Source organism: Sminthopsis crassicaudata, chromosome 1 (genome assembly GCF_048593235.1).
Source record: "Sminthopsis crassicaudata isolate SCR6 chromosome 1, ASM4859323v1, whole genome shotgun sequence".
NCBI classification, from domain to species: domain Eukaryota; kingdom Metazoa; phylum Chordata; class Mammalia; order Dasyuromorphia; family Dasyuridae; genus Sminthopsis; species Sminthopsis crassicaudata.
Window position 1 is genome coordinate 744790284 of NC_133617.1, and position 143877 is coordinate 744934160.

At 44.7% G+C, this 143877-nt stretch overlaps 2 protein-coding genes across 3 annotated transcripts in view; both read left to right on the forward strand.

The window, feature by feature from the left end:
* The first annotated feature begins 9665 nt into the window (after positions 1-9665).
* IL17RD (interleukin 17 receptor D) lies at positions 9666-90415 on the forward strand. 2 transcript variants are annotated; one of them, XM_074284414.1, is made up of 13 exons: positions 9666-10001; positions 67292-67349; positions 70868-70993; positions 73552-73670; positions 74890-75010; positions 75484-75528; positions 75628-75779; positions 76475-76540; positions 78283-78337; positions 80536-80646; positions 82738-82922; positions 85385-86276; positions 88088-90415. In XM_074284414.1, exons 1-13 carry the CDS (start codon positions 9876-9878, stop codon positions 88198-88200), a joined length of 2169 nt encoding a protein of 722 aa, XP_074140515.1. In that variant the 5' UTR covers positions 9666-9875; the 3' UTR covers positions 88201-90415. The 2 variants fall into 2 exon arrangements, with proteins under 2 accessions (XP_074140515.1, XP_074140516.1); XM_074284415.1 differs by having other exon boundaries at positions 82759-82922.
* A 20127-nt stretch (positions 90416-110542) lies between these two features.
* The window catches only part of ARHGEF3 (Rho guanine nucleotide exchange factor 3), a 232921-nt gene continuing 199586 nt past the window's right edge, over positions 110543-143877 (forward strand). Inside the window, 2 exon segments of the mRNA XM_074284416.1 lie at positions 110543-110612; positions 135476-135565. Coding sequence (XP_074140517.1) covers positions 135504-135565 — 62 coding nt within the window. The 5' untranslated portion in view covers positions 110543-110612; positions 135476-135503.

A 143877-nucleotide genomic window follows, 5' to 3' on the forward strand; every position in this document is an offset into this window, starting at 1 on the left:
TTAATAAGATATTTAATAAGTATGTGATCCCAAGCAAGAAACTCTCAGTTTTTCCAGCTGCAAAATAGGGATAATAACAGCATCTATCTCATAGAATAGTTGTAAATATCAAATGAGATAATGGTTGTAAAAGTCCTTATGCTTATATCCTTCCCCATAATACTCTTAGTTTGTGACTACCTTTTCTACAGATGTTATGAGTGTTTAGGAGAGTGTGTATTCTAGGTTTTGGGATAGAATGATATATATTGTTCTTTTTGAGAAAATACTTCTGTTGGGGGCAGCTAGATGGCGCAGTGGATGTAGTGCCAGCCCTGCGGGAGGACCTGAGCTCAAATCTGACCTCACTATTTCCTAGCTATGTGACCCTGGGCAAGTCACTCACCCCCAAATGCCTCCGCAAACAGACAAATAAATTAATTAATTAAAAATAAAAATAAATACCTCTGTTAGGGATTAGTTGAATCAGGTTTCTGATTTGTTAACGTAAAGCATTCCAGTTGGGACTCAGGAGATACAGAGTTAGTAGTGTAGCTACCAAGTTACTCTTAGAGCTAAGAGAAGTAGCATTTGTTCCTCAATGCTAATATGGGTACAAATTGAAGGTGAGAGTAACCAGAGAGGTTGAGGTACTACATAAAAATAATAAACCCAAGAGTATTTTTAGCTAGTAAATACTAAAGCATACTTTTTTTTAAATTAATTTTTATAATGATAACATTTTCTTTGACAGCACATATGCATAGGTAATTTTTTTTTTTACAACATTATCCCTTGGACTCCTTTCTGTTCCAAATTTTTCCCCTCCTTCCCTCCACCCCCCTCCCCTAGATGGCAGGCATTCCCATACATATTAAATATCTTATATTATATCCTAGGTACAATATATATGTGCAGAACCAAATTTTGTTGTTGTTGTTGTTGTTGCAAAGGAAGGATTGCATTCGGAAGGTAAAAATAATCTGGGAAGAAAAACAAAACAAAACAAACAAACAACAACAACAACAAAAAACAATGCTCTCAGTTTACACTCATTTCCCAGCGTTCCTTTTCTGGGTGTAGCTGATTCTGTCCATCATTGATCCATTGGAATTAGATTAGCTCTTCTCTATGTTGAAGATATCCACTTCCATCAGCATACATCCTCGTACAGTATCATTGTTGAAGTGTATAGTGATCTCCTGGTTCTGCTCGTTTCACTCAGCATCAGTTGATGTAAGTCTCTCCAGGCCTCTCTGTATTCCTTCTGTTGGTCATTTCTTACCGAGCAATAATATTCCATAACCTTCATATACCATAATTTACCCAACCATTCTCCAATTGATGGACATCCATTCATCTTCTAGCTTCTAGCCACTATGAAAAGGGCTGCCACAAACATTTTGGCACATACAGGACCCTTTCCCTGTTTTAGAAATACTTGACCTTCAGGCAGTGTAGGCCAGAGGAATGACAGTTGCATGTGCCAAAGCCCAATTACCCCAGAAGAGACCGGAGATGGGGGAAGAAGAGTGAGTGCTCTCAATGGGACAAGATTATAGAGGAGGAGAATGAAAGGCTAGTCTTGGCAAGGAAAAGAACCTTCCTCAAAGACTGAATAAAAGGATTAGAGAACGGCTGAAGCTGTAGAAAGGTCTGCAGTGGGGACAAGATCTCACCATGGATGACTTCTATGTTCTCCATAAAGTGGAGTTGTCTGCTAAGAGATATTCCTCCCCACTTCCTCACAGAAGAGGCACCAGGATCCTGAGGAGGGAAGAGAAGGTTTAGGGAGAGAGCCAGTCAAGGAAGACTACAGTCTCATCATGTGAAAATGAAGACCCAATGGCAGGTTGGTACCATGAATTTGCAATGGTGCCGGTCCCCATGACAGTATGACTTCTGCCCGGGAGGTGGAGAAGATGGACAATGGGGTGAACCCATTTGAGGTTTCTATAGAAAGACAAGGGGGCCAGGGCCAAGAACAGTAGGAAGTTAAACTGTTGAACCACAAAGTCAAAACTGATTAGGGAAGAAAGTGAAAGTCAGGCAGAAGAATGAGAGAATGAGAGGCAGGAGACAAGAAATTTCATTGAGGACAAATAATCAGGAGAAATGAGGCAGAGGAGACCCTGAGAGGTTGCCTTTGCTCAGTGATTAGAATACACCAGACAGTTAGTCTTGAGTGTTACAGACTGGTGTGTTTTATGGAGAACTAGAGAATTAATGCACCTGATTTTTATGTAAATAGGATGGAGGCCTTTCTGCATCTTAAAAAAATGCTTGTTTGACCAAATCAAAAGGTGTTCTACATCAATCAATCGATAAATATAGCTATATAAAATATTAAGCACAAAGGATCTTACAATCCTTGCACTTTTAATAAAGCCTGAGTTTTGGTGAAAAATATTGTTCCCTCTTCCAGTTATTTTGAGAATTGATTTGTTAAGGACTTTAAGATCCTATTACCTCTACCCCTGATTAGGTACAGTGAGATTTACATCCAGTCAGCCAATAAACTTTTATTAAGTGTGTCAGGCATTGCGCCAAGTGCTGGTGCTACAAAGAAAGGGGAGACAGTCCCTGCCCTCAGGGAGTTTGCACTCTAATGGAAGAGATTACTGGCAAACAACTAGATACAAAGAAGTTTCCAGACAGGACCAATTGGAAATAATTAAGAGGGCTAGTCCTCAAATTAAAGTGGGGGGAAAACTTCCCATTAGAAGGTGAGATTTTTAGTTAGGACCTGAGGGAAACCAGGAGCTAGAGATGAGGAAGGAAAACACTCCAGGCACTAGGCGAAAGCCCTTGAAAATTAGAAACAACATATAAACCAAGGAGTCAGTTCAAATCCTAATTCAGACACTTATTAACTGCTGTTCCATCATGGTTAGCTCACAATCTATTCCACTTATAAAATTAGGTCAATAATACCCATATTTCATAGAATTGTTGTGAGGACCAAATGAGATAATATATACAAAGTGCTTTACAAATCTTTTCAAGTGCTATAGAAATGTGAGCTATTATGATTTTTTGGTTTCATTTAATTGTACTATTCTTTGTTTTTTGTTTGTTTGTTTGTTTGTTTGTTTTTCATTTCCATTTCTACTCTTTTATCCAGGATTTGCCTTCCAATTTTTTCTCCTCTCCTTTCCCTTCCCCTCCTCAAGATAAGGAATCTGATATACTTTAAATATGTGCAATTTTAAAAAACATATTTCCATATTGTGCAAAAAAAAAAAAATCAGACCAAAAGGAAAAGACATAAAAAAGAAAACAACAACAAATTTGCTTTGATCTATATTCAGTTTCCATAGTTCTCTCTCTGGATACGGATGGCATCCCAAATAGATTGGAATTGCCTTGAATCACTGCACTGTTGAGAACAGCCAGGTCTATCGCAGTGGATCATCACAAAATCTTGATTTTCTGTGTTCTCCCGGTTTTGCTCACTTCATTCAGCATCAGTTCCAAGTAAGACGTCCCTGAAGTAAGGCTTTTCTGAAATCAGATTGTTCATCATTTCTTATAGAACAATATTCCATTTCATTCATATGCCATAACTTATTCAGCCATTCCCCAATTAATGGGCATCCACTCCATTTCCAGTTCCTTGACACTACAAAAAGGGATGCTACACACAGTTTTGCACATGTGGGTCTGAAAAGAGCCTGTTATAAAAATCTTTACAGATCTCCTCTGGGTTTTATAGCTTTTTTGTTGACCCTGATCTGGTTTCTTACTAAAAATGCCCTCATTTTAATTAGTAAGTGCTCTTGCCAAGCTTTCTATAAACTTGCTTTCTGCTCCTCTACTTCTCATTGTAGTATCAAGAAATACTCCTGCTCATAATGCTTCCCCAATATTCTCCATGAAATTTTATAAATGAGTTTGTATTGTTACAAATAAATCAAGGGGTTTTGTTTTCATTTTTTGGCTGAGGAAATTTCTGGGCTCCTTGTTATAGCAACTGGATTACATAGGTCAAATTTCTTTAAGAAATATTGGTGGTCTGGATTGCCATTTGTTATTTTATCTCCTTCCCACAATTGGACATCAATAGCTTATTTAAATATGTCAGGTTTTAATTGTCTCAGCTGAATATCCTGGCTTCTCATTTTCATTTTTTCCCTATCACTTAGCATCATCAATGTGCAACAAAGAGCAACATTTTCTGGAATCAAAAATTCATGGATTTAAAAAACTATAATCTTGAGAACTTTTCCTTCAATTACTCAACGTGAATATGCCCATAAGTTCTCCAGAGCTATACCGATGCAGTGCAGTCTGTGGCAAATCCTATCAGGTAGGAAAGGCTTCATGGACAAGCCCAATGGTGGACTGTATGGTCTGGGTCATCTGAGAAACAGCTGAGCCAAGTTCAGAGGGTTCAACTATGGTGCATTTCTCAGCAACTGATTATGAAAACAAAAAACCAGAGTTACAGAAATGCTGACAAATTTCTTCCATTTTATATCTTTATGCTGTCTTCCTGCTAGTATCATCCATGAATGCTTTTGGAATTGTGTGTCTTTTGGTTCTTATGCAAAGATTTCTAGATTTTATCTCTCTTTTACTACTTTTTAAGTATTTTATGATCTTGCTCATCATAATCTTCATCATCCTTCCTGGGAGTGTTTTAGAAACTAACTTTGTTTTTAAACTAAGTGTTTTTCTTGACAATCATCTTTATTTGGATGATCATATGTATGTTGACGAAAATCCTCATTTTATATAAGTTTAACTCATATGGAAATGCTGGTAATCAAGAACATTATACCTGGCTTTTTTCATTTCTTTTTATCTTACTAATAGTATCAAAATAAAATATATTGTGGAGCCAGGCTGGTTCCTAACTATCCAGACTTCGCCATTCCTCAGAAATAATCTGTTTCTGATCCCTCCATTCCTCCAGTTCCCTCCTCCCTCTGGTAAGTTCTTTCTGGAATCACTATTTTGAGGAAATGCTCTGGTTAGTCATTCTCTCCGTTGCTCCTCTTCTGGTTTTGTCCTTGACTTTCTGGACTTCTCTAACGTTTGGGAACCTTCTCTTCCAGAGCCTCCAACTATTTTTAGCTCCCTTTTATGCATTGTCTTCCTCTATTAGAGTGTAAGATCCTTGAGGGAGGAGGACTTTTTTTTTTTTTTTTTTTTTGCTTGTATTTGTATTGCTATAATTAGCATTTACTAAGTGCTTGATTAAGCAGTTAATAAATGTTCTATTTGTGTTCTTATAGTCTCTGTCTGAATGTCACTTTATGTCACCTTCTCTCTCTAATTCTCTCATACTCTTTCTGTATCTCTCTGTCTCTTTTTCTCTCTGTCTCTCTGTCTTTATGTGAGTTTCTATGTGTCTATTTCTCTCTCTCTGGTCTGTCTACCTATTTCCTCTCCCCATATTTCTTCCTACCCATTTCATGGCTTCTCCATTATCAGGAATAATTAAAACATCTGTAGGAGGGAAGATAACAAAGCAAGAAAAAGAGGCTAGAACCAGACTCAACAATGAAAATATAGGTGTTGGTCATTCTAAGTCAGTTTGCTGCTGAAAGATCTTGCAAAATTAGTATAAGATCCTATCCTCAGACTTTTGCAAATAAAACAAACATTTTAAAGTAAAAGACTCAAATCCTTGGAGGTTTTTTTGCTGGCTATATATATATATATATATATATATATATATATATATATATATATATATAATAAAGGCAGGAATATGGTTCAAGATCAAGATGGATAATGACCTTACTATTTTTTTTCTCAACTTGTTCTTACTTGAATGTATTTGCTTGATAACTCAAAAGATCTTGGGATTCTGAGGTAAGCCATGGTGTATAAGTCCCATAAAGACCTTTGTATTTTGGGGAGAATTCTGCCTCCTGAAATTGTTGGAGAGGAGTGTATGTTAGAGATTAGGAATTAAAAAGACTTAAAAGGAATTTTCTAACCTCAAATCAGATAGAGTTTTAGGACAGATCCATTGATCCTGTTAGCAAGATGAAGTCATTTTTTAAAAGAAAACTATCTATTTAGAGTCTGGAGAATTTAATTAGTTGAGAATTTAATTGTTGTTTGTTTGTTTTTTTCATTTCCATTTCTACTCTTTTATCCAGGATTTGCCTTCCAATTTTTTCTCCTCTCCTTTCCCTTCCCCTCCTCAAGATAAGTAATCTGATATACTTTAAATATGTGCAATTTTAAAAAACATATTTCCATATTGTGCAAAAAAAAAAAATCAGACCAAAAGGAAAAGACATAAAAAAGAAAACAACAACAAATTTGCTTTGATCTATATTCAGTTTCCATAGTTCTCTCTCTGGATACGGATGGCATCCCAAATAGATTGGAATTGCCTTGAATCACTGCACTGTTGAGAACAGCCAGGTCTATCGCAGTGGATCATCACAAAATCTTGATTTTCTGTGTTCTCCCGGTTTTGCTCACTTCATTCAGCATCAGTTCCAAGTAAGACGTCCCTGAAGTAAGGCTTTTCAGAAATCAGATTGTTCATCATTTCTTATAGAACAATATTCCATTTCATTCATATGCCATAACTTATTCAGCCATTCCCCAATTAATGGGCATCCACTCCATTTCCAGTTCCTTGACACTACAAAAAGGGATGCTACAAACAGTTTTGCACATGTGGGTCTGAAAAGAGCCTGTTATAAAAATCTTTACAGATCTCCTCCGGGTTTTATAGCTTTTTTGTTGACCCTGATCTGGTTTCTTACTAAAAATGCCCTAATTTTAATTAGTAGGTGTTCTTGCCAAGCTTTTTATAAACGTGTTTTCTACTCCTCTACTTCTCATTGTAGTATCAAGAAATACTCCTGCTCATAATGCTTCCCCAATATTCTCCATGAAATTTTATATATGAGTTTGTATTGTTGCAAATAAATCAAGGGGTTTTGTTTTCAATTAGCTGACTGTTTCAAAAGATCTTTTCCCAAGAGGATAAAACTCTGGTTGCTGATACTTTTTGAAATAAATAGAAAGCAATGGAGGTTTTCTTTCCTAGTCAGATGGTGGCGTATATAGGGGCCAACTAAAGTGTTAAAATCTAGGCTTTAGGCTTTAAGCTAAAAGAGAGAAGTCAAAACCCACCTTTATCAGGAAGAAGTAACACCTCAGTTGAGGATTCCAGCTGAGGCCATTAGGTGGCAGCAGAAAGAAAGTGGGAGAACCACCTAGCAGAAACCAGAGAAACAGAATGATGGCTAACAGAAACAATCCCCTCAGCAGAGGGTGGAAGCAGTAGCATGATATCAGCAGAGGACATCAGCAGCCTTATAGCATCAGAAGTATGAGTTGCACTGGTTTTGCACGGATCCTGTCTACACATGATCCCTACTACAAGGTACTTTCCCCAACTTTAGCCACAAATGTTCCCTTGTGTCTCACTGTATGCTAGCCAAATGGGGTCACTATGGACAGCCACTTTTCTCAGTGAAAGTGTGTACATTTGTGCAAGAATGTGCCCAAGCTTTTAGGAGTTTTGTGTACTGCTGCTTTTCTTTTTATCCTATTTTATTAAATACTTGTAGTTTGAACTCTTTGGGGTAATTAGTAAAAGTAAACACATTGGAGGGAACTCATGAGTTATGATTTTGAGTATATATGGACCCCAGAATATTTTGATGCTGGCATAGTTTTCTGGGAACCTCATGAAGAAAAGGAAATTTTCCCAGATATGTAATGTACAGCATTCGTTTAAAAAAAAAAAAATATATATATATATATATATATATATACATACAGAGAGAGAGATGTACATATATATATACATATATATCTATATTGCGCTATAATGGCAAAGTAACACAAAGTAGGCTTCCTACCCAACATCTACCATTGTTCATGAACATAGTTCCTCCCATATTTGGTTTTCCTCAATGCCAAAATCCCTTCTGATATTCCCCTCTTCATAACTATAGCTGGTTCAAGTGCATGAAAGGGAGTAAGTAGTTATCAGAAAATGAGTGCAAAATTAATTGATAATTGGAGGAAGGTTATTGTCAAACTTTGCCTGTATATGTCAGCCATGACTCTATTAGGATTTCTTCATAGTACATCCGGATGGATAAACCTTTTGGTTTACTAACATTATGTCAGACTGATTCTTGCAGTTAGATTGATCCACAGTAGAACACCATTCTTGGAATGAAGATTTTTGTTGAAATAGGGAACTATTATAATTAGAAGGACTGAAAAATAAATTTGCATGTGTCTATATCAACAGATGACTGTTTCAAGGTCATGAGCTGGTAATTGACTAAAATACCATTTCCCCATTTTCTTTCCTCCATATTTTTGTACTTCCTTATTCTCCATTCCCTTTTACTGCATTGACTCTAGTAAAAAGGACACAATCCAGGAAGGAATCTTGGAGAATCATAGAATTTAGAGTGGGAAAGAACTCCAGACACCAGTAAATTTTACCTCTGCAGAGGAGGGCACTGAGGCTCAGAGAGGTGAAATGATTTGTTTCAAATCACTCAGGAAGATACTGATCCAGTTCTGGAACATAAGAGCCGGCTGACTCAAAGACATTAATTGAGAACTGAGAGCCACAAAAAGGTGACAGGGGAACAGCTGATCAATGAGGGAGAATGGAAACTCAGCGCTTTCTGCCTTTAAGGCTACCTTAGCCTTCTTGTGTTCCAATATCTTAAAAGAAGCCAGGTTTTTCCAGAAGTGAGAGTAAGGAAGATGCAGACCCAGAAGTGAGATGGACCATTATTCTAACAGAAAAGAGAAAGCAGCCAGTGTGGCTGGAAGGAGCGTGTGCTTAAAGGGAGTAAAGTGTGAGTAGTTTATATTTGTATTTATCCTAAGGGTAATGGGGAATCAGTGAAGGTAATGGGGAATCAGTGAAGCTTCTTGAGCAAAGGAGTGACAAGGTCAGAACTGTTATGATAGGCTTCCCCCCCCCAAAAAAAAAAAAAGTTAGTGTCGTTTAGGTTGTTTTAGGAAAAGGCACAATGAGAATCCATCATGAAGGAGTTTCTTTTCGATTCTAAGGGTCTCAAGGATCACAGTGAAGACCCGACTTCTTTCTACACATGGAAAGTTTGTCCAGCACTGTGAAGGGATCAGTGGCAGATCCCTCCGTAGGAAGGAATACTACCAATCGCCCCGGGCAGCCCCGGGCACACTTCTCCAGAAGGCTCCGGGGCGAACCTTAAAGCCTTGGGAAGAAGAGGCAGTTAGGAGGTGGAGGCCAAGGCGAGGCGGAGGCCTTGGAGCCGGCGGCATCCCAGGGTATTCGGGCAGCCTCAAGCCCTGCTCCCTAAGATCCAGCCGCCGAGCCATTTCCCGTGCGCCCCGCTGAGCCCCCGCTCACATTCCGAGCTTCTCAGGCAGAACAAACTTTGGGGAACAGGTGGGGGGGAGACAAGAGCGTCCCGGAGGGCTGGAAAAGTCCCTTACTTTTTCCTTCTTGGGGCAGCTCAGGGTCCAGGAGGGAGGAGGAGGCTGGCTGGAGGAGCCCCCTCATTGGCGAGACCGCCCCTCCTTGAAGCGCATGCTCTGAGCGCTCCTCCCGACCCCTCCCCCTTCTTCCCAACCCCTCCCTCTTTCCCCCCGACCCCTCCTCCTTTCCCCCCAGACCTCTCCTTCTTTTCCCTCCCGCTGCCTCCGCCCCCCGCCCAGGTCGCCAGAGAAGCTCGGCGGCGGCAGGAGCAGGAGTCGCTGGGGGAAGCAGCCACCACAGCAGCATCAGCACCGGCACCAGTTCCGGCACCGGCGGCTCGGGCTCCGGCTCCGGCAGCGAGCAGCAGAGCACAGCGGCCCCGCAGCTGCAGCGCGCGGCCTGGGGGCCCGGCCCGTCCCACCGGGCGGCGGAGGCTGCGCTCGCCCGAGCTCTCGTTCTGCCCGCTCGGCTCCGCGCCATGGCTCCCTGGCTGCAGCTCTGCTCCTTCCTCTTCACCGTCAACGCCTGCCTCAACGGCTCCCGGCTGGCCGTGGCCGCCGGGCCCGGCAGGAGAGGGCCACCGGGGGACACCTGCGGCTGGAGGGTGAGTCCGCCGCGGAGCGAGGGGGCGGGGACGCCGAAGGGAGCGAAGGACCGGGGACGCGAGCCAGAGAGGAAAGAGGCGAGGGAGAGAGGAAAGAGGCGAGGGAGAGAGGAAGGAAGGAAAGAAGGGAGCACAGGAGAGAGGAAGGGAAGGAGGTAAAACGACTGGGGAGGAAAGGAAGAAGGAAAGAAGGAGGAGTGGAGGGAAGGAAGGAAGGCAGGGGGGAAGGGGGAGTTAGAAAGGAAGGAAGGATGGGGGAAATGAAGAAGGAGGAAGCAGGGAGAAAGTTAGGAAAAGGAGAAAAAGATGGAGAAGACGAAAAAGTTAAGATGGAGGGAGGAGGGAAAGGGAGAAGTTAGGAAGGAGAGAAGAGGAAAAGTCAGGTAGGAAGGAGGCAGGGAGGGAGAAAGTTGGAAAGGAAGAAGGGAGAGTGGGAAGGGCAAAAAAGAAGGGAAGGAAAGTGAGTGTGAGGGAAAGAGGAAGGCGCTGGGGTTTCCTGGAGAGCTTTTGTAGCTGGCCTCCTGCCAGGAGACCTGACTAGAGAGAACTGAGGCCGGAGTGGGCGAAGGGGCCGGAGGTAGGATTGTGCTGAGATAGTGGGGGGAGGGGGGGAGAGAGAGACAGAGACAGAGAGAGAGGGAGAGAGAGAGACAGAGACAGAGAGACAGAGACAGAGACAGAGTGTGTGTGTGTGTGTGTGTGTGTGTGTGTGTGTGTGTGTGTGTCTGTGTGTGTGTCTGTGTCTGTGTCTGTGTCTCCCTCCATTCTCCCCATCCCCACCCTCCACCGAGGCATCGATCGGGCCTGGCTGAGCCGGGACAGGTGTGTGTGTGTGTGTGTGTGTGGTGTGTGTACACGCATGTGTGCTCCCGGCACACACTCTCCCCAGGTAGAGGGGAAGAGAAGAGAAGGAGGACGAAGGAATGGGGGTTTTCCCGAGTTTCCCGGCCCAAGTCTGGGGGAGCGGGAGGAGGAAGGGGGCCGTCGGCGTCCGGGCACCTGGGCCAGCCCAGCCTCGGGCTCCCCGGGGGATGAAAGGGGCCGCCGGAAGCCTTCGGCTTTGTGCTGCTAATGAGGCGAGGCGGGCCTGCGGGCGGGCGCCCGGGGTCGGGGCTGAGGCGGGCGCGGAGGGGAGGGAGAGGGGCGCCGTTTGCTCCCCGGCTCCGCACCTTTTGTTTTCTGCGAAGGGATCTCCCCGGAAATGCCGCCCAGGGCCGCGGGCTCCGCCGCCCTGTTGTTTGGGGGTCCGCGGCCTTTTCTCGGAATGTTTCGGGGGAGCCTCTGGCTCTCGACCACTTCCCTCCCTCCCGCCCCATTTGTTCCCCCTCTCCCCCTTTCTTCCCATCTCTGCTGCGGACTCGGTTCCGGTCTGTGGCTCTTTAAAGCTGCGAAGTCTTTGCTCCTGCCCACCTGCGGCTCAGCGGGGGGTGGAGGGGGTCGGAGGGGAGAAGCCTGGGGCGGAATAATGAAACCCGAGGCTGTCGGAGCGTTCTAGGCTCGGGAACCTTCCCCTTCCTCTCCGTCCTCCCTTTTGTTAATAACTTGCTCCCCAGCTGCGTTGCCTCGCAGTTTGACTCTCCCTGCCTGGACCAGTCATTTGGGGCTTCCCCGGGAGGCTGCCGGGCCTCCCGCTTCTCCCGGCGCCGCCTCAGGACGCCACAATCCTCCTGGTGCTCGGGACTCCTCCCTCCGGACCCCCTCCCCCACTTTGCTGTTTTTAATTTTTAGAATCCTAGATTGAAGCAGGAAGGCTCCTCCGAGGCCCTCAGTCCCAGCCTCTCATTATCTCAGGTGGAAACTGAGGCTTCAGAGGGCAGTGCATGCCCAAAGCCACGCGGAGAGAAAGGGACCCAGCGGGTGATTCCGGGGGCTTCTGGGTGTGCAAGCTCGTTTTTCTTTGACTGCCTTTTCTGTACATTTCTGTAAGTGCGTTTTCTCCAGATTCCCCCCAAGACAAAGCGAGTTCCTCAAAGATCCCAAGGTTGGGTCCCCCCACTTACGGAATAAGTAGGGAGCACCTTTTTCGTCCTGAGTGCTCACCAAGGGATGGAGTTTCTGAGTTGGTTGATTTTAAAAAGTGGCTGCCCAGGAGGAGACAGCTTTGCTGGAGCCCTGGGCCCTGGCAGCCTGCTTTGCTCTCAAGGACTCTGAGATGTGGTTCTTTCCTGGCCCCCCCCCCCTTACCTGGACCTTACTAGACTCTGGGAGAGGGGCACGCCAGTGGAGGTGATCATTTCCTTTCCTGCGGACTGGGGCTGCTGGGATGTGGGGTAGATGCTTTACAGAGGCCTGAAATAAGTGAGAGGCTGCAGTCAGGGAGAGCAGGCTGTGGGGAGCGAGGGGCCCTTTAAATTGAGCTCCAAAGGATGAGAAAAGAAGCAACAGCAGCAGCCCAGATACTTTTCCTTCCTCGTGCACAGGGATCCTGACTGGGGTGGGGGTGGGGGTGGAAGTGCTACTGCCCGGGCTCACCATCTCTTTCTGTACCTTCAGATTCTTCAGTCTCACATTTCACCTTTAACTAGCTGAAGTGTTCTCATAAATAATAATAACCTTTCCAAACCGATATGTCAGCGACATGAAATGTACCCTCTACCAAAACAAAAAGTCCAATTGCCCAAATTAAAAAACAAACCCAAAGGCTCGGCAGTAGGAGATGTTAGTGGGCCCACCTAAAGGCTTCTCAAATTTTTCAAGAATGGATAGCTAGGTGGTGCAGTGGATAGAGCACTAGCCCTGAAGTCAGGAGGACCTGAGTTCAAATTTAACACTTCCTGGTTGTATGACCCTGAGCAAGTCACTTAACCCCAATTGCCTAATGTTCCCATGACTCCTAGTTCTTTGGTATTTAAAGGTTTTTTAAAACACTTCTTCCGAAAATGACCCATTTAGTGATGGCAGCACAAATGCTTCCTACTGAATGGTTATAAATGGTTCTTAGTCACCAATCTGCAGACTGGGAAATAAGGTTTAGAAGTGAAATCCATCCAGGATTAGTTAAGGAGCTGCTGGGTGCTGTGTTGGGTGCAGAGGATACAAGTACAAAGAATGAAATGGCCCCCAAATCCAAAGAGTTTGTATTCTAATGGAAATGACTCAACCAGTAGCACTCAGCTAGTCCACATTAGAACTGACACTAGAAGCCAGGTCTTTGTAACTTTTAAGTAGAGTGTTATTATAATCACAATAGAGGCAGCTGGATGCATCTTTGTGAGTTCAAATTCAGCCTCAGACACTTCTTAACTTAGGACAAAATCACTTCACCCTGTTTGCCTCAGTTTCCTCATCTGTAAAACAAGCTGGAGAAGGAAATGGCATATCATACCAGTATTGCTAAGAAAATCTCAAACAGGGGCACAAAGGTTTGCTGAAAAGCCAGCACTTCAGGAGGCAGTGTGGTACAGTGATGGGGGTGGAACTTAGCATCAACTGGCCCTACCACTTAACTATGTGCTCTTAGGCAAGCCACTTAATGTTACTCTACTGTAACTTGAAGGAGCTGGCTCTCTAAAGTCCTCGAATATTGAGCCAATATTTCCATGTTTATTGTGTTTTCCCTGCCAGTTGTCACGGTCTCTGGTTTTATGGTTCTCTTGGTTCTTCCACGGTTCAGGATCCAGTGGTTGATGGGTTATGACGCCTCCCTGGGCCTCAGAAATCAGCAGAGTAGGGATTTGGAGGGAAGGAGAGACAAGAGAGAGGCCATCTTAGTAAAGGGGCTTGGGGGGGGGAGAACAAGGAGCACTCCAAGTCCATCAGCAGCCTGGCAGACCCACCAGCATTGAAGAGAGGAAGTTTTAGGGGGGAGCCTCTCACTCAAGGAAAGAACCCAGTGCTTAGCCCTAGGTTTGGCCCACAGGAAGCACTTAATCAATGCTTTTCTTTCACTGGTTTATTCTTGGACAGAGTAGCTCCAAGATAGGAGTTGGGCCAGCCCTGAAGGGGAGAGATTCCCAGCTTCTGGCTAAGATAGTCCTTATATTATAATCAATATAGATCACAGTCAGGGACCATTTATTAAGCATGTTTGCTGTGCCAGGGACTGTGCTAAGAACTTTGTACACGAAACAGGACAGCGCAGGAAATTTCAGAGTTGGGAATGTGGGAATGACACCATACCTGAACCTCCTATAAAATTGGGGAACTCCACTCCCACTCCTTGAGTATAAAACCATGGCACAAATCTCTTTGTGAGCCAACTAAATACACCTTTACTAGAAGTATAAAGCAAGTAAGCCCTCTAGAAGGTACCTTAACCTCTCCCTTTACAGGTTTAAGGAAGGCGCATCAGAGAGTGGAAATGTGACTTATCCAATGATTACATATTAGGCCCTTATGGGCAACAATTACACACAAACCCATAAAATCTGTACTATTGACATTTTATACAAATCAAAAAATACCTTTTAAGAAGATAGGAACATAATTAATAAATCAAATCTCATTTGCTCCATCCCTTTCTGATTTCTTCCTTCTGGGCTCTTGGAAGATTTTGTTGCTATTAATAATCATTTGAATTCCTGAGTTTAATAGGAGTACTGAATTTGAATCAGAAGACCTGGGTTTAAATGTAGTTCTGGAGGCTAGATAGGCACTATCTACTCTACCTCAGTTTCCTCATCTGTTAAATGAATCCCTAATTTCCTTCAGAGTTCAACTCAAGTATGAAGTTCTTCCTGACCCCTTCCAGCTGCTGGTATCAACTCCTTAGCATAACCCCAATTACCTCTGGCATTTATGTTGGAAATACTTGTAGAGAGGATCCCTAAAAGTCTCAGTTCAATTTTAAGCTAGCTTAAAATTATTCTAAAACTTTGTGGACACCTTATAAGTGCACATGTCGTTTTCTTTAATATAATCTCTTTGAGGGGGGAGAACTATTTTTATCCTTGTCTCCCCAGCACAGTGCTTGGTATACACTAGGCACTTATTAAATGCTCTTCAATTGCAAGAGAAAAGCTCAAAATAAGAGTTTTAGCACTTGCAGTGATCTCCATGGAGGAGGTGAGACTGTGTTCTCAAAAATCTCTACCATCAAAAAGAATTCTTTTAAACCAACTCTATCATCTCAAATTCTGCTGATCTTAATAAAAGTGGACATGAATATCGTCCTTCAGGTTAGGCCATTTCCTCATTTGAGTGTCACAACAAACTTATGAGGATGCTAGAATCGATCCCATTTTTGCATAGGAAGAAACTCAGATTAATAAGTGGTTATTCAGTATGTCCCAGGTGAGATTTGCAAGCAGGACTTTCTGATTCCAAATCCAACATGATCTGCTTCTCCAGGCTGTCTGCTGTCACATTAAAAAAAAAATCCTAATCAGAGGTGGTTTGGGTTGGCTTCCTTCCTTCTCTCTACGTAACTTCTCCTCATTGATTTTCTGGAAAAATAATCCTGTGGCTAACAGCCCTACTAGCTTTATTCGCTAATAAAAGGAAGGTTCCTGTGTTTCTTTCTTTCTTTTTTTTTAAATAAAGGTATAGTTGTAAAAAGCTTCACAAACAACTGAGCAGAGGATTTACCCTTGTTAAAAACAAGAGCCTTCCTGTGAAATGGGTTACAGTGGGTGACCCCAGAGGTCCTGTCCTGGTTGGAAATTCTGTGCTCTATATTGAACTGCATTCTGGCAGGGTCAGAAAACCTGACCTCTCTTCCCCTGATGGTAAAAGCTACTGCCTTGTTTCTCCAGCTGGAGCAGGGGAGAGCTCTGTGAGTGGTCCCCACCCGGTAACCTTGTTTTGTGATCCAGTTCATTCAGCTCCACAGGTATTTGTGGAGATGCTGTGTGTGTGTGTGTGTGTGTGTGTTGTGTGTTGAGAAGAGATGATACAGAAATTCACGTTTGGTTCCTGTCTGTCCTCAAGAAACTTAGCATTTGCACGAAGAGAGATTTATATATAGATAGAACATAACTGGGTGCAGAAATGGTTCAGATAGATAACATAAGGCTTATGGGAAGTCAGAAAGAGAGGAAACTAGTACTGGATGGCCCCAGAGAAGAGGAGACAGAATGGGCTAGCAGAAAGGAGTCAGAAGTTGGAAGCCAGGCTCTGCTAAATATTCCTTGGGTGATCTTGGGCAGAAGACTTCCCTTTTTCTGGACCTTGATTTCCTTACCTGTAAAATGAAGTAGTTGAGCTGCCCTCAGGAGGAAGTAACTTCCTGGTCGCTGGAGGTGCCCTGGCTATGGCTGAATGGTCGGCTTGTCCAGGATGTTGTATGATCAGCTGGAGGTTGGACTCACCAGTCCCGGAGATCCCTTCCATATGTGGAGCCTGCGGCTTTAAAGCAGAGATGGGATAGATCATATGCAGTCTTCACTGCTCATGGTTTGCTTTCTGGAAAAGGAAGAATCCCTCATTGCTCATGACTTGGTCTTCCAGGTTCTTTGTGCATATCATTAAGGGCAGCTAAGTGCGCCAAAGTGGATAGAGCACCGGGCTTAGAATCAGGAAGCCTCATCTTTCTGAGTTCAGGTGTGATCTCAGACACTTAACACTTCCTAGCTGTGTGACCCTGGGCAAGTCACTAACCCCAGCCTCAGGGAAAAAAAGTGTGGCGAGTTTATTAGCTTGCTTAGCATTTTGAAATTATGTCTATCCCTTAAGGAGTCCTTCTGAATGAAAAGCAAGGTTCTCAGTGTCATCACCATTAGACCTTTTCCATTGCCATAGAATTAACATTGACATAGAAGCAAATTAGACTTTAGAAGCACATTTATGTGAACAACACCATAATGAGAAATGCAAGTCATTGTGAAATCAAGCTGAACTTTGGTTAGTTGCCCTTCATTCCCAAAGAGGACCAAATGTCATTACTATGTTACAGCACAGCGTAACCCACTGTGGCTGATCAGACCAGGTGAACTCAAATGCTCTGCCCCAAGTTGGACCCAAATAGTCCATAGGAACATTAGGGATGGAATTCCTCACTTTGTATCTGGCTACTTCAATTCTGCTCTGTTCTTAGAGCACGGCACCTTCTCTGATGAGAGCACGCCATGCTGGGCAGTCCTGGGCCAGTGTCTCTCATGTCATATAATCGATTCTAAAATTCTTAAGAAATACCTTGAAAACACCCTTGTACTGCTTTTTCTGACTATCTTGTGAGCGCTTGCCCTATGTGAGTTCTCCATAAAATAATTTTTTGGCAAGCATACATTTGCCCTTGAAACAATATGGCTGGCCCAATGGAGTTGCACTCTCTGCAGTAAAGTTGGAATGCTTGGCAGTTGAGTTCAAGAAAGGCCAGCAATGTTTGGCATCTCATCTTGCCAGGTGATCTTCCGAATTGTATCATGTATCCCATCCTACCCACTTAAGGAATAAAAATGAATGAAACTATCATTGAAGCATTGCTTAAATTTGTGGCTGATTCTTGTTTTCAGCTTCTATAGAATGTGAACCCTTTCAGGGCAGAGACTGTTGAACTTTGTTTTTCTTTTATCTTTGTATTGACTTACCCAAAGTTGTAGAAGAAGCTAGGATTTGAACTTAAATCCCATAGTCTTTCCATTATACCATGTTGCAAATTCAGTAGGAGTGAACTGGAAAGCCTTGGATCCTCTGAAGTGAAATGCATTTGTTACAAAGGTGGGGGGAACCTGTATCAAAGGACATCTTCTACCTCATCTCTTCCTCCCATGGATTACTTCCTCTGTCATCCTCACCCTTTACTTATTTTCACTGTCTCCTCGTCTTCAACAGAGTCAGTCCCTGTTGTTTACAAGCAATGGCCCTGTCTCCCCAACACTGAAAACAACCCTCATTTGACTCTTTTTTTTCCTGCTAACTTTCAGTGCTACATCTCTTCTTCCCCTTTGAAGCTAACCTCATAGGAAAGGCATCTTCTTTACATACATACGTCTTTTCTTCTTAGGCCCTTCTGAGTCCTGAAAGTTTGGCTTCTGACCTTATTCCACCCAAACTGCTCTCTCTAATGACCTCTTCTCCATCCTCATTCTTCTCCACCTCTCTGCACTCTTTGACATTATTGATCACTCTCTCCTTGGTACTCTCTTCTCTCTAGGTTTTCAGAACATCCCTCTCTGTCCTGGTTCTCCTCTCACCTCAGTCTGCTCCTTCTCTGTCTCCTTTACTGGATCCTCCTCCAGATCGTATCTCTAACCCTGGATGTCTCTGAGAGTCCTGTCCTGGGCTCTTTTCTCTTTTCCCTCTGTCCCCTCCCTCCCACTACTTCTCATTAGCATTCATGAATTTGACCATCTCTATATTGATGATTCTCAAATCTACCTTTCCCGCCCCAGTCTCTCTACTCGTCTCTCAACCATCTTGAATTGGAAGTCCAGTAGACATATTCAACTCAATATGCCCCAAACTGAACTCATGAGATTTCCCCTAACCTCTCTCTTCCTCTTCCCTTCCCTGTAACTCTAAAGGTCATCACCATCCTCCCAGCCCCTCAGGTGCACATTCTGGATTCCTCCATCTCTCTCACGCGCCCACTCAATCTCATGCTGAAGTCTATTGTTTTCATCATCACAACATCTCTCAAATACACCCCTTCTCTACTCCAACACTGCTATTGTGGGCGCAGACCTTCATCACCTCAAACCTGGACTATTTGCAGGTGAGCTGCCTGCCCCAAGTCTTCCCCCTCCACTTTATCCTGCTGCTAAAGTGAGTGTCTGACCACGTCACACCTTCTCCCCCTCACTCATTAAACTTCAGTAGCTCTCTCTTGCCTCCAGGATTAAAAAACAAAATGCTGCTTGGTATTCAGAGTCCTTCACATCCCAGCCTTCTCCTACCATTTCAATCATCTTACACTTTACTCCTTGATGGGTACTCTCTGATCCAGTGACCACTGGCCTCCCACAAATGAGACACTCCATCTCAGCTCCAGGAGATTTCTTTGGCCATCCTCCAAGCCTGCACAGAGTTTCCTCCTCTGATCTGACTAATGTCCTTCTTGCCTTCCTTTTAAGTTCCATCTTTAACTGGAAGCCTTCCCTGTTTCCTTCTTAATTCGAGTGCCTTCCTTGTTCATTATTTCCTATATGTCCTACGGAGAGCTCGCTTCATTTGTTTTTGTTTGCATATTGTTTCCTCCCAGTAGATTGGAGATTTATCTTTTGCCTCTTTTTGGATCCTCAGCTCTCAGCACAGTGCTTGGCATATGGAAAGTGCTTAATAAATGTTTTTTGATTGATTGGGTGATGGAGCTGAAATGGATCTCAAAGATCATCTAATCCAATCCCTCCATTTTACAGATGAAGAAACTGAGTCCAAGTGAGGTTAAGTGGCTTGCCTGGGCTTACAGTGTGTAGCAAGGAGTAGAATCAGGATTTGAATCCAAGTCTGCCTCCCACCCTCATTACACTCTTTCCACTTCGCCGTCCTAGGAAAAATAATTAAGCTAAAGATATCCATCTTTTTGGTGAAATCCCAATTTCTCATTTGAAAGCAAAAATGCTTCTTTTTCAGAGGTTGGGAACTAAGATGGCACTTTAAACAAAAACCAAGTTCCAGCTGGTTAAACTTTAGGGCACTTGATAAAAGTCTAGCCCAAGAATAGTGTCTTGGCCGGAGGCCCAGAGGAATTTTATTCAGTTTTGAATTGGGTTTGTTTTCATTCACTGAAAGCTCATCTCTCTACAGCAGACATTTGGTTCTTTGAGCCGGGTAAACAAGTGTTTTTGCCACGCTAGCTGCCAGCAGGCTGCCTGGTGTCCCCCCTTCTGGACGGCTGTGAAAGCTGCCTTGGTGCCTCTGGGCACATTTCCAGGGCATGATTCTGCTGCATGCATTGACACTTTCCTGCTGGTCTTTCCCCTTTCAGCCACCATCCCAGTGGTCTTCTCCCCCTTCACCTATTCCTAGCAGCCCCACTCTTTTTTCTTTGAAAAGGTCTGCAAAGGAGAGAAATTCCTAAGAGTCAGAATCCTAAAAAGAACCCATTACTAGAGGCTTAGCATTCTAGAGCTGGGAGGGGCCCTCCAGTCCCCCTCTTTCAGCCCCTTTTCCCACAGGAGTCCTATGGGCTCCTTAACGTGAGGAAGTGAAGATTTTTATAGGCTGGAATTTGCCTGCAGATGCCTTTTTTTTTTTTTAACCTAATTGTTTTATTTAATTTTTAGTGGCACTATAATTCTAAGTCTCCATTGTTTGTAATATTCCTATCTCACCCAAACCTTTGCATATTATATACCCATGGCCTTGTTGCTGAGGCCACTTTTATGACTGCTTCTTGGCCCATCATCTCCCTTGCATTGATGGACTGATTACTGGCCATTAAGAAATTCTGGCAGTCTTGTTTTCTTTTCTTTTTATTATTATTATAGCTTTTTATTTATAAGACATATGCATGGGTCATTTGCACTGACCTTTGCAAAACCTTTAGTTCCAACTTTTCTCTTCCTTCCCCCCACCCCCTCCCCTAAATGGTAGGTAGTCCCATACATGTTAAATATGTTAAATTATATGTTAAATACAATATATGTATACATATCCATACAGTTATTTTGGCAGTCTTGCTTTCAAGAACTGCTAAGTGGACAGTTGCAGAGTCAGAAGGCTGTCCAAAGACCTAGGCCAACTAACTCAACCCTGAGGAGATCCATTGCTTGGACACCAGCCACCTCCTGAATCTACCCAGTCCGCTTTTGCAGAGTCTAATTGTTAGCAAGTTTCCCCCTAATGTCCAGCCTAAGCCTGTCTTTTTACAATTTCCATTCCTTGTTCCTGATGTTGTCTCCGGGGCCAAGCAGAGCCAGTCCCGTGACCCTCACAAAGCTGGGTTCTGGCTGTTTTCCCCCAAACACCATTTTTAAAAATCCAACTTAGTGAATCTTTCCACCCTGAAAGTGTTGTCCTGATTCCCTAAGGTTTAGCCTCGTGCTGTCAGCCTCTCTCTTTGCTAACCACAGATGGCTGAAGATCTTTTCAGTTTTAAGTCTCTCATAAACTTTTAAGGGTCTCCTTTCCTAAACAAACAGTTGGGAGCAGTTGATGTGTTTCCGATGGCCCAGCTTTTCCGTTTCTAGCAAGCTTAACTGGCCTGACCCGTTTGGATATTGTCTTCCTTGTGTTGTATTTATCTTGGCTTCCGTGTAAGTTTTGAATAGACTTGACATACTATTAAGTGACTGATGGCCCCTGTAACACATTGTCTCCTCTGGGGCAGGGTTGTCTTTGAAGTCCTACCCTGTAGGAAGTAAAGAGACTATTTGCTCTATTAAAATTCCTTGGTATTTCCTCTGTTTAACCACAGGCCACTTCCCCTCTGCCACTCTAAACACTGCAGGGACACTAACTGATTGAAAAGAAACAAGCTCTGGAGTAGTCATAGCCTATTTAAAGAGAGCTTCTTTAGTGCAGTTTAAAGTTAGAGCAAGGGGACAAGTTAAAGTGAAGTGTCAATGTTTGGATGTGACTTGGGATCCTCCTCAAAATTCCCCCTGCTGGACCCTTGGAAATAGAAAATATGGGCGTGAAGATCTGTTTTTATAGTAAAGGGATATGTAACCAAGCCAGTGCAATTTTTTGTTTGGTGTTCCCCCCCCCCCTAAATATTTCTTTGAGCTCATTGAATTTCTATGAATAAAAACTTTCCCAAATGAGGTTTTCTCACTTGGTTAGGAAGGGCTGAAATGTCATTTTCCTCCAGTCAGCTTTGTTTACTTGTAAATTTCATCTGAAATTTAAGCTTCCTTCCTGGTACATTTCATGGAGTTCTGAGGTCTGTTTACTTGTAAGTTTCATCTGCTTATTATTACCTCTAGTATCCAGTTAGGATTGCAGGTCTTTCTTACTTAAAGGTTACTAAGAAAATCACAGACCAGATGATACTCTTTATCCTTCCCCAGGGTATGTTTTCTTAAATGCCCACAGATCAGAACACTAGGCAGGAAACTTCAAAAACATAATAACTAGGCTGAAAATGTAACCCCCAAACCCTTGCTTTGCTATTTTCTGGTGGGGGCCTGAACAACTTAATGACTATAATTTCTTAAGGAGAAAGATTTTTTTTAATGTTTTTGGACTACTGATGCGATTGATTAAAAAAAAAAAACTTGAATAAAAAAGTGGCTTCTTTTTTCTTAGCAATGCCAATTAATCTCATTCCTTGGTAAAGTTGGGGGAATGTAAATGTTAGCTAATTAAAGGTGCAACTTTTAAAAGGGGTACTTAATAGGTACCAGCTGTCTCTTCTAATAAATCATTTGAAAGATGGTAAAAAGAAAGGTTTGATGTAAATGCTTAATTCGCCTCTAAACCTGAAATTTCCTGGTACTTTTTTTTTTTTCTGATTCATTAGACTAAATTAAAACTACATTTGCTGCATATATCTCAGAAACCCAGTTTAATTTGAAATAATCTTAAGAGTTCAGAAATAGCCCTTCTATTTAACAGTTTAACAGCTGCTTTAAAACTTCTTTAAAAGTCTGAAGGAAGGGAGTCTATTTTCAGTGAAATTAGACAAAGTGTAACTTTTCTTTTTCCTTTTTTTTTTTTGCAGTGGCAGATAGTGTAGCAGGGTGCTGCTTCCCCTTAAAATTATAACATTGTTGATAAACTAATTAGAACTCACAGAACAATGAAATACTGGTGTGTATCTGTGTTTAAGGGGACTCAAAAATTCTTCGCTTTAATTAAAATGTTTTGATTGATATTTACCTTTCACACTTAAAATGAATTCCTTTGAAATCACCCAGGATTAGAATTTAAATATAACCCCTTAAAAGTGAAAATGCAGTTTATCCTTTCCTCTACCCCCAATCAGGCTTAAGCCTTTCTCCAGGTGTTGGTGTTTGCACTTTATTTCTCCCTTGAATTAAATTTTTTAGAGGTGTAGTTCATTTCCATTAAGTTTCCAATCTGAAATGATGGACCCCCTTTCCATTTTTCAGTTTGTGAGAGTTTGTTAGAATAAAAAGAGGATTTCCTTGAATGCTTCTGGAATGAAGACTGGTATTTTATTTAAAAGGACCATATGGACTAGAAACCATTTCCCCAGGACTTTAATCTGTCCAGGTGATTCCTGGTCTCCTCCCCTGGAACAATCCTCCCTTTATCCGAGGAAAATATTGTGCAATCAAGACCAAATGTTTAAACCCAAACAACCCAAAAGTCCAAACTAGATTTTCCTTTGCATTACGGCCAGATGCACTTCCGAGGCAGCATCCTCGTGGGACTGACTGCCTGAAACTTTTCTCCGCCTCCTTTTAGGACAATGGGACGGAGGCCTTGAGAATCAGTGACACGTCTCCAAAGTGTGTTTCTTTAATAAACCAACATGTTTGCTTTAGGCTGAGGGAACCCAGAGGCCCGGAAGTAAAGAACAACAACTGGCTTTTGTTTAGCAATTTAATGTTTGCAAAGGGCTTTTATCATCGCACAGATAAGCCCACCACAGCAGGGAGGTCGGAGCTATAGGGATTAACCCTCTTTGGACAGATGAGGAAATTTCAACTTTGAATAGTTGGGTCACTTAAACAGAGAGTGAGTTTCAGAGGCTGCATCTGAGGTCTTCCTGCCTCAGTGGGTCATAGATTTAGATGTAAGGAACTATCTAGTGGGAGAGATTAGAAAACAAAGGCACCCAGGATGACATGAATGCAGTAGAATTTGAACTCAGATCTTCTGAACTCCAAATCCAATGTGCTCTCCACCACGTAGTTTCTCCAAATTTTAACTTATTTATAGTATTTAGATAACTCCTTGTTTTTGGAACCATGCTAATTACTAGGGAAACAAACAAACAAAAAAGGTAAAGATTACCTTCCCTGCCCTCCCAGGGCTCCCATTGTCTTGGGAGAGATAATGAGCTGTGGGCTTATAAGATATAGACAGAGTTGGGAAAAGGAAATCTCAGAAAGAAGGCACTGGCATTAAGAAGGAACAGAAAAGGCAAGGTGAAATTTTATCTGAGGTGATTCTGGGTAAGGGGGGGGGCAGTCATTCAGGAAAAAAAAAAACTCCAAGGAGACCTGATCCCTTGAGGGTTTTGTGCTCTCCAGCTGAAAGGGGCCCCATGAGGCCCTCTAGATGGACCCCCTCACTTTTGAGAGGCCCAAACCCATACAGCAGGTAAGCATCAGTGAGAATCTGAACTGAAGTCTCTCTTTCTGCTGGGCCATGCCCAGGGGTCTTGTTTCAGCAAGGTAGTCACCTCGCATGGACCACACATAGTATCATGGTTTATGCTAGAAGTCCCCAAGGATAAAAACAAACAAAACCCCAAACAGCCTTCTGAGCCTGGAGAGCCATCCCTCTGGAAAGATCCAAGGCATCCATATTGAAAAATGCTATTGTCAGAGGCTGTAATCGCTCATAAGTTTACAATTCATTTCAATAAACTTTTTTCCAAGTTATCCTAAAGTCTGAGGGAGACAGAAAATTTGATCAGGCCCATTGTTTACTTCATGGCATTTACAAGTCAAGTGGGGGATGGGGCTGGTGGTGACACAAGACACAAAGAGCTTGACAAGCCTTGTCTTAAAGACCTCCCCGGAGAGGGAAGCTCCCCCCTTCTGAGGAGGGCAGTCCATCCCACTCTCTGGGCAGCTGGAATTGTTAGGAAGTTGTTTCCTGACATAAAACCCTAGCTTGCAGCTTGTCCTGCCCTCTGGGGCCAAACTGATCAACCCTAATCCCTTTTCCTTGAGAAGACACTTCACATACTTCTAACCAGCTATGGGGGACACCCTTGAACCTTCTTTATTCCAGCTTCAGTTCCCTCAGTTTCTTCAACCCATTCAAATGTGGTTTAGCCACAGGTCCTTGGCTTGCCCAACTACTTTTTGTTTGCTCCCAGCCCATCCAAGACCTTCCTAAAATAAGGCATCCTGAACTGAATGAAGAGCCTGCTTGAGCTCCAAGGATTGGAGGACTAGGGTTTATACTCTGTGACAGGCAATGGAGAGAGGCTGAAAAGTATTTGAGTAGAGGAGTGAGGAAGTCCTTGCTCGTGTATTGGGAAGATTATGTGGTGATGCTAAAAAATAAACAACCTGGAACTGGGGAGTTAAAAATGGAAGGGACCTCAAGGTCTGTCTAATCCAACTTTGTCATGTTAATAATAAGGAAATCAAAGCTTGGAGAAACAAAGCCATTTAACTAGATCTTGTGATTCAAATGCAAATCTTTTTATTTCAAATTTTATTTCAAATCCCATGATCATTCTAAAGTCTTCTGTACGTCTTTTTTTAAAATTAATTTTATAATTATAAAAATTTTTTGACAGTACATATGCATAGGTAATTTTTTTTTTTTTTTTTTTTTTTTTTTTTTTTTTTTTTTTTTTTTACAACATTATCCCTTGTACTCCCTTCTGTTCCAAATTTTCCCCTCCTTTCCTCCAACCCCTCCCCTAGATGGCAGGCATTCCCATCCATATTAAATATCTTATAGTATATGCTTGGTACAATATATATGTGCAGAGCCGAATTTTGTGGTGGTGGTTGTTGCAAAGGAAGAATTGTATTCGGAAGCTAAAAATAATCTGGGAAGAAAAACAAAAAACAAACAAAAACAATGTTCACAGTTTACACTCATTTCCCAGTGTTCCTTCTCTGGGTGTAGCTGATTCTGTCCATCATTGATCCATTGGAATTAGATTAGCTCTTCTCTATGTTGAAGATTTCCACTTCCATCAGAATACATCCTCATACAGTATCATTGTTGAAGTGTATAATGATCTCCTAGTTTTCTGCACGTCTTGAGTGGGTCATCCCCAGAGAGTTAATGAACTTCATTATTTTCAGTGGTAGTTCTCTTCTTTTTCTTGGTTTTTGTTAATAACAGAAATGCTGTTGTTTTCATGAATGTATTCGGCATCCTACTGTTGGAGTTAATTATTGACTAGTCAGCAAAGAAGAGAGTAATGATGAAAAAGATTGTAGGCTTCATATTCAACCTTAGTTGTGTGACTTTGGACAGGTCACTTCTCTGTATGCCTCAGTTTATTCATTTATAAAATTAATACTCGCAGGGCTTCTGTGAAGATCAAATGAGATCATATATGGAAAGTGTTACATAAATATTAGGTGGAATATAAATTATTCATGGTGAGATGGGATATTGATGAGATTCTGGGAGCCTAGGTATTTGAGAGAGGAAAAAACAAAGTTGACTCTAGAACTGTAGCCACACTGGGGATATGGTGTGGTCGTTACCAAAATGAAAGAAGTGGAAGGGAAGGGGAAATGATAAATGAGTTGTTTGGGATGTGTTGAATTTTGAGGAGCTATGATCCTCCCATGGAGATATTCAGCAAACAGATGGAAAGGAGTGCCTGGGATAAGTGATAGTTCTAGGTATAGGATTGGGGAGAAGACGAGAGTAGAAGGTGAAAACCATGGACAGAACTGGGGGGAAGGAGGTAGAAGGAGAATCCATCATCATGGATTCATTAAATAGATGAATTCATGCACAGGCTATATGCCAGGCACTGGGGAAGATGAAATACTCAAATAAAATAGCTCATGGAATAGGTAGAATGTAGGGGGACTGAAGGAGGCTTCGGAAAGTTGTCACAGGTCCCAGATTCCCTCAACTAGCCCCATTTCTTCCAGTCTTACCCATTTGCCTCATTCTTCAAGAGGCCCATTCTCAGGAAACTTCTAACTGAGAGTAATCTATATTGTGCCTCAATTTCCCCATACCAAAGATCTGGCCTTCTCCCTATTTAGGATTCCTCAGTTCCTTCAGAACTTTGCTCCACAACACCTCCCCCCTCCCCCTTCTATTGACAAGTGCTCTTCTTTCCTTCATCTCACTTTATCTGGTATGTACTTTTGTCTCTTCTTGTTATCTCCCCTAATAGAATGGAAGCTTTTTGAGGGCTGGGACTAGTTCATTTGATCTTTGTATTCAGATCAGGGTCTGTAAATAGTAAGTGCATAATAAATGCTTGCTGATTTGCTTGCAAGTTATTCTCTCAGCATCCCCAAGAGAATAAATTCCTTGAAGGCAGAGAATAGCTCATTTTTATCTTTATATTAGTGCCTTGAATGATACCTGGCCCAGAGGACCCTAATAAATGCCCATTGTTTCAGATTATAATTATCCATGAAATATAATGCTAATACATTTCTCTCTTTTAGACCTTGAGCTCCTTGAGAGCAGGATTATATTTTATTTTCTCTTTCAAACTCAGGGCCTTGCATAGGGCAGCCCCTTAAATGCATGTTTCCATTGTTTCAAATTAAGACTAGGATTAGACTAATGACTTTGGCCCTATTCTGAAATCAAGAGCCTAGCCTGGAGATTTAGTGGCAGAAGGAGGGATGTGATGATGAAGAGAGAAGAAGGTTTTTAAAACTATCTAATATTTAACAATTTATTTAATATTATTATATTCATTATTAATATTTAATATTAAACTTAATAATTAATAATACAAGAGCAAACAACCTCAACTGCCTCTTAAAATATTAGAATTATTGCTTGGATTTCTGAAAGTTAATAGAGTGTGTGTGTGTGTGTGTGTGTGTGTGTGTGTGTGTGTGTGTAGGGAAGAGTGAAGGACTTGATGTTCCATCCAGGTTTCTGTTCTGATGGTTTCTGAGAGGTATCATTGCTTCTTGAACCTCTTGGCAGTATAGTTACAATGGAAAGAATGCTGACTCTGAAGTGAGAGGACCTTATCTGTAGGACCTTTGAGGTACCTCAGTTTCCTCCTCTGGAAAGTGAGAGGCTTGGATCAGAGGGTTGGCTGGGATCTCTTTCTTGCTTGGTTCTGTGATCCTGTAATCCTTACATAATATTTACTGCCAAGATCTAAGAATATCAAAATGTGGACGGCTGCTGGGCATGCTGTTCGCTGCTGTAACTAGGGATTCCTGACCCTGGGGAAATCCACTTCTTGTTGTTTGAATAGAAATCAGGCAGCATTGTTGTTTGAACAGAAATCAGGCAGCAGCTATTGCCTTTCCTAATCACAAGAGTAGAAAGAGGACTATTGGAGATAACAGGGGTACATAGAAAATCCTTAGCTAATTAATTGAATGTCTGAAACGAGTAAGATATGTGCATGTATCTTATCAGGGCATGGACTCCCTTCCTTTCATTGGAAGGAAATGTGCCCCCTTCTCTGTTAGCACCCTAATCCAAAGGTGCAGTCGCCTTCCCCTGGTTACAGCTCTGTTATAGATGACTGTTCTTTAACGAGGCAACATAATTTTCTAAAGTAGACTCAGTGTTCCTTGAGCATCGATGTTCTTGATACTAATGCATCAGATGGAACATTGCCATGATTCACCAGAAAACAATTCGATCATTTTGGCCCAAGAATCATCCATTTTTTTTGAAGCAGCCAGGAGGTACAATGGATAAAGAACCAGATCTAGAGGCAGGAAGGCTCATTGTCCTGAGTTCAAATGTGGCCTCAGACACTTACTAGCTGTGGGACCCTGGGCCAGTCACCTTTCCCTGTTTGCCTCAGTTTCCTCATCTGTAAAATGAGCTGAAGAAGGAAACCTCAAACCATTCCATATCTTTGATAAGGAGACCCCAAATGGGGTCACGAAGAGTTGGACGCTGCTGAAAAATGACTGAACAACAGCGTCATCTATTTCAGACATAAAAACCAAAGATGGCCCCTAGCTTTGTTTCGTAGCCTGGGATTTGCCGGGGTGTGGGCAACGCAGGCATCCAGGCATCCATTTGCTCAGCCAGCCTTGCTTGGACAACTTTGATTTTTAATTTCTCACCTCCCTGTGGGAGGAAGGAGATATTTCTGATCTGACTTGTGATCATATTCAGATCCAACCAAGCAATCAGTGACTTCTCTGACTTTTTTGTAGAAGACTGTGGGAAAGGTCCTGGTTGGCTGACTATGAATTAATGAAAATCCTTAGAAGCTTCACTAAAGATAGCTCCTGTGGCTTAAAAAAACCCCACAACAACAACAAAACTCTGACACACAAAAAAACCTGGTATTGCTTTTTTAATTGGAGAAGGGAGGTCATGGAGTTTTACAGAAATTAAGCAAAGAAAATGTAACATCTGGTTATGGTCTGCTGGTTTGTGCCTTTGTATAGAGGAAGGCTTTGGCGGTTCCCAGCCTCCAACATGCCCCAGGTGATCCAGGGTGCAAATCCCTTGTAAGGCTCTGTTCTGGCCTGCCATTAGACAGGGGGCCAAATCCCATCGATTTTCCCTTAAGTAACTCTCTTTTTTATTCCTTTCTAATATCTCTGCATTTTAAAATTCATCCTCTCCCTCCCCTCCCCTTTTCCAGGTTTCTCAAGATTTACATAAAAAATTTGAATGAAGTTTTTCAAGAGGAGGGAGAAGGGAGAAGGGAATGGGGCTGAGGAAGGATGATATTTTAAAGGTAATTTTAAAAAGATTGATATGGTAACAGTCACCTGATCTTAGATCTTCAACACAGTCTCACTCCAGCTTTTTAAATAGGGTATTTCTGGTACAAGGGATTGTTCAGTGCATTTCTGTTGTAGAAGTCTTCATCCTAGGTAACAAACATCAGAGCAATCTTTGTATTCATTAGAAAAGATGGCTTTTGTGCTTATTATTAACATGGAGCCCATCTAATCTTTCAGCATTATTTAGAGCCAGGCAATTTGTCCATTTTGTGTGTGTGTGTGTGTGTGTTGCTATTAATAGGCATTTTTTTTTTTATTAAACCTTTTCTTTTTTTCTTATTGAAAGCTTTCAGAAAGTACAGCCTTGCATTAGAGCTGCCCTGCTGATCCCTAATCTCCTCTTTTAAAGATTATTCAAAAGTCCTTGGTACCTTCTAGAAATTAGGAGGAAATCAAGAATGCAGGATTGTTCCAAACAGTTGTCAACTTTTCACCCTCTGGGGCTTGGAATGCAGTTCTGCCTGAACTCTTTATTGAACAGTGCCTTGTGTCTGTCCTCTGCCAGTGCTATGGCTGAAATCAAACATTTCTTTCCAATGAGCAAAAGTTTTTAGGACAGTAGAAGTCCTTCCCCTTGAGTTAAAACAGGTCCACCCCTACCTTTCTGCTTCCTTGGCTTTGGCATTATCTATTAAATTAGTTGATTTTCCAGGAGCCCTTTCTAGCAACCCTTTTATTAATTGAAGTGAGGTTGCTCTGGATTTCTGTCTTTTCTCTCTCTCTCTCTCTCTCTCTCTCTCTCTCTCTCTCTCTCTCTCTCTCTCTCTCTCTCTCTCTCTCTCTCTCTCTCTCTCTTTTTTTTTTTTTTTTTTTTTTTTTTTTTTTTTGCAGGATTTAAATGCCCAGAAATAAAGTAAAATTAATGCTGCTGATGGGAGTGGGGGGAGGCAAAGGAGAGTAAGTTAAAATGTCAACAAGTGACAAGTTGTTATTCTTACACCACACCAGGCAAACCCAGGGAAACAAAGCCTCTTATCTTTTATTCATAAGTTAAGGGAAAATGCAAGTCCTTGGGGCTTAGGCTAGGGCAAGAGCTGCATTTGTAAAAAATAATTCCGGGACTGTGCCATTCACTCTTCAGTTCCTTTTTTGATCCGGGACCACTGGCCGTGAAATCTCACGCAGAGATTTCCTAGGGGGACTTTCAGCACCCCGAGAATGAACTGCAAAGACTCAACTTTCCTTTTTTCTTTTCTGGCACCAAATATATTGAGATTTTGATCCGCAGCCAGATAAGATGAGACCAGAAAGCATCTTCTATACTTCAGTCTTCTAGTTTTGTGTGGATTTTGCCTCCTTGCAAGAATGGCGAATTGTCATTGTATGCAAATTTGACAGTGGTCACAGTGCCTGGAGACTTTCTGAGAAAGTGATAACTGGGTTGGAAGGTTTTGTTTGTTGATTCTCTTAAGGCTACTCTGTTTGAGATAATAATAATAATAATAATTTCTACTAAGGTCAGAGAGATGCCTGTTTTAATAGCAGCTTTTATTTGAGGGGAAGGGGAAGAGCTCTGACACTCTCTCCACTGCAATCTGCAGATTTCCACTAAGAGGGAGGTTCTCAAAGATGTAGTATGAATAGACTATATCTTTTGTTCAATAGTGGAGGATTAATTTGGGGCTTTTACGTTTTGGTTGTAATTAAAGGAAGTCAAGCAGTGTTGGCTAAAGAAGCATGGAATTTGGTTTAGACTTTTAATCTTAACATTTGAATTTTGAAGGTCCCCCAGGCTTGCCACAATCCCAGCTTCCTGTATGTTTAACCAAACTTCCCATGAGCAGAAAAACCTGTGCTTAGGGAGGGAGTCAAAGAAGTTTTTTCTTGGGGCAAAAAAAATCAAGCTCTTGGAGACAAATGATGAAACTTTTGTAGTGCTCTCTGGGAGGAAAAGTGCCTTGATTGCAAAGACTATTTTAAAGCAAAAGATGTTTTTTGGTTTTGTTTTTTTTTTTTTTTCTCTTTTGCTATGATTTGATCAAAGCCCCCTAACCTGTGCCTCTGTTTTTGTTGCCCGCTGATGGTCTGTGGATAACATTACATTTTTTCAGCATGAAACTGAACACTCCAAATCCCTAAAGCAGTCTCAAATTTATGGTTAATAAAAGAATTTATTGTACTGGATGTCATCTGTTAGATCACTCTGGGAACAGAAACTGGCAGCGAGGGGACAGGAAATATTTTCATTTCAAATCGCTTCAATCTTCTGGTCTGGGGCAAAAGTGTCTGATTTCAGGAAAGTCGCTGTGAGTAGCAAGGGAACTCCTGAATGCATTTTCACCATATGAAGTGGCCATCTTAAATCAGAGAGTGGGCTGATAGGGATGAAGGGACGTGATCTGTAAATGACAAGCTTCACTTGTGGATGTTGACCTCTCAAGAGTTCATTTTTTTTCCCAGAACTGTCAATGGGGCAGAAGTGGGGAACGATGGTGTGATCTAGCCAAAGGAAGTCTTGGACCAAACTCATCATCCTTTGTTACTTTCCAAGCAGCCCAGACTCTCCATGATGACGTCCTCTAGAGTTCTGCCTTATTCTGAATTCCATTTTCAAAATGGACTTTGGGATGTTGCCCTAGGAAGGTATGAACTATGGGGGAAAAACATCACAAGCTTCTTTTTTTTTAAGCTTCCAAGCCTATTGTGAGCCTGAATCTTCAACTTCTAGCCAAAAGGCCCGAAAGTGGCGCGTCCTTTTTTAAAAAAATAGAGATGAATATTTGGTGTTTGTACAGATAAGCTCTAGTTCCTTAGGTCACTCAGTGCCCTTTGCATGTGTTACCTAGATTATCTTCATGACATGTCTCCGAGGGAAGGTATTATTTCTGCCAGGGTTACTTCCCCCCCCAGATGAGGATACCATGGCTGAGGAGAGGCAGGGGGGATTAGAATACACCACATGACTCAGAGTGAAGTTTCAGGCCAGAAACTCTAGCTGCAAGAGTTCTCAGCCCCTCCTCTCTCTACTAGGATGCAACTTAAAGGGGACAATATTGATGTGCGATAAAACAAGATGAAATGGAAAGGCAATAGAGAGCACACATGCTGGAAGATTCCACCTGCCTTTCTAATTTGGGGGATGCACTGAAGAAAATCAAGGTGGTATATTTGCTTTGGCCTTTAAAAGGTGGGTCAGAATGGAACAGACCAAGAGTAGGAGAGGTAGATCCTTCTAGGTATTGGAAATGACACATAAGCATTGCACCTGGACTGGTCCAGTTTGGAAAAGAGAGTAACATGTAGTCTAGCTGGAAGGATAGAGGAGTGCCAGATTGTAGGGGTTCCCAGTGCCACATTGGAGGGCTCTGAACGCCAGGCAAAGGACTTTGCACACCCATCCATAGGCAGGGAGGACTCCCTGATGATTTTTGAGCAGAAATAGGACGAGCCCGGATTATTGGGAAGGTTATAAATCACTTGAGGTGAGTGATAAGACCAGGTGGCAATTTGCACAGGGGTCTTTGAGGAGTGAGGAAGAGAGGAGGTATCCGGACACCACAAGAGTAGTAGCTGCTTCTGAGTTCAGCATTGAAAGGCAGGAGACAGAATGATTGAGGGGATGGTACGGCAAGGGAGGGTTTGTGAGGATGGAAAACACAGATGTGTCTAGAGTCTCATGGAATGAAGGAGGCAGGACATTGGAAAAGATCAGAGAGTGATGGGTCAGGTGGAGTCAGTCTGCCTGCAGGGATGAGAAAGGCTCAGGCACCCAAGCAGAGGGCGGCCGGTCATAATGAAGTGGTGACTATCTTGAAGGCAAGGACCAAGGCTTCTTCGTATCTGTGCCTGTAGCAGAGCTGAACATAGCACAGAGAATGTCCTGGCTAGATGATTCTGTATTGTTTGTCCTTCATTCTGGAAGAGGATCTTGAAGAGGAGAGGTGACGCCATGCCCTGCAACTGAGTTGGGTTTGAGGGAGAGAAGGCTGGGTAAGGTCGCCTCCCTCACTCTCTTCTCCAGAACCATCTGGGTCCAATAGCAAAATTCATGATTCTGTGGCTCAGCCTATAAAGAGCCCTGAATGTGGGGCCAGAAGTCAGTGTTCAGATCCCCACCAAGCAACCTACTGGATGGCCCGAGTCTCCATCTTTGTACCTCGCTTTCCTCAGCCATGATGTGGAGGTTGGATAACTGTTGTCTGAGGTCCCTCCCACCATCATGAGTCTGGAAACTTGGCTGATAAGGTGCAAGTGTAGTGTAGACGGAATGAGGGTTTAAAGCAACTGTCAGATACCTTCCTTAAGTAGGTCTTACAACCATGGTAGAAGTGGTGTCTGGTGAGGGTCAACTTGACCATCCAGTACAGGAGAATCCATATTCTTTCTCCTCACCTAGAGCATGTAACAGATGATTGGGTCAAGAATTTAGAACTGGGAGAAATCTAAGAGAGCATTGGATCTCACCCTTTTATTTGACAGAATAGGAAACTGAGGCAGACAAAAAAGTGAAATTGCCCAGTATCCTGCAGGTGATCAGTAGCTGAGGCTGGATTTGAACTCCAGGCCCAGTGTGGGTAATACCATGATGCTGTGCTGCCTTTACTTGCTAAGGCTGAGCCTCAGAAGTTCACACTGGTCGGCTAGCGATGCCATTTAATAGCTGTGCCAGATGCCAGGATGGACAGATCATTTGTATGTTAGGTTAAGCCTGGAAAGGTCAGGTGATCAGTTTGGTGAAGCGGCCGGGGGATGGGGAGAAGGGAGAAGGGATTGTGGTACTCCACTCTACCACCTTGGGCGGATCCTTCTTCATTGTGATAAAAGAACCTGGCTGGACTGTTGTTTCTCTAGGGTTGCTTTTTTTTTTTTTTTTTGGTAACTCTATAGTAGAAAAACAACAATTAAGCCCCCATGTCTCATGTTATACATTGGACACATGACCTTGTCTTGGCCCCATTTCAGATGTACTTAAACCTGTTTTTCCCAAGGATTTATATTCTCCTAAATGGCTTTGCTTTTCCAAATGTATTATAAAGGGGTGAGCTCCAAGGGAGGAGAGCAGCGTTTTATTGATGGAAGCCAAGTGGTGTTAGCCCCGAGAGTGTGGGATGTGGGTCTGGGACTCGTGAGTACTTCTTCTCTAACATGCTTGCTACATGGCCAACAGAGGAGAGTCTGGTGCAGGGGGCAGGAGGGGGTAAGACTTTAAGCTTCCGGGTCAAAGTTCTGGATGGAGAGAGCCATCTGCAAGCAGGACTATAAGAACTGAAAGAGGATCACATAGTCTTTTCACCTTTGGGGTTATTGTTTGCTTAATTGTTTTTTCTTTTTCATTTTTTCCCTTTTTGAGCTGATTTTTCTCATGTAGAATGATAAATATGGAAATACATTGAGAAGAATTGCACTTTGAACCTATATTGAATATAGGATGTGGAGGGGAGGGGGAAAAATTGAAACACAAGTTTTTGTGAAGGTGAATATTGAAAATTATCTTTGCATGTATTTGGAAAAATAAAAAAGCTATTATTATTCTTTTTTTTTAATCAAGTTATTGGCTAGCCTTTGAAGAGGATGAGACTATGGATCTTACCAGCAAAAGGAGGACCTCCCCTAGTACAAATAGCCAGCTCTCTTTTTCTTCTCCTCTTGGACCACTCTTGACTATGCCTACCCATAATGATCCACAGAGGGGGTACCTTGTACTGGGTGTATGTAGTCGAGGAAAAACCTCATTAATATGTGGCAACAGGAGAAAGCTCTTCTGGATTATGCAGTCTTTTAAAAAAACAGGCCGTCATCATTTTGGATTAAGGTGTTAGATCACTTCCCCCCCCCCCCATGCAATTGGGGTTAAGTGACTTGCCCAGGGTCACACAGCTAAGAAGTGTTAAGTGTCTGAGACAGATTTGAACTCGGGTCCTCCTGACTTCAGGGCTGGTGCTCTACCCATTGCACCACTTAGCTGCCCCTGTTAGGTAAAATAACCTTGTGAATTCTAAGCTGTTTATATTAATAGCAATCAGGGTAGAAACTGAGAAGCCATCTTATCTAATTGACTCTGTTTACAAATAAGGAAACTGAGGCCCACTGAGGTCAAGGGACCTGCTCAAAGTCTACCTATGGCAAATGATGGAAGATGGGACTTCAAGTATTCTTCGAGTTGGGTTCAGTTGTTGATTTAACATTTACAAGGTAGCTCCTGTTAACTGTAACAAAGGCAATGATCCTTTGGGTGTTGTCTCCCCATATCAGAATGGAAGCTCCTGGAGGACAGGCACTGGGCTTGCTTTGTTTATTTGTATCCCCGGCACAGCATAAATAAGGCTTGGCTCACAACGAGCACTTAGCAAGGGCTTTTTCATTTCTTCCAGAATCTTAGATTCTTTTGGAGGAAGGCCACACTGTACTGAGGACAAAATATAAGATAGGAAGTAATGGGGGTTGAGAGAGAGGCCACGTACGGCGCTTTGGAAAAGATGCTTTCAGAGAAATGTGGGAAGATTTGTATGAACGGGTGCAGAGTGAAGTGAGCAGAACAAGGGGAACGATTTAGTCGACAACAACGGTATTGTAAACACCACAAACTACTTTCAAAGACCCAGGAATTCTGATCAACACAGCCACAATTCCAGAGGACTTCTAATAAAACAAACTGTCTACTCCCAGGTAGAAATTCACTCAGAGGATGGGGCCTATTTTGTGGAGCATGACCAATGCGAGAAATTGTTTTATTTGATTATTTATGTTTGTAAAGTGGTTTTATTCTTCTTGCATTCTCACTGGGGCAGAAGAGGGAGAAGAGAGAGAAAATGGATCTTCATGAATGACCAATGCGAGAAACTGATTTACTTAATTATTTATGTTTGTAAGAAGCTTATATTTCTCTCTCTTGCATTCTCATTGGAGTATGAGAGGGAGAAGAAAGAGAAAATGGATCTTCATGAATGACCAGTATGAGAAACTGATTTACTTGATTATTTATGTTTGGAAGACAGTTTTATTTTTCTTGCTTTCTCATTGGGGCAGGAGAGAGAGAAGAGAGAGAAAATGAATCTTCATAAAAATAAAATTTAATTTAAAAAGTTGTTCTCTAGAATTATTTGACAAGGGAGAGAACACTCTCAGCTGGAAGAATCTGGAAGGGTTTCACATAGGAAATGCCATCTGAGCTGAGCCTGGGAAAGAAAGACAATTTTGTGGGGAAATGGGCAGTCTATACAAACGCATGGAGATGAGAAACAATCCGCAGAGTCAAATAGATCGTCAAAAGGCAACAGACATTTATAGGGTGCCTACTGTGTGCCTGGGATTGTGCTTGAGTGTGGAGATAAAAAGAACAAGACAGTTTCTTCTCTAGGCCATTTTGGCTGGAATGTAGGGCACATGAAACAATTCAGGAACTGTTCTGAAGGGGCTAGGGATACAAATTCAAAAGGGAGTCAATACTTACCCTGAAGAGCTTACATCCTCCCCATAGTCCTTTGGCAATTTGGGATGAGTTCAGGAGAGGGACAAGAACTGGATGGATCTATTTGGGAGTTCTCTAATATAGAGGATCCCCAGAAGAGGGTAAATTCCCCAAGGAAGAGAGAAAAACAGAAGAGACCCCAGTACAGAAATTTGGGGATCACCATCTTTTGTTGGATTATGTTTTTTTCCCTTCTAATTTTATATTCCCCCAATGAATTAACCATTTATGTGATGGGTGTACAAATTTAAAAGTGAGGCAGTTTTTCTCTCTTTTTCTATCCCTTTTGCTGAGCATAGTTCCTGGTATAGAGTAGGTGCTTCATAAATGTCTATTGATTGATTGCTTTTTAAGGAGTTTACATCCTAATCATAGAAATAATCCATTGAGGAGAAACCAAGTCAGGGAAGGAAATTTTAGTCTGTAGAGTCACAAGGATGGTGACTTGGTCCATGAGCAATTGATGGATGTCGCTTTTCTAGAATTGTCGTGTTCAGAGAAGAAGGTGGAAAGAGAGGGGCACATGTGGTAGGGCAGGATTGCCATTGCAGCGGTGTAAGGTTGGGAACTGGCTAGATAGAATGGGCTACGTGGGTTTTTCACCCACTGAGTCACCGATCATCGGAGGTCCAGGGCAGGGTTAGTTAGTTCCCCCTGAATTCAGGACATACTTTCCGGAGTTCCATATTTTGACAAAGTCCAAACCTAGACTAATCATTTTATTTCTTAAACTCCAAGGCATTCCGTTGGGCTAATCCACAGGAGTTTGCCTCGCCATTCTGGACTGGACTTTTGGGTTGGTTCCAACTTTTGTGCTGTGGCAAACAGAGCTGCTTTGTACATGCTGCTTTGTGGGGAGTGTTATTTCCTCGGGGTGCATTCAGTGGAATTAACTGGAGCAAAGGGGATGCACACTGGGTAGCTCTTGTTACATGTGGACAAACTGCCCTCCAGAAAGATACCACCAGCACTGAGCAAATGGCGCGGCTTCTCCACGGCCCCGCCAGCTTTGGAATGTCTCATTTTTACTTTTCTTAATTCAGTGGCTGGATATATTCATGGGGGGAGGGGCCTTAAAGTTTTAATCTGCGTTCACTGAATTGTTAGAATGGGACTGGCAAGTTTTTTTCTACTTAACAGCATTTCTCTGAAAACATTCACATGAATAGATCTGTGACTTGTAATTGGCTCTGCAGCTGTACAGCTGCCCCCTTCTCAAGTGTCTGAGCGTATTTTCAAAGCAGTTCTCCTAAATATTCTTCCCGTAATCCTATTTATGCCGTGAGTGTGACTAGCAGAGCTTTTGTTTGGAGAGAGTGTAAAGGTAAACGTGGCTATCACCGAGTTTGCAGTAAGTAGGGTCTGCATGAAAAAGGCTTTGTTCTCCTGTAGTTCCCAAGAGCCAAGATTTCATCCTCGTTATCAAAGATGGGGGGAGTACCCTCAGAGGTCACGTAGGATTTGGGGACTCAGAAACTGGAAGGGATCATTTAATCAACTACTTTACAGATGAAGAAACTGAGGCTGGGGGAGCTTGATTGAGTTTGTCATGATTTGGTGGAATTTGAATTCAGATCTTCTGACTACAGAGCCAGTGGGAGTGCTCTATCCTCTGGACTATGCTTCCTCCCAGTATATGATTATCCCTCCTCTCCCCCCTCCAGTAGTTATATTATATTATATCATATTCCGTTGTATTATATAATATTCCATTGTATTATATAATATTTCATTGTATTATATTCCATTGTATTATAACTATTATTCACAGTAATAATAATGATGATAACTATAAAAATAATAACAACTGACATTTAATGGGCAGCCAGGTGATGCAGTAGATAGAAGACTAATCCTGGAATCAGGAGGCTGTGAGTTCAAATGTAGCCTCAGACACATGACACTTAGCTGTGTGACCCTGGGCAAGTCTTTAATTTTGATCTCCTCACTAATACAAAAAATAACAAAAAATCGTATTTAGATTTATAAAGAGTTAACACTCTGTCTCGGTGGATTGTGGAAACCCCAGACATTGATAAGAAGGCTCCCTGAGCTTTATCCCCCTTGGCGGCCACCCTTCTTCTTCTTTTTAATAATAGCTTTTTATTTTCAAAATACATGCAAAGATAGGTTTTTTTCTTTTTTTGGCCTTGTTTTCTTTTTCCTTTTTCATGATAATAGCTTTTTATTTTCAAAATACATACAAAGATAGGTTTTTTTTTTCTTTTTTGTCCTTTTTTCCATAATAGCTTTTATTTTCAAAATACATGCAAAGATGGGTTTTTTCTTTTTTTGCCCTTGTTTTCTTTTTATTTTTTCATGATAATAGCTTTTTATTTTCAAAATACATATAAAAATGCTTTTCAACATTCACTCTTGCAAAATCTTGTTCCAAATTTTTCTCCCTCTTTTCCCTCCACTCTCTCTCTCCTAGACACCAGATAATTCAATGTAGATTAAATGTGCATTTCTTCTATACATCTTTGTATAATTATCATGCTGCACAAGAAAAATCAGATCAAGGAAGGAAAAAATAGATAAAAAAGCAAGCAAACAATGACAAAAAAAAAAAGGAGAATATACTAAGTTGCGATCCATATTCAGTCCCCACGACCCTCTCTCTGATTGCAGACGGCTCTCTGCATCACAAGTCTCTTGGAACTGGGTGGCCACTCCTCTGGGGACTGACTTCTCTATATTTAGCTAGGACTAGTCATAGCAAATGACATGTGTCATTGGTGCTGAGTCCAAGAAATGTGGGCTAATAGGTAAAGTCATGGGCTTGGGGTTCAGGTGGACAAGTCACTGCATTCCCTGAACCTCAGTTTCCTTTTTCTACAAAATAAAAAGCTTGGGTTTTATGCTTTCTAAGGTCTCTTCCAGGTCTAAGTCTCTGATCCCATGATTAGAGTTTAGGAATCTTCCTGTTGGTGCCTCTGGGAGCAACATTTACAAAAGATACCAAACGCGGGGCATCAGATAGGCCTTGTGGGAGTATCTCAAGAACCTTTGTTTCTGCTGAAATGTTTTCATACTTGGGACAAATTGAATTTGGGGGTAGTTTAGTCTTCTGACCTTCTCTGCCTCCTTAAGCCAGTGCCACCCGAGGGCGGGGGGGAAAAGAGCCAATTCGGGTATCTCCAACCTTTACACCGTATTTGTTTGGTTCAAGGGCCCCCCCCCCCATCCTGGTAGCCATTGAAACACAACTGGAAAATTATCATACCCTTTTTCTGTCCACCCTCTCCCCACCTCCCACTGTCTACCAGAGCTAGAGTAGATTTGGATGCTGCTCTTTCAGCTCTAAGATTGTTGGTGAAAGAGGAGGATGATCTGTTAGCTGGATCCAGCCAATAACCTTTTTCCATTTTTAATAAAATGTTTCTCCCCTGTTATTCCCCAGTCCTCATATAAAAAATTCACTCCAGGCTGAATTTCTAGCACATCTGGACACTCTTTTGCAGAGCTCTTATTCTGAATTCCCAGAAGAAAAGAGTTGTTGGCTCCTATCTTTAGGTAAAACATCTGAAATGACTGTTTCTGGCTTTAAGTGGTGCTTTTAAAAAAAGACATTTTAAGTAAAGTTTTCAAGGCATAATTCTATGTTTTGTGTCATTCAGAGTAGAAGAGTTGCTTTTTATCCTAGTCTTTTTTTGAAATTGTATTTCATTTTTAAAAGAGGTTTATTGTTGTGGATGTCATTTCTATGTATACTGCCACCCACCTACTAAATGTGCACTCTCCCCTTTTACTCCACAAAGGAAAACCACTCTGGGAAGCTAGCCAACATGGCAGCTATAGTAGTCCATGCATGCGCCATTCTGTAACGGTAGGCCTCCACTTCTGAGCTGCCTTTCAGGTTGACGGGACAATCCCGTGCTTTGTGCGCTTATGATCTTTCATTTCTTACTTAATAGAGATAGTGGGAGGGATTGCAGGATTCTAAAGTGCCCTGCATCCGTTTCCTTAATGATTTTCTTTCCTGTTGAATTCAAGGAAGATGGAAGATAGAAGTTCAGGTTAGGTATCATCATGATATGAGCCTGACTGGGTAAAATTGGCACTTATTAATATTTAAGCTGGACGGCTAGGTGACACAGTGGATAGACTCCAGAAGGCTCTTCCTCCTGAGGTCAAATCCAGCCTCAGACACTTACTAGTTTGATGATCTTGGGCAAGTCGCTTCTCCCAATTTGCCTCAGTTGCTTCATCTGTAAAATGAGCTGGAGAAGGAAGTGGCAAACCATTCCAACGTCTCTGCCAAGAAAACCCCAATGACTTAGACGCAGCTAAAACAAAGGAACGAGTGCATGGGACACAAACCTGTTTCTCGTTGTGAGATTTGGGGATTTTAGATGACAGAATAAAGGGGTCAGATGAGCTGTAGCCTTGTCACCGGCAAACAGAACTCATTAAATGCCCACCTTAAAATGTCTCTTTCAGACTTAGATTGCATAGCACATATGGCACATGTGGTACTTTCCACCAGGATTATTTATAGAGAAGTCTCCTACGGAGGAGGTGGGAGGCTGAGTTTTGTTTTTTTTTTTTTTTTTTAATTAATTTTATAATTATACATTTTTTTTGGACAGTATATATGCATGAGTAATTTTTTATAACATTATCCCTTGTATTCATTTTTCCAGATTTTCCCCTCCCTCCCTCTACTCCCTCCCCTAGATGACAGGCAATCCCATACATTTTACATGTGTTACAGTATAACCTAGATACAATATATGTGTGTAAATCCAATTTTCTTGTTGCACATTAAGTATTAGATTCCGAAGGTATAAGTAACCTGGGTAGATAGACAGTAGTGCTAACAATTTATATTCACTTCCCAGTGTTCCTTCTCTGGGTGTAGTTGTTTCTGTCCATCATTGATCCACTGGAAGTGAGTTGGATCTTCTTTATGTTGAAGATTTCCACTTCCATCAGAATACATCCTCATACAGCATTGAAGTGTACAGAGATCTTCTGGTTCTATTCATTTCACTCAGCATCAGTTGATGTAAGTCTCTCCAAGCCTCTCTGTATTCCTCCTGCTGGTCATTTCTTACAGAGCAATAATATTCCATAACCTTCATATACCATAATTTACCCAACCATTCTCCGATTGATGGATATCCATTCATTTTCCAGTTTCTAGCTACAACAAAAAGAGCTGCCACAAACATTTTGGCACATACAGGTCCCTTTCCCCTCCTCAGTATTTCTTTGGGATATAAGCCCAATAGCAGCAATGCTGGGTCAAAGGGTATGCACAGTTTGATAACTTTTGGGGCATAGTTCCAAATTGCTCTCCAGAATGGTTGGATTCTTTCACAACTCCACCAACAATGCATCAGTGTCCCAGTTTTCCCACATCCCCTCCAACATTCATCCTTATTTGTTCCTGTCATCTTAGTCAATCTGACAGGTGTGTAGTGGTATCTCAGAGTTGTCTTAATTTGCATTTCTCTGATCAGTAATGATTTGGAACTCTCTTTCATATGAGTGGAAATAGTTTCAATTTCATCATCTGAGAATTGTCTGTTCATATCCTTTGACCATTTATCAATTGGAGAATGGCTTGATTTCTTATAAATTAGGGTCAGTTCTCTATATATTTTGGAAATGAGACCTTTATCAGAACCTTTAACTATAAAAATATTTTCCCAATTTGTTACTTCCCTTCTAATCTTGTTTACATTAGTATTGTTTGTACAGAAACTTTTTAGTTTGATGTAATCAAAATCTTCTATTTTGTGATCAATAATGATCTCTAGTTCTCCTCTGGTCATAAATTCCTTCCTCCCCCACAGGTCTGAGAGGTAGCCTATCCTCTGTTCCTCTAATCTATTTATGATCTCATTCTTTATGGGAGGCTGAGTTTTGTAAGGGAATCGGGAGGGGAAGGCTGAGTAGAAGAGGGACTCTTGCTACAAGTGCCCCAAGGGGTAAAATGGTGGGTCATACTTCCTTACAGTTTGCACTTCTGTTCTTTGCTCTTCATAACTCCAGGAGACAGGCCGTCCCCCATTTTATACATAACTGCTAACTTGTCCAGGCCCTCTCCACTAAAAACCATCCGAGACTGGATTTGAACCAGGTGTTCCTATTGCCGCATCCATCAAGCCCTGCTGATTTTGTTGATTTTGACGTTCCCTCCAACCTGGAACTCACTTGGAATTTGAACCCAGCTTTCATCCCGTGTGTCTAGCTCTTTCCCCCATGTGCTGTTGCCTCTCGCTTGATAACGGATTAATTCTGGGTCATCGTCCTTCCTCAGGAAACAAGATAAGATCTTCAGAAAGCATCTTTTAACCTTTCTGAACTTGGAAGCTGTTCTCTCACTGTTTCCTTGCAGGCAGGACTTGTATTCTGAGCTCTCAGGAAATCAGCAAGAGCGGGGCTGGGTCCTTGGAGTGACTGATTTGATAGGAATCGAGAGCCAGTCCTCAAATTACAAAAAATCACCCCCTGGTTCTCCCTGTGCTAGCTAGCAATAGTTCATTACTGAGCACTTTTTGTGGGCCGGTGACTGTACTAAGCATCCAGGACACAGGAAAAGCACAAATAGGGCCTGTGCACAAGGGGCTTTCTTTCTAATGAGGGGGACCACCCGTACCGCTATAGTGATGTACAGAAGACACAGAGTAGATGTAATCTGAGGGTGTATGTGGGAGGGAGAGGGCTGTTTGGGGTGTCTTAGAGGAAGCCAGAGGTGACGAGGGAAGCATTCTAGGCACAGGGGACATCCAGGGTGCAGATGAAGGATTTTGTATGCAATACAGTAAGAAGACCAGAGTAACTACATATAAGCAGGGAGCAATGGGGTGACAGGGCCCGAGACGCAAAGCTTCCTACCTTCCGGACATCACGTTGCTAGCTGAGGAGCTGTGGGGAGAGAGGAGGCTGTCAGACTGGTGATTGGAGCTACAATCAATAGTAACAGAAGAAGGTGGATTTGGGATTAAGGCTTTGGACAAACTGAGTTTGAGTTGCCAAGTTGGAAATGTGTCAGAACTGGGACTCAAAAGAGAAAATGGGGTTACAGGTAGAAATTTAAAAGGCATTGGTAAAGAGATAATAATTGAACTCATAGGAAATGAGAATGTTTAGAGCAGAGGGATCAGAAAAGAATCTTGGGAAGCCCCTTCAAGTGATTGGGTGATCAATCAGTAAAGGAGATTTAGGAGAGATCAGACAAGTGATAAGAGGGAAGAAAGAAACAGGCAGAAAATAGGAGTGGAGAGAGAGAGAGAAAAACAGAGAAGGGGGGAGGAAGAGAGAGAGATGCCATCCATTTAGTGAAGGCATAACCATGAGGAAAGCTGCAGGAGCTTCCAAAGGTACATGTCATAAATGTCTAGGCATTTGTGATTTTATAGTAATGTCGATTAGCCAAACTACTTTTTAATTCAAAAAGGGAAAAAATCCAAGTTATTTTGGCACAGTAGACATACCTTAATTTGTGGACTTGGGACTCCAATGGAAATCCTCTGGGTCTGAAATGTTCTTTCTGCTGTATTACAGAAATCATTTAATATAAAAATATATTTATTATGGAATTTACATAATAGAAAAATAGGAAGGGTAAATACTTATCTAGAACAGGCTGACTTCCGAAAAGTCTGAAAAGATTTACATGAACTAATGTTGAGTGAAGTGAGCAAAACCCGGAGAACACAGTCACAGCAAAATTATGTGGTGATCAACTGTGATGGACTTGGCTCTTCTCAACAATGTGGCAATTCCAATAGACTTGGGATGGAAAATGCCATCTGCATCCAGAAGAGAGAACTATGGAGACTGAATGTGGATCTAAGCATAGCGTTTTCACCTTTGTTGTTGTTGTTTTTCTTGTGCTTTTTCCCTTTGGTTCTGATTTTTCTTTCCCACATGGCTCATATAAAAATAGGTTTTAAAATGAGGGTACATGTATAACCTGTATCAGTTGGGTTACTGTCTTGGGGAGAGGGAGGGAGGTAAGAAAGAGAGGGAGGGGGAAATGGAACTCAAAATCCAACAAAATGAACATTGAAAACCATCTTTCCTTGTAACTGGAAAAATAATGTATTCTTAAAATAAAAAATTAAGAAATGCTCACCTAATCTAATTTAAACCTTTACCGTTACCACATTCACTGCCCAAGGACATGATTGAAGTCAGAAAATCAAAGCTCCTAGGTTAGGGTCCAATTGGGTACCTGTGTGATGTTGGGCCGAGCCCTTGTCCCGATCGATCGGAGCTGGCCCAGGTGACCTTAGATCCCTGTCTTGCCTCCCACGCTCCTGATTTGTCATAGACTTCTCTCTGGACCTCTGAGAAGGGAGGAGCCTTGTCCGCCTGCGCCTCCATGGCCCTAAATCCCTTTTCCTTTTCTGCTGCTCCCATTGTAACTGGATGCCCGGTTCTCCCTTTTCCCATTCTCTTCTCTGTCACGCTCCAGATGGGTTTTCTTGAGTTTTATTCACAAGACTAACAAGAGGGTACAAGTTCAGAAATACCTGATGAGGGGAAGGTAATTAGGCAGGTTTATTTATTGGATACAAACAAAACAAAACAGAATGACTCAGCCTCGGCTGAATGGCACTCTGGAGATTTATCTCATTCTAGTTTTCCATTTGGCCCACAATGAGACCGCGCCTCGGGATCTGGAGAGCTCCAAAGGGAATGGAGCCCAAATGAACCGGGCTTTTCAAGGATCTACTTTGTGCCAGATCCTGGGGAGGCAGAGACAAATAGGAAACACTCCTGCCTTCAAGGAGCTTACATTCGAATGAGGGAAAATATCACTCATGCCAAGTAAAAGCCTGCACCCCCTGTACCTGGCCCATAGGAGGCTCCTGGTCGCTCGACAAGACTGTACAGTCACCTGGGGAGGATGGCTGGAGGTGGGAGAGACGAAGCAGGAAAGTTGGAGGAGGATGTTGGGATAGCCGGGTGCTGAATGGCGAGGCCCAGAACTGGGGGTGGCGGGACGAGTGGAGGCCCAGTGACATGGAGAACACAGGGAGGTGCGAGGAGGGGTCCCAGAGCCAATGGGGCATTTGAGCCAGGGCTGGAGGGGGAGAAGGGATTTTCAGAAGCAGAGATAAGGAATGCATGGCTTAGTAAATACAAAATATATGCAGGATAAATACCAAATCAGGAGGCAGTAGCGGTGGGGAGGATCTGGAAAGGCTCCCTCCTATAAAATGATAACTTCCGGAGGAAGCCGGGGAGTTCTCTAACTCGGAGGTTAGGAGGAAGACCATGGGGGGCAGAGAGGGGGAGGGAGGGCCACAGAGTCTGGGCCAAGACATGCAGGTAGGAGGCATGTGGGGAATAACAGGGACACAAATCTAGCTAGAACTGGCTCACCCAAGTGTGTGTGCCACAAGGTTTGAAATCAGCCTGAAAAGACAGAGTGGGGCTGGTTTGTGACAGGCTTTAAATGCCAGAGATATCGGTATTTGATTCAGATGATGGCCAGCCAATGAGGCTCCTTCTTCAGTACAGGGCCTAGGTTTATGTCCAGACTCCAGGGGGCCTGCTACCTACTTTCTAGGAATCCTTTCAGCTTTTCTCTTGTCTTTTCAGCACCTTTTCAAAGTATGATTTTAACAAATCTGTTTCTCTTTCTCTCCCCCTTACCTTTCTCTTCCCTCATATTCTCTCTTCTCTTATCCCTCCCCTCCCCATATTTTCAATCTGTGTGTGTGTGTGTCTGTCTGTCTCTGTCTCTCTCTGTCTCCCTCTCCCTCCCTCTCCTTCTCTCTTTTTTCCTCTCTCTTTCTTTCTCTCTCTGTCTCCCTTTCCCTCACCTTTTCTCTCTCTTTCTCTCTCCCCCCTCTTTTCTTCTCTCTCTCTGTCTCTTCCCCCCTTTCTCTTTTCCCCTCTCTTTTTTCCTCTCTGTTCCTCCCTCTTTTTCCCTCTCTCTCTGCTCCCCTCTTTCTTTTTCCCTCTCTCCCCTCTTTTCCTCTCCCTCTCTGTCTCTCTCTGTCTCTTCCCCCCTTTCTCTTTTCCCCTCTTTTTTCCTCTCTGTTCCTCCCTCTTTTTTCCTCTCTGTTCCTCCCTCTTTTTTCCCTCTCTCTCTCTGCTCCCCTCTTTCTTTTTCCCTCTCTCCCCTCTTTTCCTCTCCCTCTCTGTCTCTCTCTGTCTCTTCCCCCCTTTCTCTTTTCCCCTTTCTTTTTTCCTCTCTGTTCCTCCCTCTTTTTTCCCTCTCTGCTCCCCTCTTTCTTTTTCCCTCTCTCCCCTCTTTTCCTCTCCCTCTCTGTCTCTCTCTGTCTCTTCCCCCCTTTCTCTTTTCCCCTCTCTTTTTTCCTCTCTGTTCCTCCCTCTTTTTTCCCCTCTCTCTCTACTCCCCTCTTTCTCTCTCTCCCCTTTTTTCCTCTCCCCTCCCCTCTGTCTCTGTCTCTCTCTCTGTCTCTTCCCCCCTTTCTCTTTTCCCCTCTCTCTTTTTTCCTCTCTGTTCCTCCCTCTTTTTCCCCCCTCTCTCTCTGCTCCCCTCTTTCTCTCTTTCTCTCTCTCCCCTCTTTTCCCCTCCCTCTCTGTCTCTCTCTGTCTCTTCCCCCCTTTCTCTTTTCCCCTCTCTCTTTTTTCCTCTCTGTCCCTCCCTCTTTTTTCCCCTCTTTCTCTCTCTCCCCTTTTTTCCTCTCCCCTCCCCTCTGTCTGTCTCTGTCTCTGTCTCTTCCCCCCTTTCTCTTTTCCCCTCTCTCTTTTTTCCTCTCTGTCCTCCCTCTCCCCCCCTCCTTCTTTTTTTCCCTTACTCTTTGCTCTTCTTTCCACACACATATATACATATGTATTTCAGGAAAGAGATAGAGTTAGATATGAATCCATATCTCCTTTCTGGGAAGCCTATGTTATCTGTCCCACAGGGAACTATGGGAACTATATTACAAGATCTGAATTGATTTCCACCATTGTCTGCTTATTGTAAACCTTCATCCCCAGGAAGCCTGATAGCAGAGCAGGAGATATTTAATCTCTCTTGATGAGGCTGGGCTGGTGGCTCCCCTCGGCCCCCTTAAAACCTCCCTCAGCATCCCTCTTAATTAGAGAATGCAGCTTGCTCTCACATCCCTCGGGTCATGCTGTGTGTCTCTTTGTGTACCCCTCGCCATGGCCTGAGCCTCTCATTTAGCGCTTTGCCCCCAGTCTGTGCCAGAAATTCGGGGGAGAACAAGGGCTCCCTCCAGCCCTGGGAACCCGGAGCATTGGAGCTCAAGTGTTAAGGCAGTGAAATTAGCCAGGACATTGGCATTTGTCTGGGCTCCTCCCCCCTCCCAGGCCCTGTTCCCCCTCCTCAAACTTCAGAATAACATTTTAGTTCTTCTAAGAAAGTAAAATACAACACAATACTTCCTGGCAAACATAGTATTTCCTGTTCTTTTTATGGACCCTAATTGGTGTGGCCATGTCCAAGGGGAAAAAAAAAGTCGATTCAACATGACATCACGGGAAATTTAGGAAAGAGGTCCTCTTAGATTTATTACTTAGCGTTTCAAGGGCAGGTTCTTGGCTTCCATCCAAGAGCCGGGAGACTCAAAAAAAAAAAAAATCTCAAATCTTGGGAGCATAAATGTTTGAGCAGATCCTTCTAATTGGGCAGTGTCCTAAATGAAACCGAGGGGAAAAATCACCACTTTCGGAACGCTTCCAGCCCCAGATTTCCAATGGTCAGAAAAGGGTTTGGGGTTTGAAATAGTAAAAAAAGAGTTCTTTCTCCTTGTTTTGTCTTAGCTGACCAAACTGTAGTGCGGCAGTGATTTTCAGGGTGGGTACTTTTGGCTTGTTTTGGGTTTTAGTGGTAGTGGTTGATTGGTTAGTTATGGTGGGAGATGAACAGATTTTTCTGCTTTGTGTCCATTATTCAGGTGTTTTTAAGCCCCTACTGTGGAACCCAGCTCAATGCTTTGGACCAAAGATACTTATTATATACCAGATGAATGCAATGACCTTGACATTCTTATGAACTTTCTTTGTACCAGAAAATGGACCAAGAAGCTCCATGGAGCCAAGAGCAGGAATTACTGCATTTTGGCCACAGATGTTTTTCTTTTTCTTTTTTTTTTTTTTTAAATTAACCATTTTTTGGATGCCTTTTTCTGTTACCCTAGTTTGTGAATTCTCTTTCTGCCCCTTACCCATCCCTTACCCAGCAAAAGGAAAGTCCGGGACCACTGAGCTATCATATGTAAGGATCCCTGCGTGTCCATACTGACCAGTTAACATTATCTACGTTCCATGTTGTTTTTATTTGCTTGGTTAATATTTCCCAAGTTTGGTCTGTGTGCTGGGTCTCATGTTTGACCCCTATGGTATAGAGAACTCTAGAAGAGGAGACGTCTCTACCAGCTGCAGTTGACCCCTCCCCTACAGTAGACAGTCTAGCACAGGGATCCTCACACTTTTTAAATAGGGCCCAGGTCACTGTTCCTCAGCCTGTTGGAGGCCGGACGATAGTAAAAACAAAAACTCACACTCTGTCTCTACCCCTCAGCCCATTTAACTTTTGGTAGCTGTGGGCCGGGGAAGGAAATGTCAAAGTACTTAGTCTCTCTGCCAAGAAGACCCCGAATGGGATCATGAAGAGTCAGACATGAACGAAAAATGAATGAAAACAATTCTATATATAACTGAAAACATTAGCAAGACCGAAAAAAGATCCGTTCAAAGCTTAAATGTCCTCAGAGGGCTGGCCAGTGGGCCGTAGTTTGAGAACCCCTGGTCTAGGGCACTGAGACGTTTAGTGTCAACCAGCCATTAAGGATCAGTGGCAGGACATGACTTGAAGGCAGGCCCAGTATCCATTATTCTACAAACAATTTTCCAAAGTCAAGTGGGAAAGGGAAGTCAGTTAAGCAAAATCAACCAAGACACCAGCCTTATATATTGGGGTGTATAAGAATCCCCAAACATAGACCCCCCCACTACCTTTTCAGTGTAGGAAGATACATTTTCTTAGCTCCCCATCAGGACCAAGCTTCATTGTAATTTCCAGAGCAGTTTCATTGAATTTTGTTCGCGTATGTACTGAAGCTATTATGTCCACTATGTAGTTTTCCTGGTTCTGTCAACTTCCCCTTACATCAGTTCATGGAGGTTTCCCATGCTTTTCTGCAGTCTGTATAATCATCATTTCTCATAGGACATTCATGGCCACAGACACATTTTAATTTGGGGATTTAAATGGAATGACTTCTTAAAACTTCATATTAGGGGCAGCTAGGTGGCGCAGTGGGTAGAGCACCAGCCCTGAATTCAGGAGGACCCGAGTTCAAATGTGGTCTCAGACACTTAACACTTCCTAGCTGTGTGACCCTGGGCAAGTCACTTAACCCCAATTACTTCAGTAAAACAAACAAACAAAAAAACAAAAAACAAACAAACAAAAAAACCTTCATATTATTTTATAAAAAAGTTTATTGATCATAATTGTGTTATTTTGTAACTCTTTCCATTTAAATTAATTCACTTTGACCCTTGAGTGTCGTTTTAGTCCCTTCCTCCAAGTCTCTGTCACCATTTTGTGCATTTCTTCTCATTTATCTTTCCCTTTGAGTGATTGCAGCAAATGTGTTCCTTAGGTTATGGGTTTGCTCTTTGCAGATTTATTTGTATTTCTCAAAGTTGTTGGTCTTAATGGAATTCTAGTATTCCATTTTATTAATGTATTGTAATTTAATTATAGCTAGATGGTTAAACTTTTATTAAATATTCACTGTATACCAGACACCTTGCAAGTACATACTGGGAATATAAATATAAGCAAAACCCAAATGATTATTAGCCAATTAGGTCATTTTCAGCCTTTTTTTCTCTATATCACGGATAGGAAAATCTTTGAACGGATCTTTTTTCGGTCTTACTAATGTTTTCAGTTATATTTTCAACTATAGAATTGTTTTCATTCATTTTTTCGTTCATGTCTGACTCTTCATGATCCCATTTGGGGTCTTCTTGGCAGAGAGACTAAGTACTTTGACATTTCCTTCCCCGGCCCACAGCTACCAAAAGTTAAATTAGGGAAGACGAGTCATCCTGACTCCGGGCCCAGCTCTATCCTCTGCCTGATGGAACTGCCATGGTCAAAGACTATGATTGATTATTCTTACAGTTTTTATTGTGTGCCGGGGATTCTTCCAAGAAAGTCTCCACCCTTGCAATTCCACCAACAATGACTGAGTATATCTACGTTGAATGGCTTGGGATTTTTTTTTTTCAAATGATTAGATAGAGCAGGATCAGAAAAATGAACTTTCTCAAACAGAGTTCTTACATGCCTTGGGATATTGATTATAATAATAATATTAATATGTATGCTGTGCCTAGTATGTGTCAGGCTCTGGGTTAAGCACTTTGCGCAAATATTATCTCTGTGATCCTCAAGGCAATCTTAGGTGGCAGTTGCTATTATTAGCCCCATTTTACAGAGGAGAGCATTATGGCAAAAAAGGTGCCCAGGGTCACCCAGCTGGTAAGTGTCTGAGGCTGTATTTGAACTTGGCCTGACTCCTGGCTGGGCACTTTTTTTTTTTTTTTCTTCTCTCCTTTACTCCTTTACTTACTTCATTGCTTTCTCATATACACGGTCAGGCTCCTGAGTGTGCTTTGGTATGCAGCTGACCACCCCTGGTGTCTGCTGAGAGCCTTTCTGTCCGGGCAGGAGTGTATCCCTCCTGGTGAAACAGCCTGGATCTGCTAAATTCCCACATTATTCCGGATCAGCACAGGAAGCGCGTATGTCCCGGGTTTGGGCCAGAGAGGGAGAGGGGCCCTGGGCATCTCCTTGTGCTGCTGAACGTTCGAGGCCCCGAGACAAAAGGAAGTCCGGTGACCCGGCCGGGTCAGCAATCCGCTTACCCCCTGGTCAGGCCTTATTGTGCTCAGGAAGTCAAACAGTTAGTGATGTTAGCAGGGCTACAAAGGCTCCCCGGGCTGGAGGAAGGGCCTAATTGACATGTCCGGCCTCCCAGACAAGCTGATACACAAGCTGGGGAGGGAGGCCATGGAGGGCTGCCCTTTAAATGGGACCACTTGGGGGGGCTGTCTGCCCTGGGAGGTGACACAGGTCACAGTTGAGACTCCCGCTGCCACCAAGGGCAAGGCCACGAGGCCAGAACCATCTTTCCAGGAGCCCCTGGTTCTTGGTGAGCACGGCATCCAGCTCAGCTTGGCCACTAACCCAGAACTTTGGAGAGGGAAAAGCGGGGAAGTAGGAACCCTTCCAGTCCTGCCTCTGGGGTAGAGTCCCTTCTCTTGTCCAGCCTCAGTTTCCCCTTGTATAAGAATAACAGAAGTGCCCCACATCTAATGAAGGCACTTTGCAAACTTTACAAGGACCTGAGGTCCAGAGAGGTCTGAGGAGAACCAGGTTATAGGGTGAGGGGAGCCCCTTTATTTAACAGTTGAGGAAACTGAGTCCCAAAGGGGCCGAAGGAGCTGGAAGGAGTTCAGGGCCTCCCTTTTAGAGAGCAAGATGCCAAGTCCCAGGGGCCAATAGCAAGCAGCAGAGCTGGGGTCTGAGCCGGATCCCCATGCTTTACCACGCGTCATATTTTCACTGCTTAGAGGACACCCCCGTTCCCCCATTCCGTGCAGAAGGGGCTGTGAAGGCTTTGAGCCCTGTTGAGAAAAGGATGGGCAGAAGCTTGAATTTACATCTATCGTGTTAAACATATATCGGATTACTTGCCATCCGGGGAGGGGATGGAGGGAAGGGGAGGAAATTGGAACACAAGGTTTCACAAGGGTCAATGGTGAAAAATTACCCCTGCATAGGTTTTGAAAATTAAAAGCTTCAATTAAAAAAAATTGGTCACGGCTACAAATGACACAATCTCTGGGAAAGCTGAGGCAGGGGAGGTCGTAGCCGTTAATGCTCTCCCGAGATGGCTGACCTGGCCCCAGCACGTGGACCGAGTTGCTGCCTGGAAATGAGAAGATTGGAACCCAGGATCTCCAGGATCCCATGTGAAGCCATTGCTGCATGGAGGGCTCTCCCAGGTGCTCCCAGAAAAGGAGACATTGTCACGGCCCGAGCACCGAGAGCACAGGCGGTGTCGGAGGAAGAGGGACGGCCAGCCTCGGGCCCGTTCTTATTTCTGTCCTAGAACCACGGACCATCAAGATGGGAGGAGTCGGCGTGTTCGTGGGGAAACTGAGGCTCAGGGAAGAGGGAAATGCTTGTTCTCCAGTGCCAGAGTCAGCACCTTGTACTGCGCTAATAAACTTTTATACGTGACTTACATTATGTGTATAAAACTCTAATAAATTTTTAGATGCAACTTATGGAACACACACATAACTAAACCACACACACACACACACACACACACACACACACACAGGTTTACAGCTAAGAAGGGAATTGTAGAAAGCATCTAGCCTAACCCTGGCATTTTACAGACGGGGAAACTGAGTCCCAACAGAACTAAGTCCCTTGTGTGGGGCACATGATGCGGGGCAGAGCCGGAATCTGGCCCAGCTGCTCACACTGGACATTTGAGGCTAACTTTCTAGCTGATCATTTCTCTGGAGGGTCTCGAGGGTCTCTCCCTGTCTTGGTCTCGACTTGTCACAGGAGATAACTGACCTTCTAGCCATTGTGGAGGATTAGAACAGAAACTCCTTGAGGGAAGGGGAAGCTTTCCTTTTTTGTAGTAGCCCATAGTAGGCGCCTAATAAATGCTCATTGTCCCAGATGGAGGTGCCTCTGCCTCCTGAAGGACACCAGTGCTTTAGAGAGAAGTTCTAATGTTGGGCTAATTCTCCCTGGAAATTCTGAAGATTTCTCTTAGCTTTGGAGCATCGTGGAGCAGGGACCCTCGGACTGCGGTGTCCAGTGGGGGTCTGCTAGTTCCGGCGTCCATTTTGGTAACTCAGATTCATAAAATGCGCCCCTTTCACCTGCAGAATAGCTTTTGTGGAGTGAGTTGGGTTCCCATGGTGACATGGACCCCCCTTTTCCCCTTCCCCCCTTCCCATCCCCCTGCGCTGTCTCAAAGGCAGTTTGCTGTGAAGGCAGGATTCCAGATGTGATGCAGTCTCTGGATATCCTGTTCCCGGCCATGCTTCACTGTATTGGGAGTCAGAACAATCGGGCTCGCCCCTTCCCTCTGTGTGGTCTGGAGGCTTTTTATTAGCGCTCACGTTTGATCCGAACATTTCCTCCCAGCTTAATCCTAACGATGGGGTTTACAACCTTGCAGTGTTCCTCTCCTGTCTAATCATTATTTTGCTCTGCCAGGGATCCCAAAGTGGCTCCTCGTCTATTGGATGCTTTCTCACCTGGGCCCCCCAAAGGGCTTTCAGTCCGCCTCTGAAGCTTTCCTCTTGGGGAGCTTTTTATCCTGTTGTTGTTGTTGTTTTTTTTTTTTTTCATTTCTCTTCTATTTACTGAACTCAGTCCGTTTGTGTCTGAGTAGCTCTGTGCCTTTAAAAAAAAAGCAGCCGAGGGAGGCTCCTTGGGAAACGCTCTGCGCGTCCGGCTCACATACGTTTCTCATTAACGTTGATGGAGGCTGCGTGTGTGCGTCAGGGAGCACAACTTGGCTCTGGTGCTTGAGGCCCATTTCATAGCTCCCTTCTGAAAGCCTGGAGACTTTGAGACAATCCCTCCTCACTGCAGGATGGGCCCGTGGTCACGAGTGAACACTGGGTGCTGGGGTTGAAACCCCTGCTGGAGAGAGCATCGGGGCCCAGCTTGTCCCGGGATGGGGATGGGGGGAGCAAGGATGCCGGGGTGACTGGAGGGAGATTTCAGGGGAGGGAAGGGGCCGTGGCCTGTTCGTGGAGGGCTGTGTCTGGTATCTGGTTGTGGCAGATGGCTTCACCGGATGGGGAGGCCGGAGCAGCAGCAGGGGCCCAGAGCCGCTGGACTGGGGGCCTAGAAGACCAAAGTTTTCATCTGGACTCCACAACCCTGAGCGGGCCACGCATTAGCCACAAGCCTCTGTTTCTCCATATGGTGCTGTGGAAAATCCTTATACAGTTCTCATTCTTCCCTTTCTTTATGTATTGGAAATGGTTGTGTTCGCTGAGGATTAGTAAATTAATAAAAATGGCAGATTTGGAGCCAGATGACCTTCACCACTCATCACGTGTCATCTTGAACAAATGAGCTTGACTTCCTTGGAGTTAGAGCTTGCTTCTTGAAAGCAAAACAAAAGGGTTGGAATAGACAGTCCCTGGGATCCTTGATGGCCATCCCCGATTCCGCGATCCCCGCCACGTCACCTCACAGAACCGTTAGGGGCCTTCAGCGAGCCACTGTGGCTCAGCTAGTCGGCAAACTCCAAATCCCTCTCTGATATCAGTCGCTACTGTTGTTACTTAAAGTGCCTGGTCCAGGATAAATGTTTAAAAAATTGTGAATTTGGAAAAAAATGGTTTTTTACAGTGCCAGCACATATTGAACATGTTCATATCCTCTGGGAAATAATCCCTTCACATAAATCCAATATATATCAATACCCCACATTTGGATCACGATACGGAGCTAGTTTAACTATTAAGTTTTATTTGCGCTCAGGAAACAGGGACTCGAGGCCAAATGTCACATAGAAAGCCCTTGAGTCGATAAGAACGGTCTGGTCAATGATGGTAGAAATCCCGAACAATCGTCCCTTCAGCTTTCCTTTGGGGACCATGAAATCGGTACCATGTGTGCACTGATTAGCAACACATGAGAGATGAATTGTGATTACAGATTTGGTCAGATGCACAAGGCTGAGCTCGGGGGGCAGCGATTTCCTACCTCCCTGACCAGATCTCTCTAATTAGGGAAAGATCCTTAGGGCCTGGGGACAGACGCAGAAATCGCCAGATGGCCCTGCTCCCTCTCCTCCATAAAACTGACCGGCGCAGCCTTCGCCTAAGCTGGTATTCTTGTAAAATCACACTTTTAATGACCAAAATGTCAAAGGGATATCTGAAACTGGCTGGAGCCGGCGCTTGGCTGTGTGCCTCGCTTAACCTGGGTATTCAGAGGGAGAAGCCATATTTCCTTCTTGTGGTGCATGGGCTGGTTTCCTCTGCTCCATAGGGTGGATTTCTGCTAGGCTGAGGGTTTGGACTGGAATAAGTTTAATTTGATTTTTTTTTTTTTTTTTTTTTTTAAGAGGAGAGCCCCAAGGTTAAAAAAAAAAAAAAAAAAAAATGACTTCCATGCTGTCAGCAGGTCTGTGTTATTTCCCTGCCTCAGTTGATCTCCTAATGATAATAACAACAGCAACTTACATATCTGTAATTCCTTAAATTTGAGGGTGGGGTGGGAAAAAAGTCTCCTAAAACCTTAAGGTATATTATCAATAAGACCTGTGATTGCTTTGGGAAGCCCGGCAGGAGTCATGATTTCCTTCTCTCTTAAAAATGGAGATCAGGCAGGTGTAAAAAACACTTTTATTAAGCACCTACTATGTGCTGTGTTCTGAGCTAATGGTGATAATAGAAACTTTCTCATAGATCTGTTCTGAGATCAAGGAAGCGAATGTCTGAAACCGGCTTTACAAGCCTTAAAGCATGGACTAAATGTGAGCTATAATTACCACCTTCATATTAGAGAGGAGGAAACGGATGCTTTGGAAGAGAAACAATTTGCCAAGTTCGCCACTGGTGTCGGAGGCTCCGCTCTCCTGGCTCAGTTTGGACGCTGTTTTACCACACACTTCTCCATGCTGCTTGTTCTGGGCAGTCCCTCCTCCTCCAGTGAGGATTGATACCCCCCCATCCCATCCCCCTAGTGTGTTAGAAATTCCGCCTCGTTGCACCCCCATAGTGTATTAGAAACTCTGTCTTTGGTAACGTGGACTCCCTTTTGAACAAACCACTTTAAATTTGTTTCTTGTTACATGTGTTTTGTTTTTCCCATTAGAAGATAAACTCCTTGAAGGACCTTTCTGCTTTTTTGTTGACATAGTCCCCCCCTCCCCAGGCTATTGGGGTTAAGTGACTTGCTCAGAAATCACACAGCTAATAAGGCTTATGTATTTATTATTTATTTATTTAGCATGTATTTATGTATTAAGGATGTATTTGAACTCAGATCCTCCTGACTCTAAGGCCGGAGCTCTATCCACTGCACCATCCAGCTGCTTCTTTGCTTTTCCTTTGTATCCTTAGCATTTAGTACAATACCTGTACAATTTAGTAGGTGCTGAATAAATATGTGTCCATTTATTTCCTTTTTTATGAAAGCTTTTTATTTTTCAAAACATATGCATGGATAATTCATTGACATTAATCCTTGCAAAATCTTGTGTTCCAATCCCCGCCCCCCCAAGATGGCAAGGTAGTCCAACATATGTTAAACATGGTAGAAGTCTACGTTACATTCAATAAATGCATTATTTGTCCATGTATTAATCCAGGGAGCCGATGGCTTCCTTTTGTAATCTCTGCGTTCTGCCTCTTGCGATACAAATGAAAACATTTTACCTGGAGAATATAAATGCAAGCCTTTTGAACCAGAGTTTCTATGACTAAAATTGGACCCGTGCAAGCTCCCTCTAGCAAAGGGAATTACAATTAAGCAAAATTGAAGTGACTCATTTTGTCTCTTCGTTTACCTTCCACTTAAAAGGCAGGTTATAATATAATTGTTTCAGTACCCAACAATACAAACCCGAGTTACTCGAAATTACAGGTGCTAGCCACAGAGTCGGTTAAGTCAGCAGCGGGACTATTTAAGTATTTTAATGGCAAAATCAGTTCCTTCAAATGTCTTAGAACTCTTAAGGGCTCCTTAGGCAAACATCATTTTTTCCCTTTTTCCAGTTTCCTCTTCTGCTGCCCCTCGACGGTCAGGGTTTTCGGGGGCCTTTTTGTGGAGTAATTTCATAGCTTGGCTTTCATTTCTTGCTCAAGGCTTTTACTTTTCCCCATCTGGTCGGAAGACCAGAAAATGGTGTATTGTGTTTTTTTACTTTGAATTTTGTTACTTTAGAACACTTAAAGTTGATCTTTTTTTTCTTTCCTAGTAAAAGATGTTTTCTCCATTATGTTTCCTCATTCACTGTTTCCGTCTCTGTTCCTAGGAGTGTGCAGACCAAAGGCATTTTATAGGAAAGCTCCAGGCAGCAGAGGCTTGCTGCTTAGTCGGGCTTGGAACAAATTAAAAGCGGCCTGTTCAGCAGATGTTCGGGATCAATTAAGTAAGAATGCGGGACCCGGAGGCCATGGCGCTCATATTTAACGTTCTTAAGTTAGACATGACAAACAAGGCCGCTTAATTGTTGGCTAATTAAATATCAGAGCTGCTCAGTTGCTAAAAGCTTGGGAATGTTTCCTGAAAAGGGAATTTTATTAGGCCGCGTCCTGTTTGTGAGCATTGTTGACTAGGTTTGGTAAATAGTCCGGTCTCGGCCTCCGCGGGCTCGGTTACTGAGCCAGCAAATCTCCACGGAGGCTAGGCCGGTCTTTCAGGTTCTTAATGGGGGACTTGTGAAAATGAAACCCGGCCTCGGCCTACGGTTTGTAGGTCGTTCTACGGGCTGAGCATTGGGCTGTTTTATGAGTGCTGGATGACCTTGATCACATTTCCTACTCGGGCCCCTGATTTTGGGAACTTGAAATAAATAAACCCAGAAACCTTCCATTTAGAGCCTCATTGGCCAAGTAGGGAGAAGAACGCCCGTCCCCATGACAAAAGTGACTTATATCTACTTGTTCCCAGAGCTGATTTCCATCCTAACAGGATAATGGAGTCCAACAGAGAGTTAATGGTGTGATACCTAGACCGAAGATGGTGTGAGTAAAAAGCCCGATGCTGAGCAGTCATGTCGCCCGTTCTTACTCCTGGAGAGGAGATGAGAGTATCTCTGTCTTTTCTGTAGAAGAGTGAGGGACTACGGTTCTAGAGTGGTACATACGCTGTTAGACTTACTCATTGTTCTGATTGGCATACTTAATTGTTTTCCCTCATTCTGGGATCATTGTGAAAGATGGAGTCATCAGTCACCCCATCTTCCTCCTCTCAGTATAGAGAGGAATAAGATGTTTATGCTGTCAGTCAGTTTTGCTTAGCTGGTGTTCTCTCTCACAAAGGGGACTTTAGTTGGGGGAAGAATACTCTGTTTCAAATGATGGATAAGGAAACAGGCCTTCAATTCCTCGGCTAGAAGGAGCTCCTAGCCCCCTCTCCCAGCGCCTCCAACTTGTGATCACGGATGGCCCACTGGGGCCAGAGGGGGCCTCAAACCCAGATTTTTTGGGATTCATTGGCAGCCTGCTCTCCACTGTGCCCACTGCCCCTCACAAATGGCTTAGGTAAAAGAAACCAACCCCACAAAAGTCACCCCAAAAGTTTAACAAAGTTAATTCCAGGCTCAGGTGCAATCCTGCTTTAGTATAATTTTTATGGAGTGTTAGTTTGGGAGAAGTCAGGTAGAGTTGGAAGATATCCTAGAGCCAAAAAGGGCTAATTTAATTAACTCTTCTGATCTGCAGTCAAGGAAACTGAGTCCTTACAGGCAATCACTTGCCACCATAAATGAGGGATGAGAGGGATGTTGCCCAAGAGCCTTTGCAAGAGAGTTTTACTGGCTGGGAATTGGGTGCAAATGCCCCAACAGCCTGGAATGATGAGGATGCTGTTAACTGGGACGGCCCATTCTAACACTGACACTTGAGTCTCTTCCATCTCATCTCTGCCTCCCATTCCCATCATCTGCAAAAAGCCTTTCGTTGTCCTTCTTAATTTTCCCTGGAGATTGGTTCCAATTTGTTCCACACACACACACACACACACACACACACACACACACACACACACACACACACACACATTATATACATAACACAAATATATTACAAACACATACATCTTGTTAGTATATGGTTGTTTACTTGTCTCATTAGACCATAAGCTCCTTGAAGACAGGAAATTCATTGTTTTTGCCGTTTTTTTTTGTTTGTTTTTTTTTTTTGTTTTTGTTTTTGTTTTTGTTTTTGTTTTGTTTTGTTTGTTAGCATAGTGCCTTAGCAGCACAGGGAAGGTGCTTAATAAGTGCTTGTTGTTGACTCACTGACCTTTCTTTCCTAGAGTTTGAGAGTTGGGCTTGGATTTTCTTCTGCTTCTTCCAAATTCTTTGATTTGGATTTGGGATATCCCCCTCCTCCGCCAAATGGCCCGGTGATCAGATATCCAGAGATTGAGGCTTCTGGGAGAAAGGACGACTTTGTGGTTTAGTGGATTTAGAGTTTCTGGGTTCTAGGTTTAGACCCGGGTTCCCACCCTTCTTTCTGGGCTACAGCTTCAGCCTCTGAAATGAGAGAGTCCAAGTATGTGACTTTAGGGACACTCATTTTCTCAGGATAGGAACATTCCTCAGGGTTTCAGTGGAAGGAAGAAATTTAGCGATGCTTTAAGGATTGGTATTTTCACCCTGTCTGGCTGTGTGACCTTAGGCAAGTCACTTTACCCTATTTGCCTCTGTTTCCTCATCTGTAAAATAATCTGGGAAAAGATCCTTGTCCTGCACCCCTGAGGAAGTTTTTGCTCTCTGTTTATTGTCTACAAGGTGTTTTGCACTCGCGTGCTAAAGTCTCCTAGCCACAGGCAAGGGATGCTGGGAGATCTGTTTCCTCCTGCCTTGGCCATGTCCATAAGCCCATTTTTCAAAGGGAGGCGCTTGAAACTAAACCTTTTTCAATATACTGGAAAAAAAATTCCAGAGTTTGAGAAATCAGAGACCTTTCCTTTACAATATTGAGTGCAGTGCAGGAAAGGAGGGGCAGGACCTAGATCCCCGCAGGGGACCTTCTGGAAGCAGAAGACTCTGTGGAAGAGATGGGTGAAAGCTGACACTGGGGCTGGACAGAGTGGGGCGAGACCTCGGACTCTGCCTGGATTATTCAGATGCAAGCTGTGGGACCAGCCCTGATTCCACTATCCACCTTCATCTGTCCTGTAGGAGGTTGTGTTATTTCAGTTCCTCATTTTGGCCCCACCCTACATTTCTTAGTAATCAGTCAATCAAGTAATAAGCTTTTATTAAATACCTACTATGTTCTAGGCACCAAGTATGCAAGTATTAAAAAAAAAAAAAAATAGAAGAGCTCCTACTCCCGAGCAGCTCTTGTGCCCTGTAATGGAAGAAATGCCGGACTTGAGGTCAAGAAGTGTGAGCTGGAACCCTGTCTGTGACACTAAATAGCCATGTGACCATGAGCAGCTCATGTCCTTTCTCTGAGCCTCAGTTTCCTGATCTGTAAAAAGGGAATAGTGATGTCCCCAGGACCTGCCTCGGAAGCTTTTGTGAGACCCAAGTTAGATGGCAGGATTGTAGATCCAGAGGCCATCCCCTCATTTTACAGATGGGGAAACTGAGGCCAAGTGAGAGTGTGTCAAGAACTTGCCACACCTTTTAGTCATCTCCATAAACTTAATTATGGCATATGATCGTACCTCAGTTCAGTTATAAGGTCCTTGGGGTCTAGGACCGTGGCTCATTTTCTTTTGTAATACCCAAGTGCCTAGAACCGAGTTATTTGTTCTTTATTCTGGGCCCATGACATCAGGGTCCTGTGACGTACAAGTGAACTGGATTGAAGTGAGGGAGGATGTGCAATGTCATCGGCCTCACGATCTCCTCCGGAGCCGTCCGGGTCCAGTGGCCAGATGCAGATCTGGACAGTTGGAGAAGGCCCTGGACGCGGGGGGAGGCTAAGGGCTTTAACAGGTCTCAGTTTGACTGAAGTGATACTCAACCGCTGATTCAGGCTGGGTCAGAAATGAGGCAGTCAAAAAACCTGTTCAATCTGGGTAGGGTTTCTGGCTAACACAGGAACATTTGCTAGTCCCAGTCGGGACTCAGACCACAACCAAGTGGTTCTTGTCCTGAGAGCTGTTGTTGGCCAGTCAGTGGGAGCTCGAATGATTTGGGTTTAAGATATGGGCCTGAAGAAAGAAAGCTAGGTCGTGAACCCCAAGATATCTTGTAAGGTTTCACTGATCAAAATTTACTTTCCTTTGGGCAGAGCACCAGAGGTAAAGGTATAATACTCTATGTGTAGAGATGGAAGAGAAAGAAGAAAAGAAAGGAAAGGAAAGGAAAGGAGGAAAGGAGGGAAAGGAGGAAGGGAGGAAGAAAGGAAGGAAGGAAAGAAGGAAGGAAAAAGAAAGAAAAAGAGAGAGAAGAGAAGGGCTACGTGGCCCAAGTGGCCGGTTCCAGTTGGGTCCCCAGTGGGCGTCTCCTCTTACTGCTCCCAGAGGCTGTTATTTATCTTCATTCCCAGAAAGGACCATAACATCAGGGAGGTGATGCTGTGACATGTCTAGAACTGCATTACCATTCAGGGAAGGAGGATGTTTGAGTCACGGAAGGAAGTTGGGAAAGTGGCTGTAAATTATTTGGACCAGACCTGTGATTACGCTGGGGATGGGGAAATTCTTTCTACCCAGAACATCAAGTCTCCATGAGGGAGGGACCTTGAAAGGCATTCTGCCCACCTCCCACCCAGAACAGAAACCACTCCCATCACCTTCTTCGTGGACGATAGGGGGCCGGCTTCTGTTGGAGTATCCCCAGTGATGGGGAGCTCACTACTTTGGAAGGCAGCCAGTCTTATTTCTGGGCAAGTCTGAAAGTTAGAGACATCTTCAGTTGTGAGCAATTTCTGGATGTCATTCTCTCTAGAGGAGAGCAAGGGTTAAGAGGTTCGGCTTTCTGCGTGTGATTTTGTTTGCCCCAAGCATCGGGCCAGCTCTCGCTCCCCTTTTTATTCTAAATGTCGTTTTTAAAGCCCTTTTTGTTTCCTTCACATTTTTCCCACAAGTTTTAGCTTATTCTGGGTGTGAGCCTTCCTAACACTATTCTTTAAAGAGGAAAAAAAAAAGTCACATTAATGCCTTTTAAATTGTTCTCCGTGTCTGTCCCTCCCCCAGAGCACCCTCCAGTACAACAAAGAGCTCTATTGAAAGAAAGTGAACCTTCCCGTTGGCCACGTCTGATGATACCGCCTGCTTCGTTCTGCACCCATAGGCCATCCGCTCTCTGCCAAGAGGAGGGAGAAGGCGGCTTTCATTACCTGGCATTGTTCTTACAAGTTTGCGCCACTCTTCAATTTGCCCTTGCTTGTACGGTTTTCTTCCTACTTTAATTTTAATTGTTTTCAGAGGCAGTCGGGGTTATGTGACTTGCCCAGGGTCACACGTCCAGTACGTATCTGAAGCTGGGTCTGAACTCAGGTTCTCCTGAATCTGGAGCTGGTGCTCTAGCCACTGCACCACCTCCCTGCGCCTTTCTTTGTACCTCTAAAAAGAATATCCATCTAAAACCAGAGCTTCTCAGAGAGGTCCCTAGGTAGCCACATTGGTTTTTCATGAGTTTGTCCCTTTCTTTCTCATCGACATTGTCAGTGTGTTGTGTCTCTACCAAACTTCTTGAATTTGGTGCTTTTTGAGAGCCCCCCCTTTTTTTTTCCTTCCAGAACCTCATTTCAGGCTTCTTTTAGGAGCTTTCTTCCTTCCCTTGTAGGTGGGGTTGGGACGAAGGCTTTGGCGATTTTGAGAAGGGTCTGGCCATGTTTCAGACACCATGATCACAGAAGGCAGTGCTTCATTGACCAGATTTCTACCCCTTCTCCCTTGCACCAGAAGCCATCAGCCACTGTGGTCCAGCCCCATTATAGGGCCTCCATTCCAGCCTGGGAACAGAGCTACATTTCCATGGGGAAAATACATCCCAAGTTTAAAGTAACAGACATAAAAGGAAATAACGTTGCAGAGCTGGAAGCCGCCTACTCTCGGGGAGCCCTGAAGCTTGAGTCACTCACTGGTCATGATCCTGGCCAAGTTACTTAACTCTGACTCAGTTTTCTCACCTGTAAACTGAGGTTCAATGGGCCCGAAGGTCCCTGCCAGCTCAGAGCTAGTATCCCAGGACATGAAAGGCAACACGGAAGGAGAATGCAGAGTCTGCTGGCTCAGAAAGGCGTTCGTCCCACCTCCTCCACGTTCTGCCTGTGAGTGTGTGAGCCTCCGGGCCTCCGGGCCCTTTCTAAGACAGAGGAAGGAGCACCAACCCCCAGGGAAACCCAGCCCTCCCATCTTCTCCTAATAGCTACCTCCCATCAGTGGAGCACCTTAAGTTCACATTAGAAAGGACCTCAAAATTCATCTATGCTTGACGGATGAGGTTAGGTGGCTCGTGCAGGGATAATATGCATTGTCTTATTTGAATCTTGAAACAGTCCTAGGAGACAGGCCGTAGAAATGGTATTATTCCCATTTTACAGAGAAGAAAACAGAGGCTCCCAGAAGTACCTCACCCATGCTCACAGTGATGATGGTTTCAGGGCCCCCTTTGCCCAGTGCCCTGGGCCCTGCTACTCCCCCTCATCTCCTTTCTCCAAGACCTGATCCAGGCCTTTTTTGACTTTGTCTCAGCAGGTCACCCTGACGCCTACTTTACTCTCCAGAGCCAAACCAGGGCCTAAGCCCCTGCACTCCCCTTTTGTGAGGAGGTCAGATAGAACTCAGCTCTCCAACCTTCCATGACCAATGCCTCCCGGTGGGAGGAGGATATCCGCTGCCTCTAGGGTTTGTCCACAACCAGACATGCTGGACTTGTTCCCTCAAAGATGAACGGGGAACATGCAGCCTGCTGGGGAGCCACTGGGCGGGCGATGCTGAGCCCTTAACTCTGCTGAACTGTCCCCAGGAAGTCACTACTCTAAGAGCCTTTGTCCCTCAGGACTTCTGCCGGGCAACCATTTTTCTGTTGAACCCTGTTCCCCATCCGGGGCTTGAGGAATGGGAAAAGGAATCTCTCAGCCGGTTTGGACGTGAACCTGTTGAGACTAAGATCTGAACTCACGCGGGTCTGGCCGGCTGCCCGTTGTCAGGACCTGGCTGCGCTCCAGGCCTTGCCACAGAGAAAATTTTGGTCTTGTAAAGAAGGCCTTTGGGGTTGAGTTCTAAGACCCGGACGTGACCTTTTCCCCCAATTCCAAAAGGAGGAGCTGGAAACAACAGCCCCTTCAGTGCGCTCCCAGAGAAGGAGATGTCTTTGTCTTAAGCCCTAACCTGACGCGACTGCTTTTCCTGCACTTTCTATCTGATACAAACCAAAATGTCCTAACAATTTTGGGTGTTGTTCAATCATTTCAGTCATTTCTCGTTTTTTTGTCATCCCATTGGGGTTTTCTTGGCAAAGACATTGGAGTACTTGCCATCTCCTTCTCACCTCGTTTTACAGATGAGACAAATGGGGTTGAGTCACCAGCTGGTAAGTGTCTGAGGTGAGACTCGAATCCAGCTCTTCCTCACTCCCAAGTCCAGTGCTCTGTCCACCTCATCACACCCCAAGGGTTGTTTCTGGAGCGCCATGTTGCCTCTGAGAGACTGCGTGAGATGATGGGTGTGAGCATTTGCCAACCTGACGCCTCTCGGTGAGAGCTCTGATGATGATGATGATGATGATGATGGTGATGATGGTGATGATAATGGTGATGACGATGATGATGATGATGATGATAGTGAGGGCCGTCCCTCCCTTGCTGGAGCCCCTTGTTTTCTTCCTCTGCAGCTGGACCATCCAGATGTCCATGAGCCGCACAAATCAGAGATGGGCATGTGAATTCCAGGATACGATTTCAGTATGAGCCGCTAGCATCAGGATAACTCCAGTTTCTTGGCCCACCTTCCTGGGGCTGAGGGCGGGGGCTGGGAAACCAGCTGGCGATTGGTGCCCGTGGTAGAGACGTGTGTGTATGTGCTCCTTCCCCTGACCAGTTGCACGTTAAATGTCCAGCTCTTGCCAGCAGGAGGCTTCTTCCAACCCTTCCCAGTGGGATAGAAATGAGCCCTGCCTCTTCCTCCCTTTCTGAGGGCCACCATTCTGGAGAAGGGGCCGGCAGATAAGTGCCCTCAGACACATTTATAATCATTAGGGGAAGCCTGAGTTTTTAGATGCCATCCCTGTGCAAGGGGATTACCAGGAATGTGGCTCGAGTATGTTGGGGAAAAGGATATTCCACAGGAGGCTTAAGGCCCCTCGGCTGTGGGGCAGACTCTGTAATTAAAGGGGAAATCTGCTGGAGTTGTTGTCCCTGTTAAAGCAGAAATACAGAATGGGTGCGTCGCCCGAGGCCCGAGCACGGCCTGGAAATCCTTTATTTTAGGACTCGTTGCGTGTAGCCTAAGCAAGGCGAGGCTGGGGAAGCAATGAAATCTTTTCTCATTAAACCTCCTCTCGGTCGTTATCCTTTGGAATGAGAAACCTGTATTTTTGGCTTTGGGGAACCTCCTCTCGGTTATGGCTTTGATGGCTTCTTTATGAACCAGGTTGTCTGGGGAAAAAATTTCCTAGCAGAACAGGATGTGAAGTGTGTTCCAGCTGGAACCGCTCCCCGCCGCTATTCCCCAAGTGTCTGGGAGAGATTGTTGTTTTCACTGGCAGACTCAGAAGGAGGGGCCGCTCCAGACCGCTGGAGAGCCAGCCAGGTTCTTAACCTGGCCGAAGGACTGCCCCTTCCCCGTGGTGTTCATGAAGTGTGGGAGGGACAGGGGTCAGGCTCCCCAGCTCCTTTCTGAGACAGGCTCTGAGAACGCTGGCCTTCTGTGCCCTGGATTGCCCAAGATCCCCCAGAAGGACTCCCGAGAGGTCTCTGGGTGCTCGGGAGCATGGGAGGATGGCCGAGAATGGCACCTTCATCTTAACTGACCGCTAACAGAAATGTAGCCTCTCCTTCGGATGTATATAAACCCTCAGGGAAGGACTCCAGGAGTCCCACTGAGCACTGGAAGCCACATAAAGCTTTTGCTGATCCCCAAGTCCTTTTGTCTTCATATGTGTGTGTATGCTTCATGTAGGTCCATATGGTCTTCTCTGATAGACTCTGAGGTTTGTGATGGCAGGGATGGTTAACTTTCTGGCTTTGCTGCCCATAGGACACACACACGGTGTCCGGCACACGGGAGATAACTGTTTGAATGATGGGGAAAGGCCGGAAAAAACTGGAGATGTTTAGCCTGGAAGTGGAGGGAATTAGAGAAAGAAAAATATTCAAATTGTCTTCAAGTAGTGATTGGAAAGACTGTCTTGAGTCAAAAAGGATGAAATTTTGGGATACTTGGGATGAGATTTGGCCCTGGAGTCAGGACGGCCAGAGTTCAGTCTCTGCACTTCCTAGCTGTGTGACCTTAGGCAGGTCCAATTACCTTGCCAAAAAAAAAAAAGAAAAAGAAAAAAGGAAGAAAAAAAAAAAGACTTGTTCACTTGGTCCCATGGGACAGAACAAGGAGCATTAGGGGAAGCTTGAAAGTGGCGTATTTGGGCTAGAAGTCAGGGGGCAGCTTCTGAGGAGGCTTGGGGTATCCCTCTGTGATGGAACTGATGAGGAGGGGCCGCTAAGATCTTCCTGCCAAGGCTGCTTGCCTACCCCCTGGTGTGGTATGGGAGGGCATTCTGGTTGGGGGATGAGCTGATGCCTCAGAAGCCCTTTTTAGCCCTCCTAGGTCTGGAGTTCTTGTGCTTAAGGGAGAAGCCACACCTCAGAAGCTCCTTACTTCTACCCAGTGTAATATTCTCTTTTCTTTTTTCCTTCCATAGGGAGTGGTACCTGTCAGCAGGAACAGTGGACTGCCTAATGTCACCTTTAAATATGACAGTAAGTAACCAATTTTAACTTAAAAAAAACTAATAGCTTTTTATTTATCCAAATATATGCAAAGGTAGTTTTTAACATTCACCTTTGCAAAACTTGTGTTCCAAATTCTTTTCCTTCTCTCCTTCTCCCAGGCAGCAAGAAATCCTATGTAGGTTAAACACGTGAAATTCCTCTCAACATATTTCCATATTTGTCATGCTGTGCAAGAAAAATCAGATCAAAAACACAAGAAAGAAAGAAAAAAATCAAGCAAACAAACAACACCAAAAAAGATGAAAAAACTATGTTGTGATCCACATTTAGTTCCCATAGTTCTCTTTCTGGATTCAGGTGGCTCTCTCTATCCCAAGTCTATTGGAATTGTCTTGGATCACTTCATTGTCGAAAAGAGCCACATCCATCATGTTGATTATCACATAGTCTTATTATTGTCTACAATGTTCTTTTGGTTCTGCTCACTTCACTCAGCATCAGTTCATATAAGTCTTTCCAGACGTTTCAGAAATCAGCCTGCTCCTCATTTCTTAGGGAATAAAATATTCCATTACAGGCATCTACTATAACTTATTCAGCCATTTTCCCACTGAGGAGCATCCACTCAGTTTCCAATTCCTTGCCTGCAAAAAGGGCTGCTACAAACAATTTTTGCACGTGTGGGTCCTTTTCCTTTTTTAAGATCTTCTTGGGATATAAGCCCAGTAGAGACACTGCTGGATCAGAGTGTGCAGTTTGTTAGTCCTTTGGGCATAGTTCCAAATTGCTCTCCAGAATGGTTGGATTCTTTCACAACTCCACCAACAATGCATCAGTGTCCCAGTTTTTCCACATCCCTTCCAAGATTGGTCATTATCGTTTCCTGTAATCTTAGCCAATCTAAGAGGTATGAAGTTGTACCTCAGAGTTATCTTAATTTGCATTTCTCTGATCAATAATAATTTAAATTTTCATATAACTAAATGACTTTAATCATCTGAAAATTGTTCATATCCTTTGACCATTTATTAATTGGGTGATGACTTGTATTCTTATAAATTTGAGTCAATTCTCTATGTTTTAGAAATGAGGCCTTTATCAGAAACACTGGATATAAACATTTCCCCCCAGCTTTCTGCTTCCCTTCTAATCTTTGCTGCATTGGTTTTGTTTGTACAAAAACTTTTAATTTAAAATAATCAAAATTATCCACTTTGCGTTTCATAATGTTCTCTAGTTCTTCTTTGGCCATAAATCCCTCCCTTCTTCACAGATCTGAGAGGTAAACTATCTCTTGTTCTCCTAATTTGCTTATAATAGCACCCTTTATGTCTAAATCATGAGCCCATTTTGACCTTATCTTGGTATAGAGTGTTCAATCCAATTTTAACTTCTAAAATATGAAGTGCAGGGGCAGCTAGGTGGCGCAGTGGATAGAGCACTAGCCCTGAATTCAGGAGGACCCGAGTTCAAATCTGATCCCAGACACTTAACACTTCCTAGCTGTGTGACCCTGGGCAAGTCACTTAACCCCAGCCCTCGAAATAAATAAATGAATGAATGAATGAATAAATAAATAAATAAGTGAACAAGTAAATAAATAAATAAATAAAATAAAAATAAAACATGAAGTGCCATGAATTCTAGAAATCTTCTTGTTGAGTCACTTTTTGGTTATGTCTTATTTTTTATGACCCATTCTGGAGTTTTCTTGGCAAAGATACTGGAGTGGTCTGCCATTTCCTTCTCTGGCTCAATTTACAGATGAAGAAACTGAAGTGAACAAGGTGAACCGACTTGCTGGGGCATTGAGCTAGCATTTGAGGCGTGATATGAACTCACTGTCCTAATGACTTCTATGTGCAGAATATTTTCTCTTCATAGACATTAACTAACAGTGGTTCTGTCAGGTGCTTCGTAGAGTCCATATAAGTATAACAAAAGTAAAGTATAAAAGATCTCAGGAGAACGCTTCTGAGCTCCAGGATTCCAAACACTCAGCTAGAGTAGGGAGCTTAGCTGAATCCCTGTGCCTCAGTTTCTCCTTGTAGATGGTTTTTTAATATGAATTCAATGAGAGTTTAAAGAGCTTGACTGTATATATAGAATAGGTAGTGGATTAGTAATAACCCCATCAGGCCACAGGAGCCAAAAATGTTGCTTTCAGAGTGTAGTGAGTAGACAGAGTCTTGAAGGGAAGAATCTGAGTTTAAATCAGATTTAATTAATTAATATAATATTTGTTTGTTGATTTAATTAATTAATTAAATTTGCCATTTTCTGCCTGTGTATTCTTAGACAAGCTATGTACCCCTATTTCCTTGTTGTGACTTCCAATCATGAAGCTCACCAGCAGAGCAAATCTAACTTGGACTGGAAGCTTTCTCTAGTTTCCCTAGTTCTGTACCAGCAGTTGGTCTCAGTGTGTGATCCAGATTTTAGCCACGTAGGTGAGGGTCTCACTAGCTCTGTGATCCCGGACAAGCCACTTAACAGCTCTCTGCCTCAATTTCTCCATCTGTCAAATGGGAATATCACCCACTTTATAGAATTATTGTGAGAGTCCATTGAGTTAATAAATGTGAAGTACTTTGCAGTTCCCAAAGGGATAATTAAATGTTAGCTATTATTGTAACTAGTTAACAGTTTCCCAGAATATTCCCCTTTGCAAACAGATCCTGGAGTCATATCTTCTTAAAACTTGGTAGCTAGCTGGCCCCTGGCTTCCCATGCTCACTTACTTGGCTCAGTCCCCAAATTTCTTCCCCGAAGAAAAGCCCATGAAAGGCAGCTGGTTTTGTCCGTTGTGTGATATAGAAAACTAGGGGGAATCGGTGTGAATAATTACTACTCGAGTAAAGCATTAGTCATAAAAACTTAATACTCTACCCCAAGATCCCAGACTGAGCACGTGAGAGCCGGTCTGCCCTGGCGCTCTTACCAGCTGCGCCGCCCCGTCCTCCCCACCCCCCATCCCCAGGGGTGGTAATGTAAACCCCACCGAGGCAGTAACAGTAAAGCCCCCTATACAGTTTCCCTCCGTGTTATCCCCATGATGTCATAGCTGGGCATTGGAAACACATGTTTTTCAGTCTGGAAGAGTTGCCCACCTTCAGAGATGCCCTTCCCTAGCTGGTTTTGTAAGGTTGGAGTCTAATGAATCTGGGGATTTTTAAAAATTTTAATTGTTCTCACTAGTATAGATGAGGATCACAATAATGGAAATGAAAACAGCAGCAAGAGGAAGTGGAAGCCAGAATAACTGTAATGACTGGTCTCAGTACTGGAAAAATGAACATAAAACACCGCCCCTTCCTCTCTGTAAAGAGGAGGGGGTCCACAGGTACCGGGTGCTGAATACACTTTTCCAGGCAGCCATTATTGCATCCTTTACTTCCGCTTAATTTTGATTGTGGTTTTTCCAGGGAGAATGGTCACGTCCACATGTAGTCGGTGATCTGTCCAAATAACATTAATAAAAGCAAATGGTTCCACAAAATGCCATGAAAAAAATTGATTATTCTCATTCTTCACTTTTTTTTTAGACTGCACAACTTACTTGAATCCAGTGGGAAAACATGTGATTGCCGACGTGCAGAACATCACCATCAGCCAGTACGCCTGCTACGACCAGGTGGCTGTCACGGTGCTCTGGACCGCGGGTGCGCTGGGTAAGTGGAGGAAGCAGTCGTCGGTGGCTTCCGTGGGGGACATCCAGCGGATGAGCCGTGAGAGATGAGGATGTGATGAGCAAAGCCGGATCCATGAATCTCTCTTCCGGGCGTCCCCTGGTATTAGTACCCAGTTTCTTGACCATTTGGGAGAGCCGTAGAAGGAAGTCTTTCCCTGGAAGTTAAGGCCAGTTAGGGGATGTCTTGAGTCTTATTAGGAAGAAGAGTGATGGAGCTCTCTACTTTCCTTGGAAGTAATCATAGAACCCAGCTGTTGACTTATCCACCAGAACCTTGGAGAGGAATCTTTCATAATACACGAGATCCAAGTGGTGATCCAGGCTTGACTTAGACACCCGTTGGAAGTAGAAGCAGCAGGAGGGGAGGAAAAGATTGGAATGCAAGGTTTTGCAAGGGTTAATGCTGAAGAATTATCCCTGTATATGCTCCGAAAAATAAAAAGCAAAGTAGAAGCCCCCTTACCATCTACTATCTGGGGCGGGTTATTCATTGTCTCAGCCTCAGGTTCCTTGCTGGATCCTACCTTCTGAGATCCCTTCCGTCTGTGATCCCATGACTAACCACCACAAAAGGAAGCTGGAAATATGGCACCCAAGGACTGTGTGTTGTGGCCCAGTGGGAAATAAGAATGGAAGTTGGAGCTAGAGGATCTGGCTTGAAATCCCCCTCTGTTTGTTCCTCCCCGCATGATCCTGGCCAAGCTACTTTCTCTCTCCAGGTCTCAGTTTCCTCGTGTGTAAAATGAGCCCCTGGAGTTAAAGAACTCCAAGGGAGCTGTGTCTGAGCTCCTTCATGTCGGTCATCACAGGCGGGGAGAACTTGACAGGACATGAGAAGGGGAAGAAAGGGGCCTTTCCTTTCACATTCCCACCTCAGTTAATTATACGTTGTGCCTTACTTTTGCAGCCCGCCACGAGAGGCGTGCACACAGGCTCAGCTGGTTTGTTTTCCTGGGGCGGGGAGAATGTGAACCCCTTGTTTCCTTCCTTATGGATGGAGGAGCCATGGTTTCAGCCACATAGGCTTTCCTTCCCCCCAGTGGAAATCACGAGGGGCTTGTTGAGTGACTGTGCTCCCCAACTCCAAGAAGCTCCCCCAGTAACCGCCTTTCTGGCGCTGGGGCTCTCTGAGCAGGGCCAGGACACTCTGAGCAGGGCCAGGACGCTCTGAGCAGGGCCAGGACACTCTGAGCAGGGCCAGGACGCTCTGAGCAGGGCCAGGACGCTCTGAGCAGGGCCAGGACACTCTGAGCAAGGCCAGGACGCTCTGAGCAGGGCCAGGACACTCTGAGCAAGGCCAGGACGCTCTGAGCAGGGCCAGGATGCTCTGAGCAGGGCCAGGACGCTCTGAGCAGGACCAGGATGCTCTGAGCAGGCCAGGATGGTCCTTGGACTCCAGCTCACCAGTGTCTTTGAGCCAGTTGGACACCAAGCACACATGATGATCCCCTGGGAACAGTATCAGTGAAATGGATAGAGCCCGTTACTGGGCTGATCAGACCTGCCCGTTGACCTCTGCTGCTCAGGACCTCCTGTCCTCCAGAAGCCAAGGAGCAGAGTGAAAAGATACAGGACTGTTGCTTCACGATCAGGCGGAAGAGCTTGTGTGGCCGGGCCACAAAACCTGGTGTGTCTGTTCACCTGGTGGGGACCTCAGCTTACTCCTTGGGGAAGCGGGTAGTGAAGAATGCCATGAGAACTTGGGGGATGAGAAGGTGGACACTCGCATCCCACCCTTGGGTTCCTCTGAGTGGGCTGGTAAAAATTAGTATCTGTTGACTTCTGAATGTCTTTTCATGAAGAATTTTACTTTTTTCTTTTTTAAATAATAGTTTCTTATTTTCAAAACACATGCAAAGATAATTTTCGACATTCACACCTGCGAAACCTTGTGCTCCATATTTTTCTCCCTCTCCCCCTTCCCAGACAGCAAATAATCCAACATAAGTTAAACATGTGCAATTCTTCTAAATATATTTCCACATTTGTCATGCTGCACAAGAAAAGTCGGATCAAAGGGGAACATGTGAGAAAGAAAAAAAAAAAAAAAAAAAGCAAACAAACAACAACAAACAAAAATGAAAACACTGATCCCCACTAAGTTCCCACAATCCCTCTGGGGGCGGATGGCTCTCTCCATCCCAAGTCCGTTGGAATTGTCTTGGATCACCTTATCATTGAAAAGAGACATGTCCGTCAGAATGGATCATCACATCATCTTGTTGCTGCTGTGTAAGATGTCATGAAGAATTTTAGGGAAAAAATCATCTTGTAAAAATCCCATAGGCATCTAGATAGAGCTGGAGAGAACACTAAACCCACAGTCAGGGAGAGCTGGATTCAAGTCTGCCCTCAGTCATTTACTGACTGTGTGACTTTAAGAAAGTCACTTGACCTCCCTGCGCCTCAGTTTCCTCATCTATAAAGTGGCAATATTTTCACCTATCTCAGAGTTGTTGTGAGGGTCAAAGAAGGTGATCTATGCAAATGCTTTATAGTCACTTCTGCTTTTAACAGGAGCCTTTGCTTTTCCCCCAGGCATCGAATTCCTAAAAGGATTTCGGGTGATCCTGGAGGAGCTGAAATCTGAGGGTCGCCAGTGCCAGCAGATGCTCCTGAAGGACCCCAAGCAGCTCAACAGTAGTTTTAAAAGAACCGTAAGTCGTATGTGAAAGACGGCATGGCGTTGGTAAGAGGAGGGAGGGTCCTGTCCAGGAGGAAGTGATTAAGAGGGCCCAGCAAGCTGTTTCTGTACTCCTGGGCACACTCCTCTATACCTGTTCTTCTGTGATGGTGACCCCAAAGGTGGAACGAACCTGGGGCAACTGAGGCTTTGCGCCCAGGTGCTGATTTTGGAAGGGACTTACAATACTCTTAGATCTTTGAATGAGCAGAAAAATTTGAGATTAATCCCTAGATAGCAAGAATAACAAGTTAACTGGGGTAGGGGGTGGAGGGAAGGAGGGGAAAAGAAGGTTTTACAAGGGTCCATGCTGAAAAATTTCCCATGGGTATGTCTTGTAAATAAAAAGCTATAATAAAAATAATCAATTAAAACAGAAACTACCTGATGCTGGGCAAGAGTGAGATCCTCCCCATTGCCCAAGAAGTGAGCTTGGTCCGATGTCCTGTGATCTTTTCTTTTGCCACATCTCCCCCCACCCCAAGTAATTTGTATCTGTCCCAGGTGCAGAAATTCTAAAGTTCTTATCTATGGTGACCGCCTTAGCACCCTGGGTACCTTAGAATCAGCTGGAGTCAGGATAAGCAAAAGTCTTTATTTTTGGTCTTTAGAGGTCGAAATGAAGAGAGTGGACACAGAATCTCTGTGATCTCACCACCTCGTCCCTCACAGAAGTGACCCTGGCTAGTCTCACTGCACCTCCTAGTCCCTCACACAATTCTCTGTATACACCAAACGATTGGGCCAGCACAGGATCGTGGGAAAGGGCCATTTTCCAAGCATATTCCTAGAGAGTATTGTCCAATCGGTAATTAGCCTCAAGTGCTCGATTGTTGGACCCCAGTGCATTGACTCAAGAGTTTCAGCCCTTATCATTTATTCCAAAGGGTCTTTCCAGTACAGTTTGGGGAGAGCGCGGGGCCCGTGTTCGTGATCATTTGAACTACAGTCTTAGTAAGCGGTGCATCTCATTGCCCCCACATTAAGAGCGGTATTGGCGTCTGACTTGATTAGTTAAGAGATGTTCAGGATACAGAAGGGAAAGCAGAAAGGATTCTTCCTCCTCTCACTGAGCACTTGGGATGGGGCTGGAAGGATGAGGCTTGGTGGGGGGGGGGGCAGATCTCCATCATCTGTTGGTGGTCCCTGTGATGGGCCCAAGGCGCTCACTGCATCACTCTGCCTTCTTCCAGAGCATGGAATCGCAGCCTTTTCTGAATATGAAGTTTGAAACTGATTACTTTGTCAAGATCGTCCCCTTTCCTTCCATTAAAAATGAAAGCAATTACCATCCCTTCTTCTTCCGGACGCGACGTAAGTACGCTGTCCATAGAGGGTCCTTTCTGGGGTGGCAGCTAGCATCTCCCCACTTCTCTGAAGGACTCTGGGGAGCAAGCTTATGTCCTCCCAAGGGGGAGGATGGAGAGGGAGGTCTCTGTGAACAATGGAAGAACCTTCCCACCATTCAATCCTGGAGTGGTCAGCTGGGCTGTTGCTATTGGGACATTGCTTCCTCCTAGCAGTAGTGTGAACGAGGATGGGTTGGGAGGCGTCCGAGGCAGCTTTCAGGCTCTAAGTTGTAGATTTTGGGATAGTATAGTTTTATCGACCTTTAGAATGGGTTTCCTCATAGGATCTTTTGACACCATTTAAATTTACCATCCAATTCATACCCTGCCCTTCCACCTCAATCAATGAATGAATGGGACTTGCCTTCGTTTGTACAGTACCATGGGGGAGCAGTTGAATGATTGATTGATTGATTGGACTTTTTTTTCATTTGCTAGCGTGTGAACTGCTGCTCCAGCCAGACAACCTGGCCTGCAAACCCTGTAAGTAAAAAGCTGCCCGTAGGGGGCTGACCGCACGCACAAACTCTTCTGGGTAGCCTGCTGGCCCAGTGGCTCATTCTCCCTCCTTCCCCTTTGCAGTTTGGAAGCCCCGGAACCTCAATATCACCCAGCAGGGGCTGAATATGCAGGTGTCCTTCGACCATGCCCCCCACAATTTTGGGTTCCGCTTCTACTACCTCCACTACAAGCTCAAGCACCAAGGGCCCTTCAAGCGCAAGACATGCAGGCAGGTAAGCCGAGGGAGGGACAGACAGCCATCCGGTTCCAGTCACTTAACTCCAAATGCCTCAGGAAATAAAGTTAAATGTAACTGAAATGACTGAATAACAGCAAAAGCTTTTATTGAGCACCTACTTTGAGGATACAAGAATGAAACAGTCCTAGAAGCTTATATTCTGGGGAAGGAGACAAAGCCATGTCATGTATACAGCTGGCTATGTTCTCGGACATCTCATAAAACTACAAGGAAGAACTTTAGGATGGACATAGACTAACTAGGGGAGGGCTCCCAGAGGTATCTCTGGAGGAAGCCAGAGATTCTGAGAGGCTGTGTCTCCTGCCTGGTTTTCATCTTCCAAGCAGATGGGCCTGAAGGAAAGCCTCATTAAGTGATAAAACTCCAATATGGTACCCAAAGGGCCCCCCAAGGCCTACTTATTGCTCAGTGGTCTTCCCTTGGCTTCAAATAAGAACATTCCTTAAAGCTGACTGTTTCCAGACATCGGACCCAGAGGTGGCCAGGTGTGGCAACTGAGCCAAAGCGAACAGACTCGTTTGGGTCCTGCCCAAATCAACCTTTTCCAAAGAGAGATCTGGAGGCCCCCACAGTGTTTGCTGTGGGATGGGCGTTACGGGGCTGGAGGAGTCTTAAATACTCTTTTCAAGAAAGTAAACTTTAAAAATACTTATTTTTATTATATTTCAGGAACAAAATACAGAGATAACCAGCTGCACTCTTCAGAATGTCTCTCCGGGGGATTATATAATTGAGGTACAATTGCTGAAACTGTTTATTGGAGTCCAGGAAGACTAATGGGTTTAATCTTTTCAAAGAAATCATTGCTCTCGTTCCCTTTCCCACTGTACTCTTGTCCCTTCCCTTACGACCTCCCAGAGAGCCACCCCTTATAAAAATTATTTTTGGTAAATGAAAATGAAAAAATTGAAGCTTTCTAAAAAGTTGATGAAAGCCATTTTTCTCAGCCATCCACTTCCACTTCTGCCTAGAACAATTACAAGGTGTTTTTGCAGATCTCTTTGGGGTAAAATCTGATCCTTTAATTTTGCAATTCTAAGCGAATAAAATGAGCTGGAAAAAGAAATGGCAATCTGCTCCATTCTTTCCATAGAAAACCCCATGAGGAGTCACAAATTGTGTGACTCGATTGAAAATAACTCAATAGCAACAACAATTTTGCAAGGGGGCATTGGGGCAGAGTGTAAGAGTCAGATTGGTCTGTTCCCTTTCTGGTTTTGCTCCTTATTGTCTGTTACTCTGGGCCCCTATCTGGGTCTAAAATAAAAAGGGTGTGACCTTGGTGAGCCTTAAAAATGTGAGGTTTGGGGTGCTATTATGGAACTGTTCCGTGGATCAGGGATTTCTCGACTTGGTGAAGTCAGTGTGATTTTTTGATTTGGACTTTCTCCTCTGCATGATATTGGTCCCCAAGTGATGGATGTTTCCAGCCAGGGAAAACTAAAGCATCTACTACTTAATTTGTAGAAGGGTCATGGATCCTGGAGAAAGAAGTCACATGAATGAGAATCATGTTCTCGGAGGCTTGTAGCTACGTTCTGAGTTAATACACCAAAGCTAGACCTGCTTGGGATGTCCCACCTTCCCCATCTTTCCCATGATGCAGTTTGGGTTAATCAGGTCAAAACTCATAGAATGGGGCCTTAAGTGGTTTAAAATAGAATTGGAAATGTTAAACAAAATAAATAGAAATGCACTAGAGGATAAGTAACATTAGTTTGTGATTTTCTAAGTCAGCAGCAAGGATATTGTTTGTAAAGCAGGGCTCTTTTTGCCCTCTTCTCTCTACTGGTCTCTATAAAGCTATTCAAGACTTTAACTCATTGTTAAAAGAAAGGAAGTTACTTAAAGACTTTTTATATTAAAGAAAAATTTTATTGAAGCTTTTTATTTTCAAAGCATGTACAAGGAAGATTTTCCACCATTGACCCTTGCAGAACCTTGTGTTCCAATTTCCGTCTCCCTTCCCCCACCCCCTCCCCTAGATGGCAGTTACTTAAAGTCTTAAAAATGAATGGTAAAAGAATATAATTTTTAAAAAGAAAAATATTTTATACAACTTTGCATGTTAATATCTTATTGCTTTTCTTCTCAGTGGGTGGGGAAGAGACTTATAAGGAGGGAGAGAATTTGGAAGTCATTTTTTAAAATGAATGTCGAAAATAAATAACTCTGAAATTTTTTTTAAAAAAGACTTCAACTCAATCCCTGAATAACTTCAAAACACTTATCAATCATCAGACCTAGTGTTTTCCTATCTCAAAAGCCCACCATCCTCTCCTTCCTTTACCTGCCCTCAAGAGGTGTTAAAGGAGAGGAGATGGACATTTTCCTCCGATGTAGTTTCATCCTGGGTAGAATGTTTAAGGTTATCAACTCACAAGGCGTAGGTTGAGAGGGAGAAATGATGGTTTTCAAAATTGGATAATGAATTCGTGAAATGGAGTTTATTAAGATGAGTCTTATTTCCCTTCTAGCTTGTGGATGACACGAATACAACCAGAAAAATGATGCATTATGCCTTAAAGCCAGGTGAGCAGCCTCTTCTCAGGGAGGAATCATGTTTGGGAGCCTGGGAGGTAAAGTGTCTAAGGCTTTCAAAGCCCCCATCCCTTGGATCATCCTCAAGAGACCTCCACCAACTCTAACTGATTTTTTTGAATGCTTCCTATATGCATGACGTTGAAGAAAGCACATCTCCCTGTAAACACAGGACTGGGTGATGGTTTCCGTGTCTGATTTAACTTCCGTTCTATCTCTGAACTTCTAGGACAAGTTCCCCAAAGTTACCTATTGTCTTAGCAGATTCTCCGGGCCTGTTTTGGTTCTTGTATCAAAAATTTGAAGGATCTCCATAGATCCTTGTGCATAAGCTGCACCATCATGGCACAGTAGAAAGAACAATAGGTTTGGAGTCAGGGACCTGAATTCAAATCCTGGCTCTGCTGCTTACTAGCTGCGTCTTCTTGGACACTTCACCCTTTATGTGCCTTCCTTTGTAAGCTGATGGAGTGGATTGGATGGCCTCTTAGGTCCAGTTTGTCTCTAGAGCTACAAGCCAATAGATAATGTTGTCAACTGCTTTTTGAGGGAGTTGGGGGTAATAATAACATTAATAATGGCGGCGATTTCTGCAAAATAATCTTTCTAGTATTAAAATCCTTATGTTATTATCACGGGTATTTCATTTGACCCTCGCAAGAATCCTATTCCACTTTAAAAATAAGGAAATTGAGGCTGAAAAGTTTTTCCCAGGGTCATTCATAGCTAGTAATTATCTTGGAGGAGAATCTGAACTCATGTTTTAGAATTCTCTGCCATCTGGTGGCCTCAAATGGGATAGCAGAGTGCCTTTAATTGTATGAGCTAGTTTAATTAACACTGCTATTTAGCACCCAGAGATTCATTTTCCTCATCCACAAAATTGGAATAATGATGATGATTATAATAATTATGAATATGATGATCTCTATGGTAATCATTGTAATGGTAATTATAGTAATGATAGTTATGATGATTATGGTAATAATGTTCATTATTATGATGATATAATTATAATAGTCATTATGACATGATAACTATTGTGGTGATAATAATTATAATAATGATGGTGATATGATCGTAGTGGTAATGATTATAATGTTGATAATTATGGTGATTATGATGACTATACTGTGATCAGTATGATAGTGATATTGATGATAATAAACACTGATAATTATGGTGATTATGATAAGGATAACAATAATTATTATAATGATGATATGATTATAATGGTAATTATCATCACAATAATAATAGTTATAACAATTGCAATGATAATTATTATCAATAATTGTGGCATAACTACAATTATATTATAACGATGATTATAATGATAGTGATAATGTCGATAGTATAATAATGATAGTTATCATGTTAATGATGATGATTATGATTATGATGATCTCAATGGTAATAATTGCAATGGTAATTATAATAATAATAGTTATGATTGTATTTTAATAATGTTAATTATTATAATGATGATATAATTATAATAGTTATTATCATGACACTGATAACTATTATGATTATTGTGATAATTATAATGATGGTGATATGATTACATATATTATATATATAATAGATGATTATAATCTTGATAATTGTAGTGATTATGATCATTATACTGTGATCATTCTGATGGTGATATCGATGATAAACACAATAATAATTATGGTGATTATGATAATGATGACAATAATTATTATAATGGTGATATGATTATAATGGTAATTATCATCACAATTATAATAGTTATAACAATTGCAACAGTAATTATAATCATTAATAATTGTGACATAATTACAATTGTAATTATTATAATGATGATTACAATGATGGTGATCATATTGATAGTATAATAATGATAGTTATTATGTTTATGATGATTATAATGATAATTATGGTAATGATAATTTTTAAAATGACAATTATAATGATAATAATTACCATGGTGATTATTATAACCATGAAAATTATAATAATGATGGTGCTGATGACATAGCAGTAGTGATAACGATAGCACCTCATTCTTCCCTGGTTTGTGAGGAGCTGAGTGCTTTGGGGTCTGAAACCCTCCAGCGAAGTGGGCAGGTTTGCGGGTGGGCGGCAAGGCTGGTCTCATGCGCCATCTCCTTGGCCATGTGTCCGATATCTGAGCGTTTTCTTTTCTTTCTGAACCCTAGTGCATTCTCCTTGGGCCGGGCCCATCCGGGCAATCGCCATCACAGTCCCATTGGTCGTTATCTCTGCCTTTGCAACGCTCTTCACTGTGATGTGTCGCAAGAAGCAGCAAGGTACCTGTTGGGTCGGTGTTGGTCTCCAGGGAGGGATACAGTGGGGGCCCTGGGGAGATCCCTGAGCTCCTTGCCTTTAAGGTCAGCTTGTCCTGGGAAGGCATAGCTATCACTAAGCTTTGGGTTCCTTTTTGGAAGAGCAGAGAGAGCCCCGTGGAGTCAATAGTGGGCTAGTCTTAGAGCCCAGATGACTTCAGCTTGAGTCCTGCCCTGACACACACCTGCTCTGTGACTATAGGCAGCTCTCTTAAGCTCTCAGTGCCACAGGGAGCCCTTTAAGACTTCAGTTGCTGAGTTTTAATGGGGGAGAAAGTTTTCATACCTGAGATTTTCTATCACTAGTCCAAACAAAATTCAAAATTGTGCACCATCTCTCTCCTATGAGGAAAGGGCTTTGGACTTGATGGAATGGGAAGTGGCCATCATCATTAATCTTAAAAGTAGAATTCCAATGTGGGAGGTAGAAGGTGAAGTGGTCCATGCAGACTTGCCACTTGGTTAATTTGGAGATGGGAGGGCTCGCAAAAGACTAATGTTCAAAAAAATAATAATATACCATGAGCTTTTTAAAAAAAAAAAAAAGGAAATGCATTTGAAAATGAGAACTCTGTATATACCCTGAGGCCTGGTTTTGTGTCTAACACAGAATTGTTCCCAATGATTATTAGCAAACTTGGGGATGTTTCCCTCTGTACTGATTTTGCTAGCATTAATCTTTATGAGGTAGATGCTGTGATTTTCCCCATTTTATAAAAGAAGAAATTGAAGTAAAGTGACTTGCTTAATGTCACACAACTAGTGTCTGAGGCCATATTTGGACTCAGATCTTCCTGATTCCAGTTCCAGCACTCTAACCACGATAATATAACTTCCTGTAGATGTAAAAATCATATCTGCTGATCAGGAAATATAAAATTACTTAAGAAGGGAAAGAATACGAAAATGAAGGAGAGGAAATGAGAACAGCGTCAAAGTTGGCTCCCTAGAGGAGGTGACCCTGTACTGAATTTTGAAGGAAGTTACAAATTTTAAGAGGCTGAGATAAGGTAGAGAATGTAACCTTCTTGAAGGTGTAGAACTTTTCATTTTTGTCTTTGTAAGCCTAGTGGCTGGCTTGCATACAGAAGGTGTTTAATAATTGTTTTTTTTGCATTAAATCGAAGTATGGCTGGATGGGACAGCACAAAAGTAGTAACTGACTTAAAATGTGATCCAGAGCTCCTGCTTCCTATCCACATAAATGCTGCTTATTCAGCTTCTTGAGGGAATGGACCCTTTCGTTTTTGTCTTTATAAGCCCAGTGGCTTGCATACAGTAGGGGTTTAATAATTGATTTTTTGCATTAACTGGAAGTACAGTTGGATGGGACAGCAGAGAAGTTAGTTGACATAATTAAAATGTAGTCCAAGCTCCTGCATAGATGCTGCTCATTCTGATATGGGGCAACCCTGATTTTAGTGGGTGTGGGAAACTTGGCCCACTTGTGACTGACTTCCAGGAAGAAAGGATGCTGGGCTGTCAAAAGTTCTCAGCCAAAAGTAGCTCCATGTTCCCTCATCAAGCTCTTGAGAAAGTGGTGGGCACCGGTGCCCTCTGGTGGCCAGTAGCAGTCTTTGCACTCCTTTCTGCTGCCACTTTTGGTCTCTGATCTACTTGCTAAATACATTCTTAATCATTGGGGATCATGTGAAACTTTTGGAGTTTGGGTGGAGGGATGGGGGGAAACTTGAGCTATCTGCTCTTTTATATTTTAAATAAATTTATTTAATTTAAATTTATTTATATACATGTTACATATAAAAAAGAAATTAAGTTTAACAAATTTTAAATAAATTTAAATAAATTTTGGCATTTTCTTTTTCCATCACCATCATTTCCTTCCTCCCTCCACCCCAGACATCTAGATAACAAATAGCATTTTTAAAGATTTACAAAAATATCTAGGGAAAAAATCAGCCTAGCTGATCACCGTGGGGAAAGTCTGAACGTCCGCGCAGCATTCCGCTGCATGGACAAGCTCGTATTGTTAGTCCTTAGCGGACGGAGAAGTGTTGCTCTTGGGTGCCAACTGTATCTTCTTTTTCAATTTAGAAAATATATATTCACATTTAGATGAGGAGAGCTCGGAGTCCTCCACGTACACGACCGCGGCCCCCGGGGAGAGGCTCCATCCTCGGCCCAAAGTGTTCATCTGCTACTCCAGCAAGGACTGCCAGAAGCACATGACCGTCATCCAGTGCTTTGCCTACTTCCTGCAGGACTTCTGTGGCTGCGAGGTAAGGGAGGCAGGGATCGGCGCGGGTGCGGCCTTCTCGGGGGTCCGTGGCCCGGCCCTGCCCTTCCTGAAGTGACCGCTGCTGGGTCCCCTTCTCAGAAAGTGGCGTCTGCGGGTGGGACCCAGGGTCAGCCCGGCGACCTCTGCGATGCCCCGGCCCCATAGAAATCAGTTGTCCGTTGCTAGCGGACGATGATGTGGCTTTTATCCATACGAGGCGAACTCGGGTCAGGGCACAAGAGCTGGCTTTCAGAGCCTGTGAGAGCCCATCCAAGTCCCGCCTACACAACCGCTGAGTGACTCTGGATAAGTCACATACTCTGCACTTCTCCGAGACTCCAGGTTGCAGGGATGGCCCCCGTGCTGCTCAGTCCCCCGGATGCTCCCATCCGGCCAAACTGCCGCAGATCTCAGCAGGGGCTCCTTGCCCAGTCTGCGACTGTTTTAACAACTGTGTCCCTCCAGTTGGTTTCCTTTTTGATACTTTAGGCATTTTATAACCATTATTCTAGAGGGGTCCATAGGCTGTAGCGGTTGCCAAAGGGGCCCATGTCACAAAGGAGTCTGGGAGCCAGCCTCGCGGCCCTTTCCAGTGACTGCTCCAAGCTGGCTGCCGTCCCCAACCCCACCCTTCAGTGCAGATTTTCCAGGAATTGTATGACTCAGGAAGAATTTCAAAGCCCTGAGTCAACACTGGTGTTTTCCTCTTAAACTGCACATCATCAAACTGCCCCCTTGTGTTCAGATAACTCACCCACAAGTCCCCCCCATTTGTTTATTTTTGAACCGTGTTCCCTCCTGGGTTTGGTTTACTGGGCCACGTCTGCGGCAGGACGGGGTTCCTGCAGTCCCCTTTCAACAAACACGCCTTCCTCTCCCTCCCCTCCTCTGGCCACCAAACACCCAGCCTCTTGACCTCCGAGACTTGCACCGTCAGCCCGGCCAGCTGTTTGACAGATGTGGCGGGGAGGTCACTGCGGGAGCCGGCCAGGAATGGCTGGATCCACGCCAGCAGAAGCCGAAAGCCGCTTTCCCCTCTGTGGGTTTTTAATCTGACTCCTGTGACAAAGACAAGAGAGAAAAGTATCCCCCAGGCGTCTCCTGTATGGGGCAGGACGCTGTGCGTTTGGGCTGTTAATGGCCTGTCTCTGGTCACCGTTTATTGAGACCAGGATGGAAGAGCAAGCACCAGGGACTTCCAGTCATGCTTCTTTTTTCTTAAATCCACACCACAAGAAGCTGCACTTTCTGTATCCTGAGACGTGAGGGAGTACTTTATGGTGGCGGTCTCTGTGAAGAGCTGGGTTCAAATCCTGCCTCTGAAACACCCGGGCTCGGTGACCCTGGGCTAGTCTGTAGAGGGAGCGGGCGCTTCCTTGTGGGGAGTCTCTAGAAGTTAAATAAACTTGTTACAGGTCAGTATGGGGGCTCCCCCCGTTGGCTCAGATTGCGATCCCTCTCTCAGTGACCACGTCAGTCTGAGGCCAGGTCCGGGCGAGGGCTGGATCCCGGACACGAGCGCCTAGATTTGGGCGGTTGGAGGCTCGGTTTCTCACACGGGGAAATGGCTCCACTTTGCCATGTAGGAAGGGGTCAGTGAGGCAGGATTCAAATCCAGCACCTCTTCCCGTCACGTGACAGGACGTCAGGGTGGGGAAAGGGGAGGCAGCAGCATGGGGGGGAGGGGGCAGAACAGAGGTGGATCCCAGCGCAGGGGCTGCCGGCCTCGGCTCAGGGAAGTCCCTGCCGCTTCAGGGAGTGGCCGCGGGGCCCTTCTTGTCCGCTCCTGTGAGAAGGCGGGCTCCTGGCCGTTCTGATTACCCCGGCTCTGGCACAGCTCTGGCTCACGGCGGCTCTCGGGTGGGACTTTTTGCTTCTTAATTAGCGGTCACTTATTTTCTCTGCCCCTTTTCCCAACAAAACCACAAACAAGTGCAGTTCATCCAACGAGCCCCTACGGCTCCATGGCTCACCGACCTACGTCCGCATCAAAACGGACACTCGGACAGGGCTCGTGCGGCGCGCGGGGCGGCTTTTGGCTTTACTTCCCCACCGGACAGGTTTTTCTTTTTTGCTAATCAGGTTTTAATATCCAAGTTCAAGGTTGGCTTTTTTGGAAACATTCAGCAGTTTTCTCCCCAGTTATCCGAAGTCTGTGCCAGGCTGGGGGAGGCCGGCCGCGTCTGCCGAGTGCTGGGCCCGGACTCGGCCTCCTTCCGTCCCTGTGTCCGTCCCCTGCCCTTCTCTTTCCCGTCCTCTTCCCTCTTTCCCTTCCCCCTCCTCCTCTTCCCCTCTTTTCCCTCTTTCCCTTTGTTCTTTTCCTCTTTCCTTTCCCTTTCCCCCTTGTCCCTTCCCTCCCCCATCTCTTGCCTTCGCCCTCCTGTGGCGCCGCATCCTGGCGCACCCCGGAAGTCCCCCACACCCCCGGAAGGCCCCGCGCCCACGAGGTTGCGTTTCCCGCAGGTCGCCCTGGATCTCTGGGAGGACTTCCAGCTGTGCCGCGAGGGCCCCAGGGAGTGGGCGGCGCAGAAGATCCGGGAGTCCCACTTCGTCATCGTGGTGTGCTCCAAGGGCATGAAGTACTTCGTGGAGAAGAGGGGCTGCAGGCCGCGGGCGGGCAGGCGCGGGGAGGCGGAGGGCGGCGAGCCCTTCGTGGCGGCCGTGGCGGCGGTGGCGGCCCGACTGCGCCAGGCCCGGCAGAGCGCGGCCGAGCTGGCCAAGTACATCGCCGTCTACTTCGACTACTCGTGCGAGGGGGACGTGCCGGGCGTCCTGGAGCTGAGCGCCACGTACAAGCTCATGGACCAGCTGCCCCAGCTCTACTCGCACCTGCACTCGCGGGACGCCCCGGAAGCGGGCCCCGCCCCTGGCCAGCTCAGCAAGAGGAACTACTTCCGGAGCAGGGCCGGGCGCGCCCTCTACGTGGCCATCTGCAACATGCACCAGTACATGGCGCAGGAGCCCGACTGGTTCGAGAAGCAGTTCCTGCCCTTCCCTCCCCCCGCGCCGCACTTCCCCGAGCCCGCCATGGCCAAGTTTGACTCGGGCCTGGTGCTCAACGAGGCGGCGTGCAGGCCGGAGGGCGCCGCGGCCGCCGACTCCCCCGCGGGCCTGGGCCGGCTGAGCGCGGAGGAGGACGCGGACCCCCGGAGCGGCCCCGACGGCGGCTGCGTGCTGCGGCCCCTGCTGCACGCGGCCAAGGCGGCCGGGCCCCCCGACATGCCCCGGGACTCGGGCATCTATGACTCGTCCGTGCCGTCCTCGGAGCTGTCGCTGCCCCTCATGGAAGGGCTCCTGCTGGACCAGATGGAGACCTCATCTGTGGCCGGCAGCGTCTCCTCCTCATCCGGCTTAGGTAGGTCCGTCCGGCTTAGGTAGTCTGGCAGGCTTAGTTAGGTCCATCAGGCTTAGGTAGGTCCATCAGGCTTAGGTAGGTCCATCAGGCTTAGGTAGGCCCATCAGGCTTAGGTAGGTCCATCAGGCTTAGGTAGGCTCATCAGGCTTAGGTAGGCCCATCAGGCTTAGGTAGGCTCATCAGGCTTAGGTAGGCCCATCAGGCTTAGGTAGGTCCGTCTGGCTTAGGTAGGTCCATCAGGCTTAGGTAGGTCCATCAGGCTTAGGTAGGTCCGTTCGGCTTAGGTAGGTCCGTCTGGCTTAGGTAGTCTAGCAGGCTTAGGTAGGTCCGGCAGGCTTAGGTAGGTCCGTCTGCCTTAAGTAGTCCATCCGGCTTAGGTAGTCCATCAGGCTTAGGTAGGTCCGGCAGGCTTAGGTAGGTCCGTCTGGCTTAGGTAGTCCATCAGGCTTAGGTAGGTCCATCAGGCTTAGGTAGGTCCGTCTGGCTTAGGTAGGTCCGTCTGGCTTAGGTAGGTCCATCAGGCTTAGGTAGGTCCGTCTGGCTTAGGTAGGCCCATCAGGCTTAGGTAGGTCCGTCTGGCTTAGGTCGTCTGGCAGGTTTAGGTAGGCCCATCAGGCTTAGGTAGGTCCGGCAGGCTTAGGTAGTCTGGCAGGCTTAGGTAGGTCCATCAGGCTTAGGTAGGTCCGTCCGGCTTAGGTAGGTCCGTCCGGCTTAGGTAGGTCCGTCTGGCTTAGGTAGGTCCGTCTGGTTTAGGTAGGCTCATCAGGCTTAGGTAGGTCCATCAGGCTTAGGTAGGTCCGTCCGGCTTAGGTAGGTCCATCAGGCTTAGGTAGGTCTGGCAGGCTTAGGTAGGTCCGTCTGGCTTAGGTAGTCCGGCAGGTTTAGGTAGGCCCGTCTGGTTTAGGTAGGCCCATCAGGCTTAGGTAGGTCCGGCAGGCTTAGGTAGACTGGCAGGCTTAGGTAGGTCCATCAGGCTTAGGTAGATCCCGCAGGCCGCAGTAAGGGGGTGTTGTCAGGGCCGGGAGGCGGAGGAGGCGCCGCCAGTGAGGGTCTGGGGCAGAGTTTGAACTCCAGGCCTCCAGACTCAGAATCTTCTCCGTAACATCGGGCCGCTCCCATGGGCTTAGTGTGGGGCACAGTCTGTGCAAAGGCTCAGAGGTGGGAAACTGACTGTTGTGCCCAGGGAGCAGCAGGTAGTCTGGTCTGACTAGAGCAGAGAGTTCGGGAATGAACATGAAATTAGCCAGAAATCTAGTGGGAAACATGTCGTGGGAGACTTCAGCTATGCCCATTATCTTCCCCGCTCCCAGATTTAAAAGCCTGAGCCTTCGATCCCGGCCGGCTTTCAGTGACATCGCTCCCACCCGGCCAGACATCACACTTGTCCCTGGCAGGCCCCGGGAGGCTCCCGGGGAACTCCCCATCCCCCAGTCAGTCAGGGAGTGCGTAGTAGCCACACTGTGTGCCAGGCACCCTGCTAACCCTGGGGGACACAAATAGAGGCAAAACACTGTTCCTGCCCTGGGTGAGCCTGTGTTCTACTAGGAAGAAAACACAAACATCTGGTGTCTGTGCACACAAAGTAGATAGATGGAGAGATATAGCGAGGGAGGGAACCGCCAGTCATTCAGCAAGTACAAGGTAAGATATTTTTAAGATTAACAATAAGATAATTTAAAATAAGATAAAATAATCACCCAGGCCAGATAGTTTCCCAGTGCCGGGAGCACACTAGCCACATGCTCACAAACGAAAAGTCATTGCAGCGCGGCTCCCTGGGCCCCCCGGTCACCTTTTTTCTTTCTCTGCAGGTGAAGAGGAGCCCCCCATCCTCCCTTCCAAGTGCATCGATTCCGGCGCGTGTAAAGCAGGACTCAGTGGGCACAGCTTCACCGATGAACTCCCGGTGGTTGGGCCGTTATAACCCCCCGAGGTTTCTAATGCATTTGCCACTTTAGCGACAATGACCAGCGCCTGTATGTCAGCCCCTGCCCCGCCCCCTGCCCCCTCGCCTACTTGAAGGAACGAAAACCCCAAGTCGGGATGTGACAAGGGAGTGTTGGCCAGTGCTAGTCCTGCCCCTCCTTCCACCCTTGGGTTCAGTAAAGCCCCTCATCCACAGACTCTTCCGAGAGCTTCACTGGGGAATCAGACGCGCAGGATGCCCCTTCCCCACTTTAACTCTCCTTTGTCCATGTTCACAATCCCCACCATTTTATGCTTATAACCATCCTTGCGTCTCCAACGCGGCAGAAGGAAAGAGGTGCTGGAAGAAACGGCATTCAGGGAGGGAGAGAAAGCAGGCTCCCTATTCCTTACGCTTCTAGGGCCGCTGGGCTGGATTTAGCAAAAAACGGAAAGATGCGGATTTTCACTTGAAATGACTGAGGTGACAAAAACTTTTAATGGAATTATAGACATGGGTTTTTTCTGTGTCTGGAATGATTACTCAGTCTCTGGAAAATGTTCATTTGAAGAAAGGAACGGGAGTCTTCTCTTAGGTAATTGCAGACACACAAACACAAACACACAATCTTGTAAAAATGTGCTCTGGAAAGGGAATACAGTTTAGCAGAACTTATTCTGAATGTGGAGTCTGGGGCCTGGATTCGCGGTCACTAACCGCCCGTGTGACCCCGTAGTGCCTCCTTTGCACTCAGTCCTTGGACATAGGGAATTAGATTAGATGGCCCCTGAAACCTCTCCTCCAGTCACAGATCTGTGACTTATGAGATTGAGAAGCAATTGGAAATGTGTCAGGAACTTGTACATGAGCATCCTCCAAGTTTCCCTTCAATCCATGATTCATGTCATGATTCATTTGTGATTCCACTAAGGGAAAGGTCAGGTGGACATGTGTTTGTTTTCATCGAGATGGCAGTCTCAAAGTTGGAAGGGGTCCCAGAGGTCCCATAATGCAACTCTTCATGGACCCAAGTTTAGTTCTACTATTTTCTCAACAAGACCTCATCCATCTGGTCTGCCTGAAGACCACCAGTGAGAGGGAGCCCACCACCTCCCACAGCAGCCCACCCCACGCTAAGTCAGCTCTAGCCCTCAGCAAACTTTTCTTGATTTCAAACCTAAGTCCTCCTCTCTGCTAGGGGGCAAAGCTAATCCCTCATCACCAGGACGACCCTTCCTGTGCTCAAAGACAGCCTGAATTTCCTTCTCTCCGGATTTAGCCTCTTCATTTCCTCTGACCCATCCTTGTATGGCATGATCGCAGGCCTTCTCATCTCTGGGCTGCCCTCTTGCGACTGCTGGTCCATGTCCTTCCTAGGAAGGAAGCCCCTAAGAGCGGGTATGCTCTGAGCAGAGCACGGAGGCACTAGCCTCCTTCACGCAGTCCGGGAGAGCAGATACTTGTCTTATTCCAATGTCATGTTGTTAACTCATGCTCCCTGGATCTCTTTCACCAAAATCATTTCTTGTCTCATCTTAGCTCATTATCCTGTGCTCAGAAAGCTGGTTTTTTCAGGTACTATCCAGCTTTATCACTAATCATTTTTCACTTATTTGGATCAGCCCATTCATTGTTCCAGCATATTGAGGTTTTGTTGAATTCCATCATCCAGTGCAATAACTGTCTCAGCCTAGTGCCATCCACCAGTCTGCCAAGGGTGCTTTCTATACCTTCCTCTGATTAAAAAAAATCTGTCAGTCACGAAAGGGCCATCCATGGGCATATTCCCATGGCCTTCCACCTTCCCCATTTTCCTTACTGTTCTCTAAGCCCTAATAATTCATCCAGGCCCAGATCCGTCCAATTATATCTCCATCCAGCCCACAACTTCCCATCGCACCTGCAAGGAGAGCATCACTCATTTAATGCTCTGCTCGCGCCTAAACACTCCATTTCTTTGGCATTCCTATGGTATAAACTGGGGACTGGTGCCAAAAAAAGTAAATGAGACAAGTCCGGCATGACCTGCTCATAGTGGAAGCCCTGGTTCACAAGCCGTTTCTAGGATTGCATTACAGGATGTTGCCAGGAAGGCCCTTCTTCTTTTAAAAGATTTATTTAATATTTTCCCCATCCATCTGCTCTCCCCCCTCCAGCCGGGAAGACATAAAAAGAGAAAACACTCTCCTAACAAACAAACATAGTTCAATAAAGCAGAGTCCTGCTTCAACCATGTTTAAAAACTAAAGGTCTCATTCCGCCCCAAGTCCATCGCCTCTTTGTCAGCCCTCCAGAAGCATGGGTGATCATTGTATGGGGGAGGTTTTAAGTCTTTTCAGTTTGTCTGCGCCTGACTATTTTATGCCTTCAGCATCCAGCGTCAGATTTTGGTATTCCTGGGCCTTTGGTTCACCCCGTCACCTCCACGCTAACATAATTGTGCCAAAAGCAGCATTGGTCTGTAGTCAGGTTCTAAACCTGATGACCCTCCAGTGTTAAGTGGAAATTCCACAGAATATGCCAGGATGACTTGATGTAACTGACTTAGCTGCTTGGACTGAGTCCATTTTTTTTAAGTGAAGTTAAGTGACTTGCCCAGGGTCACACAGCTAGGAAGTGTTAAGTGTCTGAGATCAGATTTGAACTCGGGTCCTCCTGACTTCAGGGCTGGTGCTCTATCACTGCGCCACCTAGCTGCCCCAGATGATTATTTTTAAGGACAGAACATAAATGATACTCTTTCTTCCATTTTTTCCCACCTTCTCCCTTGCTGTTGCTAAAGAAGGCATCACACTTAGATTCAGTGACTTTTAAGAATCTTAAAACCAATAACCTTCCCACGAAGATGCTTTTGGACATTTGTAACATTTTTCTCCCTGATTCCTCGCTCAAGGAAAGACTCCATTTGCATCTTCTACCCTGCAAATTGGGGCTCTGAGCTGTGAAGGCAAGAACCAGCTTTGGAAGGTCCAGGTAATAGGCAGATCCTTAGTCTTTGAAAGAACTTGACGTAATTTGTATTTCCAGACCACAATTTATTTTTAGTATTTGTCACTGAATCATATATATGCTTCAGTATTTCAGGAGAAGCTCAAATAGACATTGATTCCCCAGCGATACCATTGTTGCAATCGCTGATAATATTATTGCCATCTTGGGAAGGGGGACTATGTGTTTCCATTCTTTGCAACAGTGTTAGCTGGGAGAACCAGCAGAAAGAGGAAGATCAGAGTAATAAGAGAACCATCTTTCCTCCCCTGGGACTGGCCCCAAACAAGAGAGAAGAGGAAGAGGAGCCAGACTTTCTCGTCTCCCATGTGCAAGGAATACAGCTGTTTAAGTCGTAAACTCCTGGGGAGGAGAGTCTCTCTCTAAGTGCTCCCTAATGTAAATGATCATCCCAGGCTTTGTGCAGGCAGCTGGTAGCCTCCAGTTACAGGAACGTGCTTATCTCTTCTCCAGCATCCAATCTGGGACCATGTGCAGCTGCTAGGATAGGCTCAAGTTGCCTGATGAAAAGCAACAGGTTTTCTCTGTAAAGCGTTATATTTGATTGAAAGAGAGATCCACTCCCTCCCCCTCCCACTGGCCTCCAGAATCAGTTTTGCTGCCCGGCCTGTCTGCAAGATGGAATATCTTCTGTCTCCTCCAAATCCAAGGATGCTTCACAAAACACACGATGACAAAAGGGATAATTCCTATCAGTTTCACACGAAGCAAACGATTGCAGCAATCCATGTAGCAGAGATCATTTCTGTATCCCTGGCACATAGCAGAGTGCCAGGGAGCTGGTGGGTATTAGTAACTGCTTACTTGAATGGGGTAAGGGTTTTGCACCAAATGTTTCTGACCAAAATCTTACATCCGAGATTTCTAGAAATTGGATATGAATGTAGAAAAGCGGGGATCATTCTCCTGGACATGAAATCCCCAAAAGAAATGCCAGCAGTCAGTAAGCACATTTCTAGAAAGTGTCCTCAATCACCAACAAGAGAAAGGCAAATTTAAATGCCTTCAGTCAGGATAGATTTGGGGAAGATTTGATATGTTTGCAAGCCCAAGTTCAGAGCGATAAAACCATGTCTTTTGTGCCCTTGTTAGTGAGTGATTTCTTGCCTGTGCTAAACAAACATTAAAGACCTAAACATAGTCTTCAGAAGACAGGCACCGAGTTTGGGTTCAAGAGGACATGGAAGCAACTTAAGCAAAAGCTGCTGATAGAGACAGTGATATATTACGTGGGTTTCCAAATTACCCGAGACTTGCTGCTCATTGGCACGGTATCTTTGATACTGTGTTGGTTAATGTGCCAGTGGAGACCCTCAGTATTTTATTGAGAAGAAGAGATCATTTTAAAAGGTTCCCTTTGGTTTGGGAATGAGTCTTGATACTTTATGTGAAACATGGATGTTTCTGATGCTCTGGGAATTCAATTTGATTTGGTCCAGACCCATGATTTTAATTTATGGGGGAACTCCTTCAGCTAATTCACATTGGCAGCATCCTTTTTGTAACACATCTGTGTTGCTTTTAACATGTACAAAATCTCTTTATGGAAGTCTAATTTCAGGTGGAGCTGAAAAAAAAATCCAGTTATCCAATTTCTTTTTTTGCAGAGGCAATTGGGGTTAAGTGATTTATCCAGGGTCACACTGCCAGGAAGTATTTGAGGTTGGATTTGAACTCAGGTCCTCCTGACTTCAGGGCCAGCACTCTATCCACTGTGCCATCTAGCTGCCCCTCAATTTCCCAATCTTAACTCTTTTTGTTTTCAGTCTTTATATTCTCTAAGACCGGTCTGGGTCTTGGGGCAGTGCCAGTTTTCTCAGATTTAAACCCAGAGCTGCCTTTGGGAAGGAAATATTGATGGAGCGATGAGAACAGAGGAGTCACATTCTTCTTGGATGCCATAGACTTCATATTTACTTTTGCTCTCCCCTCCCTAACAGAAAGTTAATATCATTGAAAGGAGTTCACTAGCAGGTTAAATCAATATGAAAACAAGATTGCTGGTGTGGATAAGCTACTGACCTGAACCGGTCATGCCGCCTATCTTAGAAGTTTGTTATTTAGGAGGGACGCGTAGAAAGGGAAGTTTTGTGGACAAGCTGAAGTCACAGAGACAGAGACAGAGAGAGTGTGTGTGTGTGTGTGTGTGTGTGTGTGTGTGTGTGTGTGTGTGTGTGTGTGTGTGTGTGTGTGTGTGTGTGTAGAGAGAGAGAGAGAAGGTCCTAGGGTGTTGCTCTTAATTTACTGTATATGATATTTGTGGGCCCCCTGTGGAAGATTTATAGGAGGAGTTAATGGGGTAATTACAATTTCTGCCACTTGAAGGAGAACTCACTTGAATAATATCAGAGCTGTAACTAAGCTGAGACAATCAGAACTTTGCCCCTAGGCAGCACCCTAGCGGGTGCTGGTAGTACTTATTTTTTCCAGAGTTTCCCTTAAGAAGAATTGATAAAAGAGAACATTGATTCTTAGTATTAACTTGCTGTGGGTATTTTTGTTCTTCTATCGAGGATTTTGAAATGATCCTGACTGAGTCATTGAAAAGTGTTCAAAGATGCCATTTCTTCGGATCTTTTTTTATTCTCAGTATCCAAGCAGTCTGTTGGAAAGCAAGTACTTTAGTCTTGTTATTTTGTAGTCTCCCCTTTCTTGTATGAAGCTCGGCCCCTTTGAAGACTGAGCTCCCCAGGGCAGGGGTGGGATGGTGTTCCCCAGGCCATGGGTGCTGAAGGTTGGCTCTTAGGATTGCAACATGGTGCCTGTATTATGGTTCTGGCGGGGAACCAAACCCACACTGGTACCTCCTCGTAAAAGTACTGGGCGGCTCCAGTCCCCAGATCTGTGTTTGGGATGAGTAACCTACAGCCTGGTTTTCATCACGGATCAACTCGACCTCCCCATCCCATGTTTTTCCATGTTGTGGAACTCCATTGGCCCAATGGGTAATGGTTGGGAATATCTGACACGATTAACGACCCATGCACTCCAGGGCCCAATGTTGGCTTCTGGATGATCTCCCAGAATGCCCTGTGTTTTTATGCAGATAAGGAGCTCTCAATTTCTCAATCTGACACAACATAATGTGATATAAACATCTCACGATGCTTTCTTTGATAGCACATGCAAAATAGCTTTGTAAGCCAAATTGGAAATTGTGATAAGGTGTTAGGTTATTAATGCCATAATCTCCCTTCTCCCGACAGCTGGAAATGGGGAGCAGTCTCACTGTAAGTAAATCCCTTTGCTTCAGATTTTAGAACTGTGGGGTTAGGAGAGTGGTCTACACTTGCCTTCAGAAAGGGCAGCACCTGGGTTTTTGCAGATGTGGCTGGGCACCCTCATCTAGATTTTCCGAGAAGGATGTTCTACAACTGGTAGAACCAATAACCAAGGCTATTCTCTGACCCATCCTTCCAGCCCGGAACGACTTGGTTCAGAAGGGCTCCTTAGAGAAACTGAAACTTCCTTTTGTTTTCGCCTGTGGAGAAATAGCAGCTGGGTCCTTTCCTCCTGGGAAAGAGCCACCAGCGATCCTGCCCTTCTTATTTCAGAGATGACTAAGTCCAGCAACTTGAACTAGTATTACCTGTGTCATTCCCTCAGGATTTTTTGACTCTTCCTGCTATTCCCTTCTCACTCTTTAATCCCAACATCCTAAATTGTCTCAGTGCCTTATTTCAGTAAGTTTCTGTTGTGGAGCATGCTGGGAGGAGTACTAAAAGAAATCAGAATCTCAGGCTTGGAAAGCTCCTCGGTGGCCATCTAGACCAATCCTTAACTGGGAAACATTCCCTAAGACAGCATCCTCAGTGAGGTCATCCAGGGCTGCCTAGAAGACCTCAAATGAGGGGCAACTCAGCTATTTTTCCATTCTGAAATACTCGCAACTTTTCTTCTTCTTGCTATCAAGCTTAAATCATCCTCCATGCAATTTCCAAATTTTGGGCCTAGTTCTGATCCCAAGGAGAACCACTCTAAAGCCTTTCAATTACTTGAAAACAGCTCTCAGGTCCTTCCTCAATCTGCTCTTTCAGGCTAACTTCCTTCAAGTAGCCCTGTGGTGTAATCTCAGATTACCTGTCTCGGCACTCACCTTGGAATGGTCTGAGGCTTGTTGATATTCTTGCAAAAATGTAATATCCAGAAATAATGACTCCTGACATTAGTCCAGGACAGTGCAAAGAGACTATTAACTCCTAGTTTATGACATAAACTTCTAGATAGATCCACATGTCTCAATGTCATCTAAATTCTCATCACCTTCCATATTACACTGTTGACTCATTTTGAACCTGTGGTCCACTAAGAACCCCTCCTCCATCTTTGTTAGATAAACCATGGTCTAGCTCTTCTTTCCCCCTCACCCACCATACAACAGTTTTCTGGGGCTCCACAAATTCCGTTAAAATTTTCTTCCGAGACCAGCAAACAGTAAAAGCTCTTGTTAAAGAAAAAAACCAAATATGTTAATATGCATTTTAGAGAGTAGCTAACTACTATTTTCTTTATATTAGTGAAAAAAAGAAAAACAGGAATTTTTCAAAGGTTAAAAACGTGTTTGTGTTAAACTCTAGGGGGGAAAAAAACCCTGTGGATGAATACTGTTCTCATCCTGATATTTCTATTTTCTACAGAAGGAAACTAGTGAGATCAGACTGAGAAATATGCTATATTTTTACATTGAAAAAAATTAGTAATTTTTTCATTTGTTTTGTATATAATAATTATGTCCATGTTTGACAATAGGCAGTGACCGATGTTTGTAAGAAGTACTTTTTTGTACCTTAGAAAGTTTGTATCAAATAAAGTTACGTTTTAATATTTTGGCTGTCTCATGTTTCAAGAAATTCTTTCCCTGGCCATGATGCTTTCCGAGGGCTTGTCTGGGAAGGGGAAAAACCACCTGAACCTGGTTCTCCTTAAGCAGAGTCCTTTCCTCCGAAGACAGGTGATCTACCTGCCCCAGAGGAAAAGGGGCTAATTTTTGTGACCTGTGATATCACAATGATCTAAGGTGCAATGACCTGGCCCTTGGGGCTCCCTGCCTCTTGGGGGAAGTTCCCTCCTGCCAGGAGACTTATACCTAACCAATATGCACTTATTAAGCACCAGTTGTACCAAGTATATGGTAGATACTGAGGCTACAAATATAAAAATTAAATAGTACCTGTCCTCAAGGAGTTTCTATTCTAATGTGAGAAGCTTATCGTAAGGAAATCATAAAGGAGGGAAAAGGACCCACATGTGCAAAAATGTTTGTAGCAGCTCATTTTGTGGTAACAGAATTGGAAGATGACTAGATACTCATCAATTGGGCAATGGCTGAATAAAGTGTGGTGAATAAAGGTAATGGAATATTATTATTCTAAAAAAATTAATGAACAAGCAGATTCTCTATAGAAAGATTTACATGAATCGATACTGAATGAAACGAGCAGAACCAGGAATACATCGTACAGAGTAAGAGCAAGAATGTGGGATGATTAACTATGAAAGATTTGGCTCTTCTCAGTGGTTCAGTGTCAATCCCAATAAACTTTGGATATAGAATACCATCTGCATCCAGAAAAAGAACTATAGAGATTGAATGTAAATCAACATACACCATATTCACTTTTTTTGGTTTTTTTCCTCTCCCATGGTTTTTCCTTTTTGTTCTGATTTTTCTCTGCCAACAGGATTTCATAAAACAACATATATTTAAAATAATACTCCCCCCAAAGTAAAAGCATTTGTGAATAAGCTTTGATCACTTTTTGATTTGGGGAATTACTTTTGGTCTCTGACATTTTGTTTTAATTCCATATAAATTCCAAATATCAGATCCTTATCAAATATATTTAATGCAAAGATTTTTTTTGTCCATGTCAGATAATGATGTTAGCTCTGATATTCGGAATATATGTGTGTATGTATGTGTATATATATATATTACATATATATGTACATATATATATATATATGATGATTATACATACACATATCATTTAAAATTTTAAATTATAGCTTTTTATTTACAAGATATATACATGAGTAATTTTTAATCACTGACCCTTGCAAAACCTTCTCTTACAACTTTTCCCCTCCTTCCCTCCTCCCCATCCCCTAGATGTCAGGTAGTCCCATACATGTTAAATATCTTAAAGTCTATGTTAAATACAATATATGTATACATATTTATACAGTTATCTTGCTGCACAAAAAAATCAGATTTAGAAAGAAGGTAAAGATAACCTGAGAATGAAAGTAAAAATGGAAGCAAACAATAACAGAGTGAAAATGCTATGTTGTGGGATGATTTAAGTAATAAACAAATGCTTCTTAAAGATAGAAATATATAACCATTAATGACGATAAGAAAAAGAATTTAAAACCAAAAGATGAGAATTTACATGTAGATAGATGTCATATATCTCCCTGCCATTCTTCTCCCTCCCCCTTCCCCCAGCATAGATATAGATTTCCACATATTATATTGATTATATACATATTTAAATATCCATACATATATGTAGATGATGAAACGGGTACAGGTTAAGAGCAAATGAGAGCAACCTATCTTGTGACATGTCAATCCTAGTCGATGAGAGTGGATGATAATAGTTATTATCTAACACTTCTTGTGTGGCAGGCACTGTGCTAAGCACTTTATTAATATGATCTCATTTGATCCTGGAAGGTAGGTGTTATTATTATTTTTCAATTCGTGAAACTGAGACAGATGGGTACAGTGCTCTGACTCCCTGGTCACACAACTAACAAGGGTCAGGAGTTGGTTCTTCTTAATCTGTACCTTTTTCACTCTCTGATATGTGTGTTCAGTGACCAGTAAGAACTTTAAAAGAATACAGGGACCGACTTTGTGGTTCAGACATTTGAAAGTACTTAGCACTGCGCCTGGCGCGCAGTAGGTGCTTTAAAAATATTTTTTGATTATTGACTAAATATTTGCATTGGGAACCAGGTTTAAAATGCTGGTTCTGGAAACCGACAGTCCGGTTGCTTATTCCTGATTTTCACTGCATCTTTTTGGATTGTCTGGTTATATTACTTTATTTCTTCTTTCCGTTCTCTCCCTTCCTTTAGAGTGATGACAGTGTAGGACTGCGGAAAGAGCTGACTGGAATCAGATATCTGGTCCAAATCTTGCCTTAGTGGGATGGCCTTGAGCAAACCCCCTCCCTCCCACAGGTTTCCATTTTCTCATCTGCAAAATAAGGGAGGTGGGATTAGGTGGGATCTGCAGTTCCTCCCAGCCCTAAAACTGAGGTCTGAGGGTCTGTAATCTGAGTCACTTGAGAACAAACAACAGGAGCTCTGAGGGTCTCAGACTTAGTGCTGTGTAATCGCCTCTGGGCAAGTTACTGGCTCTGCCTTAGTGATCTCATTTTGTCACTGGGACCTGGGTGCTGTTATCTCTGACATTTGTATGACCACTGCAAGTGGCTCAACCTCTTGGAGCCTCAGGCAATCTATTCCATTACCAATGGATCTGAAATTATTGATCCTCCCAGTGACTTTCTGTGGCATGGTGGCTGTGACAAGGTTATGTCTCTGCTGGGGATGGGAGAACACTGGGAGTCAACATGCATGGGTCAAGGTCCTTTCCTTGGGTGTAGACTCTCTGGGACTGTTAGATTGGGTGATATCTGATTGCCTGTCTGGTTCCCAGGAACCTGACTCTTCCCTCCCTCTGCATGTTAAGCTTTCCTGCCCCAGGCTGGAGGAGTCCACCAACTTCCCTTTTCTGTTTCCTCTTGGGAAACTCCTCTCCACCCCCATCTCCAGTGGGAAGAGCTTAAAGTAGAATTAGAGCCTGCCTGGCTAGCTTTCCCTCTCTGAGGCTGCCTCCAGGGAGGCCAGGGCTATCTGTCATTGGAGGCCTCCAGGCAGAAACTGGGAGACCCTTTGGGGGGTACAGAGTAGATTGATCCACAGCATTGATGGTGTGATCAAAGCCCTGATAGGAAGGAGAACTTCAAGGTCACTGAGCTTCATCCCCCCCATTTTACAGATGAGATAACTGAGGCCAGGAGAGAGGAGAGACTTTGCCTATAGTCACCCAGAAACTGAGTCTGGAAGGCAGGACTCACAAGGCGGGAGGATTCTAGAACTGGATAGGCCATAGATGCCATCAGTCTCTCCCTCTCCCTTTCTTTTACTGAGGAAGAAACTGGGATTCTGAAAGGGTTAGTGATTGCCTGTAAGGATACAAACATAGTTGTTATAGTTCAGTCATGACCCCATTTGGGTTTTCTTGTCTGAGATCCTGGAATGGTTGGCCATTTTTTTCTTCAGCTCATTTTACAGATGAGGAAACTGAGGCAGAGTGAAGTGACTGCCCCAAGGTCACACAGCTCATATGTGTCTGAGACTGGATTTGAACTCCAGTTCCCCAGACCTGGGGCTGCCCTAGACTCATACAAATACAGATTTAAAAATCATCTGGGATGATGGGAGTCAGTGTCTCCATTTTCACTTTCTTAGACCACTGACCTACAATCAGTGAAGCCCTGAGTCCAGAGCCCCCCTTCTGCTACAGAGAACGGCTGATACTTGCTGAGCATTTTGAGGTGACAAAGGGTTTCACAGTAGGAAGGGGTGATCCAGGGCACCCTAAGCCGTGGGTAGCTCCACAGAAGGTACCTCAGTCCAGCAGATCAGGGGGATTCCCCGACCAGCCCAAATCCTTCATCTCAGCTCCCTTGAACCTCAGTGAAAGGTGACTGTCATGAAGGAAGCCGGAGGTGAGGGGGAAGTATTCCAGGCATGGAGGACAGCCAGGAAAAGGCAGGAGGATGGAAGATGGAGCATCATGGTGGCGAGCCCCAAGCAGGACTGCTGAAGAGCGTGGAGGGAGGAATGTGTAAGAAAGCCAGGAAGATAGGAAAGGGCTTTCAAAGCTGCAAAGCTAGGAAAGGACTGTCAGTGTCCCCAGGGGGCTTTCTATTTGATCCTGGGGGTAATAGGGAGCCACAGGAGTTTATTGAGGGGAGGTTGATGAAACCAGACTTACTCCTTTGAAAATAATTTTGGCAGCCTTGTGGAGGACATCCTGGCGTGAGGAAGCCATTTAGAAGATTAATCAAGACAAGAGGGGAAGGAGAGCTGGACTAGGCGTGGTGTGGATGGTGAGAAACGCCGGAGATGATAAGGTGGAAATGACAAGATTGGACAACAGATTGGCTTGGGGGAATGTTAACTTCCAAGTGACCTGGCCTAGGATCAGGGCTGAGATCCAGATTAGCAAAGACAAAGCAAAGATATGAGAAGACACTTGCCCAGTCCTTTGATCAACTGGGGAGTCCACAGATGTGGAAGTGTGTATAAAGTCACAGGTCAGATTTTGTAAGAGTTAAGTGATTTTACTGATTTTTTTTCCTTTTTCCTTATCATATTATTATTATTTTTTTTATTATAGCTTTTTGTTGACAAAACATATGCAGTCCTCCTGTCTTCAGGGCTGGTGCTCTATCCACTGCACCATCTAGCTGCCTCCATGACTTCTAAAATTTTCCCAAGTAATGTCTGGGACAAAAGTTTCAAAGAAATTGCTCATCTTTATCAGGGGAAGAAGTTTCCACACTGGGCTTTCCCCATACCAATGGAATCTAAGATACAACCCTTTCCAAAAAGGAAAAAAAAGTGAGATAATTTTTCAATTCTATAAATATGTTTTAAATACCAGATCATGTGTCAGGCACTGGGCTAAATGCTGGGGATTAAAAAGAGGCAAAAGACCATCCCTGTTGTCTAATTATAATTCCTCCAGCCTGCCTGGCGTTCCGCATGATGTACTCTGTATCTAAGTTAAATAAATAAGGTGACAATATATAGATTTGTCATACTCCTTTTCCGATCTAAAACCAATCGGTTGTTACATGTTTGGTTCTATTAATTTTTGGCCAGCGTGCAGATTCCTCAGGAGCCAAGTACGATAACCTGGTGTTCCTATCTCTTTGAGGTCTTGCCACATTTTGTTGGGATCCACAGTCAAGCAGTGGATCAGTGTAGTCAGTGAAGCCGGGGAAGACATTTTTCTCAAGCCCCTTTGCTTTCTCCATGATCTAGAGAATGTTGGCAATTTGGTCTCTAGTTCCTCTGCTTTTTCTAAAACCAGCCTGCCTTCTGGTCATTTTCAATAGCTTAGTTTGCAGGATCTGAAGTATAACCTTGCTGGCATATGAACCATGCAGTTTATCATTTCTTAACATTGCCCTTCTTCAGGATCAGGACATAACCTGATCTTTTCCATTTCTGCGGACTCTACTGCAATTTTCAAATGTGTTGATGTTTTGAGCGCAATACTTTTACAGCATCATCTTTTAGGGTTTCAGATAACTCAGCCGGAATGCCATCACCTCCACTAGCCTCACTGTTAGCCCCCTTGACTTCATTCTTCAGGATGTCTGACTATAGATCAGTAATCACACCATTGTTGCACATATTAATATCTTTCTTGTATAGTTCTTTTTTAAAAATATGATATGTGTAAACATATTTATATAATTCTCTTGCTGCACAAGAAAAATCAGATCATAAAGAAAAAAAAAAATGAGTTAAAAAACGAAATGCAAGCGAACACCAACCAAAAGAGTGAGAATGCTATGCTGTGGTCCACACTCAGTCCTCACAGTCTCTCTCTGAGTGTAGATGGCTCTCTTCATCACAAGATCATTGGAACTGGCATCAATTATCTCATTGTTGGAAAGAATCACATTTATCAGAATTGATCCTTACATAATATTGATGTTTCAGTGTTCTTGTACAGTTCTTTTGTGTATGCTAACCTAACCGCCTTTTCTTAATCTTTTTTGCTTCTTTTAAGTAGCTACCACTTTAGTCTTTTATTATGTGCATTTTTGCATAAAACTTTCCCTCAATAGCTCTGATTTTCTTGAGGAGATCCCACTCCCTTATTTTCTTTCATTGCTTTTCATTGCTTATTTAAGAAAACCTTGGAGCAGCTAGGTGGATAGAGCACCAGCCTTGAATTCCGGAGGACCCGAGCTCAAATCTGGTCTCAGATACTTAACACTTCCTATCTGTGTGACCCTGGGCAAGTCACTTAACCCCAGCCTCAAAAAAAAAAAAAAAAAAAAAAAAAAAAGAAAACCTTTACATCTCTCCTTGCTCTTCTCTGGAATTCTTCCTAAGTGGATCTTTCCTTTTCTCCCTTCCCTTTCCTTCTTTCCTCAGCTCTTCCTAAGGCTCCATCAGACAGTCTTTTTTTTTTCCTTTTGGGATTTGTTGTTGTTGTTGCTTCCTCCTGCACGGGATTGTAAACCTCTGTCCATCGGCCTCCAGGCACTCTGTCCAAGCCCTTAAATCTATCCATCATCTCTCCTTCAGAGGGGTACTAGAGCTTGGTATGGGGAACAGGGAGGCAGAAGTTGCAGCTGCATGGTTGCCCACGGTAGGTGTGTCTGGTGGAATGGGTAGAGGCAAGACGTTTTTAAGGTGAAGACACAGTTGTGGGCAGAGGGATTTTCCTATTTAAAAACTCAAAGGCAAGCAAGGTCTGTGTTAGTCATTCAGCTGAAGGCGCCTCACCCAGCCCTGGCCCTTCCTTATTGTGAGCAGCATTCTAAGGTGTGGCAAAGGTATTGGCTTCCAAGTAAATCACAGTATTTTACCAAACCAGGAGAAAACATGGAGAACAGAGCCTTAGGTGGCTATTTATTTGATACTTAAAAGAGTATGTTTTCCATATGGGGAAAAAAAAAACCCAAAAAACCAACCTATCCAGATACAATAGAAATAATGAGAGAATCTAACCCCGAGGCTCTGGGGTCTATTCCTGGCTCCCACATTTACTAGCTGTGTGACTTGGGCCAGTCACTGGATGTCTTGCAGATTCAGTTTTCCTCATCTAGAAAGGGAAGGGAAGGGGGTTGGGGCTTGTGTGATCCCATAGAATCCTGCACGCCACGACATTCATTACAAGGCTTTTCTTCATTCAGTCCCATCAGCCCTGCCCCGGCTTCCCCTCCACACTCTGGAAGGTAATCCCTGTGACTGATTTGTGTTTTCCAAATGACTTCACCCTTCAGCCTTGGAAAGGCTTCAGGGGGTGGGTGGGACTCTGGCCCCGGATCTACATCTGCTGGAGAATTGGGACATCCAGGGTTCCTCTGGATCTTTCCACAGCCCTCCCTGAGATGTCCAGGGTGGCTAACTGCTGAGGGTGGGATGGGATAGATAGATAGGCAGAAGACAGACAGATTTGTGTGTGTGTGTGTGTGTGTGTGTGTGTGTGTGTGTGTGTGTGTGTGTGTGTAAAGAGACAGAGACAGAGAGACAGAGACAGAGAATGAGAGAGAGGTAGACTCTGGCCCCGAATATAAAGAGACAGAGACAGAGAGACAGACAGAGACAGAGAATGAGAGAGAGACAGACTCTGGCCCCGAATATAAAGAGACAGAGACAGAGAATGAGAGAGAGACAGACTCTGGCCCCGAATATGAAGAGACAGAGACAGAGAAGGAGAGAGAGAGATAGACTCTGGCCCTGAATCTACATCTGCTGGAGAAGTGGAGCATCCAGGGTTCCTCTGGATCTTTCCACAGCCCTCCCTGAGATGTCCAGAGTGGCTAACTGGTGAGAGTGGGATGGGATAGATAGATAGGCAGAAGACAGACAGATTTGTGTGTGTGTGTGTGTGTGTGTGTGTGTGTATAAAGAGACAGAGACAGAGAGACAGAGACAGAGAATGAGAGAGAGATAGACTCTGGCCCCGAATATAAAGAGACAGAGACAGAGAGACAGACAGAGACAGAGAATGAGAGAGAGATAGACTCTGGCCCCGGATCTACATCTGCTGGAGAATTGGGACATCCAGGGTTCCTCTGGATCTTTCCACAGCCCTCCCTGAGATGTCCAGGGTGGCTAACTGCTGAGGGTGGGATGGGATAGATAGATAGGCAGAAGACAGACAGATTTGTGTGTGTGTGTGTGTGTGTGTGTGTGTGTGTGTGTGTGTAAAGAGACAGAGACAGAGAGACAGAGACAGAGAATGAGAGAGAGGTAGACTCTGGCCCCGAATATAAAGAGACAGAGACAGAGAGACAGACAGAGACAGAGAATGAGAGAGAGACAGACTCTGGCCCCGAATATAAAGAGACAGAGACAGAGAATGAGAGAGAGACAGACTCTGGCCCCGAATATGAAGAGACAGAGACAGAGAAGGAGAGAGAGAGATAGACTCTGGCCCTGAATCTACATCTGCTGGAGAAGTGGAGCATCCAGGGTTCCTCTGGATCTTTCCACAGCCCTCCCTGAGATGTCCAGAGTGGCTAACTGGTGAGAGTGGGATGGGATAGATAGATAGGCAGAAGACAGACAGATTTGTGTGTGTGTGTGTGTGTGTGTGTGTGTGTATAAAGAGACAGAGACAGAGAGACAGAGACAGAGAATGAGAGAGAGATAGACTCTGGCCCCGAATATAAAGAGACAGAGACAGAGAGACAGACAGAGACAGAGAATGAGAGAGAGATAGACTCTGGCCCCGGATCTACATCTGCTGGAGAAGTGGGACATCCAGGGTTCCTCTGGCTCTTTCCACACCCCTCCCTGAGATGTCCGGGGTGGCTAATTGGTGAGTATGAGTTGGGGTTCCCATTGGAACAGGGCTGGGGGCAAGCCAGCGCCCACTGCCCAAACCTCTGATTCATAGAAGAAAAAATGAGTCGAGATTCCTGAGCCTACCCCATGGGCTTGGATTATAACCAGCTTTTGGAAAATATCTGGGCAAAGCACTTTACTAATATTTACTAATTAATATTATTAATATTATCTCAAGTGACCATAACCACCCTAGACGGGAAGTGACTCCTATGTTAATTAGAATAATCTCCCATTTTCTAAAGAAGGAAACTGAGGCTGGAAGAGGTTATAGGATTGGCCCAGGGTCACCCAGCTATGAATTATTTGAGTCTGGATTTGAACTCAGGTCTTTCTGGCTCTAGCTACTGCCCTACCCGGCTGCTGCCTCAAGGATTAGATCATTTTTCAATTGTGTACTAATAAGAATCCTTTCTTTTTATGTCTATTTACCTGGCAAGCTTTAAAAAAATTTTTTATGACTTTTGGGCTTTTTGGACCACAGTGATTTCCCAACATCCTCTCTCAGCCCCTCAAACAGTTTTCCTTATTACAAAGAGAACAGTTCATCCCAACCAACCAAACACAGCAGGACCAGAGAGCACAGGAGACGGGATCCATTCCCCACTAGCTCCTCTGCCTTTGGACTTCTCGGGATGTTCCCGCCTTCCTTCCCTAGGAAACGCATTGGGAACTTTCACCTGCCTCAGTTTTCCGGCCCCTCTAATTTCATCCTCTGCCCGGAGGCAGGGCCGGGGGCTCAAATCTGAGTCCTCTCCCTTTTCACACCCGCCATTCTGCTTTGAAACTTACCCCCTCCCCACCCCCATTAAGCTTTCCGTCAGATAGTGAGCTCCCTGAGGGCAGGGAGCCTCCCCCTCCCTGGTACCGGTCCCCTCAGCACTTTGCTTAGTGCCTGAAACGTGGTAAGCATTTAATAAATGTCTATTGACTGGCATTCAGTGCTCCTCCCAGCTCCCTCAGCTCTGAAACAAAGCTGTCCTCTGGAGTCAGTACTGATGAGCATCCTTAACAAGAGCTGGTAGATCTAAGGAGCCCCCTCTCTGCTGGCTGGGGGGGGGGCACCTCCCGGGGCCCTGCTAAAGGACCAGAACTATCCCAGATTTCTGGTTGGCCCCAGCGTGTTCCTGTGACTGAGGGCTGAGCCAAAAGAGATTAGGGATTGAGGCAGCAGGAGCCGCCCACTCTGTGGGCCTGCGGGAACTAGGAAAGTTCCTATCTTATATAAGATACAGACAGACAGACAGACAGACAGACAGACAGGTAGATAGATAGATAGATAGATAGATAGATAGATAGATAGATAGATAGATAGATAGATAGATAGATAGATAGATGATGGACGGACGGACGGACAGACAGATAGATAATGTATATATATGGACAGAAATACAGAATGAGAGACAAAGAGAGAGGGGGGAAGAGAGAGAAAGAAAGAGAGAGACAGAAAAAGACAAAGACAGAGAGACACAGAGAAAGTTAGTTCCTTATCACCAATTGCTTGCTGGATATTTTTTTAATTAATTTTTATAATTTTAACATTTTCTTTGACAGTACATATGCATAGGTAATTTTTTTAAACAACATTATCCCTTGTACTCTCTTCTGTTCCGAGTTTTTCCCCTCCTTCCCTCCACCCCCTCCCCTAGATGGCAGGCATCCCCATACATATTAAATATCTTATAGTATATCCTAGGTACAATATATATGTGCAGAACCGAATTTTGTTGTTGTTGTTGCAAAGGAAGGACTGTATTCGGATGCCTGCTGGATATTTTAAAGTGGATATCTTGGATTCATCTCAAACTCCCCATGTCCAAACCCGAACTCATCATCTTCCCCCCAAATCCTCCCCTTTTCCAAATGTCCTGCTGCCTTTAAAAGCCCCCATCCTTTATATTCTCCCAGATTATTGTGGAGCATGGAATCAGGGGAGGATCCGAGTTCAAATCCAGCCTCACTTACTAGCTACTTGACTCCAGGCAAGTCCCTTCACCGTGTTTGTCTCAGTTTCCCCCTCTGTAAAAGTAGCTGGAGAAGGAAATGGTGAAGCACTGCAGCATCTCTGCCAAGAAAGCAGAAGAGTCAGACAGGACACAATACTTGCCCTTACCCTCGCTCTCTTTCCATCTCCCATATTCAATCAGTTGCCACAGCTTGGGATTCCAACCTTCTCTGGGTCTCACCTCTGAAGCCAGCCGCTTTTAGAGTCAGTTATAAATCCATATATATATATATATACATTCATATATATGTGTATATATATATATACACATATATATGAATGTATATATGTATAATTGATTAGCTTTAAAATCTGCCCATAACCTGCCTTTTCCACTTTCTTGTCCACTACTCTCAATCCCAGTCAAACGGACTCGTCTTGCCCTTCTGGCTCCTACTTTCCTCGACGCTGGGAATGTTCTTTCCTCCCCTTATAAAAGGCCCCTCATCCTTCGAGACGCAGCTCAAGCCTCATTCGTTCCTGGAGCCGGAGCCCGTCCTCCCTCCAAACTCTCTCATGGTTATGTATGTTGAGTTGCTACAGAATCAATGCTTTCAGATTGTGCCGGAGAAGACTTTTGAGAGTCCTTGGACAGCGAGGAGATTAAATCAGTGATTCTTAAAGAAAATGATTCAGGCGCGAATTTCAAGAACTTGTTTAAGCGGAAGGACTATGTTCACATAATAAGATGGGACTCATTGGAAAGAACCCTGACGTTGGGAGAGACTGAAGGCAAAAAGAGGAGGGGACGGCAGAGAACAAGATGGAGGAGGAGGGTCACGGAGGCATGAAGCTTGGGCAGACCAGGCCAGGTCCGTGGGACACTACTGGAAGATGGAACAATTATGCTATTCTGTGTGTGAGAGCTTTCCCCACCACAACGAGAGGTCCTTGAGAGTAGGGCTCCTTTCACTGAGTTCCTGGCACCTAATGGGCATGTCAGAAATGCTTGTTGACCTTCCAAAGAGGTTTCTTGGGGAGCTTCTGGAGCAGCCGTCCTTTCAGTTCAGTTCAATAATCCCAATTGCAGCCAGATCCTTTATTGTCTCTTCCACAATCTCATCTCCTTCCCTAGTCCCTGGAAGCCTCTATTGGAAGTAGTCGGCTTTCGGGGACTCACGTGGACTCCGAGTGTGGGGGATGGGCAGCTCTAGGCCGCCCTCGTTCCCCGCTCTGTATGCAGTGATCTGGTCCTGGAGGAAAGTGGACACAGCTACGGGGCCTTCTAACAACAGGGGGATTGGTCACATGACAATAATTTAAAATCACTTTTTAAACTTTTCAGTTTTTTGCATTTGGGGGAGACGCGTTCTTCTGATCCTTGTCTGAATGCTGGCTACTTGTCCATGAGTCCCACGTGTCCCCCTCCACGAAGGTCAGCGGTTTCTATTAACGGAGACATGCTAATGGTGCCGGTGGGCTTTGGGCTCCGGTGGAAGTCACGTGGGAGAAGCCGCCTCAGGGAAGGGTCAGCTTCTTGTAGCGAGCTGGGGGATGGGCGAGCCGGGCATGCGGGGGAAGAGGAGCCGGGGCAGCTGGCGGCGGGTCCGAGCATGGCGGGATCACGCCGCAGGCTTTGGCTCGAGGGGGTGCTCAAGGCCAGGGTGGCCCCGGGAGGTGGCGATCCCCGCAGGGAAGCGCCAGGGGAGTTTCTGTCACTGGGAGGGCCCCGGGGCCACACGGAGCTGCGGGTCGTGTCACTGACCCCGCTGACTGCTGGTGCTTGTTCCCACCGGATCATGGCACAGCGTCCATCTTTCCCTCCAGTGCTCTGGACTCTCCCGAATCCCGCGCCTTCCCCAAGGAGACCGAGCGGTACCGGATCTCCCCCCCCCCCCCCCCGACTTCAGGGGAGTTCTCCCCTCCCCCCAGCCTCGGGCTTTTTCAGGGCCCAGCAGGCAGTCAGGGCACACCTGGCGCGGCTGCCCGAGGCTTTGCCAGGCTTCTGGAAAGAAGCGGGCACCACGTTCCCTGGCCATTTATCTCCACGTTCTCTATGTTCTCTGGCCATTTCTATATTCCTGGACATCTCCACATCCCCTGGCCCTCTCCATGTTCCCTGACCCTCTCCACATCGCCTGGCCCTCCCCGCGTCAGCCCCCGGGCCCTCCCCGCGTCAGCCCCCGGGCCCTCCCCGCGTCAGCCCCCGGGCCCTCCCCGCGTCAGCCCCCGGGCCCTCCCCGCGTCAGCCCCCGGGCCCTCCCCGCGTCAGCCCCCTGGCCCTCCCCGCGTCAGCCCCCTGGCCCTCCCCGCGTCAGCCCCCAGGCCCTCTCCAGTTATCCCCCTGGCCCTCCCCGCGTTAGCCCCCTGACCCTCCCCGCGTTAGCCCCCTGACCCTCCCCGCGTTAGCCCCCTGACCTTCCCCACGTCAGCCCCCTGGCCCTCCCCGCGTCAGCCCCCAGGCCCTCTCCAGTTATCCCCCTGGCCCTCCCCGCGTTAGCCCCCTGACCCTCCCCGCGTTAGCCCCCTGACCCTCCCCGCGTTAGCCCCCTGACCTTCCCCACGTCAGCCCCCTGGCCCTCCCCACGTCAGCCCCCGGGCCCTCCCCACGTCAGCCCCCTGGCCCTCTCCAGTTAGCCCTCTCCAGTTAGCCCCCTGACCCTCCCCGCGTCAGCCCCCGGGCCCTCCCCGCGTCAGCCCCCTGGCCCTCTCCACCTCCCGGGGCCAGTTTGGATGTTTGCTTTGGCCCAGACGTTCCCTCCTAAGTCACGTTGGCCCCGTTTTTACTCCTCTGCCGGGAGACACTTGATAAAAGCTCGCAGCGGCCGCAGCAGCAGATTTCCCTGAAGGACCCCGATAAATGGCTGCGTGAGCGCGCACTTCAGCTCAGCCTGATGGAGAACAATCTCGGTTAAACCCTGGCTCTGTGCCGGGCCCTGTACTAAGTGCTGGGGGGGGGGGGATCGAAATGAAGGCCCCCCCCACAAGAGTCTTGCCATTCATGGGGGGGGTACAGCCCTCCGGGGTGCGGGAGAGGGGGGACAGCCCTTCAGGGTGCGGGGCGTTGGAGGGACGCTACTTGTCCCTTTGGGACCCGAATCAAGGAGCCGTAGGCTGAGGGCAGCGCGCATCCCACCGCCCCTCTCTCTTCCCAGAGAAAGCCGAGGCCGGGGGGGGGGGGCGTCTCCCCTGGTCACTCGGCACTGAGGGACAGCGGCGGGATTTGAACCCGGGGCCTTGGCTGCCAGACTGGGCAGGCAATGATCCTTCACCGGGCGCTCGCCACGCGCCAGAGCTTCGGCCTCTAGTGGGAGGGCGGGGAGCCCTGGGTTCGAATCCTGGGTTCGAATCCCGCCTCCTCTCAGCCTCGGTTTCTGCTTCCGTTAGATGGGGCGCTATTGGCCCGACCGCCCCAAGTGTGAGACCAAAGGAGACTCTTTGTAGGGGCTGGGGCGCCTGGGACCCGCCCCCGGCCCGGGAGGAGGAGGAGGGAAGGGCCTGGTGTCGGCACCGGGGAGAACCTCGGGGCGGAGGTGGGACCGGGGGAGAGCCCGGAGGCCGCCCGGCGGGATCGGGATCAGGGTCAGGGTCAAGGTCAAGGCCCGCCCACCGAAACTTTCCCAAGCTCGCGGGGCTCGGGAGGGGGAGGCTCCGGGGTGGCAGAGGGGAATCTGCGTAGTGGGGGAGGGGGGCGCGAGGAGAGCGGGCGGCCCCGCCCCCGCGCCCGGGGGAGGGGAGATGGAAGCGGGCCGGACGAGCCCGCCCCGCCCCTCGGGCCCCGCCCCCGCCCCCGCCTCTCTCCTCCCAGCCGCCCTGCCCGAGTCCCGGCCGGGAGCCCCAGGCCCGCGAGGTAAGTGCGTGGAGGAGGGGCCCCTCTCCGCCCCGGTTGTCCCCCCACCGCGATCTGCGCCTCGGGGGGTCGGGGGCGCAGGAAGGGGGCCGCCTCCCCCGCTTTGTGCTTGCGGTCCCGGGGAGGCGGGTTCGCGGGATGGGGGGTTCCGTCCCGGGAGAGGGGGCGGGAGCGGGAGGACGCCCGCTCCCCACTTCCCCCTCCCCCGTTTGCGGTGCTTTGCCCCGCGGCGGCGCCGAGCCCTGGGGCTCGGGAGTCTCAGGTAGTGTCCGGTTGCGCGGCTCCTGCGGGTCCCGGGACCCCGGCCTGGCGGCTTGCGTGGGGGAAGGGGGCAGCCCCCGTGCCGGGCCCCCTGCCGCGCGGGCCCCCCCGTGGTTGCCCCGGAGCTCCCCCTCCCCCAGCTCCGGGACTTTCTGCGCTGCTCCTCCCCTCCCCTGGAGCCCCTCCCGAGGGTCCCGCTGGGGCCGGAGCCGGGGCTCAGCTGGGCCGGGGAGACGCGATCCCCTCCGAGGTTCCCCTCCCCCAGTCCCGGACTCCCGGCGGTCACACACCTGTCACCCCGGGAGGCCCCCCCCCCCGGCGGTTTGAGGACGGCGGACAGCTCCGGGCGCTCCCCTGGGGGCTCCCCGACCCCGCCCCGGGAGTTGTGTCCGCCGCCGGCTCCGTGTCCAGTGGGAGCTCCCGGCCGCCCGGCCCTGGACCTGCCCCCGCTGTGCGCAGTGGGGACCCCGCACGTGTGTGGCGCCCCCTCCCCCGAGACTCCACACGAACTCCAGAGCTCGGCCCCCTTTGTACCCCTGGCTGCCTGGATGCTTGTGGATTAGCTGCTGCACTCGCTGGCTGCCCACGGCCTGGAGTGGGAGGGCGAGTCACAGGGTCTTTTCTCCAAACGTATGAATCCCCTTCCTGGAGTCGTGGGGGAGCCTCTGGTCCAGGGCCCCTGCAGGCTGGGGGAGAGCTGGACCGAGGGCCAGCGTGGGGAGCCGGGGACACCCCAGCCGCGGCAGGACGCTAACCCCTTCTGCCTCAGTTGCCTCATCTAGAAAATGGGAGAGAATAATAGCTTTCTGTCTCTCAGGATCAAATGAATTACTGTGAAGTGTTCTACAAACTATAGAGCCTTTTTCAGATTAAGGTTTTTAACTTCATAAAGTAAATACGTAGGGTGACAAAGACGCTGGGAATGGGGAGGATTTTATATCTGTCTATCCATGACCGATTAGTCTGTCTGCCTCTGCCCATCCGTCTGGCTTTCTATATATCTATCCGTCCATCAGTTCTTTAGTCCGTTTGTCTCTGTCCATCTCTCTGTCTATATTAAACACACGCACACACACATTCATTCATAGGCTTCCAGCTAAGCCACTCTCATGTCACAGAGTAAATGGAGGCGCTGGCTCTCTCCTTCAGGAGTGTTGAAGTTAAAAATAAACAGCGATTGGACCCTCACAGGAGCGGCCTGCTTCACTAAGTCCCAGAGATGGCAAACACTGCAGTTATCCTTGTGCCATTTACGCAGTGCCGGAGGTCACGGCGTCCAGACCTCATGTTCCAGTTCTAGAATCCCAGGCCCCTGAGTAACGTCTCACCACCAGAGCTGGTTTATAGAGCGTCTCCTCCGGGCCCAGTGAAGTTTTATATGGATTTTCTACAAAAGTTGGAGGAAGAGATGTATTTGTATTCCCTGTGCCCAGCATAGTGTCAGGAACACTGCTTGTTGTTCACTGGTGTCCCACTCTTTGTGACCCTAATGGGGGCTTCTGGAGAAATTGCAGTGGTTTGCCGTTTCCTTCTTCAGCTCATTTTACAGTTCATTTACCGAGGCAAACAAGGTGAAGTGACTTGGCCAGGTTCACAGCTAGCTAATAAGTGTCTGAAATCAAATTTGAACTCTGATCTTCTTCCTGACTTCAGACTGACTTCCAGACTCCACCGTGCTGTCCAGCTGTCCCCAAAAGGACCATTTCTTAATTGTGAAATGATCCTTGTGTGATAGCTTTTTAACAGCTAAATCCATTAGACAGTGCCGATCCTGGTGACCTCATGTCATAGATGATGCGTCATTTCAAAATCAAAGAGGAAATCAGGTGAAATATGGCAAAGGTGACATGGGTGAAGCAGAGGATGGTGAGGGAGTTGGAAGGAAGACAACTTATTTCTAGGGAGATTCATTTAACTTTGTAAACAATAGGGAAGACCTTGTGACATTGAAAGCGCCTTCCCCCAGGTTTTCTGCTTTTGCAAAATGGATGTGAGCTTCACATGCTCCAAAGTGCGGGTGTCTTGAACCCCCACTTCCTAAAATCTGAGAGGAAACTTTCCCATGACTCATCTTTGTCCTGAATGTGTTGTACTCAGGGAAAATGTGTGTGTCTGTGCGCACGTGATCCTGCATGTGTGTGTGTTTGCAAGAAGATTAGCTAAGGTTATTTAATTTGTACCTTGCTAATGAGCCATTTTAGAAAAGGGGAAAATTTGTGATCCACTGTACTATAGTAAACCATAGTACAGTAGATCACAAATAATATACTATAGTATAGTGGATCACAAGTAGCATACTATATTATAGTAGATCACAGATTGTATACTATAGTGGATCACAAGTAACATACTATACTATAGCATAGTAGATCCCAAATACTATAGTATAGTATAGTAGATCACAAATAACATACTATAGTATAGTATAGTAGATCACAAATAGTATTCTATAGTTTAGTGGATCACAAGTAACATACTATACTATAGCATAGTAGATCACAAATAGTATAGTATAATATAGTAGATCACAAATAGCATACTATAGTATAGTATAGTAGATCACAAATAGTATTCTATATTATAGAATAGTAGATCACAAATAGCATACTATAATATAGTAGATCACAAATAATATACTATAGCATAGTGGATCACAAGTAACATACTATACTATAGTATAGTAGATCACAAATAGTATAGTATAATATAATAAATCACAAATAGCATACTATAGTATAGTATAGTAGATCACATAGTATTCTATATTATAGTAGATCACAAATAGTATTCTATATTATAGAATAGATCACAAATAGCATACTATAGTATAGTAGATCACAAATAGTATTCTATATTATAGTATGGTAGATCACAAGTAGCATACTATAGTATAGATGATCACAAACAGCATACCATACTATAGTAGAGTGTGTCATTCAGCCTCCTCACTGGGCAGTCTGCCGCAGGGGGCACCATTACCGCCTTCCAGGATGGAGCTTTGTTACTACTTGCTCTAGAGCCCCCGAAGGGGCAGAACATTGACACTCCCGCAGGTGGGTGCTGGTGTCTGTGCAGGCTGCTCGGGCTCTTTTCCAGCACTGGGTGATCTGCATATGGAATGGAGAGAGTAAAGTTATTATTGTTAATTATATTAAAATTAAGGTATTTGATCCTTTTACTATTACTATTATTGCTCCTATTACTATTATGACCGCTACTACTACTATTATAGCTAGCACTACTGCTGCTGCTACTACTACTGTTGCTGCTGTTACTACTATTATCACAGGCAGCTAGATGGCACTGGGCCTGGAATCAGGAAGATGAGAGTTCAAATCCATGCTCAGATATGAGTTGAGTGTCTCTAAGAAAGTCACTTTGCCTCTGTTTATCTCAGTTTCTTGATCCATAAAATGGGGAGAATCATAGTATCCACCTCACAGGATTGTGAATCTCGAAGGAAACAAACTTTGTAAAGGGCCATGAGATAATGCAGAAAATGCAGAAAATGGGCCAGCCCCATCCAAGAGGGAATTCCCTGAGGCCGGAGCCGCCTTAGGAGGGATTTGATGAGGGGCTACATGGGGTAGTGTCAGGGCAGTGTCTAAGCAGTGGAGGGGATCAGTTACTTATCAGATCCTGGATCCTGTGAGAATCTCTGATCCGGCTGAGCGGGCCCTGCTTTGTGGGCTTGCGTGTGTGGAAGTGCCTGGGATTTTGAGTCTCTAACTGTCTTTACTTATCTCGGGGTCCAGCTGTGGCAGGGATAATTTCAGAACAAGGGGGTGATCACATATTTGCCCTGTAAGCTTCCCTTCCCCCCTACCCCCACAACTAACAGGCTGGAAAGTCACAGAATGGGAAGTTTCAGTGAAAATGTTTTTTTTTTAAAGAAAATGAAAAGCCAAGAAGGGAAAGACTTTCTAGCAAGTTTCCGGAGTAAAAAGGGAACACCTGGGACCTTCCTCCTGGCCTTTCCCAAAGGCCTCACTGGATGAAGTCTTTGACCCCCTCACTTAATAAAGTCCTTGACCCATCCTCACTCTGTCTCAGAAGTGGGCGCTCTCAGGCCACAAGCCTGTGGATTGTTCACGGAGAATCAGGCAGGGCTGCTGGGTGCCCGGTCGGCCCCCTTTGGGATGCCAGCAGCCCCTCTTCTGATAAGAACTTGTCATTTTTTTCTCTCAGCCAAGGAAAGTGTGTGTTTTCCTGTCTGTTCCCTGGACCCAGATGGCTCATGACAGCCTATCTGAGTCTGGTGTTCCTCCGGAGTGTGGTGAGCGGTAGGGCCTTGAATCTGGAGGCAGAGGGCCTGGGTTCAGCCCTGCTCCCTCATTATCTTGGCTGAGAGCCTCCCTTTCTGAGCCCTCGGGTGCCTGCCTTGCCAAATGAGAGAGCCAGGGGCCAGATGACCCCCAGCGCTCTCCCCAGCTCCGGACCCTCTGACCTCAGTCCTTGTGGGATTAGTCTTCTTTGTCTTTATTATAAAAAAGATTGACTCTAAAGTGATCCAGCTCACTTCCTTCTGTTCTGTGAACCTGGTGGCCCTACCCCTTCATGAAGCAGCTTGTCAGCCACTGGTGCCATCTCAGGATATGCTGGGGGATTAGAGGGGGGCACCCGGCTTCTCTCAGGGGGGACTTGTGTTTGAAAATCAGAAGTTATTCTGAGTGGAGTCTGGGGGATAGGGCAGATTGTTTGGCTTGGCCTGGGAAAAAGGCGGATTTCTTTCTGTGGCCATGACATGGGTATACATGTATGTGTGTTGTGTTTACACATGTACATGTGTGTACATCCATGTGTGTGTCCAAATCTAAGGTCCTAGAAGGCAGAGCTTGTTTCATTTGGCCTTTTTATCCCCAGCACCTTGGGCAATAATGAATCCCTGCTGAATCGAACCCAAAGCAGTTCCCATTTGGAATTAATTCCACGTATGTTCTGAGCATGAGCGGGCTTAGAACCACGTGGAGCTTGCCAGGGCAGACACTCCCTTGAAGGGCAGCATTTGTTCTATGTTAAAAAAAAAAAAAAAAAAAAGAAAAGAAAAGTGATTTCCTTCTAGTGAATATTTATATAATACTTTAAGGTTTATAAGGCACTCTGCACATATTATCTCATCAGATCTTCTCAAGAGGGAGGGTGGGGGTTATTATTTTCCCCATTTCACAGATGAGGAAACTGAGGCAAACCGAGTTAAGTGACCTGGCCAAGTCACACAGTTAATAATTTGAACTTTGAATCTGAGTCTTCTCGACTTAAATAAAGTACCACCACTGAATGTTATTAGACCTAACATTATCAGCTTTATTTGGGGAAAAAAAAATTAAGAAGGTTTAATGATACCTTCTTTTCCCCTCCTATAATCTTATTTATTTATTTTTATAATAATAGCTTTTTCTTTTTCCAAATACATACAAAGTTAGTTTTCAACGTTCACCTTTGTAAAACCTTGTATTCCAAAATTTTCTCCTCCCCCTTCCCCTAGACAGCAATCCAATATAGATTAAGCATGTCCAATTCTTCTCACTGTCTTTCCACTTTTAATGTTACCTTCTTTATCCTGTTGTTATTTCCCCAAACGTCTCCTAGAATCACGGAATGCTTCCAATCGGACAAAAATGTCTTTTGCTGGAGGAGTCACAGAGGCTTGGGGTGGAGGTTGCTCCCGTTACAGCTCACTGACCTTGAACAAAACCTTCAACTTTTCCTTGTGTTTCATATTTGCAAAAGTGAGCAACCCTGGAGGGGGATGGGCGTGGCAGGGACTACTGGGCTTCCCCCTCAGCTCCCTGTAGAGTTCCTGTAAAACATCTCCCTCCTTCTACATCAGAGTACAAAGAGAGGGAGTGTGGTGCAGTGGTTAGCGAGCCAGGCCCACTGGGCTCTGTACCAATGGATCCCATAGAACCTTGTCTAAAATATCCCAGAAGTCTTAGTCCAAGGCCTTTAACATTAAGCTATTAATCTATATAATATTACTATTAAGCTATTAAGCACTGAGACTTTTGGGACCCCAGGTGCCTGTGTGTGGATCTGCTTATCAGCTTTATACTTGTGCTGTGATTTTTATATGCCCTTGTCTCCCCTGTGAAAATGTGAACTCCCTGTGCAGCAGTCTATTTATTTTCTGCGCTTCTACCCTTTAGTGACTAGCACAGTCTGGTACATAATAGGTACTTAATAAAGGACTTATTTGTGGATTGGGGTTGCCATCCTTGTCAAGGAATGAAGGCAAGGCGCATTTATTAAGCACCAATTGTGTGCCAGGCACTGTGCTGAACAAATATTTCCACGGCAGCTGTTTTAAAGGGTCTTATTTCACAATTCAGGAAAGTGCATCAACCTTCTGTGTTCTTGAGCTGCTCTCTTAAAATGTGCTTCCCTTCAGTTTTTAAACCCTTCTCAAAATAATATGTTGTTTAAAAATTCAAAATTGGAAGGAAAAGTGAAATTTCAGTTAGAACTTTTCTTCACCAGGTAGTAGTACAGTAAGTAGAGTGCCAGATTTGGAGTTAGGAAAACCTGAGTTCAAATCCTTCCTCGGTGACACTGGGCAAGTCATTTAATTGCTGCCTACCTCCTTTTTCCCATCTGTAAAATAGGGATAATGATAGTCCCTGCTTCCTAGAATTGTTGTGCAGATCACAGAAGGCAAGATGCCTAACACAGTCCCTGGCACACAGTAGGCACTATATAAATATTAGCTAGTGAATTTAGGGATCCCCTGAAATCTGGCTGTGTCCCCAGGTTGCTCCAATCCTGGGACATATCTAAGGGCTGCAGAACATGGGCTGTTCCCCATAATTGGATTCAAATTCACCCCAGTTCTCTTATGCTCATTTTCCTCATCTGTAAAATGGGGGAGTTGGCTCAGAAGATACATGTCAGGCCCTTTGGAGCTCTAGAGCTGGAGTCCTGGGGTCCACAGAGTGAGGGGACTCAGATGCCTTCAGCACCAAGTTCTACTGTCTTGAGAGAAGAGGAGAAGAGTCTGTGGCATAGAGAAGTGGGTGATGTGGGCATCTTATCACCATTACTGGCTTTTCATAAGGCTCCTTGTGGTATTTTTGTCGTGATGTTTGTTTTCCTTCTTTCACTGGGGTATTTTTGTTTCGTGGAAAGTTAGGGAAAGAACACAGTGAGAATCCCAGAACAAGGAAGTGGTTCTTGGAGACAGGGGCCTGCCTAGTTTGAGTTTTCTCAGAAAAGGGATGACTGCTCCTTGTGGGGAGAGGGCAGGGAGTGGTCCTTGTTGCCCCTCCTCCCCCTCCATGCCTTCCTGAAACCGGGCCCTCAATCAGAGCAGCACCCATCCTCCCATTTTGTAATCAGTTCTGCTGCATGTGTTCAGAGTTGGAGAGCCTGCCTGATCCACCCTGCATTGTCCCTGAATATGCCAAGAATGTCCCGGGCCTTTTGACCAGGATGGAACACATTGGGAGGCAATCTGGCACAGTGGATAGAGCTATTTACTGGGCTTGGGGCTCCATCTCTCTCCACACTGGGACACACACTGTCCTGCTTTGTGAGCCAAACTGGACACCTTCTGCCCTTGGGATGCTTCCCTTTCTCTTACTTCCCTGACCTCTCCTCTGTTATCACCTCTGCAGAACTGGTCCCATTTGCTACCTTTTCTCTATCTGCATTTCTTACTCCTTGTTTTGGGGCCTTCATCACTTGTAATAGTAAGAGTAGTAGCAGAAGTGGTGGTGGTAGTTGTAGTAATAGCAGTAGTAGAGGTGGTGATGGTGGAAATAATATTATTCCCCTCCCCACTTCCTGGCTTTGCAGGATGAAACAGGATCTTTTCTTTTACAGAGATGTCCCTTCCAGAGTGGGTCTTCTGAGTTATTCTGAGATTTCATAAGGTTTCAGATTTACTTTTTGCTTGATAGTATATTATATTTGTGTATATAAACAAATTATGAACGATCAGGAAAATTTTGAAAACTGCATTATGGAAACAAAGATTTTAATATGTTACTAATTTTGTTGCCATTTTCCAGTTAGACAAAGACTGAGAAACCTTAAATAGTTACAGATTTGGAGATTTACTATCCATGCAGAAAAGGATACAAAGTTCTCTATCTTTTTGAGAAATAGAATCTTTTCTTCAATAATACAATATCATGTGTAGCTGGGTGGTACAATTAAGAGAGAATGATCTTAAAGTCAAGCAGACCTGAGCTCAAATTCTACCACAGACATTACAACTAGCAGCGTGACTTGAAAAATCACTTAAACTCTTTTGAGCCTCAGTTTCCTCATCTGTGAAGTTAGGTAGTAGGAAACTATTCTCTTGCTGCATATTCTGTTGGAGCTAGACAAAGACGAAAATGTCAGTGCTGGTAATCATCTATCCATTCATCCAGCCATCTATCTCTCTATCTACCAACCTATTTATATACCTACCTATCTCTCTCTTTGTCTCTCTCTCTCTTTACCTGTCTACCAGCCTATCTCATCCATCCATCATCTATCTATCTATCTATCTATCTATCTATCTATCTATCTATCTATCTATCTATCTATCTATCTTTTCTATCTGCCTATCTACCTATCATCTACCTACTTATCTATCATCTATCTATCTATTCTATGTATCTATGTATCTATCTATCTGTCTTTTCTGTCTATCTAATCTGCCTGTCTGTCTAGATACAGATATAGATATATAATGTATGTGTATATTATATACAAACTCCTATAAATACATACACATATGTATAGGGATAGAGAAAGCCACTTGTATATTTTTTAGAACTTTTTTTTTTTTTTTTTTTAATAAAAAGAGCTCTTGTTCTTTCTGGGCTCCACATCTCTGCTTTTTAGTGACAGCTGCCTTAGTGTTATTGTTGACCGTTTGTGGCCCTGAGAAGCCTGGGGATGGGTGTTCTGTGAGAAGCCCTTGTTTCCACTGAGTTTGAGAGCCCGGTTTGTGGCTCTTCAGAGAAAAGAGACAACAGGATGATTGATGATACCCCGGCTCTCAGTTGTGATGTCATGAGCCATTTGGAGCCCTGGGGAGACATTTCCGAGGGGGCTCCTCTATTTTAAAGTGGTCTTCTAGGTTCCTAGGGCCGAGAGTCATCATTACGCCATTGTAGGTTCATGGAGGCTGTCTTGCTTTCCTTGTGAAGACCTCAGCCCTTTGAATAACTAATATTCAATCCAAGGAGTTATTGGAGTTTTCTGCAGGGAGGAATCTCCCTGTGCATACAGCAGGAAGGAGTCTGTTATCTTTTTTGAAAAAAAACTATTTTGATCGGTCTATTTTAATGTAATTTGCTTCCTCTGCAATCCTGCATGTTATCGTCTACATATTTAAACATATTCTTCTGAAATGACTCAGAGACATCTCCAGATAGCCCAAAGGGGCCCATGATGCAGAAGAGGTTAAAAACCTTAAAAAAAAAAATCCTCTGATTTAACTGGTTTAATTGACAGGGATTTAATCTATGGGGTCTTAAGGTGTCTCAGATGACACTCTGCATACACTTGTGTATCGCCTGGTCCATGGAGTGGGTAGCGGGCTTCTTACTGGACCGTGATCTATCCGTGGTGACTTCTGACTTGGTTTCTCACTGAGGGTTCCTTTTGGTTTTAGCGCTTCTATGTATGGGAAAGCTTTTTCTATGCGCTGTTCAAGGAAACATTTTTGAGGCTAGAAAATTTCAAGCACCCAACACAGGCAGTTGCCGTTATTGGGACTCGAGCCATAATCCGGAGAGAAATCCTTCATTGAGGTTGCTTTTTAAAAGGGAAGAATAGTTCAAGACTCTGTGGCTTTTTGAGTTACTGTTTCAACTCAGCAAATCAAGTGGGAAGATCCCAGAAGATACTAACTAGATCACTGTAAAGACAACCCATAATGGCTCTGATTTTTCTGGCTTTCCAGCAAGTGACCACAGTTTGTAGGTAGCTGATCCTGCCCTCTGTGAACCATAAACTCTGAGTGCTTTCTGATTCCAGCCAGGCCTCCCAAGAGCCAAACCCAGTGGACAGGTGGGGCCCACCCAGGGCAGGGCTGGAGCTCCAGGTGGTTGGTTTTGGGGCCTAGGTCACTCAGTGAGTCACAAGCCCTGCCCTCAGGAGAACACATGAATGGAATTATGGGAGGGGCCTGGAGAGAGAACCTAGAAACTGGGAGCCTGTGCAGTCCAGAGGGAATTGAGGAGGAAGGGACAAGAAGAGTCAACTCTGGTAGGAGAGAGGGGAGGCCAGCTCAGGAAGTTTTCTTTTTTAAATAATAAATTTTATATCATCTAGATTTCTCTGTGTATCTCTCTCTCTTTGCCCTCCAAAAGGGCTTTCCACTAAAACAAAGAATTTCTCTCTCTCTTTTTAAAAATTTTATTAAAGCTTTTTGTTTTCTAAACATATGTACGGGTAATTTTTTTACCATTGACCTTTGCACAGACTTGTGTTCCAAATTTTCCCCTCCTTCCTCCAACCCCCTCCCCTAGATGGCAAGTAATCCAATATATGTTATACATGTTAGAACATATGTTAGCTTCAATATATGTAAACATATTTGCACAGTTCTCTTGCTACACAAGAAAGATCAGATCAAAACGAAAAGTAATGAGTAAGAAAACAAAATGCAAACGAACAACAAAGAGTGAGAATGTTATGTTACGATCCACACTCAGTTCCCACAGTCCTCTCGGGGTGTAGATGGCTTTCTTCATCATAAGACCATTGGAACTGGTCTGAATCATTTCATAAACAAAAAATTTCAAGAGAGAGAGAGAAAGGAAGGAAGGAAGGAAAGTAAATGACAGAAAGAAAATGACAAAAAGAAGAAGAGAAAGAAAAGACAATCAATAAAAGTGATCAACAATTTGAAAAAAGTCAGGAAGTTTTCTGGGTAGCCTTGTGTTCTGACATAATTGTTCAGTCATGTTTGATTCTTTGTGATCCCAATTGGGGGGGCAAAAATATTAGAGTGATTTCTCATTTCCTTTTCCAGCTCATTTGACAGATGAGGAAGTTGAGGCAAATCAGGAAAATGACTCTCCAGGGTTACTGGAATAGTGTCTGAGACTAGATTTGAATTCAAAAAGGTGAGGCTTCCTGACTCCAGACCCAGGGCACCACCCACTGCACTGCCCAGCTGTCAGCTGTCCCATAAGATCCTTATTGTTTCACTGTAAGAGCCTACCTACTATGCATAAGGATTTTCTGTTAAGCTTAAGAGTGTTATAGAGAGGGGCAGCTAGGTGGCGCAGTGGGTAGAGCACCAGCCCTGAATTCAGGAGGACCCGAGTTCAAATCTGATCTCAAGCACTTAACACTTCCTAGCCGTGTGACCCTGGGCAAGTCACTTAACCCCAGCCTCAGGAAAAAAAAAAAAAGAGTGTTCTAGAGAGGCAGACATACTGGCCTGCTGTCCAGGAACTTGTGTCTTGTGGGGAGGCAGACAAACGTAGGGTGTCTGGTTGCAGCTGCTCCAGGCCTTTGGGGACATTCTCTCTCCACTCAAATGCCCAGTCCCTTTGGCCAGCCAGGGCAAGGCAAGAACTGATACAGAACACTCAGAGCGGTCATTTCTTGGCTGTTTCTGACCAGTCTCATTTTATGTGGTTCCTCTTGGAGGGGACCTCCTCATCGTGTCCCAGAAGGCTAGAGTGCATGTTTAAAAGCGCAGGGCATTTTGTGAGGCAAAAATGCACTAACTCCTGCCCCCGGGGACCTTGCCTTCTACTGAGAGACATATAGCCCACACCCAAATGTAGCATTAGGAAAAGGGACTAGATTGGTGAGCAATCAATCAGAAGACCTGGGTTTGAGCCCTGGGTAGATAGATGGACCGGAAGCCTGGAGTTTGAATCCTGCTGTAGGCCATTTTACTGCTGCCTCAGTTTCCTCCTCTGTAATATGGGGATAATAATTGCACCCACCTCCCAAGATCAAATGAAAATAATTGTAATGTCCCAAGCACAGGACCTGGTACATGTAAGAACTATATAAATGTTAGCTGTAAACTGTATATCCTAAGGCAAAGTCACTTCACTTGTCCTGGCCTCAGTTTCCCCACTGGTAAAAGTGGGATTTGATGGGATGGTCCATCTTTGAATTTCTAGTCCTAAAATCCTATTCATCTTTGAATCCCTGAGAGAGCTGGGCACCGTGCCATTTGTATCAACATTACTAAATGTTGAATTAAACCCTCCAGCTGAATGCCCTGAGATGGTGAGACTGAGCCTCCCCGCACTGATACGTGGGATGCTCCGGGAGCCTGGACTTCCTTCCTCTGACCTTGGCTTCTGCTGATAGAGGAAAACCCCGTCTTGTTTCCTTAAGGGGGCTTGAAATGAGTCTGACTGCATCCTAACCACTGATTCGCCCTACCTCCGCCGCAGGGCCCGACAGCTTCATGGGGAAGTGGGTCCCTTTGTTTCACATTCACTCCTAATTTAGAAAGTTCAGTCCTGAAATGAGGACATTTTTAGGAACTGCTGATGAGAACAAACATACTTGAAACAACTCCCGGCAAATGTAGTAATGCTGGGAGCCCGGCCTTGAGTGGCCTCTCGTTCTCAAGGCCTTTTCTTAAATTGCTTTTTTAAATTACAAACTCAACCAACAGCCAAACCCAAAAAACAAGAGAAAGAATTGTTTGTGAAACTGTGAAGTCTGTCATGTACCATTTGTTTGTTTGTTTGTTTGTTTTTGCTGAGGCCCTTGGGGTTAAGTGACTTGCTCAAGGTCACACAGTCAGAAAGTGTCAAGTGTCTGAGGGCAGATTTGACTTCAGGACTGGTGCTCTATCCACTGCGCCACGCTCCCTATGTACCATTTGTTTTTAAAGAAAAGGTGGGGTGGTGAAGGGTAGGATATTCCCTTTAATCTCATAGCAAAACTGTTCAGTTTTTTTGTGACCCTTCCTCCCCAGCTTCTTTTTGTTCCATGATTCTCCTTTCCAAAATTTCTTTTTTCAGTCATCAGCCAGGGAGCATTTATTAGGCACTAACTGTTTTCTGTGTGTGATTCTAAGTACTGGAGATAAATAAAAAGGGGAAAAACCCACAATTCTTGCCTTCTGGGAATTTATACTTTAATGTAATATATGCGAATTACAGTTGAGGCAGGGAGAGTTTCTTATAATATTGGTGAATGAGTGGTCATGTGAAGAGAGAAAAGATATTTGTAAGGCAACAAGCATTTATTAAGCACTTGCTGTGTGCCAGGTACTATTGCACTAAGCCTTGGAGGTACAAATATAGTAAGAAGAGCTTTCTGCCCTCCAGAAGCTTCCATTCTAATGGGGAAAGGCAACCCCCTGAATGGAGCTGAAGGGGACGGGAAGAGGTCTGTGAGACACTCTGTGGAATTAGAATTGGTGACGTTGGGAAACCAAGTTTATCTGGAGGGGGAGAGAGAGGATACATGGTTGGGATGCTGGTCCCTGGCAGGATGGCAGCATCTGGGGGGTCAGAGAGGTTAGGAGGAGGCTGGGGAGAAGGTGAGCCTGGGTCTAACCCGCTGACTTGTGGGATGTGTTGAAAGGCTTTGCGGTGTCTAAACTGGGAGCTGGGGAGCCCATGCAGTGGGGTAAAGGAGAGGGAAGACCTGGGCTTCCCGCCTTGTTGGGTTTTCTCCGGCCTGAGACGGGGCGGCCCCTCGCTCCGGCTCCTCCTCTTGGATCCCCGAGGTGCTGCAAGCAGGGACCCGCCTCTGGTCCCTCCGCTGTAGCGGGAGTAGAAGCCTGCACTCAGCAGCTTGGCCCTTACATCACTGCCACTTCTAGGTGTGAGGAGCTGCCCGGGGCCTTCCGCCCTCTCGGAGCTGAGCTGGCGTGCCCGTGCCCGGGCTGCCAGCTGTGCCCTCTCTGGTGGGGGCGGGGCCCCGGCAGCTGCTCATTAAGCAGTGGCTCTTGGGAGGCTTCTTTCTGGGCTGTGACCACATCCAGAGAGCACGGTGAATCTTTCCAGGATGTGTCTGGACAGAGCCCACTGTGCCCCCTCACTGTGGGCAGGCTGTGAAAAACAAGTCAAGGATCGTGCTTTCTCTGGCTCCGGGTGGGTCCCGAGATCCCAGATCTGTGGTGAGCTCTGGCCCCGGAGAACACTCGGGCCCGGGGCCAGGATTCGGCCACAGGGCTGCCCTGCTCCTCCTCTGGTGCTCGTGAACAGTGTTTGAGAGATGGGCTTCCCTTCGAACCTGGCTGGGCAGTTCTCCACATTGCCGCCCACACTGTATTCTGGGGGCTGATTGGTATTTCCCTGGGCACATGGGGAAGGGCCCTGGTTCTGGAAGGGCCTCTGAAACTCGTGCCGTGTATCTACGTATATAACTCTGTTGGAGGGTCGCTGGGCGGGAGCCACCTGACTCTGGACAGCCTGTATAGGTGACAGCTGGGTGGCTAACTCTACCCTGTTCCCACTTCCCCATTACTGGAGTCCCTCGGAGGGGAACCACCGCCAGAAACTTGTGCTTATGCTGATGGTAATCATAATAGCTCGCATTTATTTAGCACCCTGGGTTACAGATTACATATATGATGCCATTTGATATTGTTACAGATATAGAACATATGTATAGTATCCCATTTGATCAGAGTTTCTCATTTCATCCCCATTGTTCACAGGAGGGAAGAAAGGCACAGAAAGGAGGTTGAGTGACTTGCCCAGGATCATACAGCTGGGAGGTGCCTGAGGCAGCTTTGGAAATCGAGATTCCCGTCCAGCATCCTCTGCTGGACCACCACGCTCCCCTAAACCCAGCCCAGTCTAACCAGTATCATTAAGTGCGAGGCGTTCTGCTTGCCGATCGCTGGGGCAGGGAGGGGAGACAGAAAAGAGCGATGCCTTCAGATGGTCAGGACTGGACCTCTGGAGCTTCCTTAGCTGCTCTCCTACCCAGAGGCCACCTGGCTGAATTAACTTTTTTTATGGTAACTTTTTTTTTAATTTATGGAATAGCGGTTCCCAACTTAGTGGAAGATGAAAGGCAGAAATACCTTTTCCTGCTCAGCCTGTTGGGTAGTCTAAGATTTCATTCCGGTTAGGTCAGTTGAGATGAGGGATTTTTATGGGCTCATTTCACAAGACTGAGGTCATCTCAGAGCAGGTTGGCTGCTCTGACCCCTTTAGCTGAACCAGAATTTCTTCTGAAAGAGAGATCCTCCTGGCTGATGCTTCTGGGTGCCCTTTCCGAACCTGAAGGCTTCAGAATCTGGGAGATCTTTCTCTCAGAATTGGTCCTAACTGCTCCATTGGCCCTTTAAATGAGCAAGGAATCTCCCTCTGATGGAGCAGCTCCTCCCCATCCCCCAACCCCATCTCCCATTGGGAGGGAAGGGGCAGGAAGCAAGCCGGAGCCTGCCGAGGCAGAGCAGAATGCTCGCCCCAAGCTTGCAAGTAGGGATGGCACAGCTGACTGGATTCTCTGGTCTTGGTCACCATATGCAACTGCCTCCCGGGGGACCTGAGGAGGCGAGCTGTGGGCCTCCCATTGGCCGAGAAGGAGCCGTGGGAGACCCCGGGGTGCAGGGAGGAGAGCTTGGAGGTGACACACAGGACTGGCAGGGCTGGTTCTCAGGAGAAGCACCTCTTCCCTCCTAAAGGTACCCAAAAGGCTGCCGTGGGATCTTAGGACTGCCGAGGATGTAGCCGTGTCAGAGGGGCCGTGATGGGAGAAGGCTCTGGCTGCAATGTCAGGAACGGGCAGTTCAAGTTTTCTCCCTCTGTTACTCTATGATAACCACTGGGTTCCAGGGTCCGTGGGATCCGCTGCAGAGACCAGGGAGTTTGGAATCTGAGCACTGGATTATAATTCTGCCTTTGCCCCCATGACCTGAAGTGTGTAATTTAGGCTTTGGAACTCAGTTTCCCCAAAATGCAGGGATTTGACCCGGTCACCTTTAAGGCAGGTGGGTGGCTCAGAAGATAGAGCACAAGGTCTGAGTGTGAAAGACCTGAGTTCAAATGTGATCTCCGACACTGCCTTTGTGACCTTGGCTAAGTCATGAATTGCTGTCTACCTCAATTTCCTCAACTATAAAATGGGGATAATAATAGCACTTACCTCCCAGCGTTGTAAAGCACCTGGCACAATATAATGATTTTTTTCCTTCCCTTCTAGTTCAGACACCAAATGTATAATCCTTTCCTCATTAGGCTACTATTTTTCATTAATTATTTGCTATGTTCTTACACCAGCCAATGAAGGAGATTGCATTGTATGCCCTCAAGACCCTTATCATCCATCTAAGGGAAGACAAGATTAATATATAGGAAACAGACAGTATAGAAATGTGGAATTCATGCCCATCAAGACTAAGTAGGGGGCCTGGGGCATCAAAGGCTCTTTGCCAGAGGACTGGAAGTTGACAAGTCTTAGCACGCAGAAAAGGCTTTTTTAAGAACTACAGGTTCATCCCATTTCCTGATGGCTTGGGTAATATGACAGAAAAAGAAAATGACAAATATCAGAGTTGAAGTGGGAAAATTAGAATGCTAATGCATTGTTGGTTGAGTTGTGAACTGATCCAACCATTCTGGAGAACAATTTGGAATGAAGCTCAAAAGCTATCAAACTGTGCTTTGGTCCTTGGATCTAGCTGCGTCTTTACTGGTTCTGCATCCCAAAGATATCATAAAAGGGGATAAAGGACCCACAAATGCAAAAATATTTATAGCCCCTTTCTTTGTGGTGGCAAAAAATTGGAAACTGAGAGAATGCCTGTCAATTGGGGAATAACTGAACAAATTGGGATTTGAATATAATGGAGTTGTTCTATAAGAAATGGATGAGAAGACAAATTTCAGAAAAACCCAGAAAGACTTTCGTGAACTGATGGTGAGTGAAGTGAGCAGAACCAGGAGAACACTGGACACAGTTACAACTTTGTTATAATCAACTCTGTTACTTAGCTATTCTCAGCAATACAGTGATCTTAGACAATTTCATTTTGTTTCAAACTATCCTTTTTGTCATTTCTTATGGCATGATGATATTCCGTTACATTCATACGTCTTGATTGTTTAAACATTCTGTAATTGGAGAGCATTCCCTTCATTTATAGTTTGGGTTACTACAAAAATAGCTGTTATAAATGTTTTTGTATATATAGAATGATTCCAAAATCTTAATGCGATTTTAGGCATTAATAGCTAAATGATAAATAAAATGTTTGTTGTTATAAGTATTTGTAATTTATAGGTAGTATTATTTAATATAATATAAATATTTAATGGTTTTGAGTAAAAGTGATTAAAGCTTAAAAGTACATTGAAATTTGGGGGTTAGTCTATATAAAAGTCTTTTTCTCTTTTCTTGAAATTGCTTTGTAGCACAGGTCTCATAGTGGTAAACTGGGTCAAAGGATATGGACAGTTTGGTAACTTTCTGTACTTGGTTCCAAATTGCACTTCAATGACTCATAGTCCTACCAACAATCCATTAGAAAAACAATGCTGTTTTTCTACAGCCCTTTCAACATAGATCATTTTCCTCTTGTATCATCTTTGCCAAATTTATAAGTGTGAGGTTCTACCTTTGAATTTTTAAAATTTTCTATCATCTAATTATTGATGAGTGGGAACATTTTTTTTTTCATGTTATTGATAGCTCAGACTTTTTCATTTGGAAATTACCTAGTCATGTCTTTTGGCCATTTGTCTTTGGAGGAATGGCTCTTGTTCTTCTAAATCTGAATCAGTTCCTTAGATATCATGGACATGAGATTTTTATTACAGAAACTTAGTCCAAGCATTTCCTCACAATTACTGGTTTTCCTTTCCTAATTTTAACTGCATTAAATTTGTTTGTGTAGAAACTTTACATAAAAATTTTCTGTTTTAGCTTTCTAAATTTATCTTTTATCTAGTCTCTATAGCTTGTTTGATCATGCTCTTCCTCTTTGCTGTTTAAATTTGCTTATGATATCACCATTTATTTCTAGTCCTATTTTCATGAAGTTTATTTTGGTATATGCTGTGAGACATTATTTTATGTCTAATTTCTGCCAAGCTGCTTTCTAATTTCCAGATAGTTTTTGTTAAATAGTAAAGCCTCTGGTGTTTGGTTTTATTGAATATGGTGCTGTTTGTTATTGTCTTCATTGCTTTTGTATACTGTATCTAATCTATTCATTGATTGATTTACCTGTTTTTTTAGCCATTACTATATAATTTTGATGATTACTGTTTTGAAATGTAACTTGAGGTCTGGTACTGCCCCCTTCCTCTCTTCTTTTTTTTTTTTTTTTTTTCATTATTACCCTTGAAATCCTTGATATAATTTTGATGATTACTGTTTTGAAATGTAACTTGAGGTCTGGTACTGCCCCCTTCCTTCTTTTTTTTTTTTTTTTTTTTTTTTTTTTTGCATTATTACCCTTGAAATCCTTGATCTTCTATTCTTACATATGAATTTAACTATTTTTTAGTTCTATAAACTGCCCCTTTAGTAGCTTGCTTGCTATAGACTGGAATAATAAGTAAGGTTATTTAAATAGCATTGTAATTTTAATTATATCGGCTCAACCTTCCTATTAGCCATGAGCTCAACCTATTCATATTTCTCCAATTAGTTAGGTCTGTCTATTTCTATATTTGTTTTATAATTGGATTTAAATAGTTCCTTGGTGTAGTTTGGTTGATAGACTTCCAGATATTTTATAACTTATTTAGTTTTTTTTGTTTGTTTTGTTTTGTTTTGTTTTTTCCCTGAGGCTGGAGTTAAGTGACTTGCCCAGGGTCACACAGCTAGGAAGTGTTAAGTGTCTGAGACCACATTTGAACTCGGGTCCTCCTGAATTCAAGGCTGGTGCTCTATCCACTGCACCACCTAGCTGCCCCCAACTTGTGTAGTTTTGAATGGAATTTCTTTTATTAGCTTTTTCCTGCTGGGATTTGTTATAGGAATTCTAATGATTTATGCAGATTTATTTTATATCATACAATTTTGCTGAACTCTTTCATTAAATTTTTTTGTTGTTTGACTTTGGGGATTTCTAAGTAAATCATCACCTCAAGTGCAAAAAGTGATGGTGTTTTTCTCATTGCTTATAATTAATTCCCTCAATTGTTATGTGCTAGCTTTCCTTGGATTCTTATTAAAAAATAGTGGTCTTAATGCAAACCTTTGCTTTGTCCCTCATCTTATTGGAAAGGCTTCTAACTTTTCTGTGTTATATATGATGTTTGCTCTTGGTTTTAGATAGATATTATTTGCTGTTTTAAGGAAAGTTTTATTTTTATAGACACTTAATTCCTATTTATTCCTTTGTTTTCCAGATTTTTTTTTAAACAGAAATTCATATTGGATTATGTCAAAATCATTTTAAACATCTATTAACATAATTATACAGTTTATATTATTAACTTGATTTATAATATTTATGTTTTCCTTTTCTTGAACCATATCCTTTATTTACTGTATAAACCCAATTTGGTAATAGTAAATAAATTTTCTAATATGTTGTTGTAGTCTATTTGGTAATATTTTATATAAAATTTGTTTTATACCAGTGTTAATTAAGGATAGTTTTTGCTGGCTTTCTTTCTCCTAGTTTAATTTGTATCATAGAAAGAGATTAGAAGAATAACCTCTTTTCCCATTCTTGAAAACATTTTATATAATGTTAGAATTAATTGTTCTTTGAATGTATGATAGAATTCACTTGTAAATCTATCTGATGGTAGAGTTTGTCCTTTTTTTCTTTTTGATTTAAAAATTCATTTACATCTTGTGAAAATTTCTTTTTTCTGATATTGAGTTATTTAAATATCTTTTTTTAATCTTATATTTAACATTACATATTCATCCATTTCCTCAGTTATTTTATTAGCATTTAATTGAGCAAAATGATTTCTGATAATTTCCTTGACTTCTTTAATCTTTTTCAATTTCCTTTCTCATTTTTGATACTAACCATTTCTTTGTATTTTGCTTTTAAATTAGATGAGCTTTTTATTCATTTTAGAATTTTTTTCTTAAAAAGCTCCTATTTTTATCAATTCTGTTTTGCTTTCAATTTTATTAATTTATCCCTTAAATTTTATAATTTCTTTTTTTTTTTTTTTTTTTGCTTAGTTTAGAGTTTTGGATTTGTTATTTATTTGATTCAAAGTTGTTTGTTTTTTTAAGTGAGTGTCCAATTCATTTGTTTCTTTTTTTTGTTGTTGATATGTTTGGATTTATACATTTTTGTATAAATTGACTAACTAGTTCTTTCAAATATATTTATTTAGATTCCAATTGCTTCTAATTCTTTCCTTTTTTACTGAATATAATTTTTATTGTATTGTGATCAGTAAATGATGTTTAATATTTATGCTTTTCTATGTGGTCAGTTTTTGTAAAGATGCCATTTAAGACTGGGAACCAGATAAATTTCTTTGTATTCCTATTCTTTAACCACCAGAGATCTGTTATCTCTAATTTTTCCAAGGTTCTATTCAGGTCCTTACTTTATTCCTTTTTTTTTTATCAATTTGCTTAGATTTGTCTGGGAATGAAAGGGGATACATTGTCCTTCATTTTTCTATTTTTGTTTTCAATTTGAGAGTCTGATAATGTGAGGGATGACATATAGAAAGGAATGAGAGCAATGTGCATAGATGGTTGAGTTGGGGAGTAGTGGGAAATTTGGATGACTGGAATGAGTTCTGATTATAAACAAGAACAGTTTAGACGTGATAAGATGGTTCACATCCTATAAAGTATCTCCTCCTCAACTCCTTTCTTCTCTTTCCTCCTCCTTCCTCTTTTTTTTCTCTCTAGATTTACCTCTAGCATCTCCTTCTACCAAAAGCAGTTCCTGATTTCTACTCTTCATCAAAACAACTAATGCATTTTTTCCCAAACCATCTTGTATTTAACCATTTTCTCATTCTCTTTATTCTGTGGGTATCTGTATATGTATTTATTTTGTATGTAATTTATATGTAATATATAAATATATAAAAATATAAATATAATATACATATATAATTGATGCAAAATTAATACATATATAATAATGTATATAAAATATGTAATATACAATTATATACATTGTCACATCATAAGAATATTTTATATCCTTATCACATAACAACAACAATAATAATAACAAGAACAATAACTAGGCAACCACTGTGCTTTACAAATCTTACCCCATTTGATCCTCACCCCAGCCCTGGGAAGAAGGTGCTATTATTGTCTCCATCCCATCATTTGAGGAAACTGAGGTGCACAGAGATTGAAGGAGTTCTTTGGCATCCCCTAGCACAGGCTCTGGCGCATTTCATAAATGTCGATTGATTCTTTGATGGATCAGGGATGGCCACATACTGATGATCAGTGTGAATAAGGCAAGGGGGTGCGTTTGAGCTGGGTTAGCTTCAGATCGGGACCCCCTGCTCCCCGTCTCGGATTTCGTCCCTCTGGCAGCCAGATATGGTCACCAGTGAGTCCCCTTGATCCTAGCTAGGGAGGGGGAAGGGCATTCTGCCGTGCTAACCTGCTGATAACATCATTTTGGCTCTACAGGTAAAATTCCATGTTGGGCAGTTCCTGTTCCCCAGAAGGGCCCAGGAACGGCCCTGTTAGTGATTCTGGCCAGGACCCAGCCAGCCCTTGTGGATCATAAAGTCTGCAGGAAGCCTGCGTGTAGGTCAAGTGCGTCCTTTCACCCTGACACCTCTGGGGCAGAAAGGAGGCACATCCTCCAGCCCAGTTACTGCGCTCCCGGGCTCCAGCTGTTCCTCATCTCCCACACTGCCACAGCCTCCCTCCTTCTCCCCTTCTGGGGAAGCTGAATAGATGAGAGTTGTTCTGGAAAAATCTGGGTCTGGAGGTGCAGGGGGGCAGGATCTGGGCTAGGGATCATGAATGTGACCTTGACTTTCTTTCCAACCTGCTTGAGGAACTGGAATCTTATAAAATTTGCAGATTTCAAGCTGGGGAAGACATCCCAAAGGCCATCCAGTCCTCCTCCCTCTCTTTCTAGATCCTTCAGGTGATAATGTTCGAGGCCCCTGAACAGTGTTTAAGGAGGGGACCAGTGCTGTCCTCTCCCCATTTCCCACCAGAAGCCCCCTTTTGGACTTTTCCATCTTGATGTTCCCCCTCTGCCAGTGCCTTCCCCCTCTCCCACCCCCATCCTGGACCATGCTTTTTTCCCCTTTTTTTTTTTTTTTTTTTTTTTTTTTTCGGTGAGAAGGACAGGGACTGTCTTTTAATTTGTATTTGTATTCCCTGTGTGTAATGTCCGACACATAGTAGGCACTTAATGAAAGACAGGGCGCATCCAGATTGTGAAAGGCTAAGAAACGTTTCTATTGGAACTTTAGGAATGGGAGCCCCTGGGATTGATGGAGAGAGATGGAAAATCTCTTTGGCAGCAGAGAGAGATTGGAGGCAAGGAGGCCAATTTGGAGGCCTTTCCCAACATCTGTGTGAGATGTGATGGCCACTTGGACTTAGGGACTGCTGTGTGAATGGAGACAAGGGGCTGAGTTTGACAGATGTTGTGAAGAAGCTGATGATGCAGTACTTAGAGTGCCATTAATCATTCATTATAATTTAATTGGATAATATAGAACTGATAGGTGGTGCAAAGATCCAACACAGGGACTACATAGGAAGGCCTGAGTTCAAATCCAGCTTCATATATTTACTTATTCTGGACAAGTCACTCTACTTCTGTTTACCTCAGTTTCCTCCACTGTAAAATGGGAATAATAATAGCACCTCCTTCCCAGGTATATTGTGAGGATGAAACCAGATCATATTTGTAAAAACACCTAGTACCTGGCACATAGTAGGCACCTTATACATGCTTATTCTTTTTTACCTTCTTTTATGAGGGTACAATCTGGAAACTAGTAGATATGTGGGGTGAAAGGTCCAAGGTAATGACTAAGTTACAAACTGAGGCGATTGGACCTTCACAAGAAATACGGAAGTTTAGAAGAGGGAAAGGATTTGGAGGGAAAAGGCGAGGTCAGTCTTATGTCAACATTAAGCTGTCTCCAGGATATCCAGGTGGAAACATCCACTAAGAAGTGATGGTAGGACTGGACCTACGTAGACATGGGAGTCATTGTCCTAGAGACCTGGAGCCCAGGGGCTGACTGGGGGGCAGGGCCAAGGGCAGAGCTTTGGGGAGACTCCCACTTAGGGGTCCGTGGGATGGCTGATTGAGGAGGGGTCCGTCAGGAAGAGAACCAGGGAGGGAGAGGGTGGGCAGCCGTCCCATTTGTTGGGAATAGATAGAGTCTGAGAGGGTTGTGGCTGTTTGAGGCTATTTCAGCCTTAAATAAATGATAACATAGCATGTAAACAATTTAGCATTAAGTGAGCGGGCCAGCTAGGTGGCCGGGATGGGGATTTGAGATTTCTTCTCATTCCTAGAACCTGGTTCAGAGCATCCCCCCAATGGCCCTTCCCTATTTAGTGGCCAGCGCATGGTCTGGAGTCCCTTTGTTGTGTAAGATTTATTATTCAATCTGCTTGTTATATGGTCTGTTAGCAAACATTTATTAAGCACCTACTGCGTGCTAAGTGTTGTTCTAAAACTACCGGGGATACAAAGGCAAAAGCCAAGCCCTGCCCTGGCGGCCCTCACAGTCTGGTGGGGAGAGATGTGTCCAGAGGCTCCGTGTGGGGGATGATTGGGAAATACTCAGCAGAGAGAATGCGCTGGAATTAAGAGGGGGTGGGGAAGGCTTCCTGGAAAAGGAGGGATTTTAGCTGGGACCTAAAGGAAGCCAGGGAGGTCAAGGGTCAGACTGGAGGAGCTTTCCAGGCTGGGGGAACCTGGAATGAAGTGTCTGGACAGCATTACTGGATCTAAGAGTGTGGAGGGAAAGGGGAAGGGGTAGAATGTGGGAATGGGGGTAGGGGTACAGAAATTATGAAGGACTTCGCACTTCAAGCAGATATTTGATCCTGGAAGTGAAAGGGGGTCGCTGGAGTTTATTGACTATGGAGGTGATCTGGGCAGACGTGGGTGTTAGGGAGATGGATCACTTTGGTGGCTGAGGGAAGGGGGATGGACTGGAGTGGGGGAGTGGGTAGGGGAAGTTGAGGCAGAGAGACCCCTCCCATAGGCCAAACAAGAGGACCTACAGCCTGGGCCCTCTCATTAAATTTATTTTTAAATGTTTAAATTTAAATTTAAAAGTTTTAAATTTTTAAATTTAAGTTTAAAAGTTTAAAATTTTTAAATTTAAATTTAAATTTAAAAGTTTTAAATTTTTAAATTTAAAAAAATATTTATTTATTTTAAATTTTAAGTTGGGAAAAAAAGAGCCCTGACCGGGGCAGGGTCAGAGGAGAGGAAGGGGTGAATTTGAGAGATGAGCAACGGTGAACTCCACAAGCTTTGGCGCCATCTTGGATCTGGGGTGGGAGGGGTGACAGAGTGAGGAAAGCAGGGTGAGTCCCAGGTGAGCAGCCTGGGATGCTGGGAGGATGCTGGAAGAGGAGAAGGTTTGGGTGTGTGTATGTTTGAGGGGGGAGATTAATTAGTTCAGTTTTTAAGATAAGCACTTACTTGTCTCCCTTTGGACATGTATGCATATAGCGTTAGCCAAGTGCCTGGCACATAAAAGGCGCTTAATAAATGCTCATCGAGTGACCTACGGGTTCTTTTCTTTCAGGACGGAGGCCAATGCTAGGAACCCAGCAATGGACAATTCCACAGTCATGGGCCAGTTTGCCTGCAGGGGGATGGAAGAAAAGAAGGAAAGGTAAGAACTCAAGCTCCTTGGGGTTTCCCTGCTTTCCCAGCACTTAATACAGCACGTGCTGTAGAGCGGCTGCGTAATGCATCTGGGAGGATGGAAGTCACCTGGAGGAGCCCCTGAGGCCTTCTCTCCTGCCAGCCCTCTCCCCGGTGGGTGTCCTGCCCAGCCTCCTGCCCTGCCACCAGGGGGGAGAGGAAGGAGTTTCCCTCCCTGGCTCATCCCTGGTTCCACGCAGGCTTTCTCCAATCCTGGATGAGATTTCACTCTAAGGTGATGGTTCTTTTCATAGGGAACAAATAGATTGTGCATGTAGCCTTTAATGCTTATGCACGCCAAGTCCTGTGGGTACAAAGCCCAGCGAGCACGCGTGGGCCCGCAGGGAGTCCTCCTGCCATTATGTAGTGGAGGACATCCAGGGTGGAAGTGGTGGCCGGGCGTGGCGGAAGCTCCCCTCTCTGGACGTGGTGGCCCCCCAGGAATAGGGCCCAGGCCAGGTGGGGGAGATGAGGATGGTGGCTCCAGTGGCCATGTCTCACTTAGCTCCTTGTGGGGGAGCCACATTTTTGGAGTGGATCCCGTGTCTCCTCAGCCTCTGCCCCCTTAGACTGTGTGTCTGGGGGCATAGGGGGGTGCCAAGACATGGCAATGCTGGGGCTGTATCTGGGATGGCGCGGCTTCCCATCCCCCTGGAACTGGACCTTCTGCCCAGAGGCTGCTCCTGCTGTACGTTGTGTGTCTTGGAGCTTTGGAGGGAGGGTGTGTGGGGTCAGCTAGGAGGTGACCCTGCTGGCAGAGGGTACACGGACCTTTTGTGCCCAGAGTGATGAGCAGGCAGGAAAGGCAGGGACTCTGCTCCCAGAATTCTGTGGCCTCCGAGAAGAAGCCCCCCTCCTCTGAGCAGTGGGCAGCAGATCGGGAATGTATTGGACCGTGAGCTAATGCTTCTCTTTCTGGGTGGAGATGATGTGAGACATGTACATCCCCCTCTGGGGAGGACTGAGAGCAGCCTCTGCCGGAGAGCAGCGGGACCCTTTCCTGGTGTTGGGGTCTGCCGTGGGGCTTTTGCTGAATCTGGCGAGATCTTGATGAAGGTGGACGGCTCCTGAGAGCTTGCGGCTGTGGGTCTGTTAACGAATGAGATAGATCACCTTTGATGACATCTGGCAGAGACAGAGAGAGGCCATCAGCAAATGTGGGGGGTGGGACTCAGTGCTAGGGCTTAGAGAGAGTCCTGAGGACCCAAACTCACAGGGGGAACAAGGGGAGAACTGCCCTGGGCCTTGCACCAAATGTCCCTTTCCTTCTTGATGAGGGAGCACTCCTGGGCATTTCCTGAAGGCCTGGAGGAGGTCCTCCCTGGCCTACCTTCCGGATGTTGCCAGTCCAGCGCCTGTCTCCTAAGCTTAGGAACTGGAGGATTTGACAGCTTTTCCCCGAGCTGCTCCATGATCATTTTCTCCCTTTTCCTGGGGGCAGAACCCCAAGGCACTGATCACTAACACTAGCCATGTGATTGAGTGGACAAATATAGCCAGCTGCCCTGACCCACCCCGACCATTTTGTCACTGCCCCTTTGTCCCCTTCCTGGTTGGACACAGACTCTATCTCCCCATTGCCGCCCCTTCAGGAAGGAAACCAATTGTTCCTCTTTTCACTCCAACCATTAAGCCCACTCTCTCCTTCCAAGGCTGTGGGCTGGGCTCCTCAACACCCCTCTTTGCAGGGCAGGGCACACCAAACTCCCCCTGGCCTTGCCATGTGCTGCATCCCTAGGACCTCATTGCCCCCTTGCCATCCCACGTTAGGGCATGAGCTCCCAGAAAGCATGGGCTGTTGCGTTGGTTTTTTTTTCCTTTTTGTATTGCCAGCACTTGCTGTGCTTTTTATCCATTTATTACTCAGGGTCATTTTCCAGTTTGTGGCAGGGTCAGGATTAAGATTCGTACTTAAGACATTCTGCATTCTTTGGTGCTTCTCCAAACAAAATGGTCGGCCAGGAGAAACCAGGTTGCTTTTTCCCCCAGAATGCCTTGTTGGACAGGAAGGGGCTCGGCCTGACTGCAGCCGGCCCTCCCAGCCCATTCCCCGGGCTTTGGTCCTGACCCTCCCAGCCCATTCCCCGGGCTTTGGTCCTGATCCGGAAAGTTCGAGCACAAGTGTCAGGGCAGCTGCTTCCCAGAGCCCTCTGATAGCACGGCACCTATTTGAAGACTTCTCTCTTTGCCACTTCATCATTCTTAGCTTTGTTCTCTGGAGCCAAGCAAACAGCGTCTCTTCTCTCCGAGGTGATAGCCTGAAAAAACTCACTCACTACATCCTCCCAAGTTCTGTTTTCTGGGCTCAGTTCTGCCGGTTCACTCAGCTGATCCGGAGAAGATGGGCCCTTCACCTTCTTATTGCCCTTTTCTGAATTAGTCTCCCATTATCCATGTCCTTGACTAAATCATGGCGCTCACAACTGAACATAGTACTCAGATATCTGCCCAGGCTGGAGTAAAGCAGGACTGTCACCTCTCCAGGACTCAGCAAGCATTTATTATGCACCTGCGAAATGCCAGGCACTCTGCTAAACATGGAGAGCCAAAAAAAAGCAAAACAAAAAACCCCAAAAAACAAAAACAAAAAATATTTGCCCTGAAGGTGCTCTTGTTCTAATGGGGAAGACAACATGCCAAATATGGTTTTACACACACACACACACACACACACACACACACACACACACACACGCAGAATATAAAGGGAAGTTCCATGAAAGGTAATCTCAGAGGGAAGGGCTGGGAGAGGGACGTAGAGAACAGCTAAGTCCTGCTGCTGAAGGCGGGTAGCTAGGGAGGGCCACAGTACCCAGAGTGCTGCGTGATGAGTCTGGGAGAATCCTCTTCAAGAGTTCAAATCCTGCTCAGACACTTACTTGCTGTACGCCCCTGAAGCAATTCTCCTGACTCTGTTGTCTCCTTCTCCTCATCTGTAAAATGAGCTGGAGAAGGAGATGGCCAACCACGCCAGTGTCTCTGCCAAGAAACGGCATCCCGGAGAGCTGGACACGACTGAAATGACTGAGGAGGCCCGACAATCCATGAAGCAAGCGTGAGGAATGAGACTGGGAAATGATTAGCATTCATTGGGTTTTCACAATTATGAAAATTTAACTGGAGAAATGAAACATAAATTAGAAAATTAAAGCCACAAAAACATCAAAGACTAATCAAGAATAGAGGTTATTTTTCCCCCAAGAAAAGTAAGAGTGCAAGCTCTTTGGGGGCAGGGACTGAGATTTGAAAAGAATCTTTTGTTTTTTACCCCTAGTCCTCCACCATTCTTTTCTCCCTTCTGGAAGGTAAGCTTTTGGGGACAAGGACTGGCTATGTAATGAGGGTAGAGATTCAGGTCTCAGAACGCCTGAAACATCCAATTAATAGGGATTCAGGGGAGGGACTTGTGCTTCAGGATAGGAAATATAATCCTGCCTTTGGAGTTGCAAAGGTGTCTACCAACCTAGGCCCTCATTTTTGCAAGAATGGAGAATAGATCTCCTTGATTCATCAGTGAGTGAGATAATTTGCATCTCAGGCGTGAGAGACAACCATGGCAAAGGCATACAGGGCTGTCTCTATGGCGGCTTTAATAGAATCAGTGATTTTGTGAATTCTTTGGGCTGCCCTATCCTGCTCTTGGGTCATTGAACTTGTGGTCCACTAAGACCTGCTTTCAACTCAAATCTCGTCTCGCTATGGCTGCCTTATAGCCTTCTGGTGGGAAAGTCTGGTGAGAGAAATGGCTGCTAATAACTAGAGTTCTCCCCTTAAGTCCTGATTTTAAAAAGTAAAAAGTTGAGTCTCTTGAAGAGCACCACTGATAATGAGGATTGAATTAGCCATCCTTGGTCTGGGTCAGATTCCACCCCACTTTACAAGGAATTTAACCTAAGGTGGGGCATTTTACTCTGCTTTGGGTGGGGATAAATTCTTTGAGTAGATTGCCTGAAGCTGGGGGGAGCTGAGTGTAGAGGTAAGAGTGTCCTCATGATGTCACTTTCAGCCCCTCACCTCCCATTGTGTCAGCTAATCAGGGCTGACTGTCACTCCTCTTCCAAAAGAACATTTCAGTCCTGAGCCTGCCGCCATGATGGACTTCCATCTCACAGAGCCAAATGATCATCCTTTTCTGAATAAGGTGCTGGTCTCATTCATAAAGTGATAAAATTACCCAGAAACTATGTCTCTTGAACCTTTTTAATCTCCACAGTGGTATTCCTTAGCTGTTGAGATTGATTTTTTTGGCCCCACACAGAGACTTTCACTTATTTTGTCTGTAAAATTTCATTTTGCTACATTCAACCCAAGGTTTTCCTTAATTCTGAGCCTTACAGATTGGAATCACTGTGCTCATGGCCATTGAGAAATTGAGAAAAAATGGTGACTAGTTCATTCTCTCCTTTGGATATGGAATCTTCTTTTTCAGTATTTCTGGGAAATTCTCTCATGAGGCTGTCCTGAAATAGGATGATTAGATAGATTTAGTTTGTCATGGAATTCTGGGAAATTCAATAATTCGGAACTTTTCCTTGTCACATTTGGTGGCATAAAATCCAAACCTTTTTCTATTAGAATAATTTTGTGGGCTCCTTCTGTTGTTTTTACCATCTTCTCCATTCCTAAAATAATCTGCTTTTCATTTAATTGATTAAAATTTATTTTTAATAAACCTTTTTAAATTTGCTGAGTCAAGTCAAAACAGGAAGCATTTATTAAATGCCAGTGCAAAATGCTGGATTTCACTTTTCTCTTGTCTTGAGATTTCTTAATAATACTCATTTCTTTTCTTTTTATCTCATGATATATCACTATTATTTCATTTCTTCCTTATTATCATTTAATTTGTACTTTGAAAAAATTTAATTTTACTCCATAATTTTGCTTGTAACTTTCAGTGCATCATATCTTTTTCATTATGTTTACACTTCTAAACGTTTTTTTTTTGTGTGTGTGTGTGTTCTTTCATCCTATTTTTTTTTTTCCCAAACCAGATTTCTCATGGTAGTTGAGGGTGGGTGGGTAGGTTGGCTGCCATTTTTTTTGCTGTTTTTTTAAGGGAATGTTGTGCCTTTTCCTTTCCAGTTCTCTCTCCCAATCTTCCTGAAAATTATAAAGAGTGTGTGTGTGTTTGTGTGTGTGTTTGTGTGTGTGTGCACTCTTAGCTAACTGTCCAGGGCTAGTCTCAGAATTCAGCTTCCAGAGAGGATCATGAATAGGACATTGGTGCTCCCGTGCAGGGTTTTGAATGCGTTGGACAATTTTACTGATGACTCAGAGCCGGCGTGAACCTTCAGAGGCAAGCAAAGGGAGCTGACTGCGATAAGATACTGAAACCTTGTTGTTTCGGCCTTTGATATCATTGTAAGTTCAGGGGAGGGTTTCTGTTCAAGAGCTTGGGGTCATTCCAGGGAGGGAGAGAATCCAGTTTGGGAACTGGGGTCTCAAGGCACAGAAGGAGCTGGGAGGGTGACTTCCATTGTTTCAAATTTGGAGAATGTTCCTCTCTGGTCCCAACTGGCCTGTTGGACGAGGAAGAACAGTAGCAATTTACCCATATTTACTTCAAAAAAGGAGTCAGCTGATGTTTTTCTTTTCACTATGAGGGCTGGATTCTTTCCAAAGGCTGGTAGAAGGGAATTCATTTACAGGCGGGAAGTGCTGCCCTACTGCTTTGAATGTAGTTTGACAGCCTGAGAAAGAGAGAGACAGAGACAGAGAGAGAGAGACAGACAGACAGAGAGAGAGAGAGAGAGAGAGAGAGAGAGAGAGAGAGAGAGAGAGAGAGAGAGACAGAGACAGAGACAGAGAGAAAAAAACTAAGAGAAGAGACAAGGAAAGGAAGAGGGATTGATTATCCAAGGCTATCTTTATTAGGAAGACATTTAAGAGTAAACATGGCCCAGAATTTTTGACAGAATTAAATTTGACACTTCTCATGTAGCCCTTTTAGGGGTACTTCTCATATCTCAGTGTGTCTGTTTAGGGGCTATCTCTCTTAGGGGGAAACGTTCCGAAGCCACCCAGCCGGGCTATGACACAAGGCTCCCTTTGTCCTCCACCCCTCCCCATCTCCAGCTGAGTAGCAGGAGGTCATTATCATTTTTCCAACACCTGCTTATCAAAATTGTTGGCTCGTTCTTTATATAGACTACTTCTGCTTCCCCCCAGCTCAGAAGGGGCAACTGAGATAAACCACCGGAGGCTGGGGAAAGTCCTCCCAGAGGAAGGAAATGAAAGACTGTTCGCTGGAGGCATGGCCCCTGTCTGGGCTTTGTTTGCCCAAAACCCTCCTGATTTTTGGTCTAAATGAATGTAATAATGATGGTGGGGATCACAATAGATTTTCTCCATAGATAGCAAAGCCTAGGGTCATCATCCGGTGACATTGACAGCACAGTTAGCACCTTCCTCAAAAAGGAGAGAGGGAACCGACAGACATTCTGAGATGATGAGCGAGTTAAAACTGGGAGAAACATTCCAGGAGCAGACGCCGTCACAGAGCTCAATCATAAAGACTGAAAAGAGGTTCGGACGGATCCCTCGTCTTAGGAAGGGCAACAAGAGTCTGGATGGAGTGTGCGAGATAGCGAAAGTTCAGGACTGGAACCAGAGAGCCCCTTGTGGGCTACACTCACATGCGCTTAAGCGACCGCAAGTCCAAGTAGAAGCATCCAAAGGATACGACCACAGAAGCAGATTTATGACAGCAATGCAGGGCCGGGTTATTGCCACCAGAAATTACAGAAGGGTCATGCTTTAAAAACCTCATTGCTAACTGGGCATTGTACTGAGAAGGGCAGCTCAGTTTATTTATTTATTTATTTATTTTTAGAATTTTATTTATAATTTTTTTTTGACAATATATATGCATGAGTAATTTTTTTTAAATAACATTATCCCTTGTATTCATTTTTCCAAATTATCCCCTCCCTCCCTCTACTCCTTCCCCCTGATGACAGGCAATCCCATACATTTTACATGTGTTACAGTATAACCTAGACACAATGTATGTGTGTAAATTCAATTTTCTTGTTGCACATTAATTATTAGCTTCCGAAGGTAGAAGTAACATGGGTAGATAGACAGTAGTGTTAACAGTTTACATTCACTTCCCAGTGTTCCTTCTCTGGGTGTAGTTGTTTCTGTCCATCATTGATCAGCTGGAAGTGAGTTGGATCTTCTTTATGTTGAAGATTTCCACTTCCATCAGAATACATCCTCATACAGTATTGTTGTTGAAGTGTACAGCGATCTTCTGGTTCTGCTCATTTCACTCAGCATCAGTTGATGTAAGTCTCTCCAGGCCTCTCTGTATTCCTCCTGCTGGTCATTTCTTACAGAGCAATAATATTCCATAACCTTCATATACCATAATTTACCCGACCATTCTCCAATTGATGGGCATCCATTCATCTTCCAGTTTCTAGCCACTACAAAAAGGGCAGCTCAGTTTATAATGGAAGAGAAGAAAATGTGCAATGAACTGCTGTAGACTAAAAGAATTGAGTAACAAATAGCCAAAAATATGTTCCAGAAGCTCCCTATCCTTCATAAAGTAATTGCAAGCAATTCTTGTACGACAAATTCGGTGTTGTCCAGTTATTTCAGTCAGGCCCTGCACCCCATGTAGGGTTTTCTTGACAGAGATCCCAAAGTGGGATCACCTTTTCCTACTCATTTTACAGATGAGGAAACTGAGGCAAACAGGGTGAAGTATCTCATCCAGGATCGCAGAGCTAATAAGTGTCTGAGTCTTGAACTCAGGAAAATGAATCTCTCCACCTGGCTATCCCCCAAATATCCTTTAGAATTCAACTAACCAACTGTACTTCAGTCAGATCCTTATCTGAAACAAAATTGTGGCCACAGTTGTTTGGACATAAGATCATCCTATAAAAGTATGAGAACACTAGACTAGATGGCACCTTACCGAATATATAGGAGCTAGAGATTAGAATGGAATAAAAATCAGAGAACCTGCAGAAGAAATCAAACCCGTATGGGAATCCATTCTCCCGTGAGTTGCAAGAGAATTCCAAAAGATGCTTTCCATGAGTCTCAGAAATAAGTTTCTATCTCCATATTTTTTGTTCCATAAGGGCTGCCTAGTAGTCACCTGGACGTTAAATGTAAGATAATATTAATGGGATAAAGGCCTGTCCCAGGGTTGTTTCCATCTGAACGCCATCAAATATAAAATGAGAAAAACAAGTCACTCATATTTATGGAGCACTGGAAGCTTTGCAAAGTGCCTTATAGACATTCTCTCATTTGCCC

Coding starts and splice junctions, on each gene's coding strand:
- IL17RD (XM_074284414.1), top strand. CDS start 9,876: ATGGCTCCCTGGCTGCAGCTCTGCTCCTTCCTCTTCACCGTCAACGCC. Junction 75,011..75,483: donor CTTCTTCTTCCGGACGCGAC/GTAAGTACGCTG, acceptor TTCATTTGCTAG/CGTGTGAACTGCTGCTCCAG. Junction 76,541..78,282: donor CGGGGGATTATATAATTGAG/GTACAATTGCTG, acceptor TTTCCCTTCTAG/CTTGTGGATGACACGAATAC.